Genomic DNA, 144,179 nt, shown 5'->3' on the forward strand with positions numbered 1-144,179 from the left:
CCCTGAACTGGCAGGGAAAGCCTGTATTTATCAGGCAGCCAGCCAAGCAGAACAGCTAAATTGTGAGCTTGCACCACAGTCCCTCAGACTAAATTTGGCTGAAATACACTGCGAAATTTAAGAATGCCAAGTGGGAAAAGGGGAGAAATGACAGAAAACATGACCATACAAACCTCACCTCAACAAGCAACAAGGTGAAGATAAGCACCACCAGATCATCTGACTAGTGGAAATACTCCTGGGCGACAGGAGGACTCTGTAAGGAGCTCTTGCATTAATCATCTTAGTCACCATCACAGGTTGCGTTTCTTTTCCCTTCATTCTCCCAGTAAGTTTCAGTTCCAGCTTTGCCACTCAGTCACTGCATTACTGTGCTATTTGCTTCACAGCCTGGATTTTCCCTTTTAAAATACACAGGCCACTACACTCCCAAAAAGTAATGACATTTCAGAGGACGCATTTATGAAAGGTTTAGCAGCTGAATTACGTCAAAACCTAAACCCTTGTGACTTAACGTTTTAATGCTCTGTAAGTACCACAAAGGGAGCCCTAGAGTCCGTGCTTGGATGGTTAAAAGAAAAGCTCAGGAAGAATACGTTGTTTCAGGGAAGATACAGTCAGCAAGCTTTCTTTAAACTGGTAAGGTTTTAAGCAGATCAGGCACAAACAAATATTTTCTCCTGTGTCTACGTTTGCTTCACAGTGGCTAATCAACATCAGTCCCAAAGAGTAGGTTTACCCAACACCCCCGCCTGGTACTGTAGTGATAAACTCCTTGTGAGATTACTCCGAAAAGCCAGACTGGGTAGTGCTCCTGTCAGAGCTGCGGACTCTGCTAAAAACAACTGCCTTTGATTTTCACTAGTAGCTGCTTTAATGATAAAGCTGAACTGTAATAAGGGCCTGACCTCCTGACTTAGCTATAACAGTTGAAAATATTTACCTTACATGGGCAAAAAGCCTACAGGGCAGAAGAAAAAAAAAAAAAAGAAAAGAAAAAAAAAAAAGAGGAAGACATATACATAATATAGCTGTGACATAACCACAAGAGTGACAGCAGAAGTGAGCATTTAAACCCCACTGTTTTCATGTCAGATTCTTTAGCAATATCCCAGATTCTATCTTAGGAAAACTCTGAAGAAACAAACTGGGACACAAGATCAGACTGATTGTTTTAATTTTTGTTATAGGCTAGTAGCCAAAAACATGTCAGGAGAGGGAAAATAATTTTAACTGTTAGTAACTTTTAACTCAGCAGAAATAAAAGTCTCAGCTTCTCTTAAAAATTAAAGTGAACACACGTCTCAAATCACATAATTAGACATGGTTTCATACTGTGGGATTCAGCAGTCTGCTGCATATCTTTTTAAGAAAAAAGGCTTCTAAGAGTGAGCAGATGCAGCAGTCTGAAAGTGTCTTGGAATATTCAAGACATACAAATTGTCTCTTTTTGTCTCAGAAAGGATTTGGATTTGCTTTTCCCATTGAAAGTCATCTCCATTAAAAAAAAAGCAGAATCATGAGAAAGGTAGCATGAAATACATCAACTCCACTAGAGGAATAATGTGCATGACTGCACGTGTTTTATTCTGTAAAACAAAACCAAAATTCTACAGAAAATTATATTGCTAGAAATTCCTTGCACTTGAACTACTTAAGTTTTGCATCCAAAGCACGAGGGCTGTGTTTGACATTGTAAAGGTACTGCTTATGCTGGCTGACTGTGGCATCTCTAAGCAAGTCTACCTCAAGTAGAGTTATTTAGTTGCTATTTATTGTATTTCACTGTTTTATTACAGTCCACAATGCTTCACCCTACAGACAGGAAGCCACAATATTTCAGCTAAACTTACATAGCTGGTCATCTTCATTTCCTTCTTGAATTTGGAAAGTGGGCAAAGCAGTAGAAACCGGTAAGAAACCCTCATGCCCACAGGTACCAGAGGAAGTTGTGGTGCACTAACTGCTCCAGGCCATAAATTACCCAAGACTCCTTGACAAGTAGAAGTTCAGCCACGTCAAAGTGATTCTAAGAGGTAAGAACCATCATTAAGTTCACATGCTCAATGTTCCTTCATATGAACAAGCCTTTTGAGTCATCATCATCTCTTGTGTGTGGCAGATATGTGCTCTCAAATGAAGATGTGCCAAGGAGCTTCTGACACCTGTCAGGTAGTACAGAATAGATTAATTAAAAAAAAAAATTATCAAGAAAAAAAAACACTTAAGAGAGATATTCCACAAACAACAGAAAAAGTTCTTTCTGTAGTGTTTCACAGCACAAAATCCAAGAGTAAGAATAACCACCCAAGCTGCACGTGCATCAGTTCTTTGGTTTGGCACCACCACTTGGGGCACAGCACTCCATTCGCGGGGCAAAAGCCAGGCCTGATAAGACATGCTGCATTCAGCTCAGTGCTGCCAGCTTCATTAAGGTGGTACCAGTTAGCCACTGGTAAGCTGTTACTCAGTTATGTAACACGTTACATGTTAAAGATTTAGGAGTAAAATCTTTGCAAACACATAAAAGGAAATGTCTCCATTGCAATTGTAAGCACAGTGACATTTTACTATGTGCCAGGCATCACATACGTTTGCTTCGGTAGCTTGTTACGCTACCTCTGTGAGAGGAAAATCTTCCACTTAGTATCTTCTCAATAACTTTGCTGTCTTCGTAGACATGGGATGACAGTAGCCAGAGGCACATCTGAAATACTTGGATTTTAACACACACTGAACTGCTAGGAAACTTTTAATTGGAAGGATCACAGGAGACAGGCTTCTGAGCGTATCTGCAGCTAAATGTCGCCTTTTCAGCAATGCTGCTTTCCAGCGATACATGCATCTACCTTGCAGCAGGCCCACCTGCCTCCTAAAGGTAAAGCTTATATCCTCCAGAGCTGTACAGCAGAAATGCTGTCCTGCAATCCATAGCTGTGAGGAGGTACAAGACCAGTCTGTACTCTCCACTTCTGTAGCCACGCACTGATCAGAGGTAGAAACCAGAAGCTGATACAAAGTGAGGCGCTTGTGAAATTTCACCAAACAAAAATGAGACATTCTGAAATTTGGTTGGCTGCTTTTTTTTAGTCTGAAATTGAAAAATGTATATAAACCCAAAGATGCTCAGCATCTTCAAATCAATTTGAATAGCAAATTGAATTTAGTCTCTCGCATCGCAGATTAGCATCCCAAATTGTGGTGCGAATGGATGGATGGGTGCTCCTTGCTCCCTCCTATATAGTAACAATATTGACCAGGGAAGCTTTCTCAGTGTCAAATCCAGTACATTCACTGGAACACATTTAGCTCTGATAAACTAATATTTTCCAACAACAAACAAAATTTTGTTACTAAACTTACAGGCATATCTAGCAATGCAATAAAAACAACTTGAAATCAGACCTTCTACTCACATCCTTACTGTCTCACTGTTTTCCATTAATTATGCCTCTTTTCTATTTCATTAGCGAGACGAGGGAAATCCATATTGTACCGTTATTTCTACTCTGAAGTCTTCAACGTGTTTAAACATAAATCACTGGAGCTTCTAGCTCTTGCTACTACTCCCAGTTAAGCAAAAGAAGAGTAAAAACCAGTCTCAGGACTTTGTGATAATTATTCCCTATAAACCCTGTTAATTCTTAGTCTGTCTCACAAAAGTCATCAAGCAATTTACTGTCCCTATGAAAGTACCAGGGGAAAAAAAAAAGAAAAAAAAAAAAAAAGATGAAGCAAATATTTTTAGAATTTTATTAGTGTTACCAAAACCTGCAAATTAAAGGGTGGTCAGTTGTTTGGAGAGGATTCAGACACCCATTTACATGCCAGCTGAGAATATTTAACAAACTGTGTACAAGTGTATCAGCCCTCAGCTGCTGAACACTAATCAATATAATCCAAATCTTCTGGGATTCCAAAACTCTTGTCAATTCTGCTCTCTTCAAATCCAAATTTACGTTTGGCCCAGGACTTTATTGAAAAGATGTTATCTGTAAACAGAATGAAAAACATTCAGTTTTTAATGTTTAGGAAAGCATTAATTATAGTCTTGGCTACCACAAAATCCTTCAGTTTGTGTTCTCTGTGTATATGAAAAAGTGAGGAACATCATTACTAAGTAGATTTAGAACAGAAAACAGGAGGCTTTTGCTAGTGACATGCTTTTACTTGGTACTAAGTAAAATGTGTCTTACTTTTTAGAGGTTACCTTTATCTTTTCTTGCTCCTCTTCTATAAGAAGACTGAAAGCTACAATTACAGCGTAAGCCTGCTATAGAGTGATGAGGTAAGTGTGAATATGCATAACAAGTATTTTACAGGTCCTTTTTCAACTAGACCTCTACTGCATGACTGTCTACAACTGCAAAAATCAGATTTAAATGAACTATAAGGTCCTTTCTAGTCCTGCATGCATTTGTTCCAATAACATACATTTTGTTTGAACGTTAAAAATATGCTACAGCACATAACCTAATTGTCTAATTAAACAGGAAAGTACTTTCTACAGGCTGCAGCATAGTTCCTTTACCTCTCTCAAGACCTTGACAATGACAGCCTGTCATCAACAGTAGAAAGCCCTGACAACAGCACTCCCAGTTTTCAAATACATAACTTTTTTCCCCATATGCCATGAATCCAGTGCAAATGAAGATATAAAATAACAATAGTCAAAAGACTACGACATAACCCATGATAGTGAGCAGTCTATCAGTAGTAGATGAATTCTAAACAAAAAAGTTACAAACAATATTCTAAATAATTTTTAAAAAGTAAGGACATACATATTGCTTGCTCTGCAAAATGGAAATATATAGCAATATAGCAAAGCTAAGCAACAACAGAAAATTAAATTAAACTTCCACACACGTGTTATCACAATAACCTTCCTCAAAACTGTGCACCATTCTTCCTGCATGTCAAAGCTGATGAATTAGTTTTAGAATTACCTACTTTATATTAGCATCCATCATATAGTAGCAGCAATAAGGCTCCACAAAGCATTCTACTCTTTAGAAACAGATGAAAATTCAGAAAAGAAGAATTAAACTTTCTGAATACCTGGATGCCACCATTTCTGGTCTCTTTCTACTAATGTTTTCCTCATCTTAAGGAATTTTAACTCAACCAAGAAAATGAGCTGCAGGTTTTAACATAGTATGTAAGATAGCACCAGAAGAACAAATACGTTATGTGAGGTGAAGTACGTTCAGTAACTAAACTGAGAAAAGGTCTTCCTTTTTTTGAATCATCATAATTTATAAGCAAAATATATTTCTGCATGTTTTTACATTAAATCTTAATAAAATTTAAAATTCTTAACAACGCGTAGGTCTTTTACTGAAATTGCTCTAGTGTGAAGCTGTATTAAGCAACAGAAATGCATACACACCAGTCCACCTATTGGCTGCCTCCTTGGCTATTTTGTTTGTTTGGCCTGAAATAGAGAAGAAAAACAAACAAACATCAGAGTAGAATCATAAAACAGTTTCAAGGCACAGAGATTAAATTTTTATTGATGTCATTTTTAGAGATTAAATTTTTATTGATGTCATTTTTAGAGAGCCATATAATATAAGGAAGGTATTCTACTGCTTCCAAACTCTTCTTCTATTTCACACTTTTAAGGTTCCATCAAGCACAAAGCTAAGTTAAAGAAAAACAGGAACAAAGGAATATAAAAGATACCATATGAACAACCATGAGTTTTGGAGTGTATTTTAAAATAAAATAATCCTAGTTGGGTTTGCCTGGGGGCTTAATTATCTGTACTGAGACTGGAACTAGATACATAGCCTGAAGATACTAGAGGCAACCGAGATGGAAAATGTTTTATAATCCTGTCTATACATAAGTAATCCATCACAGAGGTATGCATAACTCTATATAGATAAGGAAAATGACAAGGGTAGCAGTTTATCCCATTAATCCAAAAGTTTATCATATAGCTCTGGAAGGTCTCCCAAGTTTTAAGAACCCCCTCAATGAAATGAAGACAAAATAATGCTCCTGGTTATTAAACTTGATTTCCCTCCCTTACCACCACTCCAGATCTAAATACATAATAGTAAATTACCATTACTACAAATAGCTCTTACATAGTTTCCATGAGGCAAAACAGTATCAAGAAAAATTCCTCTTAGATCACCATGCTCCCATTAAATAAGTACTGAATCAAATCAAGTGGGTTGGGTTGTAACGTGGGAATTTATCAGAATCATTATGGTTCTCACGCCTACACACAACTTAGTTATTCCCAGTCAGTCTTGTTAGTACTTGCATGATAATACTCATTTGAATGGTCAGCATGAAATTTGTCTCCAGGGGTACCGAGAAGTGAATATATGATCAGGTATCCATTGTTATAAAGATTGTACTTCAGGCAAAATTAAATTATGTTGAGAAATCATCTGCTGGTACACAGGAAGCTAAGCACTCATTATTCTACCATTAATACTTCAGTAAGTGATCTGAAAAATGTTTTAACCAGAGTAAAACACTGCTTCAAAACCAGTGCAGTTTCTAGAAGTGGCCTACAATTAGAAAGCTTGGGCATAGCATGAAGAAAAGTAAAAAAGAAAGATGGGGGGAAAAAAGGGGAGTGGGTGAGAAAATGGCATTTTTGCTTGTTTGCATGCACCAGAAATTCAAGTTATTCCTAGCTAGAGAGAGATACTCGTTTCCTTTGCTGACTGCTTGTTGCCACCCCTACTTGTTCAGTTCCATGACTGGCAGCACTGACAACATACATGGCAGCCAACGGCACTGTGAACAGTGCTTTATCCAACACTACATAAAGCAAGCCTGCAGAGTACAGGCTTTCACTGGTCAAGATTTTAAATGTGTGAGCTATGATACTTCCCTCAGCATTCTTCTGAAACTCTAGAGTAAAACTGGAAAGCTGTACTTGGTCCAAGTAATGAAGTTTAAAATGAAGCGGGGGGAAGTAGGATGATATTAAACTGCACGGATCCAGAGGTGCAGGGTGACAGCATCCTGATAGCAGATGAGCCAACCTGGTCCGCAGCACCTGCTAGGTCTCAGCGGAAAGCTCTGCTGCTGAGCCCTGCACTTCTGCATCACATAGCAGCTCTAAGTTCCTGCAGCTTTCAGCACACAGCCCTGTGATTAAAGCCCTGCGACCACACGCTACAGTGCATTAAAAAACCTCAATAGTGGCAGCATGGTGTGCTGTCACCCTTCAGACATTGCTTATATGTGTGGAAGTATACATATGTGATCATGTGTTTTTAAAACATGGCTTCTTACCTCTGTCAAAGAAAAGGCTGAGGTGACCAATAGAAACAGGTTGGGCAACAAGGGTGGTTAGAATGGTGGTGGCTGCCTATAACCGAGTTGTGGCTAGAAATGAAATCATGGTAGCAAGAGCAGGAGGCTATAATGGGGAAATGCCACAGTGGGCAGCACCTTCAATGACTTAAATAACAGAGAAATAACAAAAATAAACACGCAAACAAAGGAAACTCCTGAGAGTAAAAGTTTGAAATATTTTAACCATTTCATTCTTTCCATGAACCACCCGGGACTGATCACAGACTGGCAGTAAAGTGTCATGGTAGAAGTGTGGAATGATCACATGCGGAGGCAGAACTTCAGGATGGGGAAGGTGACATTCGAAAAGTCAGGCTGAATAGCAAAGAGGAGGCTGCCTCGGTCCTTCAGAGACTGGGAACACACACCACCCACATTACTGTGCTGCCAGGGGGCTCAGAGTCAGGGAAACAAGAGCCACTTGTAAAGCCTCAGGCACATGACACCTCCAGGAAACACATTCACGAGAGGCGGGGGCAAGTGTTTGCCGCTTGCCATTTCCCACTTACACCCATGTGTACAACAGCACCACAGGGATGCAGGTGCGGATCTATTCTGCCATGTTGAAAGCTGCTTAGACAACCAGGCATGCTGTATCAACAACAATGCCAGCTAGCTTGGCGAGTTGCAAGACACCCGCATGTTCCTCACGCCCAGCCTAAGCTAGGTCATGCACACAAGGCAGTTTGCACTGTCTCTTGTCATCAAGTGAGACTGTCACTGCCACTGCTGCAGGATGGCACTGCAGTCTGCTTAACCACTGACGCGATTGTCCTTATCACAGGAACAATCCCTTGTATCCCCTTAGAGGAAAGCAAAGGCAGGGAAAGGAAGGTCCAGCAGCAATGAATGTCTAAAAAGAAAGGGAGGGAGGGTTGGAAACATACTTTTTAGTGCAGGCAAGGGACATCTACCAGCAACCCACAGGGATTCAGGAGCAGACCAGGAAACAGAGCTGACAAAAGGGCATGTGGACAGCTGTAAGAGGTGCAGTAAGAAGCCTTCTAAAGCAAATGGACAGCACCTGGTTAGGAGTGAAAGCCAGCAGTACAAAAGATCAACACAGCAATGTTTCTTGCCTCAAATCTTAGCACAGTAAGGCCACATTGCTTCAGATCTGACTCAGGAGGCCCTACAGTCATTCTCAGCATACTAAAGAACCTCACCCTCTTCTTTCCTCCTCCACCCAGATTCATTCACTTTTTTTCCTGGAAGGCAGGTGGTGGGAATTAAAAGTCCTATCTGCATTCCAAAACGGAATGGCCAAAAACTGTTGAAGCCTCAAATATTTCCACAGGATGGGAAGATCACTACATACCTCATCAAAACAAGATACACTCCAGGAGACTAAGTTAGTCCTTTCTATCAGACTTCGGACGCACTTCCATGGGTGAAAAACAACTGCAACAGCAACAACCACCAACACCTCCTCACAAACGTTTTCCAAACCTACTTTCAGGTTCTTTCTGAAAGCTTTTTTAAGTCCTGCACATATCATTAAGGGAATACTAAGGAAGCAGTCACTGAACAGTATTCCGAATTGGACTATAAAGGTAACATATTCCAGTTCCAATAGCTATACTAAAAAAATCTGAACAGCAAGAACCAGTTCACAACCACCTATAGACTTGGAAATGAAGAAAGAGCTGTAGCTTTCTTTCCTCTCCCAACTTTTACTCTGGCATCTTCAGGATAACTCTAAGGATTACTGTAAGTAACATTTTTATGTGTAAATAAAATTTTCAGGTCCAAGAACCTCTAGTCTACAGAGTAACAAAAGCTCATTATATTTATAAAACTAGCATAGTTTGGTGCCAGTTTTGACCTACAACAACTAAAGCGACAAGAATATTGTATGGATTTCCTCGCTTAAAAAGCACATGACTGCACAGGGAACTAGCACCTTTTCAAGGAGACAGTCACCAATCAGCCTGTGGGATTGTCAGCAGATACATGTGAAATACAACTGCAGTCTCTGGCATGTTGGCAAGGGAGTAATTTTACAGCGTCAATCACAATTCTTCTGCACAAAATGCAGAGAACAGCTGCAACTGTTCTCAGGGGTCAGTAAGGATTATTAGCCCAAAGATCCCAAATCTCTCTCGTGAAACGGGTCAGGATAAATTAATTGCATTAGGTAGATTTGAATTCCAGTAATAACTCTGCATCCATTTAGATTGAATTTAATTATGAAAAATGACAGCTACCATAAGAACAGTATGTGAACTTGACTCTCCAATGACTCTGATTATCCATTACCTTCTGCAGAGTTATCCATTCTCCTGCTCACAGGCTGCCCTCACTTTCCACAAACACTTTACCTTGCCTTCATCACACCGTGGCAGATTTGTGTTTCCCTACCTCTCTTGGAGAATCATCATAACATGCCATGATGCACAGTTTCCAAAAATCTTTCCCAATAATGAAAACATCACCTGCAAATAAAGAGCCTGCCTCTAAAGGCCAGGGTAGAAGGTGAACATATAAATTATACACCCCTCACCCACAGAGAGTACAAAAGGTAATTGTCTAGTAATTCCTACTGACATGTCCATCCATAAACTGACACCAGAGACTCTGATCAAGAGACCATAGCCTGCCATTGGAGACTATTCATGGCAATGATGTCATTGTGTGGCTCCTTTCAAGTCTGTATTTGAGTACCTTGAGACTGTCCACAACCCTGTCAACAGAGTAACTCAAAAAACATAGCAAGAACAGCTTTAGAACAATGTTTTGTAACCAAATGTTAGGCACAGATACCTCCACACTATATGCAATCTTTACCTTCCCCTGTGCTTCCCAAAGAGGTGTTTCCTCTTAGAAGCAGAATAAAGAGTTCTTTTGTAGAAGAGTGATAGCACATCAGAATCCTGTCAACTCCTTTAAATCCAAAATAACACATCATTCTTCCCCCATACTCCAGTATCCCACATAACACTTATCGCCATGATATTAATCAACAGGTCACAATGCTTCAGAATTCATGACTAAATTCAAGTCAATGCATAAATATGATTTGTTATTTAAATGACATCACAAATTCAGCAGAACTATTTATACTGACATACTACTGAATAATCAAAAGAAGTATCTCATTTTACACTTAGATTCTGAATAAAGTTTCAGAACTACAAGAAAAAGTGTTGAAGATTATGAATCCTACCTACTGATATACAACTGTTTTGAAAAGCATAAAACGAGCCATTTGCGATAGAAAAAAACTCAAGAAATTTTGATATATGAAATTAGCATTTCTGCTGCAACAGCTCTGTGTGTATCTGTATACACTCTTGAAAAGAAACCTTAGCAAATACATATATAGCGCCAGTCTTGCCTATATGGTGAGACACAGCAGTGCACAGTAAAGCTACTAATAAGTTGATCCACATCTCTGGGAACACACTTTTAAAGGGTCTGCGATCTTTGTTAGTGTGTTTGAAAAAAGTGTCAAGTCTCATCAGTAAAAGCTCCCTCTGTCCCATACGAAAAGGTCACACTGTCAAATTTCATCAGGATGTATACAGTGTCTCTTTGAAAGACGTCCAACAGAATTTGTCAGAATTGCTACCAAAAGATTCCTCTATGCAAAATACACGCTCTTGCACTTAAGTTTACTATATTTATGTACCCACAGAAAAAGATTATTTACCTTTCAAGAACTCTACCTGAAAGCCATGCTGAAATCTTAGTTGCATAACTAAACCACATCTATTCTTATCCAACACACAGAGGGAAGCAATGTGCTTACAAAAGGGAAACAAGCACACCAACCTTCTGATTCAGGGCTCTAACAACACTTCGTTCTTCTTTCAATGGACAACTCCCCCCTCCCCGCTTCATTTACTAATAAACTCCATATCCACAGCACAGCTAAAGGAACTTGCAAGCTTCTGTGCTGCTGAACTGCATTTTGCAAGGAGGTTCATTCCAGAGCGCTATGGTTTTTGTCTAGTTCAGAATGTTACTCTGCTGCACGCCTCACATGTCACAGAAGCTGCAGAGAAGAGTCTGGAAGGCGTGGCAGGTGGTCCTCTGGTCTCTGTATCCATGACTCAATGCATGTCCAACCTTACCAACTTTACCTATGCCATTTGAGGTATTTGTAGACTGTTTTCAAGGTTTGCAGTTTTAGAGCTTTTACAATCTTCCCAGGCAATTTAGTTCTCTGATTATTGCTACCATTAGAATAGTTTTTCATCTAACTTTTTTTTCCTTTCTGCAATTTAAGGCTATTACTTATTGCCAAGTTCTCCATGAACCTCAGCAACAGGCTATTTCTTTCCTTTTCTGAAGAAGATACAGATATGTGAAACCCACCAGAGGTAATCTTCTTTTGAGCCCTATTTTTGTAATTTTTTTTCCTCCTAGAATGCAGTTGCTCAATGTCTGGTCTTTTTGCTCTACTCTGAGTTTTCCCTAGTTCATTACATACCTCTCAAGTAGGATAACCAACCTGACACAGCGTTACAGCTGAAGCCTCACTAATGCTAACTTGAGTAGAAAGATTATTTCATACACCGCATTGGTGGTTTCTGTATCTTAGTATGGCAATTTTGCTTTTCACAACAAGAATGTCTTATATTCAAAAACTACTATAACCCTGACATCTTTTTCAAACCCTCTCCCCTTAAGCAACTGCTCCAGATTATTTGCGTAACATAATATCCTTGAACGCATATACATCCTTGCACTTGCCACTGCTGAGTTTTATTTGGTGTTTTTCAGACTATCTTTGCAATTTGTCATACTCATTTTGAAATTTCACCTTGTCCTCTGTCCATGCAATGTCTCTTAGTTTCGTTGTCTGCAAATGCATCTTTTTCAAACTGGCAACCTGTCACAAGTGAGATCTTCCAGGGATCGATATTGGGCCCAACTGTTTAATATCTTCATAAGTGATTGTGAGGATTTGATCAAGTGTGCCCTGATGAAGTTTGCTAATGATACCAAACTGAGTGAGGAAGTGGACACTTCAGAAGGGAGAGCCACCCTGCAGGAAGGCCTGTATAGCCTGGAAGAGCGGGCTAACAAGAACCTTACAAAGTTCAATAAGGACAAGTGTAAGGTCTCGCACCTAGGAAAACATAATCCTGGTGAGACCGCATCTGGAATAGCGTGTCCAGTTCTGGGCCCCTCAGTTCAAGGACAGGGAACTGCTTGAAAGAGTCCAGCGCAGAGCCACAGAGATGATGAAGGGGGTGGAACATCTCCCTCATGATGAAAGGCTGAGGGAGCTGGGTCTCTTTAGCTTGGAGAAGAGGAGACTGAGGGGTGACTTCATTCATGTTTATCAATACGTAAAGGGCGAGTGTCAGGAGGGTGGAGCTGGGCTCTTCTCAGTGGTGGCCAATGACAGGACAAGGGGCAACGGGTGCAAGCTGGAGCACAGGAGGTTCCACATTAACATAAGGAAAAACTTTTTCACTGTGAGGGTGACAGCGCACTGGAACAGGCTGCCCAGAAAGATTGTGGAGTCTCCTTCTCTGGAGACATTCAAAATCCACCTGGACACGTTCCTGTATGAGCTACTCTAGGTGGTCCTGCTCTGGCAGGGGGGTCGGACTAGACGATCTTTTGAGGTCCCTTCCAACCCCTAACATTCTGTGATTCTGTGAGTGCAGCACAGGCTGGGATCTACCTGGCTGGAGAGCAGCACTGTGGAAAGGCACCTAGGAGCCCTCATGGATAACAAGCTCTATATGAGGAACAGTGTGCTGCATTGGCAAAGACAGCCAACAGGATGCTGGGTTGCATCAACCAGAGCACCACGAGCAGAGACAAAGTCATTATCCCACTCTACTCAACGCTCGTCAGGCCACACCTGGAATACTGTGTTCAGTTTTGGTCCCCACTGTACAGAAAGATGTGGACAGGTTGGAGAGGGTCCAGAGAAGGGCCACAAAGATGATCAAAGGACTGGGAAGCCTGCCATATGAGGAGAGGCTGAGAGAATTTGGCTTGTTCAGTCTTGAGAAAATAAGGCTTAGGGGAGACCTTATCACCACGTTCCAGTACTTAAAGGGTGGCTACAAAGATTATGGAGACTCCCTTTTCACAAGGATTCACATGGAAAAGATGAGGGGTAATAGGTACAAGTTACTCCTGGGGAGATTCCAATTGGACACAAAAGGAGTATTTTTCACAATGAGAACAATAAGCCATTGGAATAATCTCCCCAGGGAAGTGGTGGATTCCCCAATATTGGATACTTTTAAGATCCCGCTGGACAGGGTGCTGAGCCATCTTGCCTAGACCATGCTTTTGACAAGAAAGGTTGGACTTGGACCAGATAATCCTTGAGGTCCCTTCCAACCTGGTATTCTATGATTCCATGACATGTAACCAAAGTGTAACTTCTATTCTATTATCCAGCTCATTAATATAAATACTGAGCAGATGCAGACACAACAGATCCTATTATAGAACATCATTGATTCTACCTCCCTTTCTGATACTGAATTACTAACAAATACACTTTGAGTACAATTATAAAGTAGTTTGAGATTCACATTACTGTAGTCTCATCAGGATTGTATTTCCCTACTCTCCCTCCTACGGCATCACACAAAACTGAGTCAAAACACCAAAGACAAACTTCTCCCAATCTACAAAGGTCTCTTACAGTGGCAAAGACAAAACCTCTGTGTTCTTCTAGGTGTTTCCAAACTGGTTCTCTGTTCCAGATTTTTTTCTGATATCCTGCTCTTTTCAGTGAAAATAACTCATAAGATGTTAAAGTGAGGAGGGGAGAAAAAAACATTGGAAATACTCTCAAATACACCACCAATGCCGAGATTAGTCTTGCACTCATACAACTTGCCCTGCAAAATGTTAAATAGTACAGAACAACGTATCTGTATTAGGAATATACACTGATAATACATGACCCTAATCTAGATAAACCCATAATGAAAACCATAACTTACCATCCCATAACATAGGGGAGATTTCCTGACCTATGAGATTGGCAACACATTTGTTTTTTTTAAAAAAAACAAGGCCAGGGAAGACTACACTTGACAGTCTTGCAACTTAGCACTGAAGACAACAAATCAAACATCCACAATACCTTTCCTGACCTCATTTTGCATACGGAAGTCATGAAAAGATATAAACCAGTATTTTTTTTTAAATTCCTTTGAGTATCACCGTAACTTTATCAAAACAGTCTGAATGAATGGTATCATACACAACTAACCTAGCAGGTCTAACACTGGGAGAGAGAAGCAAAATAATCACTCCACAAAAGCCTTTTTGTTTCGTATATAAATGATCTCTAGATTACTTCCATTTGATGCTCTCTTCAGGGCTTTAAAACATGGCCAAATGGATTGCTACCGATTCATTTCTGAATCAGGGAGTATCGTAAATGTAGTCACAAGTAGCCATTTTCCACATCACAAATTTTATCAAGTGTCTACCATTCCTAAGCAGCTCAACAGCTTTTACCATAAAGATTTACTGGCTTGGACAATAAAATTATTCCCACATATTTCACCCGTCTGCCTCTCACCCCACATATTTTTTCTGCCATTCCAATATACACAAGTAAGAAACAAAATAAACAGAAAGAACAAAAATAAGCCTTGTGAGCACTCATTTGATTTCAAGAAAAGGTAACCTGCCAGAGTAGCCAGTTTATTTAAGCAGGGTGTTACATGGTAGCTAAAAATATTCGATCTTCTAACTGTGCCTTTTCTGAGTGTCTAAGTTAAACCCCACTGTCAAAACACAAGCTATTTCAATTTTTTTTTTTCTTAACCAGCTAAAATGCAGCTTCATTTTAAAGCAAGCTGGCCTAAGTTGATGCTCTCCAAGAAGAATAGTCTGGCTAGAATGTTTTGAGGTATAAAAACATATGTATGCATGTGTCTAAACATTTAGGACAGTTTTTCATTACAGAGTAACCTCTTAGCAGGAGTCCAAACACAGAGATAGAGAAATTCTCTGAAACACAGAGAATTAGGGCCTTTTGCTGAAAGCCAAATGACCCTTCTGAACGTCAGCTTCCCAGCTTCAGTCAAAACTCTGTATTTCACTTTAAGCTTTGCGCCTTAGGAATATATGTGCAGATGCATTTTAAGCTGCCCTAGTCTTTCCTGGTGGTCTTGCGCTCATTATTCTTCATGGCTGTTACATTCTCCTTTCTTTCCAATTACCACAGCTGCTCATCCATTTACCTACCCCTGTTCCTTTCTCATTCAGTTATTTCCAAATCAATTTTCTACACAGTTAGACTCATTGCAGAGTTCGGGAACATGACTTTGAGAATTTGTCACCTGATATGCTCCTGGTTGGTCAGAGAATCCCTGGTTGCTCTTCAGGGCAACTACTGCAAGACATACAATTCTGGGAGATGCATGACAAATCACCACACGTATGAAAGCCTTCTGAAGAAGGCAGCGAAAGACTTCATCAGAGAGACTGTTTAGTGGAAAGAGAAATTTCAAAGACCTCAGGAGAGTCCATCACAATACAAAGATATATACCCCATCAGTTCCTAACTCAAGCTGACAACCTGCTGTTACCACTGGTGAACCACAGCATAGGAATGAAGCGACAAGGTGTGAACTCTTTAACCTACTTTTGTATTATGGCCTCTGGTAATCACAGCCAGATTCTGCTCTACAAGTGTTTGCTCTGTTAAAGGACCAGCATTTTCAGTAACTGAACTGCAAACAAGCCTCCCTTGATTTTCAAGAGAAAAGGAAAATTGGAATGGATGAAGATAAAGGAGCAGAAACTTTGCAATAAACTAGCAAAGTTAAAACTTCACTTGCCTAAACTTGCAAATCCTTCTCGTTTGCTACGATTACTGGAGGAACTTGGAGTGTTAGTGATCAAGTGTATGTTTGTAATTCCACTCATTAGTACCTTGTTCCTTTTTCAACTTTAACAGTTAGAATTTGTTTACTGTTACTATGTGTAACTATGATTACATACATTCATAATTTTTAGAAAGAATTAGGATAAAGTTATGTTTCGTTCTGGTTAAAGCATTTTGCATTGTATTTTAATGTAGCTTTTGAACAGGTAATCTAATTTGCCAACCTTCCAGCTGAATGACAAGCCATTCAAAAAACAGTACAGGGAGGGGGGGAAGCATAAAAAAAAATCTTAGCTTGATGCAATTAATCAAATAAATGTGTTCTTTCCTTACTGGTGCACATTTACATACATTACGGTATTCCATGATGAAGGAAAAAAGGAAAAAAAGGAGGAGGAAGGGGGGCTTTGTATTTTTATTTTTATTGGTAGCAGAGAGCTCACAAGTTATGTACATGAACATACATTGTCCATTTCCTGTCATATCCTCATCCAGATCTTGAGGAGATGAACACATTAAACACACAATTCTCTGAAAGATAAGACTTAAAAAAAAGAAAGAAAGAAAGAGTGCTTTCTTTTAAATCCATTATTTTTCTATGCAAGTGTCTGGTTCACTCTAATGAAAGCTTAGTTTAACCCTCTAGGGCTAACATAAGTGTGGGTGGAGACACTAGTCTAACTTCAACAGAATGACTAATTTGCTAATGGTATTGATGCATAAACCATAAAAAGCACAGCTTGTCTTTCAGATGTTGGGTGCATATTTCATGGTCCGTAGTTTGAAAATGTCCTCTTAATTGCATACTGAACATATTGGATCTAGAGGTGATTAAAAAAACCCACTCTCTCTATAGGCTTGATCTGTACCCTATTGATTTTGGTGGCACGTAGAGCAGGCTTAGAATTATTTGTAGACATTCACTTTTCCAAGTGAATCACTACGTTTATAAAAATAGCTACTTAATAGTTCATTAACTGAAAGCACTGACAAGGCTCTTTAGTTTAAATAACCTTTCTGATAAGTTTTCTGAACAGTAGTCTTTGCCACAAAAAAGAAAACCCATTAAACCATTCTGTAAATTATTGTTTTTACGAATTTTGAGTCAAACTGATGCAACTTACTTTAAAGCCTCTCCATTAGCCAGGATAGTCTAATCTTCATTTCATTTCTTCACTACTGTTTACCCTTTGGGAACAGGGATTATTCCCAGTATTAGTAAGAAAACTCCAAGAAAATCTAGCACAGATACTAAGTTTTTGTAAAATTAATTACATGTGTATGCATAATACATTTCTAAATTGTTTTGAACCTAACAGAGCATAATAGTTGGATGTATCAAAAAAAAAATTTGCCACCCACCCCCAAACCCACAAAACTCAAACTATGCACTCCACAAAATCCAGCAGCTAAATCAACATTACCTTTTCAGCATTCTGCCTCAAGATACTAAGATGAATGAAGAAACAGGTAAACCCAGAACTATACTGTCTGTATACCCCAATACAGTTCTTCACAACAGTTTGTCAAGCTAAAATTTTCAGTGTTTAGACACATCAGAATTAGAAATTTTTGAAGCCTTGACAATGAGAAAAGACCCTTTCAAATACATACTACAACATATAGCATGACATTTCCATGGTATTCAGTAAAGACTGGATGTTTTCCCAAAATTTATTTTCACACAGCCATGTTAAGTATTAGTTCTAGAAAATAATCTAACCCTGAACTGGACTGGTAATGATGCCTCTGAGATCACACTTTCAGAGATTCGAAACGATAACTGTCTGGATATTTGTGGTTTGAAATCCTGTCCATTTGAACCACTTACACCTCTTGCTACAGGATAAAAACAAAGAGAGCTGAAAAAAAGGTTGACACCAAAATTGCTACATTACATGTGTTGTATCTGGCAGTTTGCTAATTTTTGAGAATACAGTTTGTCTAGACATCTTCAGATCACAGAAGTGCTGACAGGCAACATCTAAGACCAACCCCAGAAATATTAGCAATCATACCACATGGAAGTCACTCACTTCAGTCAGTATGTAACTATTTCTGCGGTTGCTGTCCTACACAAAGGCACAAAGTAAACAAAACATGGCTACTGTGAAAAAAAAAAAAAAAGCTAAGACCCAGCAATGTTTTAATATAGTATAAATCAACATTCCTCTAATTACGGTGGAAGAACATGAAGTCTGTGAGCCTAGAAACGTTTATTTTACAGTGAACACTGAAAATGTGTAGCTATTACCAGTTACAAGCTGGCCAACAACTCAAGAGCAAAACCCATAGCATTTATACACTTAGGCTGCCAGACAAACCTTCCTATAAAATTGTCAGAAAAATGTTATTAGCTCCCTAACATCTCTCTCTAGCAGGCAGAAAGAATTAATCTTATGCAGCAGTTAATCTTGATGTTATCTGGAGGGTTTTTTGTTGGTCTTACGAAAATCTGGATAAACTGTGAACTATTGAAAGCTTGCATTCTCCATGCCTTTGTCCTCTACCATAATCTTCAAAGAATCTAGCAGTATCCAACTTTGCATACATACATGTTACATCATATAAGCCTTTCTTCTGGAGGAACAGTGAATTTCTTCTCTACAATGGCTGCTTTCCCATGAGAATATCCTCCAGCCTACAAAAGTCTGCCTCAAAGCTGAAAAACCATGTCTCTGTCCTGCACCAGCTGAAGCAGGATTATAAGTTTAACAGAGAAGTAGAAAATCCCAGGTTTTGGGTGGGGTTTTTTGGTTGTTGCTTTTTGGGTTTTTTTGGGTTGTTGGGTTTTTTTTTTTTTTTTTTTTGACTTCCGATGACTGCTGTCAGTTAGACTACCTTTAATGTTAAGGAAGAATTTACTACTCAATCCTAACCCACACAAGACAGCTTAAAAAACATTTCCAAGTGGCAGAGACAAGCTTCAACCACTCAACTGAAGCAGTCATTATGAGAAATCCACATATTTTGCAATTCTAGATATATTTTTACAATATCCTACCTGTAAAATGCAATTAACCAAATATATCCACACAAGACCAGATAATATTTAGCTTCCTCTAGTGGTCAGTCCGTAAATCTTGTTTCTTTTGCTTTTCCTGTAGTTAATTGTTACATACAAATACCAAAATTCTGTGTTCAAATGCTGTAAACTTAGGAAGGCATTAGAGATTATATTTCAGCTCTCTAATTCAAAAGCCAAGGAAATTAAGCCAAAACATTCAGCAAAACATTTGTTACTGATATTAAAAGGACAAGCAGCAAAGTCAGCAAAAACCAGAGTTAGTATTTAAGTATTTTAACTTGCCCCCTTGTGAATATGCTTTATGATATATTTAGTTACATGGTCAAACATGACTTTCCCACCACAAGACTCAGGAAGGAAGACAGATGTTCAGCTTTTAGTTGAGTCTTCAGATATTTGCTATGAATCATCCAAACTTCGTTTTGACCCTGGAATTGGGTATGTGTGTTTTAATGAAGCTCACTGCTGTACAACAGGTTTGTTTCTGCAATACTGCTTTGAGGGAAAGAGCAATTAGAAAGCCATAGCAAAGCAGTCACCAAATTTGAAGGCCACTGAAATCAGATGACAATTTGCTAAACCCCAAAAATACCACAACAAAAAATCAAGGCAGCTCTATGATATGGGATGGGAAACTAATAGAGTGAAATTTTATACTGAGAATTGGAAAGATTTTCTTACAGATTGAAGTCATTAAGGAAGAAGAGGGAAAACCCAACTGTTGAAAGTGACAAATGCCCATTACAAAACCTATTATATTGAACAATCCAACTCTTAAAAATAGTGCAACTATATGACATAAGTCATCTCTGTTTCTGACTCAAAATCAAAATAAGGTAATTTAGAGTTAGCAACCTACTCATGTGATATAACTGAAAATAATCACAAGGATTATGTTATCTAAATTGTACAGCTGGTAGAAAATCATATCACTCATGCAGTTTGAAAAAGCTTTAAAACCTGTGAACTTTGTAACTTGTATTATAAGGTTTGATTATAAGGTTATTCTTATATATATGTAACAGTGGCAGTAACTTCCATGTCTAGCTGAACATTTTCCATTGCCCGAGATTCTTTATTGCCTTCTGACACTAAAACCCATACCTTCCTGCATCTTGTTTTGCCTTTGCACCTTCCCGCACTCTGGAATGAGAGAAATGCCCCCAACATTTTTTTCTTTTTTTTTTTTTTTCCTCCTCATTTTCCCTTAATGCCTGTAAAATTCCATTCAGCTTTTGCAAAGACATCAAGTCCCCAAAATTGACATCGCCATTTATTCATTTATACGTTGCCAGCAGCAATGTGCACTGCCCACGCAACAATGACTAATGAAACATATAATGAAGCACAAACTTTTTAATCGAAGGTCAGGGTCAAATTATTTTTGAAATACTACCACATATTCCCCTGGGAATCCTCCAGGTAGCCCAACAAGGTTAACCTCACCAACTCCCTTAAATGCTCATCACTCCATTGCAGAAGCTCATGTGGAACTTCCACACACTTTAAAAACCAAACAAATAAACAAACAAAAACCAAAAACCCAACCAAACAGCATATAACTCCGAAAAGAGAGAAACACATGACTGAAGTAACTAATGATTACATTTCTTTCCCTTTCCCTCTTTTCAGGATATTAGTCTCTGTGTTGCCAGCTAATGTAGCTTGCCCTAGCATTCAAGCTGTGATTTGCCCCCTTGTGCCTAGTATTTAGGCACGTGCTCACTGCGGCTGCTTCAAAAGAGGCTCCTCAAATCATTCAATGCAACACTTACCATAAGGGTATCTCAGCAGTTAAAATACCTGGCACTACAGATCTCTCTGCTGTCTGTATCTGCCTAACCTCATTCATTTTCACAGCTGGAATGTGTCTGTTACTTGTCCTCAAGGGAGCACGCAGTGAGGGATTTACAGCACAGTAACTAACCTCAGGTCTTGAGTTTGCTTATTCCCTGGCATACCATTACATCCTTGGGGAAAGATAACGCAGCTGACAAAAAAGTGACACAGCCGCTCAAAATAAATAGTATCTGTCCAATTTTGGGGCGAGCTGCCAACTCTGTTTATGTTCCTGGCCTTCTCTCAGCACATTTCTAAACCTTTGGACTTCGTTAGAAGAAGAAGGAAAGAGAAAGATTCAGTCAGGTATCTTCTCAGAAAAAGGTCTGTGCCTGTTCCTCATCACTATGTAACTGCATTTTGACATTACAGTAACTGAATATGCAGCGGTGTTTGGGTAGCAACATAGCAGCTTAATAAATAAAACATGAGAGTTGAAGTAGAGAAAATTCAATAAAATTTCACGCATGCTTTTCATTTTTCATGCTAAGGATCAGAATATTAAGTACATTTTAGTGCCCAATTCTGTATTAAGTATTAAAGTCACTCATCATTCCTCATATTCCATTAGAATTAGAAACTCCAACCAAAACCCAGCATGTCAGGGACAGTACAACCAGTAAGCCAACAGAGTAATACCATAGTTACATATAAGTGACAATAAAGTGACTCTAATGAAATTCCTATATTCTAAACAGACAAGACAAAGCAAGTCGAAAGATACCTGTTCTGCCAGCATGGAATTGAAGGTAAATGGGAGCCCTTCCTACACACATTCTAGGGTTCAGCACACTTAGAAGTTATAGAATTAATATGGTTCTAGAAAGAACGGTCCTACTATTAATTCTAAAGCATCAGAATATTTCAATTTTAGGATTGTTTGTTAATTGCTCTGTTCCTGGCAAAGTAAATGTCAATAAAAACCCTTTATATAGCACAACAGAACATGAAAAGAAACAGTCAGTGTACTTGTATTGTATTGCTCACAGCTTTAAAAAGAAAAGCAGCTATTCTTTGGTGTATCTCTGCATACCAGATTTTAAGCTAAAGACGTGCAGACCTTTTCATACAAAAGTTCACTTTAAACAATATACAACTTACGCATTTCTTCAACGACGTCTGGATCACATTCTCTGTATTTGTCTATTTCTGCCTTTAGCTGTTCTTTTTTCTGTCGAAGGGCAGCAAGTTCCTCTATTAGAGCTGCACGTTCTGCCTGAGGATTTGAAGTATGTTGGAAGATATTAAAAATGCAAAAATAAAAATCAGTAATTATTGCACAGACTGTTTTTCAAAAAATTAAAAGATGTAAATTTAAAGGCTGTTTTCACTATTGCTTTCTGTCAATGAACCAGCGGAGCATTTTATGCAGACACAAAATTCTCAGTGACACTAAATGACATCGAGTACAAACTGGAAGGAAAAAAAATTAAGGCCACAGTAGATAAACAAAAGAACAATTTTCTACAACCTTTGAACTCGATACAGTTTGACAAACTCCAAACAGATCTCTTCTCGGGCTTAAAGCTTAGATGATATTTAGGAGTGCCAGTCTTGTAATCAAAGACAGTATTACAGAAAAACCTACCATTCACACTTCCACAAATCAGGGCGCTATGTATGAACACCCTCTGAATTTAGTTTTCCCTTTCTTTTTTCCTCACCATTTAACAGCAGTGGTCTTAAAAATAAATTCAGGTATTTATGACATGGCAGTCTTTGCTGGGAGAGTATACAATATCAACCTCAAATACTCTATTGATCAATAAGGATCTGCAGACACTGACTCAACATGAGCTCTCCCACAGCCAACTCAGCACATACTTTTAATTCAGCCTATAATTACTGCCAAACACTGTAACTGGCTGATAGTCAGAGAACTTGTGCTAGGGCACTGGGTAGAGCAAAAAAGCCAGATTGCGTAAGTTTGTAAACCATCAGGTTTTCAGCCAACGGAAATGTCCACAGCAGCCCAGCAGTCTGAGGTGGTTGGGGGGGGGGGGGGGGGGGGGGGGGAGGTGTTTGTTTTGTTTGGTTTGTTTGTTTGTTCTTTTCTTTCCAAACTTCCATATTCCCAGTGCTTTTGCCAGCAGTCTGGATTCAGCACATTCTGAAAATGCAGACTGGAAATCAAAAGCTTCCAGATGCTGGGGTGTGGAGGCCAGCTGCTTAGAGACCTACATCATGATCTAGATTTCTCGGTACTTCTTCCTGATGTACAATCCAAAGCCAAAATGCTGGAAGCATCAGCCAGAACAGAATTTCCAGGACCAATAGCTTCTTGTGACTAAGGCAGGCCACATGGTGGAGAAGCCCAAGTTTTGAACAGTCCATTTGGAAACCTGACAAGCACAACTCTGTGAGAAACCTGCCTGTGACTCCCTGATTATAGTCAAAACACCAGAGTGTTCCTACAAAACACTTCAGATTCTAAGATTTGGCACTTTCCTACAAAATTCAATTCCACCTGAAAGCTTCTGGCTGTCCCTGCTGTCCTGGTTTGGGCTAAATCAGAACTAATTCTGGTTTAGTGCTTTAACTTTTCAGTTAAGTCTCCTCTAACTAACGGCATTTTCTGAAACAGCAGCATGTTTTTCCAGACAGTGACTGCTCCTAGCAGTGATAAGGCCTGATGTTTATAGTTCGTACCAAGGAAAGGTGTGCAGAGGCGCACTTGCTCATACTTGTTCTTGTAGCAACCAAGGTCACTGCTAAATCTTGTACTCCATGTTGCGGTGCCGGGAGTGAAAAGGGTCACAAGCATGAAAAAGGGTCGCACCTGCAGGGAGGAGCAAACCCGACAGGTGACCCAAACCTGACCAACAGAGTATTCCATCCCATAGATGTCATATTCAGTATAAAGCTGAGAGAGCACCAGGATCTCTCTCTCTCTTCTTCAATAGCCAACATCTGAGGAGGACTCTGTCTGTTCTTGTGTTGTCCATCCCGATCCGTGCATCCCTGAATCCAGTGCCTGAGTCCAGCTTCTGCATGCCGTCCCTGCCTGCTGCCGAGTCCAGCCTGGGACTGCCCCAGTGCCAGCTCTGCAGTGCAGTGGTGACATATTGTCATCAGGGTGGGGGGGAGTTGGGTTTGGTATTGGTTTTGTATATATCTGTACATATTGTATATATTTCATTATTTCCTTATTCTTATTATTATCTTTTCTTTTATTGTTATTGTTTCATTAAAGCTGTTTTAGTTTTCTTTTCCAAACCGTAAAGTCTCTCTCCCTTGTTCTCTTTCCTTTTCCCTTTTGGGAGGGGAGAGGGGTTAGTAGAGAGCGTCTGTCATTTGTTAGTGGCCGGCTCAGGCTCAAACTGTGACACCTGCTTATGCACTTATTTTTTTGGAGGTTTAAACCACTTTAGACTGAGCATCTCAAAACAAATCAGCAACTTGAATACTATATGAAGTATTTCTAACTAATATGCTACTTCATATATATGTTAAATATGAAGCCTAAATATTATTTTGCAGCCTTAACAGCTTCAGCATGCAAAGAGCACCAGCTTACACGGCTGCTCAGAACAGTAATTTAGAAATCTAGATTACAAATAAGATTTAAAAAAAAAAAAAAAAAAAAAAGACTCCCAACACCTAACATTGCAGTTACTAGATTTGGCAGTTCAGCAACCATTGGCAACTTTGGTACACACCTCTGAGTACTTCAAGTTTTAAGATATCTTTAAATCTGAAAAAGCCTAAGAAGATTACCAGACTTCAGGAAGTGACATTTTCTCAGCCTTGGAGCAGGCAGTTGTCAATATTTTAGTCATTAGTGCATGACCAACTAAGAATAATCTAATATCTGGGGGTTTTCTGTCCCTTTCTCATCTCCAGTATTTAGAATACTAAACAACTACATTAGTATTTACAAACCATGCATACTTGTAGCCCTACTTCCTGGTAGGAATGCCTCCCCCCAAATCAACTTACACTATCTTCACGTCCAATTTTTGATTTCTCGATGCTTTTTTGTAAAGCCTCTTTTTTCTGACTGCTTTCAGCAAACTGATAAAGGAAACAAAGAACAAAATCAACCTATTTCAGGAACATATATTAAACTTACCTATAAAATGTGTATACATAGAAATATATTTAAACAGGTGGACATACACTTTTAAGTATATAAATTTATATGTATTTATAACTTATGTAATAAAAATAAACACAAAATAAATACAAAAGCACCCAAATATAAGTCTGAGGCTCTGAATCACACCAAAGAATTGCAGGAAACAACTTAAAATCTAAGAAATTTTCACTCCCGTGGAACATAATCTTGTTACGTACTGCATGGGACCAAAATCCTATTTCATACCATAATCTGGCATCTCTGTGCAAAGGACTCCATGACACGGAGGCTTTGGATTAGATTATTTCCTTTGGTCCTTTTCCAGCTCTCCTTCTTCAATGGAAGCAGTGACAAAAGCTGTAGCAGATCCACCTGCTCAGCTGCTGATACCAGTCTTCCCAAAGGCTGGTATGCCATTGGCGTGGCCCCAATCCCTTTTGCATACTGGTGACTAGAAGCCTCTATAGCTCAAGGGCATGTAAAGCCATGGCCCTTTTTCTGTGCTGCACTCACACTGCTAGACTTCAGTTACCTTCCTTCAGGCCCAGGGCAAAGGAATCTCATAGAAGTCCCATCTCACAGGGCTGGTGTGAATATTCCCTTCATTTTCCTGTTACTTCATTAACCTGCCACCCATCTTGAATCAGGCCCTTCCAGTTTAGTTGGAAGTTTTCTAGAGACGCTTTGGAAACTCAAGCTTAGCAGGATGTTTGACTCACCCCTCAGGGACACAATATTCATCATTAGCCAAAGCACCTTGAAATATTGAATGAGATGAATGAGAATGCAAAAAAAATTCTAATAAAATAAAGTTTAGAAACTAATTACTGCATTTGAGACCACCACAAAAGAGACGACAGTATGCTTTGTAAGTACTCACTCTTTGGTTTAGCTTTAAGATGTTCTGAGCAACAGTCAGGTAGAAAACTAGTATATCAGACTAATCGTGTCAGAGCCCAGGTTTCATTTTTGCCTTCCCCCAAAAACCCTCACATAAGCCTCCACTTCTACATTCTCTTTCTCACTGAGGATCCCACTGAGTGGAAAAGCATTCCTAGACATTTCTTGCAATCTCTAGCCTTGATAATTTAACTGTATCATTTATATTCTTGTGCAGCTGAAATACCAAGACCACATTCATACAACACAAACAGAACTGTTTTGGAGCCATAATCACTTCTCAATTTCTATTTAAACTCATGTTCAATCCATATTTTCAGAAATAAATACACATTAAATGTAAATGCATGATAAATGTCAGGCAGAGATTACTGCCAACTCTTAAGAGATCAGCCATAACGGTAAAAAGCAACTCCGTACTGGTGGTCCGTATAGATTGGGACCCAGCCCAACTGCAGCTCACCAGGCTCAGGCATGCCTTTTATAACTCAATTTTTAAAAATTAAGTACTCTTTCTGGATAAGTATGCGTTCATGTATGTGCACATACATACAGACAAGAAGGCCTCCTTTCAAAAAGACTGGTTTAGTTTTTCTTCAATTTATGTAGAAATTACACTACTGGTAAGGCATATATAATTTGAGGAAAAGTATGTCCAGCTTTTTACTCGTTGCTCTCAGTGCAAGTAACCACAAAAGCCGTGTGGGTTTCAGTACGTGGCTTGAAGTACACCAACATCTTAGTTTTGGTAGATAGTTAAACAGTACTCTTACTGGGCTTTCCACAAAATTCTTAAAACATTAAGCGTGTTAGCCCCCACATTATGCCATACTAAACAGAATTACACAGTTCAGAAGAGGAGAAGTACTTAGGTGCGGTTTACAGTTTATGGAGCCCAGCGATGAGAAACACCAGAGCACACATTGTTCAGTATCACTGAACAAATAATTTTTCTGGAACAAAAACTCACAGAGGAAGCAGCAAAGCCAAGAAGCTTATCTAGGCCCATATACCACAAGTGCAAAGACCAAGCCAACGCCTTCTGCAAGAGAGGCCATAAAGATGTCACTTTCTCTGTTTTTTCATATTCATTTTTTTTTCAGAATGCATTCTCTAAAATGGAAGTACAGGAGGAGCTCAGTGAATTGCAATAAAATCATAAAAAGCTGTTTTCCAACTTGGAAGCATGTTTCCCAGTATGGCATCTTATTATTTTCTTGGTCCTCTATATTTCACAGCATTTAGTCATGAAAATGATAGTAATGACAAACACTGAGAACTACAGAAATTTCTGAGATTCTGACCTACATAACATACAAGGTTGCCATGCCACAAGGTTGGAAGATTAGATCTTCTGTCTCAAAGCAATGATGATTTTTATACAATTTTATTCAAGATTTTGCTTTCTTCTCTCACATTTTTTAAATTGTCTTCACAACCAAGAATTTACAAAATAACATTAAACCACAGATCTTTATTTTTTTTATCTAGAAGTCACAATGGGTATTCCCAAGACAACAAATAAAAGATGAGAATAAGGAAAGGAATAGCAGAAGGAGGTGAGATATTGAAAAAAAAACCCCAAACATAGGACAAGGATGCAAAGGGCAAAGAAGAGATGGCCAGTGTCTGTGTGAGGAATCTATGACAATGGGAGAAGCAAGAAGGCTTGGATATAGAGGCAGGAACACAGCTGAAAATAACTGTAAATGAAAGAAGGAAAGACAGTGAGCAAGGATAAAGGAGTCAGAAGGATAAATACAGATGACACAATACTTACTTGAGAAGTAAGAGCAAATGGCAGATGACAGGTTACAGGGCATTAAAAGAGAAAAAAAAAAAGCAAAATTTGCAAGTGTTGCGTATGTATGACAGCAGATGATCACATCTGGCCAAACACAGTGACTTACTTTCCCACTCACCAGCTGTAGAAAACCTTGATTGCAAAGAAGCACAACAGCAGATGGAAGATTTCAATCCTTGGAGCAATCTTGGGACATTTTTAAAGGGAATTGGCAAATATTTCTCAAGAAACATTAACCACCCTGAGAGACCACTCCTGCCAATAGCAGTGAGATTGATCTAGAGAAAAAGCTACTTATTGTCTCACTTCTATGTTTAAGAGAGATGTCTGGTCTGACACATGAACAACCTTCTGCCACAAGTGTAACTGACCACGTTTGGAAAACAAGCACAAAAAGAGATATTCTGCTGTACTAGAAAGTTGCATGTCTCCAGTCTGTCTGCTCCGAATCAGCACATGACTATGCAAGATGCAAGAAACCTGGGAAAATGTCATCTAGGGGAAAGCTGTTTGAAGAAGGGAGATTTAATTAAAAGCTAAAAATAAAAAAAAAATTCTCCATGAGAGCATTTTCAGTGTTTGCAAAACACGGTGGGAGCCTGCAAGAAGACAGACTACCAAAGTAAGTAACTAGCGTCTATAAAACAGGAGAGTTGGGAAGCAGTTCTTTGAATTTCACACACCACTGTGGTCAGTTAACTGACCACTGGCCTAGCTTTGACACTAATTCAATCCAAAGTCCCCCAAAGGGATGTTCTTTCTGACTTTGCAAAGGTCTCATGATGTTTAGCTATGCATTTGTGAAACAGTTTGCATGTGCTAAGTGCTATATGCTGATGATAACCATCAGTTCCATCACAGGCTGTGGGGTCTGGTTTGCATCAAAGGATACAGATTAGATGAACACATGTAATTCATAATACACTATGCAGACATTATTTCTGGGGTTCCACTTTGGCAAGCCAATGATGTACATTTTGAAGAAGAATGTTTAACCCTGACACACAACAGCAGCAGGTTTCAGTTCTCTTCCTTCTCAAAACCTGCCTAATACTGTCCTAGCTCTACACAACTGGATTTTTATTCTCCAGCAAAAGTTTTTGTCGGTTGCATTCCTTCTGGTTCCTCGTTCTTAACCGCTCTAACCACCAATAACCCACCAAACACGTAGGTTGTCTCCCTAGTGTATTAAAACATCTACAAACCTGGTGTAAGCCATCCAAACACAAAGCCTAGAGTATGTTCATGGGACATGAATCAAACCAAGGTCTCACATGCTAACCACCAAAAGCACTTGCAGCTCTTAGCCCGCTGTCATTATGGTCTTAAAGAGAAGTATCATACGCTCAGTTTTCTTTCAGCCAAAACACTCAACCAAAAATGGTATTAAAAACTACCGCTATTGTGAGCACCACTCACTGTGGCACTACAGAAGAATTCAAGACAACCATTTTTTAATTGTTTATAACTTTGCAAAGTAGTTTACTTTGGCTTTGAATTTCACCATGCTTTGTTTCAGGCCAGAGGTAAGGGCTTGTTTGCTCTTAGCTTAAACAAAAGCAGTTCAAGAGTTTTAGGGTGACATTTGCAGTAGATGGGTGTATTTCTGTCCTACGTTAAACCTAACCCACCACTGAAAAACTTAAATGGAATTGACAGAAGGCTTGGAGAGAAAGTACTTCAAAGCATTCCTCTAGATTTTAAAGAAAGATCAAAAAAACTTGAAGCCAGAAAGCAGACTAATATAGAGAGAGTAAAAATGCAAAGATTAACAGCCAAAGAACAATCTGAAAATATTGAAAACAGACCTGTTGTCTTAAAAGAAAGGCATAGAACTTTACTAAAAGAAACCGCTTGGCAATCATTGTTGACTAAAGCAATAAAACTTGAGGGGAAAAAAAAAGCAGCACACCAATGCGCAGAATTGCTTTCTGAAGTGCTATAGCGAGCATACAACTACTTCTTTGACATACACAGTCACGAATACAGACTTGCCAGGGCCTCCAAATACACAGAAGGGCACTTTTAAGCCAGCTAATTATGCCTGCAGTGGAGTAGAGAGTATTGCTGTGAACTGCAGTACTGCCACTTCTCCGCTTTCAGGATGCCTGCATACCGCTTGTAAATGCTATTATTGGATATACCCCATCCAACGAACTGAACTGCAGCAGGAGCAGGTCCCAGGTTCTCCGGGACGTTAGTCAGGGATGCGACGTACACTTAGTGAAACACAGAGAGCAAGCATATACTTGTTCTAGAAATACAGTTAAAAGATTTTTTTTTTCTTTTAAGGTTTGTGAAAGGAAGAGAGAGGCAGCGCTCAATGTCTTGTCCCAAGTTACTGTAAGTCACTTCAGCAATATGAAGTAGGGAATTGTGTTTGCTGAGGCTTAGAAGGAGCACAAGAGAAGCAACTGGGAGACTGCAATGGTTCAAGAAGCACAGGTAAGAACAGGAGTAGAGATTAAAGCAATATAGGAAACAGAATTTTTAACTTAGAAATTGAAGAGACAGCAAGATTTTTTCAGCAAGAAAACATCATAAAACAGATGGGAAATAGACTGTAGAAAAAGTGTAGAGACAGAGTTAGGGCCTCCCATATTTCTGTACTCACAAGAATTTTTTTTCTTAAACACTGCATTATACGTATACTGGGAAAATGTTCAATACAAGAATTCTGTTCTCTTTATGCATGCTACACATTTTGCCATAAAAAGATTACCTCATATTTAATGCGATCTTTGAAAGAGTCAGTTCAAAACTTGGGAGAAGAATAATTTTCTGGAGAAAAAGGAGTTATATTTGCTGCTCAAAATGAAGGGCTGGTGCACTGATTCTTTTAAGTGAATAATACTTGTTCCAAAATATCATGCTAGTAATCCTGCCAGTGTGCAAATTCTGTCTTTTTAAAGGAGTACTGAAGAGCTAATGAGTGGATATTTTTTAGTTTTGGATTGTAACTTATGTCAGTCATTAAAAAACAAGTAGGAGACATTCAAGCTAAGGAAGTGAAGGTTTTTTCAGGGAACTAACTGAACAAGTATTTGACATTCCACACAACTGTCCAACAAAGCACTATGAAGATTCTCAAAACAGAAGAATTCTGAAGTTAGATCTGTGCACTTACAAGCAGTATTTATATGTTTTGCCAGAGCATTCATGTGGGCAATACTGATTTACTTGCCCCTCCCACAAACACAATCCATTTTGTGTTTCAAGATTAAATTTAGGCTTATAACCCTGATTTATTTAGCATGCTAATACATAAGAGTGAGATTGAAATACCACCTGGTAAATTAGGCACGGCTGTTCTCAGGTCATGCTGAGTATGAGATGAGACCTTCTTCCTGCAATTGCTTTTGGATAAAGAAAACAGAACGTGCGGGGTATCCAGAAGAAACCAATAAGAAATGCCCCTGCCATCAGAACCTTCACCCAACCACGTACAAACCTTACATTGCTAGCCACAATTATTTTACAGATTATTACTACATAGTAAACCCATCTACATTAAAAGTAGCTTTTAATTCATTTATTTTCCATCTTTTTAGATTTGCCGTAACAGTTAAAGTTTACTTAGAGAAGGTGTCTTGCTGTGAGCTTTTGGGTTTGCTTCATTCATTTGCAACACCATTTGGCAAGTACTAGTTATGCAACAGAAAATAACCACTCCAGGCCAATCTCCTCAATAAACAAAAGGTGAAAGAAACAGTTGTGCAGGCTGAATGAAAGAACTGAATTTCTCTGGCTGCTTTCAGAGTTGGCATAATTGGCATGACTTGAGGGACAGATGGCTGTCTACTCGGATACAAATACCAAGTATGCCCAATCAAGCCAAAAAAAAAAAAAAAAAAGCTGAAACACCTCATTCTTCAACCCTGTTTCACAAATGCAAGGAGTCTAATAGGGAAAGCTGAAAGAGCCAAAAGGCATTCGCATGACTGACAGAACTACAAAAAAATTTTAATACCTGGATATGAAGGGTACTTGTTACTGCACATTAGTGTATTTACTAAACCTACAAAGTCCAACGTGATAGTTAACAGGTCTGTTCAAGGCAGAAAGAACACTGAAAAATATTTTCCCTTGGAAAGAAAGGGAGAAAAAGAAGAATAGGTCTAATTTTTCCCTAAAGGGCTTTTAAAGATTACTATCCTAACCATCTGGGCTGTACACCGACAATGCCTTTGGGACTAAGCACAGACAGTTAAAACACAATGTTCATCTGATATTCCCTGAGCTCAAGCATTGCCTAAAGAATACAAAAAACAAATTAAAACTTTATTCCCCAGACTTTAAAAAGCCCAAATTCTACACTGAGATATTATCAGTAAAATAAAAAGCCTCAGTAAAATACATCTATCAAATTTCAGAGTTTTGACAGCACTCTTACATGTTCACTCCTTACGCCAATTTCATTGTTTTTAAGTAATGCTCAGACGCATAACCAAGTCATCTCAAACTCCTGATACAAAGAATAGTCTTTGATGGAACTACCATGTGTTCAACAAGATGAGCTGTTTGACTGTGACAAGAAAGACCCTTCCTCTACAGTCTCCCTGCTTCAAACTAACTTCACACATTTTGGTTTTATATTCTGGGGTTTTTATTGCATTCCTTTCAGAAGAAGAAAAGGTTATGAAATGAGATTTACAAAATTGCACGCTAGTATTTTATTTCTGCATGCAGGCTAATTTTCTAAAATAAAACATGCTACATTAATTGAATTACAAGACTTTAAGGTGAAAGTCAAAGTTCAAATTATGTAAGATTACAACTCACTGTCTCCATCAAATCCAGCTTTCAAAGTAGTATTGCCTCAGCCCCACCCCCAGGCTGGAAGCTCCTGGCCTTACAGCAGAGGCAAACTTACAGGTTTGCCAGACAGAGCAGAACATCTGACCCATTAAACTTTCTCAGGATGCTGGGTTTCTGCTGATGTGCTGAACCGTCCCTCACACCTGCCACGCCTGCTGCGGGGCATGGGGAGTTGTGCAGGGCATAGGGCTGCACCTGGGCCAGATTCAACTTCTGGAGCAAGAGGCCCATGTTTGTTCCCAATTTCTTTGCATTTCAGATTAACAATTTCATTGCAACGTCAGGTAAGGAGCCAGCAGACAGTATGCAAGCCTCTTCAAAAAGGAAAGGTAAATAGTGTGATGATATTACCTAAAAAATTCAGTTTCACAGAAAACACTGTTAGAAAAAGCAAGTATTTTTTCCTGCATTATATAAGAATGAATATATAATAGACACTGCTGGGGCACAGTAACAATATATCCTTTTTAATATAGAAGGATTCTTCCTTCAAACCTACTTCATAATCTTTACAGTTACTACAGAGCCAGCTTTAAAAAAAAAAATTGCTCTTAAATCATGCCAACTTTAGCTTATGCTCAACAAGAAGGCAGGAAAGGAAAACCTACACTTCACAGTTGCCATCAATCTAGTTACATATTAGCAGCTAGTAAAAGGAAAAGCATGAAATTCAACTAATGAACACATAATTATGAGTTTGCTTAATTCTAACAGAAGCCTCCAGAGCACCGTATTTTTAGAAGCCTGCCATGACAGCAGTAACTAAGCACACCCTCCAGGGCTTTGTAGCATGCCATTAAACATAATTCCAGAAGGCTCTAATTAGTTACAGCATTAGAAGAGTATTCTCTGCTGGACATTTTAGGACTTTCTAAATTCAGAATAATTTCAAGACATCAACATTTTTCAAGTGCAAGATGCAAAGAGGTAACAAAAACCCTGGACCGCTTCAAATAAAGCTTTATTAGCATCTTCCAGGAGACTGATCCAGAGAATAAGCTTTACAGGACCAACAGACAAACAAGCATAGATATAATCAACATATTCTCAATGTTTAAATGATGAAAATTCTCAGCATCTTACTTTTAGGATACTTCTTACTGCTACAGCTCCCACTGAATGGTATGAAGTTAGCTAGCCATACCATACCAGCTTCACAGTTGGCCATTTCTTTATGTGTCTAGTCCTTTATTTCAAAAGAAATGCACAGGTCAGTGAAAGCCTGCAGACTGAAAACAGGGAGGGGTCACTAATTCCCTCGGTTGGGACAGTCATTACTGCATGAGGAAAAAGAAAAAAAAAGTGAGCCAGAAGGGAACGGAACCACACAGCAGACTGGGGCTGCAGATTATCAAAATGGCCAGGACAATGCAAGGAAGAATAAATAATTCAATAAAGTAGAAAGCTAAATGAGATGCCCTCAAATATGAGGGAAATAGCGAGGCCCAGCATGGATATGGGAAGACTGCCATAACTGCTTAGTCAACACACTGGGATCCTGCCTATGTATTGTAATGGGCATTAAAAGAGAGAACTCTTCAGCCATTAGACTTTTATTTTTCCTGGAAAAGGACAATTTGTTACGTTTTCTGTAACTTAATAAAATTAAATTGTAAGCATACATATTAGAGAAAAATGTCTAAACAACTAATTCCTAACACAAGTCCCATGCATAAGTTGTAAAAGTACTGATGTACTTCTCTGGTTTTAGAGGACAGTTCTTTAACTATTCTATTTATTTGCTAACATTCACAAAATTCATGCTAAAAAGACAGCTCTAAGCTTTTCTAAAAGGTATTTCAGCAAAGCCCAACATCACGAGAAACCTTAAGACACTTTATGCATGCAAGTCCTTTATGTTCAATTAAAAAAAAAAGTAATTTTAAAAATATACAGAATACTGAATTACTACAGCTATTCAATTGACCACAATGTGAAAATCTTGCACCCAAAAAATAAACTGTTCTATCAAAAGCATCAGGCCATGGATTCCAAAGGTGTTGCACATGTTGCACCTCTAGGAATAGCCCATCCCTGCCACAAGGAGAAAAACCAGTGACAGCCTGCATTCAAAACCATCGACAGAGGCTGAAAATTGAAACAGAGGTGTGAGGTGTGCAAGGAGCTCTGTTAAAGGCTGATACACCATCTATCGAGGATGCTTCTAGAAAGCAATGCAAAAAGTTTGCCTCACAGCACTAGGTCCCATAGGCACTCCCTGGCTGATTCAAAGTGCCAGCCAGGGTCACATCTTGTCCGGCATCTTCAGCAACGTCACCCAACTCCAAGCACCATCAGGCCTGTCACCCCTCACTGAACATTTGTCATCTCCACAGATCTGTATCTCAGTTCAGCATTGACTACTCTAAGCCAGCCACCTCTGAATACTTGTACCTACTTGGAAGTCCAGAATCAATCTCCAAACTGTGTGGAAATACACTGACAACTGAGTGAGTCAATTGGATCAAGGCAGAGGCTGCTCCAGTAGAAACAATGTGGACAGCAGAAGTTTCTGGTGCTTCAGTCAGTGGTCTCTAGCAGTGCCTATTCAGCAACTTTCCATTCAGTAATCCAGTCACAGTATTTGAGGAGGAAAAATATATCTGTCTAAAAGGATAAAATAAGCTGCATATTGAAAGAACTTTCTGATGATTAAAATCCAAAATTTTCTGTGTGCGTTCTGAACAAATAAGGTTCTCTCCTTTTAGTTATGTTGTCAAACATCTTTAGGAGGCTTCAAGGCAGATTACTCACCAATATGATTATTTTTTTCCATTAACTGTTTTCAAACAATATGCATTCCCAACAAAAGCATTTCCTAATACAGCATTCCCTGAGTCTTTTAAAAATTATTTTAATAAAACAAATCCTTTCTTTTTTTATATTTCAATGCTCGTAAGTACAAACAATTTGGCTCATGTGAAGTCACTCTATTTTGACAACTTCATTCCGGGGTTTTGGATTTTGTTTTTTTAAAACTAGCTGCCAAAGGAGAGTTAGGATGTACTGACTTCTAAATTCTTCCCCTGGCTCAATCCATGAGTCATGGGAAGTGAAAATCCCTCCTCTTACCAACCCTAGGGCAGGGATTTAAGGAATGAAACATCAACTAATCCTTTCCATCTTAACTAATGCTGTCCCAATGCAATACTTAGTGGGAGAAAAAAAAACATTGCCAGAAACTCTCCCCAAGTCTCTGTTGCTCATGCGTATCTTGAAGCAAGCACAGAGAACAGCATAAAAAATGCATCCTATATCCTGCTCTAAAAAGATTCTGTTTAATCTTCATGGCAGGACAAGGTGACACCATCCTGCTCTCAGTCTCAGAAGGAACAGCAGCCATAATACTGTTCGCTGTTAAACCTTCCCTTGCAAAGCCTAAGAATACAAAAGAATAACCCACAAGAAAGCAACCTCACAAGAAATAAGGTAGGGACAGCAATTAACAATAAAATGGCGAAATGAATGGTTTTGAACTGAACAGTCAAAAAAACAGACTGAGGAAAGGAAGTAAATTGGTTGTTTCCTCAGGCTACTGAATTACATTGCTCACAGTACTGTCAATAATTACACCAACAACTGCAAGAACTTGAAGAACTTGGTATTTCAGGTCCCTATCTGTCAAAAATGTTATATTATGCTCTGGCAATTCTCCATGACCTTATGGTTCGAGCATATATCTCTGTCACACTCAATGCCAGACACTCTTCAATGTCACCCAGGATCACTGAAATTGCTTCTGCCTCCCTTAAGCCCTGTAGTGTCAGTACAAAACCTACCCCGTGCCAACTCCAGTCGAGATCCCCCCAGTCACCCTGGCTGTGGCAGAGGATGTGCTGGAAAGACGGGGGCTTCTGAGGGTTGTGGTTTGCAGACTCTCCAGCCCTTTGGGGAAAAAGGCCTCACTGTCACTAGTTACTTTAATTAATACTTAATTTAAGCCACTATAAAGCAAAATGCAAACAGGCATTAATTCACCTTATCTAAAACAGACAGCACAGTTGCAAGTGTTTTACTAAAGATGTAGATGAAAAAATGAAAGAAAAATCTAAGCTCAATCTGTTTATACTAAGGTTACATCAGAAAGGTCTCTTCTTTTCCTTGCTCACCAATAGGCCATTTCCTACCAGATAAAACTGTTGTCAAGGTTTTGGTTGCATATGTGCCTTCTCTTCCTCAGCAGGTCACATATCCTTCACATTCATATCCCTTCTCTAGCAACATGCACATCAGAACAGCAGAGAACCCAAACATGCAAGGGGGCTAACTGTATGAAACACATTAGCAGCTCTTGCCTGCGATTGAACATGACTGTGATTAACATGCTGGGGTTGCTCTTTTCCAGTCTCCTCATTTTATGCATGCTATGAAATCCACAAAAGGCAACAGAATCATCAATAAATGATGATCTTTCTGCTTACACTACATAGGCTGAATTCTTTGTGAGTTTAATAAAACCCCGAAGCTTCCACTATTGTTATGCCAAGAATAAACATCTAATTTTGTCAAAATATAATTGATCATAGGTAATTCAAAACTTCAGAACCCAACTACCAGGAAAATATTGATCAAGAATAAACCCACATCCTTTCACCTTTTCTTATGGAAGGAAAAAAACAAAGCAAAACAAAACAAAAAACCACCCTCTCGGTAAAGCTTCACAGTTCTCTTGACAAAGGTGAAGTTCCATTAAAAATTTCTCCAGTTATAAACCATGTCAAAACAATACTTCTCAATCCACTCCCTTGCTCTAGTTTCACATCTCTTAGCTGTACTGATGCAACTATAAACTTGTCTAACCAAAATGTAACTTCCAACATCTTTTATTTTTTTCAGTGGTCCAATTCACAGGTGCATTAAGCATAACCAAGGGCTGAAGAATAAGCACCTGGCAGAAGGCATAAACCTTTAAGAGCTGCCATGCCACTGCAAAACAAATCAATATAAAATCCATACGGACCTACTTTGCAATTCTTACTCTGTGAGCTATCGGAGAAAAAAATTGCAGCAGATGCTACACAAACTGAAGAGATTTGCTGTCCTTGCTTTCCAGAAAAACACAAAGTCATCCAAAAAGTAACCCTGGGTTAGAGAGCAGCCCCGAGATCCTAATCCGATCAGCACAAGACTTGCCATATATGTCAGTTCAGAGGGTAGCACCCCTCTCTAAGCACCCACTCCCACAAAAGCAACTTGAAAGATGGGAGTAGGGAGGGAAGTTATGTCAAAAGAATCTTTATTTCAAGCATTAGTTTTAATTGCCGTCTCTCTGCACAAGGGGATCACACTGACGATGTAATAAATCCCTCCTGAAAAAAAATCTAGGGTATACACAACCACTGTGAGGTGTAACTTTAAACCTCCAGACAAAACTGGCTTGCTCTTCAATATGAATACTCAGATTTCTTTGCTACTGAGTGTCTAAGTTGGGTTGTTGCTCAATAATCACTAAAGTCTGAAAAAAAAAACCAAACCACACGTTTCAAGAATGGTTCCTTAAACCAGCCTCCCCATGATCACAAGCTCTGTAAGATGCAGAGATCTACAAGCAACTTGGCTTTACGAGCATAATGAACATTATGAAGTACCAACATATGCAGTCAAAAGGTCCTGTAGCAGGCCCAACAGTCAAATGTAAGCCTCAGGGCTATGAATTAATAGAAGAATTTGCACCGTGGAAAAGTACATTCTGTTCATCCACATTATTTTCAAACGTCTCAGTTCAGGACTTGGGATCATCCCTTTCCCTTTACTACTTATCCGTGCCCTCAGCAAACAAAAATATTGCCTCCTGGTAAAAAGCCTTAATTGCAGCATGAATTGAACTGCTAGATTTTTAAAGTTGTGTTTAAGCAAGGCGGCTTGATTCTGGCTTGTAGATGCTGAAGAAAGAGACCAACTCACATAGTTAACAAGTGATCTGGACAAGACGCAGAAAGAAAACGTGTCTCTCAGCATGCCACAAGCTGTATATAGGAATGATCAAAGACAGCCAACATGCAACAGAAATGGTACAATAGCATACTTTTTTCCTCTGCTTTACATGTTCTGACAAGAAGTTTTCTGACATTCGGTGACTGGATTTAGAAAACCTTAAGAAAATCTGTATGTGTTCACATCAAGAAGAATACAAACACTAAACCAGCTAATTTGAACTCACAGACAGAATCTGTTATCATCTTGTAAAAACATTCAGAGCGCTATTCATTGAAAATGCCACCTTTCCACTGTGTCAACAGAGAAAGAGAAGTTATTTTCAGCTAGTGAAAACGTTTTTCCCTGAAATACTTCCATTCTCATCAGGTAAGCAAGGTAATGAATATAACTATCTTTAAGGACTCATAACATGGTCTAAAGAGAGCTCTTCTATCAGTAAGGCCATATGTTAGGAGCAGGACTTGGGTTGCAAATAAGGGTCTGGTAACAAAACTATTTGTTTCAATTGGAGCAGTTTTATATCGCAAAACCGTTTGTATCAGCACAGTTTATTTCCTACAGAGAAATATCCATAAAATAACACCACAATACAATAACTACGTGCCTATTATAATGCCATAATAACAGATGGTTTTATGTTTAATAATGTAACAGTACATTTAAAGCAGTACAGCATATGTTTGTAGATAACCCCTGGATACTTATGGTGGAGCACATTTGGCAGATTCTGCAAGACATTCCAAAGATGATACTCATCAGGGTATGTCAGAGACCTGCTTGATCAATTATCTTTAAAATTCATGATGGGACTGGGCCCAAGGGCAAAGACAACAAATATCAACTCCTTCATTCAACTACTTGGCTATAATATGGGGTGTGAGCAAAACCAGAAAGTATCCAAGAGCAAATCATTTGCATTCAAGACAGTGGCACCAGGGTGTTCAGTGAACAAAGCAGGAGTTTTGGCATGTATTTGTTCAATTGCTCAGTTGGCATTTAATTTCTGGCAAAGTAGCCTGGTCTAAAACTTGTGCGAATATGCTAAGTTGAGTAACTTTACTAGGAAACTCAGTTCCAAATCAGTGCGGAGTTAAACTGATCTGTTTCAGACAAATGCAACTTCACTGGAGTAGGAATCAGCGCATTGTTACTAACAGTACATAAAAATTACTTTAAGCCCAGTTGTTCCAGACTAAGTTCATGCCTGAACATAGGATAAACGTATCCAGCTAAATCAAGAAGGTTTTTAATATCTGGACTCATCTGAGTTCTGAAAACAAAGGCAGTAAAGGAGCATCCAAAATTGTCAGTGGGATAACAATGTTAGCCAGGTCTCAATACACACAAGCTGAAGTTGAGAACACTGTACATGAGATGGTAATGATGACACCAGAGCTATGCCTGAAGAAAATAATGTCTGTAAAAATGTATGGATGCTACCAACAATTTTGCATTAATTCAAATGATTCTTTTATAAATGGACATAATGCTAAATAAGCATGAGAAAAGTTGGCAGTGTTGTGCTGCAATCAGACCATAAATCTAGTTTATTGATCTTGTTATCACACACTCCAGTTGCATGATATGATGCATAGCTGCTGATGAATAGATGCTTTCCCACTCGAACTAAAAGAAGTAAGAAAGACAGTTCCTAAAAAGTAGGAAAGAACCAGATCAATAGAACAGCAATGTTGCAACAAAAGATGCCTTGCTCTTCTGCAGAAGTTCATGAGCAATTTGCTCTTCTCTCCTAATAAAAGTGCAATATGGGATTACACAAGCACTCACAAATTAAGCCACCAATAAAACCAGACAGGAAAGCAAAACGGCCATAAGTAGAAACCGTTGCCACATTTACTTGGGTTATGCATTTCAGTCCTCTCATGGCTTTTAAATCATTACCACATGATGGCCTACATAGCATAAAAGACACATAAAAGCATATGCTGCCTATGCTGCCTAAATATTTAGAAGTCCTTAAATGATGTGCTGCATCATGAATAACATGCTTTCAGCAGCAAGTAGACAAAGTCTTCTCAAGCTCCAACAAGAACAACCTCCAAAACTTTTCTGACATGACAGCAAGACAACGAGAAAGTCATACTATGTGTGCCAGATGATTCCTACAGTAAAATCTGTGTGCGCACACGTACGTACATAGATGTGAGAGAGTGTGATATGAACAAGAATGACAAAAGAATACAAGAAAAAACCAAACCCATTAAGGTAAACAAGTACCTTCCTTCAAATAGATTTACCTGAGACTCCAATTCTTCCAATTTACGCTTCCTGGCATGAAGAGCTTTACTTGGAAAAGCCCAGAAATAATTGGAAGTTCCAATTCTATCAGTGTCCACCATGCCATCGTCAACTAAGCTCTGCAGAATCTCTTTCACTGACATCGAGGCTAATAAAAGCAAAAACATCAAATTAGAACTGCCTACCATCTAAACTATGGAGACTGTGAATATCACAAGCCACCATCTACAACCATCTCTATGAATATTTTACTATAACGTCAGCTAGCTGGAAGATTTCAAGAGGATCCCATGCCTGATGCTCCACTTGAAGGGAAATCAACAGTTTGTACATAAAGGCTACTATTCTGTACAGTCTGCTGTCAGATGTTTGTAAAACACCGCTCATGAGTGTCATAAAACATACACGTATATTACAGTACAATGCCATAACAAACTTATGAGAGGGTACATGAGAAGTTGTATTGCAACCTTAATTCTAACATGGTTTAATTTATATTTTTTTGATGAGGAGTGTAATTACATTTCATTTTGGAATGCTTATCAAAGCATTTAACAATAGCAGAGGCACTAAAGCCATCTGTCTACAGACTCAGGAGGGGCAGATTATACTCAGTTCCAATACAGAAAGTCATCTGCAGTCAGAAGGATCCAAAACACTTCTGAATGCAATTGTTCATTTTCTAGCAAATCTGTGGTATAATTCACCATTATAAAAGTGACACCTGTTTAACAAAACAAAGTAGTTACTCTCCTCAAGTGTTGCAGATATAAAGGCTTTCAAGCTAATTTATGGTTTTCAGTGTCTGACTTTGAATTTCAAGTCTAAAGGGGATCCCAGATCAGTCTTTTGGAAGTTACAGGCTGATGCCAGTATGGGGACGTTTCCAAGGGCTAGATGTTTTTCTTTTCAGAGTAACTGAGGCTTGGGTTGTGTGGCTAAATGCCTTCATATGCAGAGGCAGGATGAATTGGACTATTCAAAGGTATTAATAGTTTTAGAAACTCTGCACTCTACAGTTTTAAATATGAAATTCCATTGCTTGTATTTACTATTTTGCACCTTCTTCCTGCAAATCACAATTAAACATATGCATTGACAAACCAATCAACACAGCACCACACCTCTTCAGAAGCCTAGGAGTACCTCTTAGCTGCTGACATCACTGAAAAACACTGCTTTGTGATATTCACCTATGACTGCAGTTCTTTCAACATGTCCATTTACTCTTGTGGTGCCACAAAGTGCTAGTCAAGGACAGTGGCAACTACACAAACATTATGCCCTCCTTTTGCCAATGAACATAGAAGGAAGCAGAACGAGGAACATATAAAACAACTCAACAGCGTAAGATAAATCATCTTGGACCTAACCCTAAACCAATGTATCTCATTAAGAAGGCTTTCATTGAAAAGACAAACCCCTTCTATTTACAGCTGTCCTGCCATTTTTGGGAGGGAAAACCTCAACAGAACATTGGCTGGGACATCTGGACTAGCATTTTAAGATATTTGTGATGTTATAGACAGACATTTAAATCCTCTGTTCACCTGAGCACACGTAGCAATTTCATAGACTTTCGTAGACTTTTGAAAGTCACTGCAAGTCAGGCATCTCAGAGCCTAGGAAAAACTCTGTCCCATGTTTTAACTGTTAACTTTGAGTTAGCTGTAATGTTCTAATTATACCCCATTTTGGCACATCTAATGTCAGTGACAATCATTAGCAAACCGAGGCAGGAGTATGCTGTTGATGTCCCTTTTAACGCTACAGCCCTGCCATTGATCAGTCTCCCTTTCTAGCTATTTTTTCCATTATTACAATCACAAACCTAAAATTGTAGCCAGGAAAATTTACACTGTATGACCTGTCCCAAAAATTAATAATGGTTCAAGAAAAATAACTTTTGTAAACACTTACTAATCCCTTTTTCTTTTGGAGCAATCTTCTCTATATCCTTCAACTGGAACACGTCTTTCTGTGAAAAACATAAAAGAAAATTTAGCTCCAAATGACAGCATCATCTACGCCTGAGTGGTTTTTACGCTAAATCAATGCCAACAAAAGAAAGTAGGAAATACAGTCCATGTTTATGTTTTGCTAGGGAAACAGGCTGCATATCCCTCAATAGAATTAGAACATTCTGAGAATTAAATAGCAAAAAAAAAAATTCTATTATTGTAACAAGCACTGTTCTTTTCTTTGGTGGTCTAAAGTCACCATATTTTGTCTCAAGTTAGACTGTAAACCCCTCAGGGCAGCCAGAGCCCAGCTTAGACTGTCAGTACCAGATGCACCACATTGCTGAAGTACTCAAATGTCACAACAATTTTTTTTAATAGGTGAAACAGTGTGAATTACCTATGTCACCAATAGAATTGTAGCTCTGCTTTTGGATCTCCAGGTTTCCTCTCCTCAGTGACCTGTTCCAGGTCTGCTCTCATCTTGTCAAACAGATTTCTTCCTCCTCCCATAAACTGCAGTGAGATACCTCCTAACCTCTCGCTCCCCCTCTTACGGTAACAGACTCAAAATGAGATTTGAGTAGGGAGCACACGAAGCATTTACCACCATATGTGCATCTTTGTGCCTTTGCTCCACCTGGGGACAAGCCACCTGATCAGAAGACACATGAATCAAGTTCTGTCCCTGTAATTTATACACTGACAGCACAGGGCGTCAGTGACTTGCACAGCAGGATATACAGAGTTCACCTACCTCTACAGCTAAGCTCCTTTTAGGGACCTGTTTTCCTGCCGATGTAAATGCAGGGCAATCACAAGTTACTTACTGTTTCAAAAAAGATCTCCATCATGCGAGCTCTTTTCTCCTCAAAGCTCAGACCTTTTTTCTTGGACTAGAACAAGGAAGAAAAAAAAAAACCCACCACAGCCATTTGAATAATTAACATCTGCTCAGAATTCAGTTCTATTTACCTCTAAGTCACATTTGCCATCCTTTTGAAATACCTTACCACTAACCCCAGACTTTGAGATAAACTACTTCCCAAAGAGCCATTACACCAAGCTAATCCATCTGCAATCTATTAAACCAAGGGACCTATATTCCAAGTTTGGAGCCTATCTTTCTTGCAGACCAATGAAGCTCAAGCCTCAATGTTTCTTAGCATACCCAAACAGTTCCTTGTTTTACCGTACTAGATTAAAAACGTGTCTTTATACCAATTCTCAGCAAGTCACCCAAATGTCTAATAGTCCTTAAAAAGATAAGAAGGTATACCTTTTGGTTGTTTTCTATTTAGAATTCTTTTCTATCGTGTGATACAGAGACACTAGTATGAGATGTAGGCCATTTCAGGTTTTTTAATGAGACAAAGGACATTTTGAGGCACTATGTCTTCCTTCAAATTTCCTACCCAGCTTTATAATTTCAAGCTCCCATTTTTCAAACTGTTTCTTTTATTTCTTTTCTCTGCAGTTGTGTGACCAAGCAGTAAATAACATGGATCAAAATAAAAGCAAAAGGCAGAAATGACTACTTAGAAACTGCTACCAGTAATAAAAAACTGAGAAATAGCTCCTCTGATCACTTTCAGAGGCACTATTTTGACATGCCCCTTGTAAAATTACGATATAAAATATTCCACAGAGAATTGGAGTTTTATTAACAGTGTTTAGCATAGTCTTCAATCCAAAAACAGCGGCCATAACATAAATCAGGAATATTTCCCCTTGCCCCACTCCCTGTTTCAGGGCTGCGAGACCCTGCGCTGCTGCATGTGGCTACAGGGAACGGAAAGGGGGATAGAAAGAGAAAAATAGGATGTTGGCAGAAAAGGGTCTCCCTTTAACAAAAACAAACAAACAAACAAAAGACATAAATAAAGCATTGCCCTTGAGTCAATGGACATAGGGAATCTAATAACACAGTGCTTTGAGAAAGACGACATGGGTTTGTTTCCAAGCCCTGACAGAAGGGAGTCGATACAGTTTTTTACTTCCTAACCGCCGCATGCTTCTTAGACAAATCACATGGTGGGGCAGCGTAACATTCAAAATGTGCATCAAGCAAAACTGCCAGACTGATCCAATTTTAAAAAAGAAATTGAAATACTAGCTTATGCAGCTACAGTAACACACAGACATGAACAGAACAACTTCAGTATTATATTTAACAAAAGCACTAATAGTATTTTTTAAAGGCTCCTCCCTTCTGCTTTAGACAGTGATGCCCTATGTCAGCACTGATGTCACAGCTGTCTTCTATGATGTCAGCGTGTCACAGGATGAGAACCTGGAGTGGCCATATATATGTAAGTAGGAGCATGAACAGAAAACGGACTCGACTTCTTTCTCCCTGCCTTCCCAAACAGCCCTAACACCAGCAGCAGCAACAGGAACAAATTCCATATGCGCATGACACGAAATTTAAGCGGTGTTTCTGAAAGCACATGCTTGTTAGCTACGTCCCTCAGGCGCCAAGCTTCACACCAGCACTCCAACAAACAGGGAAAAGTAACAAATCAATGCGTTTTCTAGATAAATTTTATTCGTTTTCACGTTGATGTCTCTCTCCTACCTCTTTGCCAGGCGTTCCACACCACAGACATAAAACACACCAGGCACACCGATTTTGCAGGCGCTCGCTACCCAAGGCAGCCCAGGTTCGCAGTGCCCCTGAGCGCACTCGGGCACACCAGCCCTCTCCCCTGCTCGCCCTCGCCTCCGCTCCACACCGCCGCCAGAGCGCGGTCCCACCTGTTCACACGCGGCTGTCCGGACGGCCGTGCCCCTTCACACCCTCCCCGTTCCCCCGGCCCGCCTGGGGGCCTCAGCGGGACGAGCGGGTGCCGTGCCCACCTCAAGCAATAGTTACAGGGCCCGCTCTTCCAGGGGTCACTTCGATTTACACTGCTCTTCGAGAAACCAGGCAAAGAAACGGCCCGCGCCACGGTAACGCCACATCCCCGGCGTGGCGGGTGTTTATCGGGAGCCGCGGTGCCTCCCCAGAGCGGGAGGAGCGGGGCAGGGGGACCGGGAGTCCTGCCGCTGCCTTGCGGCTGCGGCCCGGCGGCAGGCGGGTAGCCCCCGCCGTTCTCTCTCAGCGGGGGCGGAGGGAAGGCGAGGCGCGGGCGAGCGTTACCCGCAGCAGCGGCCGGCTCGCTGCGCCCTCTCCTCGCAGCCCTGACGGGCGCCGACGCCCGCCATGCCCGCCCCGCGGCTCCCTCAGCAGCCCCGCAGCCTCATTTACAGCCCGGCCCGGCTCACGCCGCCAACGAGCGCGAGAGGAAGGAGGGAGGGAAAGAGGGCGGGCGGCCCCGCCGCGGCCACCACTTACCATGTCGCCTCCAGGGCGGGCGAGCGGCGGGGTTTGATTTCGGCGCCAACGGGCGGGAAAAGGCCGCCGGGAAAAGGCCGCCTGCGCAGCTCGCAGCGCCGCCTGCCGCCGGCCCCGCCCGCCCTCCCGCAGCGTCGGGCATCTCCCGGGCCGGGGCGGCGAGCGGGGCCGGGTGATAGGCCGGGCCGGGACCGCTGGGCGCCCGGTGTCGAGGGGCGTGGCAGGAGGGCCGGCCGCGCTGCACCAGGGAATAAAACTGAGGAGAAAAAAAAGCTGCATAAAGTTATATTCTGTTTTTTATACCTTGTGCGATCGACCCAGGAATAGAGCTTTGCATTTTTATAAAGCAGGCTTGCCATATCAGAAGGCAGGTTATCGCTTCTATCTCTTGTTTTATGTATTGTAATACCGTCGGGTTTTGTTTGGGTTTTTTAGACCTATATCACAGGCACTCGCAGACCAGTGAAGCTAGGAAGCAAAACTCGGCTTCTGTCACCCCTAACTACTAGTTAGTTACCCGTGGTGCAGGTTCTGGAGAATGTGTTAAGATGTAGGGGCTGTTGTACAAACTGCATTTGGCGTTGTACAGGCTTTAAATTGTCTCAAGTTCTCATTTTGTCTTTATGTGTTTCTCAATACCCACCCATTTTATATTTTATATGAAAAGTGCAATTTCCTTACAGATGGCATTGCTGTATCGTCAATATATATTTGCTGTATTATTGAAATTAATAAAAACTAACAATACAAAAAGTTAAAAAAAAATATTTAAATCCCACCTCCATTGGCTCTAATCACCAGGGGGAAAATAACTTGTTTCTGAATCTCTTTCTCCAGCTGTGGGTTTGGCAATCTGGGGGATACGTGCTTTATGCCTCCAGGTAGCAACACCTCCAAGATGAGGCACTGGGCCTCTGTGCCAGTGCTTACCACAGTGCGCAGTGCGTATTCTTTTTTTCCAAGGCCCAGCAGCAAAGGTAAAATATGAGCACGTTAACAGTGATCTAAAACAACATGTATTGTACGACTGGGCTGCTATAGGAACAACAGGACAGGGAGAAAAATCAAACCCTCTCTGCCCATGGAAGCAAAGGACCTGGGCATATCTGGTATTGCTGAAAACAGTTATTAGTTGAGATGACTGTTCTAGTGACAATTACTTACAGTTCATTTTAATTATTATTTGTGCTGTAAATTACCTTTCTTCAGCTACAGCACTTGGGAAATCGGTTTGCGGTTTAACAGCAGTGGGTTCGTACCTGCCATACTAATTCTAGAGTTTAAATTCAAGCAAACGAAAACGCGCAAGCTGAAATGTTCAGGCAGTCCCCATGAACATTTTCCATAGTCTACGAGGTGCCCCTTTTCCCAAACCTGAGGTTCTCTTCTATGGCAGACCTGGCCGTGATCCTGTTCCTCTTTGTGCACACCAGTGTATTACTAAAAATGAAATGCAAGTTAGAAAGGACACTGTTAATACAAAGCTTTAACATTCATACAAAACACAAAGTTGCTTTTTTCTTATGTACTTCCTCATGCATCACATTTTCAACTCGCTAACCTGCAATGAAGTCTGTGGGCACACCTCCTCCTCTGTTGTGAGGGCTCATATTCTGTCGCCTCGCTTTTCCCTTCCTTTGGCCAGCCCCCAAAGCAAGTATGTCCCCATGCTCCCTGTGACAGTTGTTTCCCTCCCATCTACTGTGACCTCCTCTCCCCGAGGACGTGGGCCTCTTCCTGCTCATTCACAGCCTGAAATAAAACCGAGCTCCGTTCCTTTTTTTACCACTGCCAAGCAAATGGTTGCTACAACATTTGCAAAGCACCTGTTGTGGCATGGGTTTTCTCCAAGCGACACGTGTGAGCGGTAGATTAAGTGTCAGAGCAGAACATGCTGCTGGGAGAAGAGGAAGAGGAGAGGGAGGAAGGTGTTTCAGAGGGATGCTCACTCTGAAGCAGGCTTGGGGCACGTACCTGGGGGCTTCTGTTCAGCATGCTGGTGAGGCAGCAATGCTTCTGTCTTCCCATTACACCTGAAAGTAGTCTGGCAGCAAACTCTCAGGTCTCACTCCCCGATGGAGCCCACGTGGCCAGAGCACACACCTGGAGCCACAGTTGAAAGGCATTCCTGCTTTCAGCAGCTGAATGTGATCACAGCAACCGAGCCAGCCTGGCACATCCACCTCCCAAACGTTAGGTCACACTCTGGGGCGATGGTGGGACAGGAAGCTCAGCAGGTTTTCTCCACCTGTGCCCGCTGGAGATAGGCAGGCTCAGCTGCCACAAGTGCACTGGCAGCCCTGAAGCACTTTCATAGCCAAATCACTAGGCCCGATTGACTCGGTAGTAAGGTGCTCCTTAACACCTCCCAAATTTTGCAAAGCCAGATCAAAACCAACTAGTCTGAAAGACCATTGGGCGGAAGGGGTCCCAAACAGGGGGACGATACACGCTTTGTCATGTCAGGGTAGTTTTCCATTACTGGATAAAGTGGAATGAACACCTCCTAAAGTAGAGGTCTGACATTTTTACTGGGCTTCTGAATGTCTTAAATGTGGTATTTCACAAAACTGCTATTCATATATTATTAATATAAAACCAAGACAATGGATGGGAATACTAGCAGTTTGGGCTGAAATTTTCTGTGCTAGGTGTCTGAGTGAGATTTTTAAGTACCAGCCAAAACAGTTTACCGCTGCTCCTGAGGTAGAGAAAATACATTACTTTGTCAGTATTAAAATACGCTTAGGTGAGATTAAATTTTTACCCTCCTTCATTTTGTTCTTAGGGATCTGTAATTGAATTACATTCATAAACTCTATTTTGAAAGGACATTAATGTGGCAATGGCAGGCAGGAAGGTTAGGAAGTGGGAGAATGAAAATTTTCCATCCTACTTTAATTTTGTTCCTTTCATATATACATACCATGGTGCAGTCTTTAATTACATGAGCTAGTTTTTCACCAGAAGGGAAAAATTCAAGTTGAATAGCAGATCAATTTATTTCCAGAAAAGTAATAGCAAACCTTCTGAGTCCTGCAGCTACCTCCCACATCTGTATGACTGACAACAAAAAGATGCTTCACTAGAGCCTGGGGATGGATGACAAGGAGAGCTCTAGGAAATGCTCACCCATGGAAGGTGACACCAACTCCTCTGAGATCCAAGCAGCCTGCGGTGGGATGTGTCTGGGTATCAGGAAGCAATGTGATCGATGAGTAACCTGCACAGGCCAGTCTCTGCAGCATTTGCTGCCTCATTTCATCCTCAGATGAGTATTTGGACCGTAAGAAGACATTCTCCCTAGAAACATTTAACCCGGTGAGAAATGCTGGCTGGTCCTCCTCCAAAACTTAGTGCTTCTACAGCTTTGCTAACAGAGCTTGCCAACTCTTTGAGGTGAGCAACTTAAATACTAGTTTTTTGGTAACTAGGCATTTCACTGAAAAGAACAAGCTCAGCCAACAGGTCTGAGGGTCAGCAGCCTTCAACTGTAGGTAGCAATGAGGAGCGATTGGCAGGTATCTCTTCCACCAGAACAGCTGGGGCCTGGGGAGAACATCTGTCCACAGAAATTACATTGACTGTTCCAGTTCACCGAGATAGTTTTGTCCGCTGTAAAGCAGCATTCACATGAACTGTCAGCAAAACAATGAGGATGGTTAACTGCAGAGCAGCAGAGCTGGTTGGGAGAGAGAACTTCAGCCTAAGGAAAAATGAAATGCTTTTGAACATTGAGTGATATGTGAGTGGTTAGCACGCTAAAGAGAGAGGTCCTGGTTATCGCAAGATGGGCGCCCAAAATACATGCACCCTTCACTAGTTTGGCCTTACTCTCCCTGACATTGTTTCTCATTGGTGAGACTGGGCTCCGTATTCTGGTTTACAGAACTTCTAAAAGATCCTGCTGCAGCATTTGAGTCCGTATTCAAGTAAGTACCACAGGAAGGCCAAAGAAGAAGTTGGCCACTTACTGCAGAATTTTCCTGGTAAAGGGCAGTGTTCCCCAGTCCTAATGTGTTGCCTGCCTGCCTGATTTTGCTCAGTGGTAGGGAGCCTCTGCTGTAATAATCCAGGGGACAGAAAAAAATTCTAGCCCATCAGTGAGAAAAGATTGGGAATGCAACACGAGTCTTTCCTACTCAGCCCATTTTTTTGTGGCTTTCACAGTAGGCTGTGCCATTTCCTCTGTTCTCCATGGTCTTTTTTACATGGAAAGGAATGGGAGCTCCACAGCTCTGAATGTCAAAGCAACACGGCTCTGCTTCAAGCTGTGGGGTTTTTTTAGCTGGCAGACAAATAAAGCCTTCTGATTCCTTTAGAGGGTCTAGGGGAAAGATCCATGAAAAAGCGTGGCTGCTCTGTATTTCAGCTGTCTCATTTCTGAGTGTCCTGCCACCAAGCAAACACACATCACTAGTCTGACCTCTCTAGTCAGATTGTTTCCAAGCCAATTGTTGCGTCTGAAGCTTCAGATTTGGAGAGTTCACCAGTGACCAAGAAGACACATTTACTATCTAAAAAAAAGCTAACATGAGCTGAAAAATTATTTGTACAGGAAAGGAGTCAGATTGAACTCCTAAGGCAATTTTTCTGTTCTTCTACAAGAATTTGGTTTTCTAGAGCAGACCCTTGAGAGGTTGTAGCACAGCATAGCTGAAACATAAAATTGAAGAGTTTACTACTGATAATCTTACAGTCACCAATGAGAATGTTAATTCTTATGACTGAACTGACGAAGGAAGGGAGAAGACAAGGAAGCACAAGGAAAGACCCAAGTCCCTCTTTCCTCTGTGTCTACATAGAAGCTGAACACGCTTGAAACAACCACAGTGTTCTTGGCTTGTGACCTGTGCTGTCAGGGTTTTCTTTTGGAAAAAATCAGCCACCTTCCTGCATTATGGGGCTGTTTTTAGGGACAGTGAGTATGAGACATGAAAATAAATCCTCAACTATGAAAATAACAGGGGAAACAAGCTTTATTTTTATTATTTGAAATTTTTGTGCGTGGTAAAGATACACATTTGACTCTGGTTTTCCTACATTTCCAAGACAGTAATTTTTTTTTAATCATTGGCTAGAGCATCAAGAATACCGTGCCACACAGGAAGCTAAAACTACACACACACACACACATACACACACACACAAACACTTTGATGCGCATCTTTCATCCTTGACCTTAAGGAGACAAAGTTTGTATTTAGCCTCACAGGGATTTAAAAAAAGCCAACAACAACAACAAATGAAACCCAAGTGAGAAGATATTTTGTTAGGAGTGTCAAGAGAGTGCAAGGCTTACATGTACACAAAACATACCAGATTGACTTACAAAGATGGAATGTACAAAAAGTTTTAAAAAAAATTAAGGGGAAAAAAAAAAAAAAGACAGACTCACTCCTAGAACTGGAAAGCTGCAGCGTATCAACTGGTAGAGATTTCTAACAGGGGCTACTGCCATACACTATGCAGCTTAGGGAACATTCCCATGTCATAAAGCCAAAGCAAAAGTGTCAGGGTTAAGGCCGTGTTGCTCACAAACATCAACCAAAGTGCTGTACATTCATCAGAAATAATGCAACCCTTTAGGAATCTTCCTACTCCGAAGCACAAATAGCTTTTGCGCACTCTCCACAAACAGGCCAAAACAATCACTGCTTACAATTCTTCAAGAAAATTTTCAATGTGCATCACGATTTCATAACTAGCTGTCACCCACAATCGAAAGTAATTTCTTTATAGCAAACACAACATATTGGGCACTTGCAGTTCTCATTATGGCAACACTAGATCCTTAGTTATAAAAAATACTGACATAAAATCGAAAGCCCTCTAGCTTTTACAGAACAAAAGAGCATTTACTAATAAATAACTCTCCATCTACATTAGGCAAATGCTTGCCTAAACCATTTTCCTTTTCGTTTTCAGCTACATTGCTGCTGGTTTAGCCTATGTAAAAATCCCCTACTGTTTATAGTGGATTTATCTGACCAGATCTTTTTATTCTATTCACAAAACAATGAAAATACAGTTGGCTAGTTTGTCCTAAAATGCTCCAAATTACACAAGATCCAATAACCTTTTGAGATTACTTTTGAGTTGAAGATTGGTTAAATGAAGCACATACTTTCACCATTCATGCTGTGCTGCTAGTCAATTAGCATTCCAGGGAAGTCAAGGGAACATTTGGTTATACCTGCAATCTGGCAGCAGAATGCCTATAAAGCCTTTAATAAATGCTTACAACTCAGCAAACCAAGTAGTGCAATTTTGACGTTCACTTAATTGGATGAGAAAAGAATCTGCCAGCTTTTTAGAACAGAACTTCTGCTTTGGTTGCTCTTTGTAAGGTTTGTAAGGCAAGGATTTTAGCTGAATTGGTTTCAGAAGCACACCGTAAAAGCAATGTGTTTCTCAGTTTCCCGGTGCCAGGCAGATAAGGTCAGACCTTGGAAGGGAATGCCCTATGCCACTGAATTTGAAATTGTAGCTGGCAGCATTTGCTATCAGAAGGAACTCCAAATTAGTGACATTTTTCAGTTGCAGTAAGTGCTGCTCTGGTGATAATGTCTGAATCCTCAATAATGTCTGAAAACCCAAAAGACTATTCAATCTTAAGAAAAAATCCTCATCACCCCTGATAGCCGTTAGCTGGGTTTTAAAGGGGTTGTGTGCAGAATTCCGTATTTCATCAGGATGCACTGGGTTGACATAGGTTATATAAAATCCTGGTAAGAGTCAAAGGGATTGAAAATATTTTGAACAAAAGTATATACATGGAATAATAGTACAGTCTTAAGCGTATGTTTCGATACATATGTCAGGGTCTGATTTCTGTGGTTCTCAGAGTTCCTGGCAACAGAGGATTTGGCAATGTTTCCTGAGTGGAAACCATGCAAGTTTAGTAAAATGTTATTATAAAAATCCAAATTTGGAACTGAAGTTGATTAACAGTATCTGTAACTGACAGCAACAGCAACTCCTACCATTCTGTGATTCTGTGTGATTTCTCATTTTCTTTTTAAGTTTTTATCGCAAAGAACCCATGCAACCTCTTTTCTTTGTTAATAAATATGGCTAAAATGCTACGTACCTTTTCTTCACTGATAAATTAGCCATTTGAGGGCATTCCAATGTCAGAAATTGTTTGTTTGCCAGAAGGTTGCTTATAAGGACACTTAGAAGGAAATTACTTGATCATCAGAAAATTTGGTCTACAACTTTGTTAAATTTTGATAGGATCATTTATTGTGTAATGACTGAGATATCTTCAGAATTTCAGGACAAACTCAGTTCAAGCAGAGGATATTTTGTTCTCTTGGTAATAACAGACTTGATTTTTACCGTCTCAAAAACATTACCATCAGTTTCTTAGCTGCATTATACAGTCCATACCTTAAACCTTATACACAAAATATTTATTCCAATGAAATATGGAAACTTTTCTTTGCACAAGAATTTGTAAATTGGCTCTATGTGCAAAAAAATAAACAGTGGAAAGAAGAGGAAGTATCTTTAAGAAACAGTAATTAAAAGGTAGACAAACTCCACATTTAAGAATTTGGGGTCTGCATTTTACAAGTCAAATGCATCTTTACAAAAAAAATTAGTTTTTCTCAAATTCATTGAAACAACAACCTTAACCTTTTAGAAATAAGACAAATACTTATAACAAGTAATTTAACAAAGATTTCTTTCAATTTTGCAAACATGCTTAAAATACTCCCCTGTTCCTGACCCAATGCCCTTTTGTTTCAAGGCCCTAAAAATGAGAAAAGACAGACAGTGCTTCCCAGGCTATTGTAGGCATTGGCAGCAAGGTCACCAGCTCCTCAAACGAGGTTTAAGAGTGAGCACCACTCTGTCTATATTAGGCTACAGTAGCAATTCATCCTTTGATCACTGGATTTAGAAATAAGATTAAAGCCAATGCTACTTTAGAAAGGACAAGTTCACCCTTAAAAAAACTTTAAAAACAGAACCAAGTCATATGATTGTAAGGATTTCCAATTAAATTAATACTTCAACAAAGAACACAGTAGAGATCCGTCAGGAAGAAGGAGGGACATTTTTCAGAGTACAGCCACTGTCAAATGGCATACATACGTTCCAGTTTGCTGAAATAACCTACATTTAATTTTTTTTTAAATGTCAATCAGTCATACATACATACATACAAACAAATCAGAACAAATCTCACAGTCCTTATTTTGTCCTCTAACAAAATTCCCTTTGATGAAAGACTTCAGGAATTGGTTCAAATTCATTCTTACTCATAATTTTTTTTTTCTCTTGTAAAAACAAATAGCTTTGGTAACCCTTGGCTTTCCTATACAACCTCTGTTTACCACAGTCCCTTTGGTTGTATAATGTAGGTCCTCCATAGGGGTACCTCTCTGGCTTTCTGTCCTGCGTGGTGCTGCATTTTATTTTATTGGTTAATACAATGAGTTGCCTTAAGGAAACATGGCAATGAACACATACAGAAGAGTGGCACACATGAGGTTAATCGAGTTGACATTGTAATAACCCTGATCCTAATGAACTAGTTTGGTGTCAAAAGGTCTGTTGTTACATAGAAATTCAGCTCTCACTAATGTATCACTACAATTAAGCTTTTCCAGAGCTTTAGAAATGTCAGGTCTCTGCAAAGCCTTTCCAGCACACTGAGCAAGAGGAAGAGTGAAAAACAAGCACATGAAACAGTCCTTCATTAATCTCACATGAGCAGGGAATTTGCATTGATTCTCAAAGTGCTGAATGTTGAGCTGTGTTAGGTCTGACGGTTAGAGCTAGACGGATTTTGTGAGACTTAACCTTATACTAAAAGGACCTACTTGTTATAGATAGTAAGACTGAAGAATGTTAGAAGTGTAATACCTACCATGATAATGAGATCTAGAAGATTCCCAGGATCACCTCTGGGTTAAATAATGCATAACAATGATACTTTAAATGTGGAAGCTCTGAGCAGGAGCTACCCTTCGCAGTCTTCAAAAAGCTTTGGGGACTTCTCCCAGATTTTTATCATTTTTGCCTAATTAGTTAATTCCAGTTCTGTAAGTTGCAGTTTGTGTTTAATATCACATTGTCTTTAGGAATTCAGTTAAAGAGGATTTTGTATATTAACCCTTACAACAAAAAGTTCAGTGAGAAACATAAGAGGTGCAAGTCCTATGTAAACAAGGTAAGTTTGGAAATTAACACGAGAAGTCCATAAGAGACTCCTTCATTATTAAAAATTAATTCAAAGTAGGAGATATCCTGCATTGGATCTCTAGGACCAGTCTTTTCTTAAGGGTGGACGATTATCCAGCTCCCGAGCTCATTGCTACTGTAAGTATCGATAGACCTTGAAGCAGTGATTTCCGGAGTCTGCAACTACAACATGGCCATCTGAAGTAAGAGCCAGACCTTGAGGACCATAAAGTGGGTCAGCAGAGGTGTTAATGTAGGATAAAAATGATCCACTTCCATCAAAAACCTTTGAGGGTGAGAAAGCACAGAATAAATGTTATGAATAAAACCCAAAAATAGCGGACACAAGTCTGTTCTCAATTATACCATTATCATACTTCTAATTTCTGCAACTGTTGACATACACTAAACAAGGGCAGAATCTGATCTGTTATTCTCATAATATACAAGTTTATGTATTTTCTTATTAAAAAGAACTAATTAAAGTTGCCAGGATCTTTGGCAAGAATTAAACATGCAATGAAATAATAAGAGCACCTTTGCTGTTCCTTGTTCTAAAAATAGTCAACTACAATAAATAAAACTCAATCAGGATCTCAACCAACACCTTGTTTTCCTAACAAATATTACTGTTTTGACTAGCATGACTCTTAGGTTCCCACAGAAAGAAAACCAAGAATCTTTATACACTGTTCACAGTGCTTCCTGAGAACAACTCATAAGCATCTCCCTCATTTTTATATTAAGTGAAAATAATACATACACTTATTTATTAGGTAGTCTTTGGCAAATAAGACTTTGTGATTAGCACTTGAAAGATAAAAAGAGTGCAACTCTCATAACATAAAAGCAGAGTATTTTCTCAACATTTTAAAAAGATGATAAAAATCTGCTCCATTTGCCTCAGGGTCTATACAGTTCATTTGCTTTTCATATTTTCCACCAAGTCTCCAATCTTCTGTTACGTTGATTATAAATTACTGTAATCTAGCCATGCTTGTAAGTCTCCTAAATCATCAAACAGCTTTTGGGGAACTACTTGGAGACAAGAGCCTTGGTCACAGTAACCATCAGAGTTGCTGGCAGTCACACCGGAAAGTCCACAGTCTGACACCACCACTTCTAAAAGTGGACAGACCAGCAATGAGGCATATAAAAGCCTGTGTTAGAAACCACATCACTTCTAATGCTGCTATCCTGTTTCTTGGGAAGTCTGAAGGCTTCAGTGACCAGAGTTATCAATCCATTCATTTTCCTAATCAAACACATTTGAAATACACAAATCTCTACCTGTATTCGGCTGTTTCCCCAATCTGCTACGATAATATTTCCATTAGAATCTACAGCTACTCCAGTTGGTGCATTAAATTGTCCATTTCCTTCTCCATTTGATCCAAACTTCAGGATGAATTCTCCCTCCTGGTTAAATACCTGCATGGGTTAAAACAAAAACCTGAATATGGCACTGTATCAAATATTAGTCATCTACTACTACTATTTCACCTGTTAACAAAACTGGGAATTGAAGAGTTCCCAGGAACACATACGCCCCTACACACACACACACACATTGAAGATGGGAGAAAAGGTGTCTATCTTTCCCTCCAGCTCCACTACACCATACAGTATTTCCCTTCTCACTTAAGATCAGATTAATCTCGGACACAGAGGTGGAGGACCCCAGGAACCCCTCTGCAGCTTGTGCATCTTCAATTAAGAAGAGCTGAGTGCAGATACGGCACTGGGAGTCAGTCAGTCCTGCCAAAACTGAGCAGATGCGCTCTTCTCTGACTTTCATAATCTAACACATACTGAGAATCATGGCATGCTGCTCTCCATATAGACAGTTCAGCAACTGAATTCTCTGTGATGGTAACAGGTTTAGACAGCAGAAAGATGGAACCAATCAATGACTATTCTGTCAGTGACCTGGATACACCAATGGGACCAAGTGAGATACAGTATGTGTCATTTACATAGTACCATAGCCATCCCTATTTATTTTGTTCCATCTTGGACCCATGCCCAGTTGTGCCAAAAGGTCCAACAGCATTCTTAGAGACCAGCTGTGGCTTGCACAAGAAAATGCAAAGACTGACAAGTTCCAAGTGCACAGTGAAGTGCTATGAAGGTGGAAGATGTGAGGAAATCATCCTATTCTTGAACACCCACAGTGAACAGAGAAAAAGCATTTGGGGGAGGAAATTAATGAAGTAACAGGTTGGTGCCTCAGATGATGAAAGCAAGGCAACTAATTAAAAAAAAAAAAACAAAAACAAAACAGGCAAAGATGTATCGCTCTCTCCCTGGGTTAAAATGGGGATGATGGGTGACCAAATGAGAGAGAAGCCTACATTGAGCAGGATTTTCCATAGAAGATGCCTGAAGGAAGGAACGTGCTTGAAGGTTAATGGGGGAGGGAGGATAATGTTGCTGAGTGAGGATCGTTAACTCAAGACATTCCTGGTGGCAGGAAGAGGCTTTGGGACCCATAAGAGTGAAATTTATTTATTTATTTATTATATAAACCAAAAATTTACTCTCTGCATTTTCCCCACCATCTAACAAAAGATAACAGCATCACCCAGATTATAAATTACTCTCCAAAGTGTCAACAATTACCTGTATTGATTTAGAGAACACTACAAAAATAAGAATCTTTTCCAGTTAGTACAGAATTGTAACAAGTAACATTTTCATCCCATTGAGTCACACCAGAGACAGACCAGAATGCTCTGTTCTCATTAAGAATGCAATAATTACAAATTGGCTAAGATGCCACACCTTCTGGCATCTCTTCACTTGCTTTTTTTCATTTTAGTTTGCCCTTGTTAACTCTCTCCAGGCATTCTTGTTACCATGGTAAGCCCTGCTGGTGAAGGGGTAATTTATGGAGTCATAGGCCTCCTGCTGCTAAACCAGGTAAACAATCTGCTTTAGGGCTCCTGCAGCAGTCCTGGTTTCTTTGTTGTAATCCAAACCACATGAGTTGCTACTTCCTCTCTAATTCCAAAAGGATACAAGAGCGAGGTTGCTATGCAAAAGCTAGATAGCTCAGCACCGCTCAGGACATGAGGGTGGCTATGCTCAGACAGTGATTTCCTATTTCAGGGGAATATATAAGATTCATCATTTCAGTTATGAACACTGAAGAACTGGACTCAGGGTTCATCTTGGAGTTCAATCAGAACAGGCAGCCATTAGGTGAGATCCCAGGGATTTCACCGGTGTGCAAGACCTGCACATGTGGCCTGAGAACCCGGGTAGGACAGCGTTCTGCTGCTCCTGTGCTCCTCCTGCTGCTGCTGCATGTTGAGGGAGGGAAAAAGAGCATGGAAAGTGACTGAAAGGAAGTGTCACGGCCTGAAAACAAACACACACAGGTGAATAATTTCTCAAATGGCCTGTAGGTCCTTCAGATACATTTTCCACCACATGACATCTCAACATGTATCCTTGTTTTGGTTTATTATTGAGACAAACAAGTATACCACCCTATCTTACCATGACTGTTTAATAGGCCATGAGTCAGGACTTCCCATGGGTGTAAGGACTAGTGGCCAGTTCTGCCCAGTACAGGAGGTACTGTATGAAAACCAATGGTCTGTGTTACACGGTTAAGAGTATCGAGTTGTAAATGGATCCAGTAATCTTAAAACTTATAGGTATGGAATCAAAGATTGTCCGGTATCTTTACTTTGTGGCATTTTTATTCAACTAAAAATGTGGGAAGCTTTTACTGGGAAATTCAGAAGCAGTTACCAGACTTACTTAAAATAGAAAAGAACATAGAGTAAATAACAGATTTGGCAGCGAGCTAATAAAAATAACTAAGTTGATATTATTTATCTCAGGTACAACTTATGTTTAAGCAATTTGTATTAGAGAACATTATAGTGGCATCAAAGGCAACAGATTTTATCTCCATTAAGCAATGCACTGCATGCAAAGGTCTCTGAATGTGCAGTCCGTATATCGGATCTCATACATACAGGATGGGATCTCTTTGTTTCTAACAAAACTTTATTTTCACCAGGAAAGTACCATGATAAAATAAAAAGCTTTCCAAGTTGCCATTAATTGACAGTACCTTGACAGAATGGTTATGAAAATCTGTAATGATAATTTCATTGTTGCTGTTTACAGCTGCAAAATGAGGACCTGCAATGCAGAGGAAGAAAAAAACCCAAACAATTAAACATAATAATACCACTAAATCAAAAAGTTTGCTTAAATCAAAAAAATTATTCAGCCTGACAGAATATTATATTTGGCTTATGAGCAATAATAGTCAAACTGGGAACATCAATTTCAAATTAAGAGTAGTTTCATTTCATGTTTTAAAAAGCTTAGCATGCCTTTTTGTAAACACTAATTTCTTTTTCAACCAGTTGTCAGCTAGTGTTATCAATAAGCATTGTTTCCTTCCTCTCTCACATACAGATGTATGTGTATGTAGATATTTACGTGCTTATTAACAAGACAAAACATGTACTGCTTAGGCATAAAGTTGTGTATACACTGAAAATAGTTCTCAAAAATGTTCATGTAAAGTTGTAATTGAAATCTTCTATGCTTTGTGCGCTCACTTCTTACAAGCATTTGAGCAAAGAAGTTTTAGGATAAATACAAAAGTTACTCAGAACAGTATCAGAGAAAAAAATTGCTTTTTTTTTGCTTTACTTTGTGTATTGAATTATGTGTGCAAACTTGAATAAAAAACAAATAGTAGCCTGAAAACAGATAAGTACCTGAATCAAAATACTTGGTATTTTGAGTTATTAAACAGATCAGAAGTCAATTTCAACTTTCACAGTACATCAGTGTAAACTATAAAAAGGGCAAAAACCTTTACACTGAAAACATTCAAGTAACATTCAATCCACCTGTTTTATGTAGCCTACCATCAAGAAGAGGTGATAATTTCTCCAGTGCACTGTTACAGAGTGTTTACATGTTTATTTTCAGGAGGTATTCTTACCAATTTTAAAACGAAAGAAATTGGACATACCCCGAAAACTTTGGTGACACTTAGCTGTGTTAGCGGCAAAACTCTCATAAACTATATCTATATGGCATTTGTGCCATAAGACATTGCAAGAGATCTCAAGTAAGATTAAAGCAGTTATACCATTGACGCTGTTTCTCTCTTACGCTGTGAACCAGTCAGAACATCAGACCAATCTATAACTACTTATTCAAAGTAGCCCAACACCTGCAAAATGACCTGCATATGTAATTTGGCATCTTCATTTCAAACTTTGAAGGAACAGCTATTAATTCAAAATATCAGTTGCTTTTTTTTAAACTTAATTGCATGTTCTAATTGAAGGACACCATGTGCAAGCAGTCAGTTAAATGTAAGTGGCAAGTTCCCCACACTGGCATTTTCCGTTTGTATAACTGACTTCCTGATCTCAATCTCAACACCATCCCATTACTCTCATCTTCTAATGGGAAGATACTGCTTAGGGCATTGGTTAATGTGTATCTGAACATTGGAAACACAAAACACAGTGTTTGAGTTGATTATCATGAACAGCTGAGTGTGGGCATTACAAAGCATTTATAAAATGCTAGTTAAGATCAGTCTTTCTTGGGTCACTGATCTGAAATGCTTCCAGGCAGAGAGAGGCAGATTCAACAATCTGGTTACAGCTACATTTGCAGAACAGATGTTGCAGTCTTCCTGACCAATTAAACAAATGGTGAAGTGAATAGGAGCTGTATGTTTAGTAGAACCTTTCCCCCACAGGAAAAGCGAGTAGGATATAGCGTCTTCAACATGCTCAAACATCATGCAAATGTGAGCAGAAGAGGCAAGAAAAGGGGATTTACATATTACCATCAAGTGTACCTGCAAACTGCTTGTCACCGTTTCCTCGACTACCAAACCTGGTGACTATTTTCCCGTTTGGCTGGAAGATGAAGACACAGCATGCTTTATTGTCCACTACAATGATGTGTCCGTTACGATCCACAGAAACACCTTTAGGGCCCATGAGCTTTCCAGACCCAATTTTGGCCTAAAAGGGAAAGCACAAAACAGGAAAATATGTTGGCACGACAGAAATAAGTTAGTACAGTTCAAAGATGTATTACAGGCACACAGTGAGACAGAGACATTTTTGTCATCAAAAGTTTCTCAGAAGGAAGTGATTGTTTTTATCTGCTTTTATTATGTACTTCATAACTTTTTCTTTGGCTGAAAATAAAGACTGTTTTCTGTATGTCCTTTCTAGAGTGGAAAATCTGCCATCTCAGCAACTGAGATCAAATATACAACTCATAAGAAACACAATCATTGCATTTGTTGTGTCTTGATAAACTACAGCATCTGTCAGAAACCATCACAAACGGCTGTATAGCCAGCATGAGTGTACCAGTAGGACAGGCAGACAGACACAAAGGACTTCTACCTCCTATTGCGTACTATTCCAGAGTCCAACGACCACCTGGTTATGGACAGGGAACCATGCCTTTACCATTGCCTGCTACATCAAAGCAGTCAGAGCTCACTCTTGGAGCATCAGAGCTGGGTGGGACGTAGGCTATGATGCCCTCTGTTGCCTTTCTTGAGTGAATGAGACACCATGCACCTGAACGTTAAAGCTCAGGCTAACCTCTGTATCTGCCACTAGATCCATGTGAGATTGCTTCACTTGCTGCTTAGACACATTAAGTGCCAGCTTAAACCTGCAAAGGAGATACTTGCCAAACAGCAAATAAAGTAATCTTTGAAACACTAAACAAATCAAAGCTTGCTCCTGTCTTAGGTAAAGAAAATTATTTCCATCATTTTAACTACCAAACCCATCTGCCAGCATAATTAGCAACAGGAGGGGAATTATATACAATATTCCATATCATATCAATGGAAAAACCTTCAGTGGAGATGAGGTGGATCTCACACACAGTGAATTATTTGGAAAGGCTAGAGAGCTGTCAAAATAAATAAGAAAATGTTAGAAGCATTCTTTGGTAGGATCAGAAAGAAGGGGATCTAAGCAACAGCATCCCATCCAGCCCAGAGCAATCAGAAACTGAGGCAAAGCCTTCAAAGAACCCATGAGCTACCTGGGCATATACCCAAGAAGATTCTAGGATCACCTTGCAACCCATTTCACATTTTTCACCATTCTGCTCTTTTTTTCAGGCAGATATTCTAGAAACTGGTTTAATCTACATAGTTTTGACCTTTCAGTAAAAAAAAAGGTTTTAAAAATACCACCTAATTGTTTGGGGGCTTTGTTGTTGGAATGCAGCAACTTGCTTTCTGGTTTTGGTTGGTTTTGGTTTTTTTTGAATGATGGACAGATTTGGAAGCAGTTACCCAGGCTGATTCCAAAACTCTGGTCTCCTGCCAGCCTCTTTGCTGTGCTGGACTGGAAATCCACGGAACAGGCTGTGTTGAAATTATGGATCCCAGAACTTCCAGATCCTGCAGTAATTTGTGAGATACAACATCCTGAAAACTAAGGTCCATCTTTTTGGTGGCGGACATAATTTCCTGTTTCCATTGGAATTTAAATGAAATAGATAACTAAGATATTTGTCTTCTTTACAAAACAAGACTGTTCTTCACCTCACTGCCTTTGCTATGTGGGACAGATCACCACCTAGAACAAGCAATGCTTCTGACTTCTCTGCCTCTCTCCCCTCCCTCCTGCAAGTGGTGAGGAGTGGCTGAAGCTCTGTTAGAGTGTGACTATCAAAGTGGGACAGATTACAGGGCATGGAGAAGATCCATTACCTAACTCATTTTTCTCAATTCCCTAATGCTTTCAAAGCAAGCAACCATGTTAGTATCTGAAGGAGCTCAATGCTCACAGGTGGGGTTGCAGGTAAAAATATGAGCCATCCCAAAATAAAGCCATCTAGGTTCCCTGAGGCTGTCTGGTACAAAGTCACCAGCACTACTACACAACTTCTTTCAGTCTCAAATAAAGAAAACTCTAGGGAGTAAGTCTTGCAGCTTCAAGACTATGCTTAGCCAACATGCAATGATCATGTGTCTGGTTTATGTTCAGGTACATATGCTGTTATAAATTGCTAAGTATTTAGGCAAAACCCACCTAATTAACTTAAGTTAAAATATCCCCAGGGAAAACTATTAAAAATGACTTTGTGTTTACCAGGGGAAAAGATACAAGCAGACCTACAAAATGTATTCAGGTTTACATAACAACAAAGCAGCAAAAACACAAACTAAATGCAAATTAGTAGATTTATTTCCCTTGGGGTGATTAAATCATATTCCCTTCTTTCCTCTGGGATGCCCATGTGTTTGTCTGCTGGTGCATTGCACCACTTCCTCACCATCTTTCCAGGATTCCTATGGAAAAATGACTCAGACTCAAGAGTACAGTGTCTTCCTGCCCATATAAATACGTATGGAAAAAAATAATGAATAAATCACATACTACATTAATGGGCACTCAGTGCTGAGAAGAGTAACAAAAATCACTATTCTTGGGCCAGGATTTAAAATATAACTTGCAGGCAGAAGTAAATTATATCCTTTGGTAGGATCAGAAAGAAGGGGGATCTAAGCAACTAAGTCACTCCTGTTAAGTGTATGAATGGAAGTATTTTCAGACTTTTCTGCCATTAGAAATGAATAAAGTATAATGAATCATCTACCCTTAATATAAATAACGTGTTTAATTGAATTCAGTCAAGGACATTATGTCCCGTATTTTATAGGCTTTTACGAATTTAGAGTGGTTTTTGAAGTTTATAAAGTCAGCCTACCCACATGGAAAATATTCTACTGTGGGATATTCCTAGAGGTAAAAAAATCAGCTAGCCTATAGAAAAATTTATAAGGACTTTTCCACTGTAGAAGTAGGTGTGTTAGGGCTTTAATTTTAACTCCTTAACAAGCTTAGATGCAACCCTTCAAAACTAGAAAGAAAGTAATTCTCTCCTCAGAGGACCAAGAGTCATTCTCTTGTCTCTGTTCTTCAGTTCCTTCACTAGGTTTGAACATCACCACTGGCACAGAAGCTGATACTGCTCCTTCACCATGTGTTCTCTTCTTAGCCTAGCAATATGTCTTCTATAACAGTTTTCTTAAGCAATTTCAGAGTCATTACAGAGGAAGCCAGCACTGTTATCTGTTTTTTATAGATAAGGAAAATAAAGCACTGGAAGTGAAATGGAAGGTTACTACTCACCTGTGAGACCCATGGCATAGCCAGAAACAGAAGCCCCAATTCCTAAGACTGTCTGAGGCTTTATTGTTCACAGGATAATACAGCCTTTTATTTTAAGAGACTCATGTTTTGTTGTAACCTTAGATTAGGGTTTGTCCACCTCTGCATTATGCAAGTTTTACAGCCTTGAGGAAACAGAGCCTTGTCTCTGTTGCTACCAGCGACGGAGGAAGGTGACACTTTTCTGCGTGGCAGCGGAGGTTGCTGGGGTGAGTCAGCCCAGTGCTGTAATCAGGGGGATGCCTGGGCCTGGCTCCAGGGAAATTTGCCTTCTGGTTCACATGACTATTAAAATGCCACTAATGGAGAGTAAGTGTAAGTAAATACAGAAATAAGGGGAAAACAACAAAAATAGTTAGATTATGTTCAAAACAGCCCCCTGATAATGCTGAGTTAACAACTAGCAGACCACCTGCATCAGAGCTCATATATAATGACTTGCAGGCACAGCCCTTTGAAGGGAAACACCATTACCCCTTTATCTATCTCTCTGTATATCTTAGCAAGCGTTGCCCAATTTAATCTGACAAAGCCCCTGTAAGAATTACCATTGCCCACACATAAGCAATTACAAGGCTTTGTCCAGATTCCAACAGGCTAGATTCTGTTATATCCATGTCCTGTGCTTCAACTATATGATTATGCCTGTCCCCCATATAGAAAATGCTTTTACAAACATTTTCTCTCATAAATATAGCCTGTTGCATTCAATCTAAAAATAGTATTTTCTGTCATTGATGTTTCATCTCTTATTTAATCAGCCTAGTCCCAAGAACTATAAAGTTCAATGCATTAACTTGTATTAACCACACATTGCCAAGTTTACATAGCTCTTGCAATCCAACAAAAACATTGACTAAAAACAAAGCTAGGCTCCCCATCAGGGGAACTACCTTAATAATTCTTTTTTTTTTTTTCAAAACCTGTCTCCCTGCTGGTAGTATATAGCACATAGGGTCCTGGCTTCTCCAGAGCCACGGCTTTTTCCTCCAGAGCTGGCACCATCCAAAATGCTGGATTTACAACATGTCTTGAGAAAGAAGGAAAACAAGCCCTCCATGCTCTGTGTCCAGAACAAGCCAGTTCACATTAAAGATGTTAATAAGTATTTAAAACACACTTAGGTTACTCAGAGCACTTGGATTCTTAACTAAATTACATCTTTCTTTGGTTTGTTTTGGTGTCTTCATTTCATTCAAGGACTTCAGCCAAAACCAAGGTTTTCCTGTGTAGCTGTACCTTTTCAAAACTACTTGACAGGGAAAATCACATACTCCCTGCAAATGCAAGTAATTTATATTTTCATAAGACTTGCATTGCATATTAGTATTGTTTTATTTTAGCTCGAAGTCTACACAGGATCTGGATACTTTTAAAAGCATACACACGTCTGTTTCCCAGATGGAGGAGACTGAGGCCTATGCAAGCACAATGGCCTATTTGCTATAGCATTCATCACTTTGCAAAGACTACTCAAAGGAAGGCCATTTCTTGGTACACATGTAAACAGCTCAGGACCTGAGCTTTTTGGTCATTAGACTGCCAGAAAATTAGCCAAGCAGGCAATTTCTCTCCAATGCAGGACTCTAGAACTAAGTAATTATGGTAGAAATTTCCCTGCAGGTCCTTTATCTTGCTGAACAGCATGTACTGCTAACCTCTGCTATAGGTGGCTGTTCCTAAAATGCATCACCAGACTCAATAACATGCATTCAGAGAACAGCACCAAATGGAGGCAACCTTTAACTCTTTCTGGAATTGCACCTCAACCCAAGCAAAATAAATACTGCAGGCTGGCAAGTATCAGTGTAGTGTAGTAGCTGCCTCTTTGTTTTACTCCTATTAAATGGAGCAGAGTTGCTATGAAAATAAGAGGTGCGCTTTTCTCAGAACTTCTGATTTCTGAAACCTAAGACATTATTACTGCTTTTCAGTTTTTGCAGTTATTACCAACAGGATCATATGTCAATTACACACTTGATTTGCTGATACGTGGTCTAATAGAGGAAGTCATTATCAGTCTGCTACCTTATTTTTCTCCTCCATATGTCACTGAAGAGCCTCATGTCCTCCTCCTAAGTTTTTATGTCTGTCTGTCTGTACATACGTGTATGCACACACCTTTCTGTATAATCAGAATACTAATGATATGAAGGTTGTTGAGCTAGTCCAACTAGACTTGATTATATTAGCTGTCCTCGACTATAAATTACAGAAAGGTGTAACATACAGTGTGTAGAACTGTAAAATGGAACGCATCATCTCTATTCGGTATAACATTAGCAACACAGCTGTGACCTCTTCCTATTAATTATACAACATGGCTGTGGCATGGGTTTCCACATCACAACAATGGAATCTCAACTAAGTTACAGCCAAACTATGTAGTTTCTTGACAAAAAAAACCCCCACGTTTCTTTGCATTCCTTTGTGAGATGGAGAAAGCTCAGGAGAGTTCACATGGTAACTCATACCTTAAATTTTCCATCTGATGAGAATATGCTAACCCATTTGTTATCATAATCTGCAATAATGATGTCACCACTGGGATGCACAGCCACTCCTGTTGGCCGCTGCAACTGGCCAGGAGACCTTCCTCGTATGCCAAAACGACTTTTGAACTGACCATCATTGGAAAATATCTGTAACAGAAAACATTAATTTTAAAATTAAATCTGCAAAACAACATCATCTGTTTCTTGAAGCTCAGTTTTTAGCAAGTTACTAATGAACACTACAGTCAGGAAGAGAGTTAAAAGCATGAAGCACTTTTTACATGGTCTGTATTTGAAAGTGATATGCCTAATTTAAGAAGGGGCTTCCACCTTGACCCTAATTTCAAAATAAAGTTCTCTGCACTTACATTGCACTGTTTCTTCAGTGATCTTAAAGTACTTTACAAACATTAGTGAATTAAGCTTCACAATGTCCTTCACAGCTGGAAGGAAGTGGTATTATTCCCATACTAGAAATGAGGAAACTGAGGCACAGAGTGACTCAGCCACAATCAAACACTAAGTCTGCAGAAAAGATAGGAATAGAAGCTAAAAGAGAATTTCAAAATTTAATTATTTGACTTAGGGATAAGTCCTAGGCCATTTCCTGAGAGATGCTTTAACCACACAAAATTCAGTCCACTGGTTGTGTCCTCAAGCCAGGTAATTAGACACTGAAGTTCCTCTGAAGTGGCTGCAAATTACAAAGCGTAAGGGTGCTGATGAATATTTGACTCTGTCTTTTTGAAATGAGTTCTTACTGCATGTGGCTTGCTGGTTCTCACATACTTAAGAGCAAGCCACACACTGCTGCCTTGTTCATTGCTACCACATGGGCAGCCTGAAGAGTGATGACAAATTGTTAATGGCAAAAGAGACACATGGCAAGCAAAATAAAAAAACACAGCTTGATTTTCACAAAGGTTACAGAAGCCAAGAAATCATGGATGTCAGGGGTGCTACCACAGAAAAGATTTGATCATGATATCAGACAGAAAAGTTAATTAAGTAGACTAAAAGCCATTTGAAAATGACATCTACATGCTTATTTTTGTATTTGCTTAAGGAATGATATTCATGGCACCTTGCCCTAGATTTATATTTGGAAGCACGGACTGATACATTTACAATGTAAAATGATATTAACAAAAAGGCATTTTTCCAGATTATTCCACTGCTTGTTTTCTTCATTCATTGCCAAACATCATAAAGAAGAGAAATAAACTCTGATATACATATTACAGTGTAGATCTGACAAATATAGCTGCAGATCAAGAAGATGGAATGATAATGGATGATAAACAAATTGAGCCTCCTCTGTATTTTCTATATCTGCTTGAATTGTACAAAATGTGTCTTTCCTGGAGCACAAAGGCGGTAGAGGTGTGGGGGCAGAGTGAAAAATAAAAATACTGGAAGTGGCATATCCTTATACCTGCACACACTGGTTGTTACTGTCTGCTATTAATATTTTTCCATTTGTAGATGCAGCTACACCTTGAAGATTTGTAAATTCCCCTTTGTTTCTTCCTTTGGTGCCTAAAATTGAAAACAAAGCACATAAGAAATCAGGTTAGACAGGACTAATCAGTTAGGATCTAAATGGCAACACATGGATTTATTACATTCTTGATCTATAGATTTTTATTTTGAAGAGTTCTTATCACTGCTACAACTTCAAAGAACCATATCAGTAACAGATCCACAATTCTAAGTACAAGAAGGGATTGTTCCTACTCTTTGGCATATATGCTATCTAAGCCCCCATCACCCTTATTACCTTTTTGGCCTTCACAAATCAAAGTGTTCACAATTTGCTTCTTGCATGAGGGAACTAGTAAAATGTTTTCTCATAAGTGATAGACTTTTTTTAAATTGCAGATTTTTATTCAACTGTGAAGGCAATGAAAGGGGCGGTACTATGGGAACATGCAGACAGAGGCTAAGATAAGAACCTGGACAGATGACAAGGTTTTAGTACAATTAGCTAAATCTCCTCAGTCACAAAGTTGAGATAAAACGTATCGGTGATCACTTTGGATGGGGCCATTTCAAGATAGGGACATTTCCTATTCACTCATACACAGTTTTCAGTCATAGGCTTTAAAAATTCCCTTAGAAGGGAAAATTAAGATGAAGAACTGGTTTTGAATGATGGGGACATGCGGGCCAATGAAGACCAACACCTGGAGACTGACTGCTTCTGCAAAGACCTTAGCTTGTTCTGATGAAGAAGTGTACACACACAGAGGTCCCATTTTTACCCAGAACAAATGCAATAGTGATTTACATAGTACTGTAAATCTTTTCCCTACTGGCTTAAGGGGATAAGGAACTGTAAAATGTCAAATTTTCACAAAAGTTCATTAACTTTAGATGCCTCATTACTCAGATGTTTGTTCTGAGATGTTCCAAGGAGAGTCACACAGCAAACTGATGTCTTTAAAAGGTCAGCCCTAAAGTGTCTGGTTCAAATTACACCTGGAGCACAGGAACATTATCCAAATTCCTGCTTTGTTTGTAAAGGAGGCTCAGGGGTCTTTAAACAAGAGCGCATTTATGGTCTTGGACCCCAAGGTTATTCATAATGAATGAATGAATTTTGAAACAAAAAGACTCTATAAGCTGTTCTTTTCAAGACTCGGATGCAGTGCTATTTTTCCTGGTGAAGTATTTTTACAAGCATTCACTGGCTGCATATAAGACATTAATTGGTTTCAATATATGGCTTTAACTGAAAACCTCATATTTTATTTTAGTCAGTCCAAAATATCCCGGAGCTCAGTTATTAAAACTGTTCTGACTGTGATGCCCAATATAAAACATACACATTGGCTCTAATTTGTATTTAGTTTTCATTAGAGACATATATTGCTCTTAACAACCCTTCTTTTTGCAGTGGTGATGACTGTGGGATGCATATTTCCTGTCACTGGTGTAACATTTAATTCCTCTGCACTTGGTGCTATGAGCATATCCCTTTGTTTCAAGGCTTGTTTTCTTGAACTCCATATGCTCCATCCTCTTTTAAAAAAGGCAAACACTTCTCAATTTTTGTACTGCAAGTGGAAAGTACATATTCAGGGAATAGTGAGTTACACAGCAATTACATTACCCACACTTGAGCCATTTCTGTGTATTCTTTTAATGAGCAGTGCCTGAGAGATGCATGCAGTAATATTTTTCCACCATATGTTAATGATAAGTTTCCTTTTTGCGTTTTAGTCAAAGAGAATGGATGAAAAGGGAGAAACATTCCTTTTACTACTGCGAGTAAAGGGGAAACATTTGTTAGAAAACAGGAGGCATAAGCTAGAGCATCTGGAACCAACTAGCACAAACTTTATGGAATGTATGCTTTTCCCACTTAGAAAAATGTTCTTGAAAGTCAAGGAATTTAATTTTTAAAGATAAGAGAGACCTATACAAAGAGTTACTCAGAGAGTTCTTCAGTGGGACCTTGTAAACATATATCAAAGGAAAAATAGAAGAAATTACCCAGGAATGCCAAAGTCACATTTCACAGTAAGTTTAAGAAATAGTAATTTATTAGCACAGCGTGCAGATGAAATTCCACTCCATGCAACGTCCTTGTACATAGTGCTTTGCAGCTATTAAATTCACCACATAAGTCCTAATTTGCACACAGGCCTTTATACAGTCCCCCCTGCAGTGGCACAAATTTCTCTGAAGAAGAAAGCTGAAGTTAGTCCAATACAGCTCATTTCCTAACTTATGTTCAAGAGGAAAACAGATAACTTTGAACTTTCTGAAGAATTCACTATGCCAGCAAAGATCTGAATCCAAGCCCAGGCAGCGGCAGCATTTCAGATGATGAGAGGAAAGCTTGTGTCAGCCTCTGGAAAAGAAGGCTTGTGCAACTGACTCTGTAATACCAAAGGATGATAGCTCCTTCCTGTAAGTAGAGATTCCTGCCTTATAAACATACCTGCCTGGGAGAGAGCCATCAGCAAATCTTTCACTGCAAGATACCACCCCTCTGCATCAAAGCACCCCATGCTTTGTCTTTTCTCTCAGTCATGGACAGTCACCCATCACTCAGCCTAGGGAGGCACCAACATTTCAAATGCACAGGGCTGCAACCAGAGGACTGATCGTGGGATCCTCATTCCAGTGTTTCCCAAGCAGCCTGGTTAGAGATGAAAGCCTGCATCTTTCATGCCTGTCTTTGCCCAGCCTTATCCCCCTCCTGTTCTGAGCTACTGCAGGGCACAAAGGAAGAAAAGACAGACATTTTACTGCAACTTCTGTGGCAAGCTGCTGGGGACTGGGAGAAGACAGCAGAGTTTTCAAAAGGGGAAGGCTGAACAGAGTTACTGGGAAGCAGACCTGTGCCCTGTGGAATAGCTGCTTTTATTCCATATTTGTACACGGATAATAAACAACCAGATTTGCCTTAGCCCTATCTAATTCCTTCTGGTATTACTGAGCGTAGCCTGCACAGACCAATTAATTTAGCTTTGAAGATATGCTTTCAACAAAAGAGTATACATTTTCAAGTCAAGACAATCTAGTACACATAAAATCCTTCATAATTTCAATTTTTTATTCTTGCAGAATAGAGCCCTGATGGAATTTCACCAAAAAGATGGAAAAAACCCCACCTAAAAGCCCATTAACATCACAGATGTTAAAAATTACATCATGTAACTGCAATAAAAATCTGCTCTGTAAGTGCTGGGCATCTGGACAAACCTGTTGTACAATGTACATTTTTGATGCTCATAGTAATAGGAGTGGGTTTTGCTAAGTTTTACTAACATGAATATTAACCTCCCTGCTTGCTAACCTAGATTTACCAGCTTCCTAAAACACAAAGAAAAACCATGTCACTGCTCCTAGCAGGAAGGGAATAGATTCAGAGAGGCAAAAATCCTGCAGAAAGATTATAGATTAATCGGAAGACTTTAGAGGTTGCAAGTAGCCATAACCTGTTGTGTAAGTACCATTTCTTTCCTGCCTACAAAACTTCAAATACTACTCCTTGGTCTGTTCTCTATGTGGTGCTGAAAAAAAGGATAAAACTAAACAGCATGGAAAGGTCTACGTACGTACTGCATAGACAAGTATCAAGGAGTTGTTTTCTTGTTTCCTATCTTAGTTTCTTTTTTCCTCAGAGCATCAAAAGATATTTAGTCAAATCTTACACATTATTAGGATGTGATGCCCTCTGTCATAGATACAGATGAAATCTAAAAGGCTCTGTAGTAAAACTGCACCGAATCAGACTGTTAACAAGCTATGTGCTTATTGTAAAATAAAAGTCAGTGTTTCTAATCCAAGTTCCCATGCAAATCTAAGTTTTAAAATCAGTCTGTTGGATGAGGGCACACAATGTTTGTAACCTATAAAGAGGAATGAATAATTCAGTAGGAACTCTGGCAGATAGTTGGTAGTGAAATTTGGGCTGATTTGTATTAATTTGCTTTACATAGCATCTGTCCCTAAAAGCTTGGCCAAGACCACCTCCAAGCCTTGCTTGTGCAGTAGAGCCCCTGCCGCCACAGCTATGTATGCACAAATCCTATGGGCAGGTGCACCTCAGAAGCAGTTCTTTTGTTGCACGGCAGCAAACCCCCAAATAACATGAGTCAATGACAAGTCTCAGAGGGATCTGAGCTAATAAACTGGAAAATGAAATTCTATTTCCCCATTACTAGTTGTGCTTATTTCTACAGAAATATAAATTCTGTATAGAAAACACCTTGCTATTTCATACTACTTATTAATGGATTTGTTCCAGAGTTCTGAAATAATGAGGAACAACTGATTAAAGTGTGCCCAAGGGGCCTCTGCAATCCACTATCATACTTCTGTGTAGTAGGGAACAACTACACATGCACATCCCTTCCATCTACAATGCCCTCAGCCAGGCTATAATTTGGCCAGGAAAGGACGATGCTGGAAAGGTAGAGAAGGGACAGGGGAATGGGAAGAAGCAGATGCTGCTTGCTACAGGGAAAAGGTTCCTCTGGAGCATCTACACAAGGGGGCTAACTGCAGTTGCAAAACACATGTTTTTTCAAGGAGATGTGTACCCATATAATCCGCTGGTATTTTTGTAAAAGCTCAGGAAGTATATATCTATAGGCAATCCTATTTCTTTAAAACAAGACAATCTCATATAGAGTTTCAGGTAGAGGCCTTCAGAGAAAATGAAAGAAGAAACACCTGATCAAGAATCCCTTTGCTCCCCCTAAGCCTGCTTTTAAACTGCACTAAAGCTATTCTTACACAGGCTTTGTTCATGAGTTTTTATGTGTAGTAAATTCACAGTAAGGCTCCTGTTTGCTTTCAGCATTGATAACAGACCAGAAGATGACACCCACACCTAGCAAGGAGGCTGGCAGAAGGTACTGTTAAAGACATTTTTTTCTTTTTTTAAATCAGAGTGAATTACACACATTACATGCACCAGCTAAACTTAGATGCCTAGCTACATGACTGAACAGCAACCAAACACAGTCTGAGGAAAAGGAAAATTGAACTTTCTAGCAGAGAGCCAGCTCTCCATCTGGCTGTATCTCATGCCAATCCCAAGCATAAATAAATGAAGAGGAAAAGCAGTTGAAGTGGGAAATAGCACCGCTACTGCTAAACGGTGTCAAAGAACCCAGTCATGAAAAGTGCCAGAACAGAAAAAATACCAAGGCATATGGCACAGCATGGCAGAGCTAGAGCACAAGATGGGGTCTTGCAAGGGACAGAGTAGGTAACACCACCAATGGCTCTTAACCCTCCTTTGGAGGACATGGGAGAGATTTACCAGGGAAGGTGGAAGTGGCTGACACTGTGAACATCCCTCACCTCAATTTACCTCTGCTCAGCATGGATCTAAGACACAAAAGAAGGGTAATGGAAAAGAGCCTTCCCTCTCTCTTTAGTGCTTCCCACCACTTGCAGAGGTAGCAAAAACATTGCACAACAATTATTTTCTGGGTATTGTAAGCACATTATTATTTTCATTTGTATAAAGTACATGCTACACAGATATAGCATGGACACACTCTGAGAGATCACACCTGTTTAAAAAAATTTTTAAAAAGGCTGAGGATATAAATTATTGAGAGAGGAGGAAGCAAGAAATACTAAATAATGAATTACATGAATATATGAATGTGCAGTCAATAGCTTGACTTTAAAATGTCTGAATAGAACCACATGCCATTTTAAAAGCCATGAATAACACAGAATTGGCAAAAGATACAATGCACAATTCCCCATCAACAAAAGCACTTAACTGTACTAATGTTGTATTAATGCTGTTAATACTAGCACAAGAACAATCTCCTGCTAGGAGCAGATCAATTTACTTCTGCATAAAAGCCCATATATCAGCATATATACAATAGCATACTCTGTATACTTGGATGCCCATAGGAATATTACAGTATGGTTCTCCAACATAGCTTTATGAGCTTCTGGCAGCCCAAATATAAGATTTATCTTGCCCAGTTTAAAATACAAATCCAGATTTGGCCAGGGCTATCAGAATTCAACAATGGATTCAAAATAGAGATACGTAGTTGTGTTGGAAATCAGTGATAAAATTTATTTTATGTTACCACATCAACAAATGAACCAAACCTTAACTTTTCAAAGTCAGCTGAAACTGGAACTAAATGCACTCTTAAATCCATGAAGGCAATCCTTGTGAAAATGTCCTAAGTTTTGCCTGTCTTCATTAATTTTGCATATTTGGAAAAGTGTAAAAAGCTAGAGCATTACAGCTGCAATGGCTCGAGAGACCTTTCAGACAATGCATGCGTAAGCCCACAGAAGCCCAGAGGCACATCTCTGTGTAGGGTCATTCTGTGAATGGAGTGGCTGAGAACTGAATGCCTAATTGGATGAAGTATTACTCTCAGCTCAGTTTTTCAATAAAATAGCAATCCGTATATCCCAAATGTGGACACTCCTGAGAGGTTTCATCAAGCAAAAGCTCTGAGACATGCATAGCTCTTGTTCTAATTATTTTATCTTCTTTTTGAGGGGAGTAGACTGGTGAAGAAGGGGAGGAGGCAGAACACCAAAATAAATCACATGGTCATGATTGCATCACAACAGAAAGAAAGGGCACTGCACTTTCTGGAAAACATTTAAGACTTCTAGAGTTTATGGTGTGTTGGAGAGAATAGCTAGAAAAAAAATAAAATCCAACAAACACCACCACCACCACCAAAACCCAAACCAGAGACATACCACTATTCGGTAGTCAGGCTAGAAACTGCTCAATAGAAGCAAGGGATACAGAAGCAGAAGTTATAAGCTGAAATCACTTTAATCCATACCAAAAGCTTTGGAATAACATTAAAAGGTTTTAAGTAATTTTAGGACATCTCTTTTTTTTTTTTTTTTTTTTTTTAACAAAAAAAGTCTTTAGCTCTACGATTTCCACACTGCGACAAACTAATGCTTGATATATGTCAACAAGAGGGCTCAGCATTCAGTGAAGGTGTCTGCCGCAATGGGTGACAGAGTTCCCCTGTTACTCATACACAGAGTGTACCTGTGCAGGCTTTCCTATCCTGCTCCTACTTGCTACAGACATACAGATTCTTTCTGCCTGAATCTGTCCATCCAGCCCCTTCTCTGTAGCATACAACATGGCACAACTGTTCCAGAAGGGATTAGAGAGATGTCTTCTTTCTAGACAGGGTTCAGACATTATTCATAACTGTTTTGTTTAAGCCTGTCTCAAGACAGGGCCCGCAAAAGAGCTAGGCTACATTTATACATACCCTGAAAATGGATTTGGGAAGAGCCACGGGTACCTTTTCATTCCAGCAGGAGCCTGAAGCTGATCACTCTACCCTGTGCAAGCGCTCCTCTCCCCATGGGATTGCTAACAGGGACTCTGCCAGTGGTGACTACTGCAATAGCTTTTGCAAGAAGAACACCCTCCTGCTAGAGGAAGGGCTACTAATTTAACAAAGGTCACCTACCAGCTTTGGATGATAAAGCATGGTTACTGCTGAGCAAGGCTGGCTCGACTTCAGTATAAATTGTTCTACCTCATAAAATTTAGCTTTAGCAACAGTAAAGCTATGTATCATTGCCCCTGTAAAAAAATGCTTTGAGTTTTGTTATATTTATGGGGTCATTTATCTTACTAGGTAATGCACTGGACATCTGGGAAAGGCCAGTCATTTTATGAGTGGCTTCATCAAAGCTTACATTGTACATTCAGCAAAGCATGCTTGCTGAATACATTTTCTGATATAAAACAATTATGTTATTGCATATACTCTTTATTAAAGCAAGGAATCTGTTAGAAATACTGACAGATGAGAAATCAGACAGACAGGGTTAACCAGCTGACAAATGGTGCCCAGATGAATTTTCAATAAAGTTACTAAAAAACCCTCCAGGATTAACCACCATCCATTCTCTGCTACAAAAGCAAAAGCCACCCTGCTGACTGGTTGTCAAACTTGGTAACACCTACTGCTGAATTCCTGACTTGTACATATTAAGAATTAACTTGTACATGTTAAGAATTAACTTGCTTTTTTCTTTAGTTGTGCAAAGTGAAAAGTATTTTCTAGCTATATAAGCAGGCATTGTATAAATACAATATCCCATGGTACAGACTTTAAAAATGATTAATTATTATTATATAGCTTAAAACCAGAGTACATCAAAAGACCTGAAAGAAAATCACAGTAAGTGACACCAAAATGTTACATTTTTACCAAGCATTAGAAATCCACAGATTTAGAAGTAACATTACACTATATAAAGAACAAAACATATTTAGATATTGGGGGAAAAAGCAAATAAAGGAAATAGTAATTTTGTCCAATGCTGACGTAATGAAATAAATATGACCACAGGATTTAGCATATATAGCTCCAGATTAATTAGATTAATCTTCAAGGCAATAGCTTTAGAGCAGTCCTCCTACTTCCTTTCTTGCCCTGCAACTTTCTAAAGAAGTAATTTAATCTAACCTGAAGCATCGATCTTACTATATTTGCATTTTATGATGCCCAATAGAGTAACAGAAGAGGTGGTAAAATATTTCATCCCAAATCAGATGTATGCATTTCTCAACCCAAATTCCAATTACATATTTGCTGCAAACAGAATTTCTGAAGTATGTGCTTTTAAAATTTACATATGAACAGAAGTCAAGAGGTCTAAAGGTATTATCAGGTTGCTTTACTTACAGCTTTAACCTTAAAATAATTTAACTTCTAGATTTTTTCATCCAGTTTCCCTGAACTATTTTAAAGTATGTCAATAGGTAGCAGACAAGTCACTCACCTACTCTGAAGATCAAATCATCTTCAATGGGATTCTCTTTTCTTTTGCCGGTGCTATACATGCTTGCAGGTCTTTTCACAGCTTTCTGCTTCACATGACCACTGCCAGGAGATTTAACACGCCTCTTAACCCCTTCAGTAGTAGGGGACACATCTGCTGATCTGACCACTTTAAGTTTGAATGGGCTGCCCTTGATATGTTGATCATAAAGTCTCAGTGACAAAGTGAAGTCCCCTTCTTTCTGAACAGTATACAAAAATTCATAAGTGCCATTTTTATTGTCAAGTATTTCTCCATCTGCTACACTCCCATCAGGCGTGCTCAGTTCAGCAGTGAGGTAAGCATTCCCAGATTTACAGAGCTCCCCATCTTTGTCCTTAGTTGTGATGGTAACGGACATGGGCTGTCCAATCACTGTCTGCCTCAATCCCTCACCTGTGGCAACTGTTTCAGAGGCAACAGCATTGGTGGTTAAAATAGTTCCCAGATTGTGAATGGACTTCTTCAGGCCTTCTGTCTCCACTATGAAGTCTAACTGATCGTTTTCACGGGGCTGCAACGGGAAGTCCCGCTCTGCCAGTTCATTCAGCTTGTCGCCCATTTGCTTCTTCACCAGCAGAACTTCAGTTTCAGTGCCATGGTTGAGGGCTTGGGCCGTGAAGTTGCTGCAACTTTTAATGCTTTCTTGTCCTTCAAGTAAGGTATCCAGCTGTGTCTGGAGGACCTGTGTGCATTACGCAACACCAGAGTAGCAGCATGTTACAGGAACCATCCTAGCAAGATGTAGCATGCTTTATATCTAAAGGCCTTTGTAGAAACCCAATTTATAGTGCTTTATTTTAAAGTTTATTTTTAAAGTGTCATAGAAAAAGTATCACACTGATCCCCTACATGTTCTTGGAATGTCACGCTGCAACACAAAAAATGTACCCTGTTTTGGAGTACAGATCCACTGTCACACTACATTGAATTATTGCCCCATCTGTCTCTCTTGTCTTTTTTTAAAAAAAACCCCACAAAAACTCAAAAAAAAACCCCAAACCCCAAAAAACCTCCAAATGTAGATGGTTGAAACTTGCTCTATCTAACTCTCAGTCAATTAAATAGTTACTGGGATTAAGCTGTGTGCACAGAGATATTTGGGAATCATCATGCCCATTAATAAGGGAGGCTGCAAGAAACTTGTTGAAACTATTTCTTCAGGCCAAGTAGGGAAAACCTTGGGTTACTCCTCTATGGAGACGGACAAGGAGGCACTCTCAAGAACTGTACATCCATGCTAAGGAAAAGTGTGATTCCCGATCTAACAAGTGAAGAAGGCAAAGTCTCCCCAGCAGCAGGTAAATTGATTCCCCAGTTTCAGCAGGTAGGAAAGCAAAACGTAAAGGATGGGTTGTGGCTATTGGGAAGAGTTGGGTTGAGTAGCCTGAAATTTTGGTGGGCAGTAGCAGTAGCTACTCTGTATTTAAGACTGAGAAAGAAGTTTTATAATAGCCTCAGTTCTGGCCCTCAGTCTAAAATCCTTAAAACAGTATTGACCTCAAAATTGTTAGGTGTGAGCTAGGGACAAAGCTAACTTTTTTTTTTTTAAAAAAAAAAAACAGTTTTGCAATTAATTAGAAAAAGGATCCCTGAATTTTAACAACCTAGCAGAGAAATTTATGACAGTCAGGAAAGCCCAAACATTCCAGCTACCCCCCACACTCTCCACTGACAAAATCTCCAAACCAAAGTATCCAGTCACACATGTGGTATGTTTTTCCTACAGAGAACTAGGGCACAGACATTACTGTGGATCAGAGAAATTATTTGGTTTACCATCACTGTAAAGTAAATATTTTTGAAACATTTCAATAGATTTTAAAGTAAGCTTACAGACTGGGTGTATTTATTGCTATGAGATACTCTTCCCTTGCTGAGACACACCACATAATGCCACTGCATTCTAAGGGCATTTTTCTTCTGAATTTTACAAAGCTATCTGCTTTTCACCCACTGGAGAAAATCCAGGCTGATGAGTTACTGACACAGGAAAGTGATAACACCACAAAAACTTTTGCAAGCAGAACAGGAAAAACAAATTTCAAGACTACACTGAAATTTCAAGTTAGCTGTTTTTCTAGGCATCTATAAACCTCTCAGGATTCAATTCAAGGCATTTCTAATCCACCTTGTCTTTATTCAAGGACATAAGTAGTTAAACAGATAGTATAGCTAACAAAGTCCCAGGATGACAAAAACTCATGTTTGGGATAACAAACCACAAACTGAGGAGGAAGACAATTTGCAGCTACATTTTAAAACCCTTATTTTCTCAATATAGATTTCTTTCATTACAAAGATGGAAAAAATTAAATCCTACCATAACTAATACGTAAAATGTGTTTAAAGTATTTTACATGAGAAACCTTTCAGTCCATTGGACAACTGAAACTGAATCGCCAACGTTCTTTTACTAAAGTGTAGCACTTTCATTTTTTTCATTTTTGCAAGTACATGATCGGAATGATGGAATATCTGGGTTTGCATTATTTTGCAGAACTGCTATTCACTGAAAAGTAAAATCCAACTCAAACCACTCTTTTTTTATACAAACAGGGGAGATGCCTCTTTTACTGCTTATGTGCAGCTTTGTAAAACTTTGGTTCTCTAATGCCCAAAATATTTTTTAAACTACTTTACATCCCTTTAAACAACAATAAGATAATTTAACATCATATTCCATCTTGTGTGAACTTTGTACACACCCTGAGTACATTTGCTTGCTTAGAACATAAGTTTTTGTGGCATCTTGGATATGTTTAGGTTAACTTGGGACCTAAGTCAAATTTTTTTTATGCCAAAAGCTCCTTAGCCCCTGCTTAGCTCTGGAGGTTACTAAATTCTGTGCCCCAAAGGTTTTGGGTTTCCTGTGTTCCTGAAAGTACACACCTTGTGCACATCTTAGAAATCCTCCATTTTCACAGGCCCAGTAGTTCAATACTTTCCTAATGGTCAAGCCTGTTCCAGATCCAGGAATGCAGCATTCCTCTGCTTCAGATACATGGAGATGCTCAAGCTGCTCAGTAATCACAGAGAATGCCCAAAGATGCCACTATTATCAGGCACTCTTGAACCTCCAGTTGTTGATGCTACTTTCTTTTAACGGCTACTTTGAGGGAAGAGATCTTTCTTTTATATAAAACAGAGAACCGATGCCCAGGAAGACAAGGACTATATTCTTTCACTTCAGCTCTGGAATCTATTGCTCTCTACATTTCTCTGAGAAAGTAAGATGTCTCTCCAATCTTTTCCAACCAGTGTCATGTATGTTACCAGGCATTTGAAAGGAAAACAGTGCTTTAAAGCAAAACAGTAAACCTTGTTCAGTTCTTCAGAAGAAATTGTTTGGCCTGTATCTTCATGGTGGGATTCATAGGCTTGAAGCCCAAGGATTTCAGACTTTCCTTATTGTCATCTGCATATCAGCATGTTGGCTTTAAGCAGATGCCTGCTTAGTGTGTTAGCCATTTTAGATCCTCACACACCATGCACAAAGGACTACCTGCCCATACAAGGTCTGTATTCCATTTATAAGGCTGGGCACTCACAAGCAAAGCTCTGCGGCACTTGATTTCAGGAAAATAAAGTTCTCCTCTGGATCTCAGGCACAAGTTGTCAAACTGGCATCCTTCAGCATTTGTAAAAACTGTCTGATTAAATTAATAGCTTTTCATTGAAACAAAACATGCATCTTACTTTGTGTTTAAGGCCATAATTCACTTCCAGTTCCATAAGCAGCACGCTCTTTCTCACATTTAAAGTCTTCTGGAGTTCATCAAAAGTGGAATGAATGTCATCTACAATGCTAGCCTTTTGGTTGGTTAACTGGTGTATGATTTCAGATATAAAATGAAGGGCTGAGTCGATCTCTGGAAGCCTGAGGGAAGGATTAAATTACAAAGACTGCTGTTTCAAAAGTCGTTATACATTGGCCCTTGCTCTGATATCTTTTGATTAAACAATGTCATCAGCAGGCTGTCTTTAAACTTGGTCATTTCCCAGAAGTAAGTTCATTTCTTTTATAACCACATAGTGGTTTTGGTCAGATAAAATAAGCTAAGCCAGGGCCCTCCCTCGTGAAAATCCATTAGACTTTAAGCATTTCCAACAACAAGGCCTTGGATCCTCTGTCCTTTATGCAAATGTGTCTACTTGTGAAGATATAACTAGATCTACCCCTCTTTTCCTTTTTTACTTTTAGCTTTTCTGCCACCATAGTGTTTGTACTAGTCTTTTAAGCATCCAGTACTATTTATTTATCATGAAATTCACGACTGGCTAGTACTTTTCTCCTTAACATTTTATGCCCTTTCTTTGGAGGACACTTGCACTTCTAATGGCCTCTGTTTTGTGAAAGCCAGATGGGAACCTTTTGCTCTTTTCTCTAAGCCCTCAGTTCAATGCACTTAATGTTTTTTTTCCATTATGCTAGCCTCACTATCCCTGTTTTCTAGGTAAAGGTCCATGGTACCAGCACAGTAAAACACCTACCCCAGGTAACACAGAAAGCCAGTGGTAGAACTGAAAATGGAAAATAATCACTGGAGTCTCCATACCTTTTGTTGACAGCATCCAGCTGGACTTGGAGGGAAGCCTTGTGTTGCTCCACCACATCCTTGAGCGGTACCGTGGGATGTTCTGCGTGTTCTCCCTCTGTACACTCCCGGCACATGGCTGTCTCACAGGACTGGCAGTAAAACTCCATCACCTGGAAAAAGTGCATAGCTCTAAATTCAAACATGGCAGCAGTTACATCACTCAAAGCACATCTTACTGGGTCTTGAACTCATGTTATTATCCAGGCTCTGAGATGAAGTTTCTCCTGTCTTAGACATCAATAATTTACTGCCTAAAAGATGGCTGTTATTCTTAAATATTTCATATAAAAATTTTATTCTATCAGAAAGTGTCAGAACAGCCTGGGAAAAAGAATGCTGGACTTCAAAGCTGACCCTAACATCATCTTTATACTGCACTATGATAAGTTTTGGTGTCTCTCTCAACTACTCTGTGAAACAACTCAAAAAACCAGGGCATTCAAGTCCCCTCACTAACTTGATCCTTAGTCTCCAAAAGGGTCTGCCAAAGAAGTGTAAACTTAGGCTGGTTTTCATAACAGGGCCACCCATGGAATATGAACTCAACAGAGCTCACCAAACAGCATGTTTATTTGCTAGAGAAAAGCACCCTAAATGAACCTACGTGGTGTAGGGAAAAATCTCCATATCCCATTACTAATCCCTTAAAACCATCAAAACCTCATATCTGAGATTATAATAAGAGTGCTGATCTACACTTGAAAGAGGAGGAGATTGTTTCAACCTGTTATGTACCCAGTAATATGCTGTCTGAAGATACAAAAAGATCTTTACAGGTAATAAATACCCCAAATTCTGAATATATTCATGATAGTAAAGAAACAGAAAAGCGCTGTACCTAAAATCACATGTTAATCAAAATAAAGCATACGTATGAAAATTTGGCATGAGACATTTTTTACGGCTAGGAAGTCCTTGAGTACAAAGCATTTTAGGCTTATTAAAAGTATATAAGGAAGCTTGTAGTATATGCTTCAAAGCAAGACATTGGCAGCTCTCTTGCATCCAGAACACAGCATCAGAATCTTGAATAACTTGGCTGATGCTTCTGGCACTCAGACCTCTCTCACAAAGATGGTTGTGCTGGAGATGTTGGTTGACAACAAGATAGTTGTGTAGCACCGGCTGTTTTCAGGTGAGCGGAGGGACCTGTAACAGCACCATGCAAAGTAGATGGCTGCTCCAAGAAGTCTCAAAAATTAGGAGGGGGCGGTAAGAACCGTGATTTGCATGTGGCTATTAGCATTAATAGGGATTTTCCTCTGATAAGCTCCTTTCCGTCTTATTCCCATTCTTCCCTCTTATCTCAATTCACAAGATGTGGGATTCACACGCAACGAGGGTTCAGTCATTTGTTGGCCACTTGCGTAAGCCACTTTAGATAAAATTTAAAAGCTGCTTCAAATAAACTGTGTAAGATCAAATATATCAGCAAGGAAAAAAATAAAGTACACCTTCTCCACAATGACAATCCCCATCGACCTACTCCAGTCACAGTGAATTTAGCAGTTTCACACTAGTAGATCCTCTAAGGCCTGACAGTTACTTTGGTAGGCACTAAATGTGATGCAGTCTTACAGTATGTAGAAAAAATTAGTTAAACAGAGTCTAGGATTTAAATTCTTTTCAAAGGCTTCAAAAATTTTCAACCAGAAGCAGCCAAAAGGAACAATATTTTATTAGGAAACTTGTAAGTCTCTTATATGGTCAAAAAAATTTTATTTCTTTTGAACGAGTGTCAAAAGTTCACCTTTCTGCCTCTTCATAATTTAAAGCTTAGGTTCCAGATCTTTTAACAAGCCCTTTACTTATTCATTATTTTTATCTTTGGACATAGTTATTAGAATAATTTAGTATTTCTGTTTCCTATTGAACACCTCGTAATAAACATCACTATATTTGCAGCAACATATATAAGAAAGAAAGCATCTCACTGGCATATTAAAGTTTAGCCTAATCAACCGTATTCCTCTTTATTCACGCATCAGAGAATCACATAAGCTAGAATGGTAATAGCAAGCAGACCACAAAGACTTAATGTGTATGCCTGCATAGAAACAGTCTTCTTTGCCTCAGTCAAATTAAAAATATCTTGAGGGAAGCAGCTTGCATTTCCCATTAAAATCTTTGGATTGTGCCATAGCTGAAGGAGAAAGAAAACCTAATACTAATACAATTTAGGCTTCAAGTGCCTAGATAAGCTGATTTCCTAAGATTTTGTCTAGCATTTCTTAATCAGGTAAGATTAATTTCTAAATACAGGCAGACATGTATTACTGGCTTTTCTTCTCTCCACTCCATGCCCAACACGGGCACTACATTCTGTGGCATTCCCAGGAAGCTCTTCACGATAACAGGTTTGCTTTACAAATCGTCTCAGAAAAAAACGTTTTCCTGAACCCCTCCTTTCCAAATTGAAGAGAGCTCTTAGGCAGGATATACTATGGCATCCAACACTGGCTCCACTTATATTTCCACTGAAGTCAATGAGAACATTCCCATCAGCTGTAATGAAATGTGAATTCATACCTACTGGTTCTGAAATCCCATCCACTGACTCCCATCTTAAACCAGGCCAGCGTATTTCAGCACAGTGATCTAATTAGAGACACATGCATACCTTCACTACTGTAATTTAATGGAAATTACAGAAACTTTTTAATTTGCATCATCAAGGATGCAGGTACTTCTGAATTAGATTTCACAAAGCCAAAACACACTAATTCCAGCCCTTCAGTGTTCAGGTCTCAAGAAAAAGACTCTCACCAATCACAAGCCCCCCTTCTCTAAAATCATATTTGAATAATGACATTATTCATCCTCTGCTTTCTATTTGCCTGAATTAAAACAGAAGTCCAGAGAAAAAGGATGAGTCTGCTCTTTGCCAGCCCTCTTCCTCATCTCACACACATGCCTAATTCCTCTGTCCCAGGGCTAGTGTGTTCCTGAGCTTTGTATGTTTTGGCTTTTAGAAGAATCATAGAACGATTTGGGTTGAGGGCACTTCCCAGTTATCTGGTAAAATTCAGAAAGTGGGGTTTTGTTCTCCTTAGTCAATAGTTTTTGCCTTATCAATGCAGCAAACTTGAAAGCTTTCAAGAATTTTTTAAAAAGTTTTGTAAGACTGTCATGACTTAAACATCATGCTTACAGACAAGTGAACTACCCAAATCCCTTGTATTACTTTCCAGCCCAGTCAGATACGATTGTAACAATCATACTATTGCTTCCTAACTGTATTAAATGTTCCTCGGGAGGCAGAACAAAATTTCACCAGCAGTGAGCTCAGTTTATTACTTCTAATGTTCATTAAGAGTCTAACTTTGACATTCTGAATTTTTATTTAGCGTCAATGACAGACTGAATATTGCAGAGTACAGAAAAAAATAGGTTACATTCGATGGGATACATGAGTGAATGACATGGTGGGAAGTCAGAGGTGAGAAGAAAAAAAAAGGTTTAAAAGGTATGTTTTGAAGTCACTTCATCAGAATGTCATGGATAGGTGCTTTTTTATTTTTCTAAGAAGCATACAGGCAGTAAGCAACACCTGCACAAGTTCAGGAAATGTTTTTCTAGACAAGATCTTACACCTGTCAAGTTGCCAAACTATTCTGTGATCTTTTAAGAAAAAGCTAGGCAGAGATAAGGCATGCTCTATTGTTACAAGCATTTAATTTAATATTGGGTATGCTCTCTTGTTACACTCTATAGGCAGAAAATACACTGCACCTGTAAAAGCACAGATCCTAGACTCTGGGCTGGCTTTCACTTCAAATTCAAATAAAATCCAAGCATGGACTTTTCAGGATGGGTGACTGCAAAGAGGCTACTCCACTCATTATATATTATGAAGTAACAGACCTAGAATCTCACAGCCTTCCCTGTCCTGGCTGTTGTACCTGCCCCTAAATGATCGTAGATCAATGTTTCCAAGCCAGGATGCTTATATCCAACAAGAGCTGCAGGTGTTTAGCAGCTGAGAATAAAGATAATCTTATCTTAATGTGTACGTAGAAGATAAGAATCTTCTGTTCAGTTCAGAAGTTCCATAACACATGTGCCCTATTAACCCAATTTAACAGGAACATATATTTGTGCTCTGTATTGGGTGAATATGAGGAAGCATTTGTTTGTAGTTCAAGCACAGGAAACCACCTCTCGTGGTACTACAAGCTAAGTTTCATTTTTCATAAGAACACACACAACAAAGATGCCACAACAAAGGATGAGAAGATGTGCATAGAAGGAATAGGATACACACGCACGTATGGAAAATATGAGTGGTGGGAATAAGAGACCAACTGGAAGGGAAAGTATGGCCTGAGGAAGCCTAAGTTACAAGCAGATAGGCAAGCCAATGAGAAAGTATCTGCACATCAGTTTCTATCTGATTTTAATGAGAGAGGTTTAAATCCAGCATGGCTGAAAAGACTGAAAAACCTTGTTTAAACAGAAACTTAATTCCAAGCTAATACACAGAAAATCTGGTAATATTTAAATGAAATATACTTGATGCAAATTTTTCCCTTGATAGTAAAAATACAATGGGTCTGACCCTACCCCAAACAATATATACAAATTAATGGAGAGCGGATTCAATGCAGAATGACTGCTGGTTCTGCTCCAGCTACTCCCTCAATCCTGTCTTACTCCCTCAAGCCCCCAGCAAAGCTGCTAGCAGCCAGGCACTTGCCACACAGTGCCCTCATGCTGTGTACCCAGGAAGCCAGCAAAAGCCCATTTCCTCAGTCAGGCCTAAGGTGTCCAGCTCCTTGCCCTGTGCGCCCTGCCCTTCAGCCAGACCCACCTGGCCAGCCTCAAGCAGCTCTCCTCAAAGCTCAGCTCAGCTCCTCCCATCACAAGGATTAATGTGTGCACTTTAGCTTTTAATTTCCTAGCTCCACAAAGCTTCAAATTGGAGTCATCCTCAGCCTGTCCCCAACCCTTCCAGATACTTACTGAAGCAAGAAGATATTCCCACCACGCACTACTCAGCATCCTAAAAGGCATGCTTTGTTTCAAGGCAAGCCAAGTAAGTTTGGTTTAGAGGACTTACAAATTTCCTACTCCTTTCCCTAGAAAGGAGTTCTCAGAGAGGTATAAGGTGACATATTTTTAATTAGTTTTCTAAGCACACCCAAAGAATCATCAGCTGATAATGTAAAATGCAAAATAAGTATCATCTTAATTTTGACTTTTTTTCTGCATTTCGCAACCAAATGGCTCCTATCACAACTGCTATGTCAGAAAAGAACTATGATTCATTTTAAGGAGAGCCAATAAAATGCAAATAAAACCTAGGAATGTATTAATCAGTAACCACTACACACACATAGGTATAGTACACATCAAAAAAGCTACACCAGTTATTCATTAATCAGAGTGTACAGCAAATCAGTTCTACAAGTCCACCTAATTCCAGCCATCACTAAAGAAGAGGGAACTGTTCCTTTCTAAAAGTAATCACTACCTATCAGCTGAATTATTCTTATACAACTGATATACCTAAACTGAGCATCAAATAAACCAGTCCCCTGAAAGTTGTCTTAAAATAGTGGCACATATTTCTTGGCTTGCATAGAAGCGCAGCATTCAGTTTACAACACAGCATTGCTCAGCTTTGCAACGTGGTCTACTTACATGTTTGCATAAATCTGGCTATGAAACAGCAGCTCGTATGCCTACCATGAAGCCACACAGGTTAACACTGAAAATTGTGAAGCAAGCAGAGTTAGAGCTGTTCTTATAATAATCTGGGAATACTTACTCAGTTGGGGGTTCTTGCCAGTGAATACACTGATACGATCTGAGGGTATATGTGGGGGGATGCTGGGAAAAAAAAAGTAGGTGGAGGAAAAAAACAAAAGCAGCCTCCAAGGACTGATACGTGAGATGCACAAACCACTGCAGATAAACAGAAGCTCTCTGTTTCTAGCCTGTGCTGACCCAAAGCATCCTGAGCTAGGACACCCTTTTATTTGGCTTGATGTTAAGATGCTCACATGGCTTTTGGTACTGCCTCAGTGTGCAGGTTGGTTAAGCTTATAAGGTCCCTGCCACATACTGCATAAACAAGCACAGGGCTTCCCATGGCAATAGTTGATTCTACAAGCAAGAGAGCTACAGAAACCCATGCCAAAGAGGCAAAGTCACAAGGTTTAGCACTTGCAGGACAACAATTTTGACCAAATGTGCTAAAAGACAGTGTCATCCAAGATGATTGGTAAGATGAAATAATATCTTGACTACTTTAAGATGCTCCACTAAGAGCATTTGAGTTTATTTTAAGAATCACTTGTCTTTTCTTAACATATTATAAAATCAAAGAACTAGTGTGATTCCAATTCCCTCACTATCTTTTTAGAGCAAAATATCCATGACAAACCAGACCAGTCAGTACATATCAGTACCTGCACACATCACAGGAGTTCACCTCACTTACATTTCCATCATGATTGGGGCAGGAAAGCGGTTTGCCCGCAGCAACAGCGGTGACAGTCTCCAAGATGGAGGACTCTTCAATGCTGTTGTCTGGTGTTCGCTGCAGGACATCCATCAGGTTGGTGATAAAGAAGTTGTTCTGGAGTGCAGAAACCCCTTTCTCTGGCAGAATGGAGGTCTGGCGGCACACGGGGCAAGAAAGGGTTAAGCTATGGGCTGGAATGTAATTCTGTAAGCACCTATGGGGAAGGGAGGTGGAAGGGGAGAAAGAGAGAGGCAAAATATCACCAAAGAGGAAAAAAACTCTCTTCAGTTTAAGAACTGGTTTGAAATAGTGCTACCCCTACTTATAAAAGGAAAGGTACATCACCAGACTTCAGAAATGGTTATGGGGATTTTTTTTCCCTTTAAATCTTTTTTCCTCTGCCATATGAAAAAAAGGTTCAATAAGCTGACATCATTGTAAGAGTTACGTGCCTGCCTTTGAGATATTTGTGCAGAGTGGATCCATGCTTCCCGACATCTACTGCATCCTGCTCATAGGATAGTAAAAGTAATAAACTATCAGATGAAGTTTGACAGACACAAAGTTATTGCATCAAGTATTTGAGCCTGTGCCTTTAACTGACTAACCGGTAGTTGACCCTTGTCTTTTCAATAGAACCTCCTTTATTAACTTATATTTGTGGGGTTAGTGTTTCAGAGCTAAAACCTGGTCCCAATGAAACCAATGGAAATTTTTCCATTTATTTCAATTAGGAAAGTTATTTGTCAGTTAGCCAGAATCAACAGAGCTCTCTTTACTACATAGAGAAGCATGTCCTAGGTTATCATAGTTTATGTTAAGGGAAGCTTTGGAGGAGATTGTTTTCACTTTGTGTGTGTGTGTGGGGGGTGGTGTTGGGGTTTTTTTAGAAAAACTAAATTTCACAGAATATAAAGCTGACAAAAGTTCTGTGATCAACAATATGCAGCTGACTGGTATAGGTGACAGTGTCCAACTTTTGGCCTCGAAAACCAATTTAACAGCTGCTGGGCATGCAACATCGAACTGCAATTGACAATTCAGCATAGTCCCGTAAGCACAGGAAGCTTTGCAGAATGCAATTCTTAAGGAGTCTAAAATAGGAGTGGTGCTACACCATATTCTTCATGAGATGCCAACCAAGAAAGTGTGACCTCGCACAGCTACACAGCTCTTATCTGCTTCCGAGGGCTTTGCTTGCACCACTGTTCATCCTACCTCGGCAGCTCTCCTCCTGACCCCCCAATAAGGGCTCTGTGAAAGGAGAGCTTAGGCTTTGTACATCAGCAGTACACTGGAAGAGTTCTTCCAGCCTCTCTCCATAACCAGATCAGCATAAGAGGCTTACAGTGAAAACCAGAAGCTGACCTTAGGATTTACACATGAACTGAAGTCAAGAAACTTAAGACACGGTGGTGAAAATCTTGACTTCACTGACTTCAGTGACAGCTTCACTGCTGAATTCAGCAAAGTTGGGGTTTCCTATTCTTCCACAAAAGACAATTTAATCTGATACACTCAGAGATCCACAATTTTTCTTGTACGCTGTGCAAAATTAAATATACACACTGCAATTCTAAGAGGTGGAAATCTTCTGAACTATATGTTCACACAAAATACCGTTTATTGTAATTCTCATGCTATTCAATATATAACTCACAGAGTTCCATCCCATCATCAGATAAACAACCCTAACCAACAATTCTTCAGATAACTTTTCTGCAGATGCTGTATTCCCTCCACCATTTGATAGATAATACAACATTAAAATATCACTAAGTATATTTAATTCATTCAGCTGAATACAGTAGAAGGCAGGTTGCTGTTTTATCACATCTCCTTTCAGAGTTTTTCCATTTCAGTCAACCAAGCTGCAGAATAATGAAGACACTTAATCACTGATTATCAATAATGTACATATCATGTCTCACCCTTAGACATTACAGTATGGGATAATTATTTATCTGCTTAGTAAATCAACAAAGAAAGGTTTTTATTATTTCTAATTATAGAATAATCAGTATAAATTTGAGACCATTAATTTGAGGTCCAAATTCTGACTGCCATCACCTTTCACACTGTTGTTACTGTATTCATTAGTTTAATTTGACATACTTCTTATTTATTCTTGCATCAAGGGAATGTATTCCAAATATTCACTGCTGTCTCTTCTTTCTGCCTCCACAAATAACTGTTTTTCTACATCCCTGCCTCTCCAGCCTTCCCAGACTTTACTGTACCTTAACAGGACCTTTACAAGTAAAGAGAAAAGTCTCTCTCCACTAAAGGTTGCGGAGTTCTGTGCTTGTTTGAAGACCTAGTTACAAGCATGAGGAAAGGTCTTACCTCTCACAGAAAGTGTGCAGGCAGGGAAGTACTTTGGGGTTCTTGTAACGATCCAGGCATATGCTGCAAATCAGAAACTGCTTGTCAATCTGACGGACCACAGGACTTGGGATGTTGGAGCCTTCACTGGCCATCCTAGACCACTGACATATGGGTCCTGTTCCCTTCTACCCTGCACACTGCTAGAGTGGGGAGGAGAAAAATTAAAAAAAAAAAAAAAAAAGAAGGAAAAATGGCTTATAAACTCCATGAAATAACAAATCAGCAACTAATTCGCTCATGTTTCACCCTTATGAGGAATTAAAATTTCCATATAAAACCAAAACAGTCAAGAATTAAATTTCTAAAATGGTTCATTAGTGATGAGAGCCGGGGAAACAGTCAGCCAAGTCTACAACACCACACATAACACCTCTGTCTGAGCAGACATCCTGGAAAGGCATGTTGCTTCTGGACTGAAAGAGTTACAGGGCTGTCTGGTTTTAAAGAAATCACATGATAAAAATGTTCTTGCGCCAGTAGGTTCAGCCAGTGCTAACAAACATAGGATTTCTCACATATAGAGTACCGCTGTCAAAATGCTTAACTGGAACTGCATCAGCCAGTCAAATGGCTGTGTCACAAAATTTGAAAATTGTTCACCTAACATTATTTTTCCTGTCTCAGTGCTGGTATTGCCAAAGATATGGTAGGTTTGGACTCCAGGAAGACCCCAAGAAGGAATCTCCAGAACCACCCAGCCCCTGAGAAGGGAGTGCTCCAATTCTGCATCAGCAACAGCTGGGGAGGGTAGGTGGAATGAAAAGCCTCACGATACACTGAGCAAAGAAGAGGCAACTGATAGCTGCTGAGAATCAGCAAAGGCAGGGTGAAGGATACATGAAGCATATCCAAATAATAAATGCAAGAAAAACGGCACTCTAGGCAGAAAGAGTAGTAAGAAATACGTTTCTAGGACTGAAGACTCTTCGTAACCCTAGCATAAAACCCATGAATTAAAAGGGTAAGAAAAAAAAATCTACCGACTGACAGAATTAAAATTGCAAGTTAAAGGAACTTCAGCAGGCTTGGAACTCTTCCTGTCCTAGAACCAGGCACAGGGAGAGAAAAACTTAAGTTTCTTTTCAGCTAGAGGTACAGATTATAGCCAACAGAATTCAGATATGCAAAGACAAGACAGAGGAGGAAAATGAAGGAAGCACCTCAGAGAAAAGTAAACTAGTTCAGGAAAACCTGACAAGCAGAGGCCCTGGCAGAGTGGCCCAGCAAGAACTCCTCTCCATCAGCATTTTTAGCAGGCTGGAGCACTGGGAGGCACAGGCTCACTCCCCAGGGAGCCAACCACAGCATCTCTGTTGCAGCACTTTCTCCCAGTCCTCCCATACCCACAGCAAAACAGGGGTTCCTCTTCTGTCTTAGCAGCGAGCCCAGCTGGGCTCCTTTATTGCAGGGATACTTCTGAGGCAGTAACTTATTCCCTAAACATTTTCTACCCCAGCTTTTAGTCATCCACTTCAGACAATTTGATATGTGGTTGAGGGCAGTTCAAGTTTTCCAAGACAGAAGTAACAAGCCCTCTGCCTCAGTGCTGATCACGCTCATTCAAAGGTCACTCAATTCCACAATGATTTGCATGACCTGTAGCATTTTATCAGCAGCGTTACATCAGATCTTCTTCCTGTGCTGAATGCATGGCACACTAATCTGTCGGAGTTGAACTCATGCTGTTCTTCCTGAGCTGTGTATTTAGTGTACAGCTATGGTTTACTTAATACATTGAGCAAGTGGCTATTTCTAGGATAATGACAGTGATTATGGATCATGCTGTACTGATTTCCCTGACAACAGGTTCCTGGGGAATCACCTCTGTGCTAGGAAATACAGCAGCATAAAGTTATTCACAATTGAAATACCCAACAGCAGTAACAGACATTTAATTTGATGGAAAACACTTATGGCAGGCCCTTTTGTTTCCTTTTTTTTTCTTCCTCCAAGAAAGGGGAGTCTGCAAGGTTAAAAAATGCTGCAATACTCATAGAATATCATGTTTGTTCATGACCCAAAAATTTACTATTTCAGGATTGATCATTTGTTTCACTTTTTTCATTTCTTTCCCCATAGTAAGATAAAATGTCAATATTACATAAACACAAATTAATTTAACCTATATAACCCAATAAACCTTAGGAGATCAATTAGGAACCCATGTCACTTTTTAAAAACTTGAGTTAAAAATGGCTTTACAAGAAGTGGAACCAAAATATCTAGCTTTCACAAAACAGAGTAGAGAGAGCAGACTATCAAATATGCATTAATGTATTCATGCATTTGGCAGCATAACATGTGGAACTCCGGTGATGTGTCTCAAAAGAAAATTCATTTCACCACTGATGCAGCTGTGTTTCTCTCCCACTCACCTTCTCCAAAAGTTAGGGGCGGGGACCCAAACAAAACGAGGAAGATAACCAAAAGCAGGAACACTTCTTGTCACAAGCACAGTTTCCAAACTGGACACCAATACATTATGAACAGTGTAATTTTTTTTTGTAATAGACTAACCACAGACTGTTGAAAAAACCCTGTACTTAAAATATGAAAGAGTACCCGTTGAATTCTGCCTGTCATTTAACAGAAGGAAGTTCTCTAACAACCAGATATTTTCTGTAATTTCATCCTTCCACCATCAAGTACAGCTACACCAGCAAATAGTGTTTACACAAGGAAAACTGCTGCCTGAAAAAAATTCATACTGGTTTCATCTGATCTTCATCTTAGTCTTTTACTTTCCCCTAATCTCACTGGAAAATCAGGTGATTCTTAGCATTTCACACACAAAGCTTATGCCAGCCACTTTAATTTTCAGATGTTCACACTTTAGGCTTTGCCAGTGAAAGAAAGCATTAACAATTCAGAAATAAGCGTTTTTAATATTTGATGTTTTGTCTGGAATGCAGTGGGCCATGACTGTCATTTATCCCCTGTACTCACATAAATCAGGTTTAAAACATGCACCTGAAAATAGAATTTCATCAGTACATTTCAAGCGCTGGCCACAACCTCGTACAACATCTTCTTACACAAGTGGTTAATTTTAAAAAGTTTTTGAGTATGGAATTTCAGGATTCCGCAGCCTCCCTGAGCCAACTTCACCTTTGATGCAATTTTGATGAATGTGATGTAGCTGTGAGAAGGATGATTTTGCCCATTGACTCAATGGGCAATTTAAGCCTATTTGAGGAAAAGCTGTAGATTTTAGACGATGCTTTTGAATTTCACCAAAGAGAGTATTTATGCTGATTTACTGCCAGTGCTCACAGCAGCTCCTCAAAACAGCAACATAAGGTTCAGATGCATTTGCAGCAGGAGATTTTGCAAAGTAGCACTATTTTTACAAGAAAAACATTCTTTTTTTGTAGCAGCATCTTCTGAGCTCGCAAACTGTCAGAACTCTTTTCAGAGGTTCATTCTGTCTCACAGTCTAATAAAGAGCAGCTGAAGCACGAGTTTTGAAAACAAGTCTGAGAATCACTTCTCCCTATAGTTACATTTCATAATTTAAACATGCAAAGCCAAAGGTTTATGAAACATTGCAGCAAACAAGATATAAAACCCCACCCATTTATCTATAAGAAGCACACACTGGAAACCCAGTACAGGTTTCCAAAATCAAGTGCAAAAAAGGGTTCTGAAACGTCTTTGTCACCCCTTTGTGGCTTAATGATTGTTATCTTTCCAGCCACCCCAAAAATAACATTGTTCTTTTTCCTTCTGCTTGGCAATACAACTATCAATTTTCGTTCAAAATATACTACACAACAAAGAAAGGAGAAAACAATGGCTGTCTAAGCTAGTGGAAAGCCTTGCCCTGCTACGCATGCATGCTTTCAGGAACTAAAGTCAGGGTGCAGCCCCACCCAGATGAAAAAAACTTCCTACAGCATTAGCAACAGGGAAAAAAAAAAAAAAAAAAAAAGGAAAAGGTACAAAAAGGTACAGCAAATAATAGTTCCAGAAGAGTTGTTTCAGATAAATATAGCCATAGGAAAGTGCACCCTTTCTACAGGTATCTTCAAATGAGCTCTGGAATTCCTCAACAGTTACTGAATTCTCTATTAGTGTCTGTGGCCTGGCCGATAAAAAGACATCGGTAAAACTTCTAACTGTCTGTTCAGTTCCCAGGATTTATTCCTAAAAGAGCATTATTCTTTGTGGCTGATACACTGCTACCACTGAACTCCGCCCAGCCAAAGCTGCAAGTAGCCTGAAAGTACAGCCTGAGGAGAACAAATTGCTTGCAGCTTGTTCATCCTCTTCTTATCAATGGTATTCACAACGCAGAGGGTCTATTCATGTATTATGAATGAATAGGTTTCCAATGGCAACGTTTCCAAAGGAACAGTTAGGCCTTGAGAGCTGTAAGAAAGGGTGGGGAACCTCTATAATGTTGCTTCAAGGATTGGGGGAGCTGGGGTTTAAAAGTCTTTAAAACAGATATATTGCCTGTCCACGGTCTTTAGAAATAAAGAACAGATTCAAGTCATTTCTAGTAGCAGCCCCAAAATTAGCCAATACAGAAGACACCAAGCAAATTAATAATGATAATCGCCACACAGTCCATTTGTGTAAAAGGCTTGATAAGCTAAATTTGCATTCCTTTCTCTCCCACTATTGCAATCAGCTTGGTGGCTTGTTTAAAACACAGCAACCCTCTTCATTCTTACAGCATGCAGAAGCATAATGAACGATCGAGGGCCAAAACAGAAGGAGTAACCCAGCAGCAATCACCAGGAATAACACTGAGTAAACTTGAGCATTTTAGACCTACCCATCTTTGTAGAAAAATAGCTTAATCAGTGCAGTGCTGAGGATAAAATCCTTGCAGGGACGGAGCTGCAGTTCCCGTAGTAATCCAAACGAACAGACTGTTTAAGAATCCCTATCACAGCATAGTCACTATTAGATGCAGAACAGATTTTGTGCTCTAAGGAATGACGCTCCATTCCACGAAGAGGACAGGTAGAAAGAAAAATGGAAGAATAAGAGGAGGCCCAGTGAAGTCGTCATTAATTTTTTTTTCCCCTAGGTCATTTACAAGTGGGAGACCCCTTCAGGATTCAAACCAATCAATCTTTATTTAGCACATCTTTTTCTCACTCAGCCTGTGTAGAAAGACTGCAGCAAATGGTGCAAGGGATTGTGGGATAGGGATGCAGCAGAGAGCTGCAATGAGATTCGCTGGGTTATTTTTTTTCCTCCCTGCTCAGCAATCAGCTGTTTCGAGGCTCCGCGCAGGGCCATTGAATTTGGTCACCAGAATGTTATTACAGGATTAGCAGGCGGAGACAGCTACCACTGTGCATCTGGCATGTCAACGCAGCTAAGAAATACATATGCAAATATTACTCACAAATTGGAAAGAGGATTTAACTCCGAAGGTGAGAGTAAATATTATGTAACATCCATTCCCAGGGCAGTTGCCACAGATGAAATGAAAGCACTTTCGTTTATAAACAAGATAAAGCTTAACACTTAATGATTCCACCCTAATTCTTCCAGGATTCAGAGTATTTCTTCGAAGGTAATTCTTCCCTGCTCCAACTTTCAGCAACAAAAGACCCCACAGACGCTCTTTGTGTCTCCAGATGTTTAAAGCGGAAGCAAAGAATCTCTTCAGAAAGCTGCACACTACTGACACAGAAACCAGCAGCAGTTTCTTCTACTACAGAGCTGCTATTTGACCTGACTCAGACTCAAGTCAAATATTTAAGGCAGCAATATTCAAGGAATGTAAGAATCAAAGCTAACAGTCTGTTCAACTTTTGTACAAGCATTAATGCAAAGGTGTATTCTCTTAGTTAATTTATTTGCTTGTTTAAAAGAATCTTAAAATCACAGCTCAATTCAGATTTTACTAGGCTATTACCAAAGGAGATAAAAAGAAATTTGGTGTCTGGTATTTTTCAGCTATGCAGAGAAGGTTGTTAAAAAGATGCTTGTGAATACACAGACACTACTGAAGTAAAGCCACATAGAATTAGCTTTGTCTTCCAGTATAACAGCTGGTGGGTTTTGCAGACCAGTATTTGCATCTCTAAATACAGTGTATCTTTTCTTTTGAAAAAACAAATCATATGCAAGTATTTCAGCTAACTGAGGCTAACAAAGCTTCCCACAAATAAAAGGACACAAAGGTCCATTTGCATCAAGAAGAAAAAATGTGGGGTTTAAATACTGTCTGTGCCACTCTGACTTAATTAGGACAGATATAGTTATTTTAGAAGTTTAAAATGTTGTCCTAAGATCTTTAAGCACAGTTTCCAGAATATAGTATTTATGCAATTCTTGGACTGATGAGGTAAATAGTATAGCCATTTAGCATAACTGAGATATAATTTAAATTCCTGTTAAAAATATAGATTCTACGTACATCATCTACTTTCCACTTGGCAATCATTTAGCCAGATTGGTTTTATACATCAGGCAGATCCAGCCTGGTTTCCCTGGGTAATGCCCACAGGGTGAAAGCATGTTGTAATCCAGTTTATAACCTGAAATGAAATATCAGGCAGCGTGTGTGCATGTGTTAGGTTTTTGGGTGCTTGTGCCAAAATACTGCTCCTCTGATTCCCTCAATGTGCTGAACTCTGTCAAAGAAAGAGAACAAGGTATGTTGTCTTAGCTCCAACATTCAGCAGGTCAGAAGAAGCAGGCATTTGCACAGCAGGATTCACAGTTTAAAAAAAGGCCAGAGATTTCAGGCACATTTTTGGAGGGGTGGTTTTTTATGTTTGGTTGAGGGTTTTTTTGTTTTCTTTTTAAACTTTCTAGAGAACCCCCACTGCAAAGAGCAAGCAACACATTTCCTCCCACAACAAGGAGATCCAAGGCCTTTTGTTTCTGCCACTGGAACAAAGACACACTTAAAACAAAAATCAAGAAAGAGAATTCAGGAGTGGCACCCCAGAGCCGAGGTGGAAGACACTCGGACAGAAGCATACAGACATCACCTAGCTGCTTATTTTTCCTTGCTCATTTCAAGCATCAAATTTATGTACACTAAAACAGAATGACAAGTATTGCTCAAATTACTATTTCCATTCATGGTCAGTAGTAAGGACTAAATACCCCTCAAACCAGAACAAATCCCGTAACATACCTCATGGCCAAAGGAGACTGCAGGAGTCACAGCTGCAGCCACTCTCACAGGGTTCTACACCTCCAAATGAGAGATTGCTTCAATGTGCAGTTCTCCAACTCTGAGAAGCTGCCTGCTGGCAATGGGCTGAAATGCTGCAAACAATCCTGCTTCTTCAACAAAACAAAACTGTGGTAGTGTGGCAAGGAAAACGAGACAAAAGTCATAGGATTTCCCTTGAGATTTTTGTTCTCACATGTTGAATGTTGATACGTGGGTTCCTTCGCCCTAGTGAAGAGGAAATGGATTGTAGCTCAATGAATAGTCTTGTACTTTACCCCCATAGCCGTTACTACCTGTTTCAAATAGGTTTATTGTATATGGATGTCTTTTGAGTTGGGAGATGGGAGTGCGGGTTGTTGTTATATGTTTCATTTGGTTTTTGGTAGGTTTTAAGAAAAAAAACAGGCTACTTGCCCTCAGAAATGTGCTGTGCTCATTGTTGCTGGTGATTTATCTGCATCACTACTCACCAGTGAAGTATGTTCTGGAAAAGAAAATACATAGCGCATGCCATCTTCACAGTGCCATGGAAAAGGGATCTAGTCCCTGTTATCATCCCCTGTAAATGTCATGCTTTTTGAATAATTTATTTTTTTCCCTGTTCCAAATACAACCGGAATTCATATTCTTAGGGAGCCCCTAAACAGTAAGTTACAGAAAACCCCCACAGCTAATTTACCGACCATAGGTAGACATTGGTATACCCTTCCCTAATATTAAATAAGTCATCCAAACAGTCCAGGTTAAGACTAATGGTCTGCACTGAAGCCTGTGCTATAAATTGACTGAAGGGAGAGTAGTCTAACTCAGCCTGCTGTACAAAAGAGATTTTAAGGTCAACAGAAAAAAATAATTATTAGGTTAGCCCAAACTAAATGGCCAGCTAATACAGCCCTAGCAATTAAAACTGACTGGAAAATAAGAGGTGGGAGAGACCAGAAATCAATTACCCAAAGCTGACGTGCTGGGAACAAGGGCTAGTTTGGGAACACAAATATAGGATAGGATGGACTGTTATAGCCTTCACACAGCTCCATGTCCTTAATTTGACCCTGGCGCCAGGAAAGCAAGTGGGGTGAAACAAGCAAGCTCTGTCATTGTGGGACTGTGCCCACACCAGGAATCAAGGGGCCTTAGTCATCCTCACAAGCCAGCAGCGGTGGAGGCACCTTTACCTTTCCTGACTGTGGCTGTGCACCCATGCAAACCCAGCAGCTCCCACAGAGCAAGTGCAACTTCTAGCCCCAACTCCACATTCTCCTGTAGCCCAGGCTGTGGCTCACATAGGCCAGGAAAAGCCACAGCTTCCTCCCACTGTGGGCTTGTAGCTAGAGGGCATGTCTGCCCTGAAAGGAGCTCTGCTAGGTCCTGGTTCCTCCTCACCAGCCACAGCCTAGAGCCATGATCACTCCCCCATCTTGTGATCCAGTGGAGCATATGCTTTGCCCCAAAGCTTGTGACCCAATACCTGGCTTGTCATAGCCTGGGAGGCAAAGAACTTGAAAGGTTTGCCTGGGATGTAATGCTGGGCTGCTGGAGACCTTCCCGACCTCCCCAGAACCTGTCCTCCTACACCTCTACCACCTTATTCTATTTCCTTCTACCTTCTGCTTATGCTTAGTTTAGCTTGCCAAGGTTGTGACTTTTGTAGCACAACTGCAGGTAGGCTGTGATAGCCTGGCCTCCCTGCTCAGCCAGCCCAAGCTTGGCTGATGTGACTGCACATGTGACAGCAGTGATGTTGCAAGTCAGACAGCACCAAACACAAACTGCTTTTCTCCCCTCTGTGTTCCTCCTTCTCCTTCCCCTTTTGCGTATTTGCCATTGAGGTGGCAGGACACCAGAAACAAGCTCTGTATTCTGGCATTTCTTCTCCATGGCAATGAGCTCACCTTCAGTACCACTGCCAGATATTGATGTCATGAATGAGGTTTCTTTTAAAAGCTTTCCACTGCTAAAGGCATGGGAATAACAGGAATAGAAGACGCTGCTATAAATGAAAAGCCTTGTTTTATAGTTTTACATGTTCAATGCTTTGCTACTTTTTCCTCCTTCCTTTCCTCAGTCTGTAATCAAAGCTTATAACAGGGCGAACATGGGTGGGCCTCTTAAGACATCAACATACTAATGCTTTATACTCCAATTTGTAGAGGAGGGAAGGGTTATGGCTTGAACCTAATAACCCCTTTTCTTCTCTCTTCCCGTCCCCACAACTTCTGCCTGCCTTTACAGCATCCCTTTGGTGGTGCAATAGTCCTGCTTCCATCCCCACAGACCCCATCTCCCAGCTATCCTGTCCTTGGACGGAGAGGGGACCTGCTGGTGGCTCCCCTGCACACAGCAAGGGACAAGACCAGGAGGTTAGAGCTTGTGTGATCACACAACCATCACTCAACTAAGATACAATACCTACTTTAAGGCTGTTTGTCTGTCTGAGGTTTTCAGGACCTCATTTTGGGTCAAGGCCTTGCACGATAAATTCCAAGACACTTGGAGCACACTGGATTTACTGCACATGCAAAGACAATTTGAGAGTTTGCAGTGGAAGTCCATGAATCCCCAACCAAATGGGAAACATTGTCACAAATGAGATTTCAGAGAGAAGGGGTAGGAAAAGAGGAGAAAAGGGCATGCCGAGGAAAATCATAGTATTAAACTGTCACATATCAGGTTAAATGACAGCCTCAAAGCTGTCATTTAGGGCCCTTTCCATGTTTAATAAAATGTCATGTTCTCAGGTGAGCTATTAAAAAAAAAAGAATATCCGCAGCGAGGTAGGTCCAAGTAATTATTTCAGGGGCAGGCCTAAGAAAAAGGATTTTAAATTGTACATTTTTTGCCATCCAAAGCAGCGAGTCAGAGCTTCTATACCGAAAACCCCCCTACCCTGATTAACTACTTAGTGCTGTTAACATCACCCTTACAATTGTACATTTTTTACTCTCTAGACCTACCTATTTTGTTAATGCTGACAGATGTCTGTTCAGCCTTTATAGGTACACAGGCTCAAATAAAACCAAGCTGAACTGACAAATAATTAAAACTGCACATCAAATCACAGCTGCTTGCATAAAAATCTGCTCTGAAATGCTACTTGAAATAAAAGTGCTCCATGGAGACTCCATATTAATCACTGTTAACTCCTCCGGGCACAGGAAAACAGGCAGTACAGACAAAAAGCAGGAGGTTGAGGAGGAATCTATTTGGAAAGTGGTCCCTGGCCTTTTCTACATACTGTTAGATATAAGATACATTGATAAATGCCCTAGGCCTTTGCTGAGCCATGGCAAGAAAAGTAAAAGCAAGTAGCAAATGCTCAGTGCTTTTGATACTGAGCTGTGTGGTGAAGGTTGAACTGCTCAGAGACCATCCCCTGCGCTCCCTCCAGAGACACTCCTCTGCATCTGCCCCACGCTGCATATCCACTTGATGTTACAGTTCTGCAACTCTCCCTTTAGAAGAGGTGATAACACATCATATACTGGAGCTTAGTCATATATTCTTTGTTGACCACTGCAAAGTAAAGTTCCTCTGCTTCTCTTTCAATTTACTTCAGTAGGATTTTGTTGAACTAGCACAAAGTTCAAATCAGCAAGGGAGAAGGCAGCACCCAGCAATCACCACATGCCATGTAACTTCTTCATAAAATTAACTTTGAGGCTGTCAGCCCTTTAGAATTTTTTTCTTGCAACCTTCAAAATCCCACTTCCCAGCAGCTACAGCGTATAGAAAATAAATCTGGAGAAAAAAAGTAGGTGTTTCACAGCAGGAATCCAAGCATTAAAAAACCAAACAACAGAGGCAGAAAGTGAAGGAATTCACATCTTCTTAGCACACAGCACATAGGGTGCCCGAGCAGGCAATGTTATTGCCAATAACACATCCTGGGGAAGAGACTAAGAAGGAGGGAGAAGATTCCCCCTCCAGCCTGTCAGCAGGCTTACATTGTTTAAAAGACAAAATAGTGGTTGCTGCACCTCCATATTTACCTTAGCTTTTATACTGTACCCACCCCATTTTTTTGCCCAGAGTCCAGCAGCGATGTTACCTTCTATGTCTGCTAAGTCTTCTTCTGAACCGAAATGTCTTTCAAAAACACAGCGATATGTCTAAACATTAGTATTGCCCTTGGGTTCAGAGAAAACCTTGCTCAAGCGGTAAGTGGCAGGCAGAGGTTTACCCAGGCAGGCTCTTTATGTTGGCAAAAACACCACACCGAACTTTCACAGCAAGTAGGTAAACACAAAGCTGCATACAGCAGGTAGTCTGGCAGCACCAGCAATAGTGAGAAACAATGTCAGAACAACCTTGGCAAAAGGAGCTCTGTAGGTTTTAACAATGGTTGTAGGCACAGGAGCTGTATTGACCAAACAACGATAACAAAAAGCCATCTACAGCTCCTGTGGGAAGTTCCAAGCACACAGACCCTGAACGTACCAGCTGTGACGTTGTGTCCTCCTCCTCCACACTCACAGGGTCACTCCATTTGATTTAGCAGTAGTCAGCTCCAGCAGTTCAAAACTTGGAAACACCCAACGGCTGAACTTTACCCAGTAAACACGTCTTTCCAGTCCTCAGCAAGGACACTCATTTGTTGACTGTGTGCCAGTGCTCCTATTTAAAGAACTGTTGTTATGGGAAGAAACTGAAACCTTTCTACAGCAGAGCTGAAGTGCTGCCCATACCTTACATCAATTCCCAGTATGTGTTTCCACAGCAGAGTTTCACTACAGCCACAGTAAGATGCAGTTGTCTGGCTGCAGAGCCCACATACTCCTGAGTAGGCTGGATCTCTAGAGAGTCCTAGTGGCCCTTTCTGAGGGCCTACCAAGCAGCTATTCTGGCTCGGCCCAGGTTTTCCTCAAGCCTTTTCCTGGAGGTGCAAGGTTTTATACCTAACACAAACTGCAAAGAGCAGCAGTAGTAAAACATGCCCACCTTTAACCTTCATCTCCAAAAATAACTCTCCTAAGCTTTCTCTTAGACATCTCTTCCAGATTCTCATCACGCAGGGCAGGTTCAGGCTAGATGCCCAAGACTCCTACAGGGTTATTGCCAGGCTGCTCATAAGCAAATGACCAGCACTGACATAGGTCAGACTTCTGCAAAAATTATATTCTCAGAAGACTCTCCTACATATCTTCCTGCGTTAATATCAGTGTTTTTAACTGACATCACAACTTACAAAGCAACAGCTAATGAAAGAGGAGGAAAACAGAACCACTCATATGACACAATTTTAAGACCCTTCCAAGCTGAACTGTTTTGTTTCTCTGTGAAAATACATCCATTTTATTTCACAAGAAACCCAGTACATTCAAGTACATGAAAAGCAAATTAGGAGACAGTCTAGAAAACAATAACCATGGAAATGCAGCTGTATTTTTCAATTAAAAAAGCACTTGGAAAAAACACTGGCATCAAGACAGCGAAGAACAATATTGTCTTAAATCAGCCACATCATCATTTGGATTGTGATAGCACCTCAAAACCTCTTCCAAGTACTAGGATCCCACTGTGATAGGCTACACAGAACATAGCTCTTGTGCAAGCATAGGTAGCCCATGTCTTAACACCTCGCACAATTCTACTATTGATATTTAACTGTATCTGTGACACTTGGTACATTTTACACTATGAAGTAAGTTTTCATAGCCAGACATTAATTTGGATAAGGGATATTTATGCAATGAAAGAGGTGCAAAAGAACAACTTATAGAGCCTGAATCTTTTGCAGTCAGAGAACAGGAGCAGATCTTAGCATCCTCTTCCCTTCACAAACTCTATGAGCAGATATAAGAACTGCCTGACACTTTAGTAGTCCTTGTGATGACTGTGACAAGATGTACCATGCTCTTATTGATCCAGGTTATACATAATAAATGGCAAAACCCGTTAGAGGTTTCGGCACTGCTCTTAAAAGTAATTGAGAAATCCTAGTGGAAAACCAGTTACAAACAGGCCATACAGACTCTGCACTATCTCAGGTACTGAACTTCTGTCACTGATACCACAGTGAAGGGCTGTTAGGATGTATTTCAAATAACTTAAATGCTTTTGGAAACCTGATGAAACAGCAATCACTAGGGTTTTGGTAGGTGAAGCATGCTGTACTCTGAGTTAAATTTTATTCACAATTTATTATTGCTTTTTACTCTTCCTTTTTATTGGCCACAGATAAGAAACCTCTTTTAAGGCTACCAGTAATATGCTGGATACTCCTTCATCCTGTGAGCTGTAAAACCTATTGCCCCAGGATACCACAGCTGTTAATATTATACAGGCTCTCCAGGAGAGGCCAACAAATTCACAGTGGATAAAGAGGAAAGATTTTAAAATACAAAGACACCACCCCTACCAGAAGCAGAACTGGAAGTACAAATAATTGAAGATGCAAGAGCATTCTGGAGAACACCATGATATGTCTGATCTATTCTTATACCCTTCTGTAGGCATCCACTCTCAACCACCATTCAAATTATAAGGCTAGGCTAGATTTACTTTTGATTTGACCCAGACAAACCTTCAAAATACTGTGTAGACATCACAGGAGCTGTCTGAGCAGCCACTCCCTTTTGGCATAGTTAATGGACAATAATGGCTCCACAGGGCTGTTTTTATCACTTTGCAGAGCCCTACCATTTAGGGATGTCAGGTGAAAAGAATCCATCCGACAGCTGCCTTAATACACTACTGGTGCATGAAGAATGCCACTCAGGGCCACAGAGTACCTTTAGCACGTACACCCATTTCTAAGCCATACAAACAAGACACACAATGATGGAGACTGACTAGTCTAGAGAGAACTAGCAGAGAACTCTCTGATAGTGAATACAATACTAACCTGGCATTTCTCCCTACTTCCTCCTACCTTTTCAAATTTACTTCATCCTTAAGGAAAAGAAAAAAAAGAGACTTCTAGTGACATTTCCTTAAGGGTGACGTTTATCTTGTTTCTCAACAGATGCACTCTGTTTTATGCTAAATGCAATGCCATAGATCTTGGGGAAATCATGCCTTGATTGCTAGCCTGTTTCTCCTCATTTAAAAGTTGTCCACCTTGCTCAACAGAGGTCCCTGCAGAGGGTGCACACCTTCAGAGCATGCCTTCTGCAAGAGCACGTCCCAGAGGTGAAACAATGATGGTTGTTCAGAGGGTAAAGGCCACCATTCAGGAGCGCAGATAAAAATCTGTCCCAAAAGTTAAATATGGGAAGAAGCCTTCCTGCTCTTCTACTTACTTATATTCAAGACTGTGCAGCGTGTCAGCTTCTCATAAGACAAAGAAAAATTTTGGACTTTGCAAGCACAGGAAATTATTCATGGAACTGCTCACTTATTTTTTGCTAATTCACCTTACTATATACAAACATTTTTGCACGCACTTTTGCACGCACCAATCTAGTCTGTTTTCAGGGTTTGTTTTTTGGTTTGGAAGGAATAGTGAAAAAACCCAACCTAATTAGAATGAGGAAGCTAAGGGATGAGAGAGTTCTCTGCCTACACAGAACATGTAGCGCAGTTCTTACAAAATAGTACTCTGTTATATACTGTCTTCTGTTTCCTGTGTAATAAAGGATTGCACTTTTCTCCACTGGGAGATTTTAAATAAAGGATTACATTTGTGAATGAATGGAAAATTATTCATCTTTAATCAGTAATTAAGTATCTCAGAACATATTTGTATTTCACAGTCAAAATTTATATCCAGCTATTTTAGATGCCTAACTGCAAGGCAGAAATATTACCACTTCATATTTGACAAATAGGATGAAATCTTCATGGTACAACAGTTAATTTTATCTCTTTATTATAAAAAGTTTTCTGAACTGAGATGCAGAAAGATCAGTTGTTCCCAAGACTATGCAGAGCAGACTAACAATTAGGTAATAAGTAAAGAGAAGAGCCTGTTCTTTGCAGAGGGTCCAGCAAGCCTTTCAAGTACATTGGGAAGACCACATACTAGCCTGTATCATAGTACTGTCTCAGAGTAACACTCAGGACAAAAAAAAAATCAGATAGTATGAAACTAGGCTGTGGCTCTATCTGATTTTGGGGGCTTAGGTGTCCCAACCCCAGTACAGTGCAATTACTTGAGCACTGTATATATCAAATTAAATCTGCTTTAAAAACAACAAAAACCCAATCTGTAGAAGCTTATCTTGTGGGAGTTAATCCCTGTGGGTTTACATTAACACTTCCACCAATATAGGGATTACAGGAGAGAAAGTTGCAGAGGGATATTTCATGGATAGTGCTTCCTCACTGGAAAAGGAAAAAAACCCAAACTGTGCAAATGCAGCCAAACCATGGCAATTTTTCCTCTTGAACAATTTATATATGCTGTAAAAGGCTTGCTCCTCAGTTGTGAGTTTTCATGCCTGGAGGTCATTTTAGTTCCCCTAGGAACTTGTAAGCAGCCTAATTTACAGTATTTACAACAAATAGATATTCTCAGAAGAACCAGGGTGGCCCTGAGGATACCTGATGTCACTGAACCTGGTGGCACCTGCTTTTTTGGAAGTCGTGTTTCTCACAAAGCATGCAAGTCCTCTAATAATACAGATCATGGGCCAAATATGGCTGGGGCTAAATATGGCACACATACTAAGTCTCTCCAAGGACTATTACACAGATTAATGCATTCAGAGGCACACAAAAACCTGTGTGTTGTTCTTGTTGTTCAAGAGCATTTCCAAGTTCAGCAAAATCTTTTAAGCACAATCTTTTTTTGTTGTTGTTCCGTAAGTAATTCTGTGAAACACATTTGATCAAGATTCCTTTGCTGCTTTGGAGGGTTTTTTGTTCCACACAAGGTGCAGAAACATCTTCGCACATTTGTATTTTTATACTAGTCAGAATTAAGTAGCTCAGAATAATCCATCCACTGCTTTTTACTTGCTACATCAACTCCTGTGCACTTCACAAAATACACTGGTAGATCCCACATACCTTCAAGCTTGCAAACAACAAAGTTCTACTAAACTTTGACATAGAAAGAAGCAGGCACAGTATAAATCTTGCACTTTTCCTTTAAGCCATCTCTCCGCACATGACAATTTTTCAAATGACAAGTTCAATTAAGGGAGGTCCTCAAACAGCATTCAATACCCGTAAAAAAAAAAAAAACCAATAGAAAAAGAGAGGATTGTTACCACATTTCCAGAATTGGCAGAAAAAAAAATCATCAAGACAGAAGCTCATGGCAGCACAGAACAAATAGCTTTACATGACAAAAGAATAGAAAGTCACCCAGAAATAAACTGATCATACACATGTTTAGGCAGACTAATAACACTAAAACAAATAAATCCATACGGGATTAGGAGCAGAGAGATTGCTGAACATTCATCTCATGCATTTAAAACCTGATCAAAAGTAATTGCATCTACTCCAATCTTTCACAGAGGGCATCCACCCTGGCATAAGGGCTGAAGATCACTATCCACCTAATTAATTGCTCCTAAAATGTATCCAAGACTGAAAATACTCAGAAGGTCTTAAAGTGAGAGAGAATGAATAATACTTTTACACATGAGCAAAATGCTGACCACAAAAAGCAGAGTTGTCCAGAGTTCTTCCAAGGGAACATTCAGTATGCATGAAGTCATTTTGTCTTCTCCTAGTGGCAGGGCATATTCTTCAAGTTATTACAGCCTGGACTTAGTATGCAACAGTAAAGTATCATAACCATTCCAGCAGCAGTTTGTTTGTAAACTATTGTAGCAGTCCAGCTATACAGGACATATTTTGATGCTTGTGTTAATGGGATCACCATGTAATATAAGAAGTGCCAGAATACATGCTGCTAACATTTTTCACATGTCTATCATTAGTATCCTTAATTTAGCTGTGCTTCTTTTAACCCTACTGCAACTAACTAGTAGCAAGATGGATGCAGCCAGCGAACACCTACCTGCCACGCTATCTGTTCAGCACTCAAGAACTATATTCCAATTGCTATTTCAATTCTTCCTTTTGAATGGGATTTGCTTTTGAGTTATTGCCCTAAAGTCCAGCTGGCAAGTGGGAAGGCTGACTGGTTGCCAGCAGATTTCTCAGCTGACTAGATCCTTGGCTGTCCCCACACAGTACATTAGTGACATGTTACATCATTTATTTCACTTCATGCTATTCCAGTTACAAATGGCTATTCCTCTGATCAAACTAAATTACTGACTTCTAGCTCAATTCATCTTTTAAAATAAGCAATGCCCAATGCAAATATAGCCAACCACCCCAATTATTAGAAGGAATGACATGCAATGCCAAGATACGTCTACAGATTTTGTAACAAAACATGTCTAAAGAGTCTGTGGTAGAAAACAAAGACAAATGTCTTTAATGCTACAATTTATACAATAAATATTTAGTTATTTAAACCACAGAAATAAAACCTGGTCTTTATAGAACCAAAACAATTCAGAAAGTTTGACATGAAATGCCATTTTCACGTCTCCAAAGGTCAACCTTTTTTTCAGTGGGAGGTGGACTTCATTCCAGTTGATCAAAAATAAAGAGAAAGAGAAGGAAATTTTGCATGATTTCTAACAAAACAGGAATTCTTCCAAATTGCAGTTGATAAGTGTTTGCAACCAAGTAGCTCTTTCCATTACAGGCACATGTCAATATAAACCTTAGAGCACACCAAGGGACTACCTCCAATCCATTCATGTCACATAACAAACACAAGAGCAGGCCCAACTCTAACAGAAGCAGCGTGTCTTAAAAAGCAACCTGTCAAAAAGGGAGGTACAGAGAGGTGAAGTCTATTTCTTTGAATGCTAAGCTCTGTTCTTTTCCCTTCAGTATTTTAGAAACCTCCAAACAATGATTATTTCCTTTCCAACATTTATTCCTCTCGATAAATATTGATTTTGTTTCAGAGTCTTGTTTTTTTAAAAGCTCATGTAATGCATTTCACATGGTTAGCTTCCCTCCACCCAGCTCCTTTTTTTTAACCCGCAAACATCAGCAATAACATAACCACAACCTGCAATCTCTGGAAATAGCATATCTAATTTTAGTTGAAGTTGTCAGCCAAGTGTAGGATCTGCAATAGTGGATTTCTATCAGATAGTCACTGGACTTCCTCACCGTGGTCCCTGCAAGTTGACTAAAAAACACAAGTTCAATATATGTTGCCCTGCAAAATATGGATGGGCAAAATTCCAGGAGAAAATTTTTAGAGCTCAAAAGGCAAAAAAAAAGGTGGAAAAACACTATGTTGGAGTTTTCATCACATTTGTAGATTTCTTGGAATTAATGGCTCTTTATAATACAGAATATTGCGTTGTCCTTAAAACAACTATTTAAATCTGAAGAGCTATTCCCTTCTATAATGCCATTGTATTAAGGATCATCCTTTATAAACTGAACTTATTATTAGGAGTAATATACATGTTTGCTGTTGTGTATAAACAAATATTTCAAAGTAGCTACACTTGAATCCTCAGGCACATTTAATTTTGATGAAACAATGTGCTTGCCAACTGATCAAATCCAATTCTTTTACATTTGGCTCAAGGATTTATCCAAACCTACTGTACACTGTGCCTTTGATTTTGTTAAAATAGCCCAGGATTAAATTTCAGCTTCACTATAATAACGCACAACACTTTATTCTCTGCATTAGGACATCCAAAATCTTTTCAATTAATTTAATTCCTCAGATTTCCTCAAAGGAATCAGGAGCATCACTGTGTTTATATAAGCTGTCCAAATCCTAGTTTTGTTATGAATTAATGACATTCCATTATCAGGCAAAGACAGGCCCAGCATATTTTCATGATGGCTTCAAGCATCGGTTATCTGGGATTTTCCAGTAGACTACCTGACCTTCAAGCTGAAATTGGTATTGCCAGAGAAATAATACTTTCATGGGCTGGGGAAATCCCCCAGCAGTATTGTCATCTTTGTCCAGGTGTCCATCTTCCAAGTACTGTGCAGGCTGCTGGACAGAGTAGAATTCCGGCAGCACTTGTGTACTGTCACGCAATGGACACTGCTTGTCTCAAACCTAGCCTCAAAACCAAGATTTCACTGAACTCATATATTCTAGTTAGTACACAGAAAAAAACTTCTATGAAAAAGACAAACATTTAAGACCCCCAAAAAGGTCATTAAACATATATATACTTATAATTTTTATTCCGTATCTGGCATGATACATTTGCTGTCTCCCTTTATGAATTATATCAAGAAACCAAAAGATTTTTCCCAGCTGGCTGAAATGTATGTTTCCATGATTTTAATTTTTCCCTCTTCCCAGAAACCCTATAATCAAATCTAGAATTAGTTCTGTCATAAAACTCACTTCATGTTTCCTTCTGACCCTCAAGCAGCATGTGTTAGTGGTGCTCCTTGAAGCAACAAAGAAGTTCTGTTTAGCCTTCTGCCTGAGGAAATCCATGGTGTATTAAAGGTGTATCAAAGGCATTTCTCATGAAAAAGGATGAATCTCAAGGACTGAAACAACCCTCAGTGAAGAAAACCCCAAGCTGTTCTTTATAGCCAAACTGTAGGCACTGCAGGTCCAGATCAGACAAGGGAGTTTCTTCACAACACAGGTTTGTCAAATGTTTTGCTGAGAAGTTTGAGAAAACCTTTGGTTTATGTTAAGCAGTCTTGGACACGGGCCAAAGCACAGCACCCTTATTTCATTTTGTCAGCAGTCAACGGAATGATTCCCCCACAAAAAAAATCTTTCCGGAAACAGGGACTAACCTCCTCTTTCTGCTAACTTTGTTTTCTAGCAGGATGATGCAGTCCCAAGACCAGGTAGCTTCCTGGTACCTTTCCTCTATAACCACTCTAGGCTTTAGATATCCTAAGTCCATCTTCAGAAATTATGGGACTAGCTTTAAAATAGACAAGTTTGTATAGATTTTAATAAACCAAACCTTTTAAGTATGCTTTTCAAGCTCTACAGTTTATATTCCCAAATTTATTCCAAATATTCACATTGCCTAGCAGCTCTCTTTACTATCACTAGTCAGTTTCATTTAAGTTCTCACACAAGCAGTATTACAGAATTTTAAGAAAAAAATTTCTGATTAAATCACAATAATTGTCCACAGAACTGTTATCCAAGTAACAAATCCACTGTCCTCAAAGACAAAAAATCCAAGGCTGGAACAGAAAGCAGCTTTTCTTATGCCACATCCTTATCTAAGAAATATTTAGTTATTCATTGTACTTTCGCCACAATTTTCTTGTTTGTCCCCATATAAATGAACATTTATGTAATTGTTTTGGCCAGATGAATCCTTGACTTCAGGCAAAATTTTATCTTATTTTGTATATTATGTATATTACCTGGTACATTATCATTATAATCCCTTGGTTTTACCTGATGGTTTGCCTAGGCTGCATTTTGAAAATAGTAAAATAAACTAAAAGCGGGGAAATCAACCAATGTAAGTAACCTATGGAGAGCTACGCATCAGGTAACGGCTCAAGTTACTCTTCACAAAAGCACAACAACAGAATATGGCAACATCAATGCCAACTGCCAACTTCAAAAAACTGAACACCTGTGAAAAGTAAAACTCTCCTAATTAGACCTTGGCACTATCCTCTCAGATTTACAGAGCTGTTCTTTTGCTTTGAATAAACATCACTATTTCTTTCCTAGACAAACTCTGTTTCGATTATTTCTTTTAAATATTAAAGAGCAGGAAACATTTGTTTTCCCTTGTCACATCCTGTCCTGTTTACACAGCATCACACAATCCCCTTTGAAATGCCTGCTTTTACAGCAAGTCTGACACACACAGTTCAATCAAAACATTCGCTATTGTCTATTGCCAGCTACAAACGAATTTCTGCACTAACACCGAAAAGGTTTAAAGGTTTCAACAGCTATCTAAAGCCAAGCTAGCATGACTGTCAAAGAAAGGTGGTGTCAAACTGCTCGGCTCCCCCGCTACCACCCCGACTTAAAGAAGAGAAAGAAAGACAAAGCAATTCACTCATTCACACAGCAGAGCTCCTGGCAAGAGCTCACTTACTGTAAAACCTCTGCTCCCACAAATTCTCAAAAGCAGAAAAAGCACACGGACAGTTAGAGACGAGTGTGAAAGGGTAACTTACATTATTTAGAAAGACAGTGGGAAAGAACTGCTGCAGTTTCTTCGTTATTTTACACTGCTGTTGGCAGACAAGACAACCAAAAAGTTCACCTAAAGAAATCTCTCCTTTTAATTCTCACTTTCCCAGTTCATTTACTCTGGAGTCTCTCCGCCTGAAAAGATCCAACAGTCAAAAGTTTATCCCCTTGTATTTCCGAATGATATGGCCGACTTTCCTTGGACACATACCAATGATGCAGTAAAAATAGACAAAGGGGGGGGGGAGGGACGAAGCAATCTCGCTTGAGCCTGAATCTTCTTAACTCAGTGTTTTCTGTAAAAGCTGTTCTTATGTCAGAAGCTCCCATCCCCATACTAACTTGCAGAGCATGGAGTCATCCATCTGGTTTTCATAAACTGCAAATTACAGGCAAAACAGGGAATATATACAGTCCAGTTTTAGCAGAACTCCCCAAGCATCAGCCTCACAAGTAACCTGAGGTACAACGGCTTTGAAAATAAACAGCCAGCCCCATGCTGGGATGGTCTCCTGCCTGCAGATGACTGAATGCTCCCCCAGGCAGCCCCCAGCAGCCGAGAGCACCACACACCACTCAGGAAGGTGGCATCTGGATTCCCCCACCCCAGGGAAACAAATCAACCTTGCAGCCTTCCCTCCCAGCACAAATAGCCTCTCTGGAAGTGGGGGAAAAATCCAGTGCATTTCTTGAAATAGTTCAACACTTTAGCAAGTCATTTTGAACAACCTGTTTTTTATGAATAGGGAAGTGAATGCTGATCCACTTACATCCTTTAAATGCTTCCAGGTGGGAAGCAAACCTATTGTGTTAAGAGGTTTTGTTTCAGTTTGGTGGGTTTTTTTCTCTAATAAGGCAACTCTCAGAGTCAGCAGACAGTTGCTTGACAGAGAATGTCTGGCGTGACCTGATCTGTTCATTACATGAACGAACATTTTACCAAAAGTATCACAAGCAAAATTTTGAAAAGCAGCCCATGAAAGTCCATGACTTGAAGCTCCTAAGTTGCTTTCAGTCCCTATTTTCAGCTATTTAAAGGTCTACTGCCCTGATTAAATTCAGGTACCAGAAGCTTGAGGGGTGACCTATATTTTTGAATACCTCAAGGCTTTTGAGTCAGTACTGAAGAACATTGTTTTCCCAATAAAAAATTGGGAAAACAATTTTATGGTGGATAGGGAAAAAAAAAAAAGTTTTGTCATTGCTTAAAACTGAAGTTGTTATCTGCATATTCTTTTACTTTAAAATACCAAGTTTTATTTAGTCTTTAGTTTTGCCAGGGGACTTTTGCAAGCTTTTCTACTGGGAATAATCTTACTCTTATTTGAACAGTGAGAACCTCTAACAAGGCAGCTTTCACTAAAGCATGGGTGAATCAGTACAGTGAGTCATTAACAAAATAAAAACACCATTGTAAACACTGCCTAAAAGTCCTGAGCCTTGTCGCTTGCTCAGTTTTTCATCTTTGCACGATTAAGGTTGTGCTGATTGTCTACTCATCTTGTACCTGTATCCCTGGATGGGGGATGTTGGAACATGACAGAACTGTTAACATCAAAAGCAGATAAATTCTTTTTTAAAAAATTAATTAAAAAATCAAGACTCTCTGATCACTAGAAGCAAACAAGAAAATTATGAACAAATTTTCTTTGCATGTATTTTCGCCTGTGCTGTCACAATTCATTCCAATATTTGTATAACCCATTGAATAATTTCAGCCACATCGGGTAGAAAGCTAGTGATCTCAAAGGTATTATATTCCTACAACTTTTGTGAAAACAGGCAGCCCTCCAGATGAGTGAAATACAATACAGTGATCCAATGTAAAAGGCTACACAGGAGCTCAGTTTTATTATTAGACACCAGAGCACCCCACAGAAACAAGACGTACTTAAGAACAGATTTCATGTGCCCTACTGCTCAGCTGCTACCATAGTTGTGCATCTTTGGCCTGCATTCCAGCATTTTTCCCCTCTTCCTTTCTGTTCTCCCATCAAGGTAGTAAACAGTGAAACACTTGAAATGCACAGACGTCAGCTGCAGCAAATAATATTATTTTTTGAAACAGCAGTAAACAAGGTTTGTTAATTAACAGTTGAGTTATCATTCCCCCCCTCCCTTTAGTAAAAAAGTGGGGTGAACCCACTGCATCTTGTTTTTATCAGGACTGATATTTTCCATAAAATCAAAGGACTTGATCCTGGTAGAGCAGACTTCCAGGTTTGGGGCCAGAAATTATTTCATGGGGTACAGCAGAGCAGCCCTTGTGTGGTTTTCTGGACATATAGGCTGTCCTCCACTGCACTGTCACAGCACAGGACAAGTTGTATGACTGTTATCTTTAGAACAAGAATTCTTTTTTTGGTGAGACATAGTGTTGATGAAAATAACCGCTTTCAGTTTGTGATGCTCCAGGGATCATTCTTATTCACCATCTTTTCCTCCCTTCCTTTCTGGTCTTCATTTCCTCTTTTGTATCATCCATGTGGGGTACCAGCATCCTACTGTCCGTAGACAGCTTCTGCCTCCAGGCAGGCTAGATGTGTGTCCCTTCACTGTTGCCTGGATATTACTAACACATCATTTAATGCCCACTTTCTCACACTCAGTGTCGCCATGAACTTTGAGGCAGTCAAGCACCATGTTCCTATCTAGCACAGGGACGGAAGACAGTAATCAGTCTGGTGGCAAAAGAAAATTTACTGTAGAAATGTTCATATATCAAGACTGCAACAAAGAACAGATCAGACAGGGAACCTGCTACGAGTAATCTGCCTTCTCAGAAAAATGGCAGCTTTCATTTAGGAGGTTTTCAAATGCCAGATACAAACCAACCCTGTTATTTTCCATGTAAGTAGAAAACAACCCTGATTTTTCACCAAGATCAACTACATTAGCAAAGTTAGTAGGACATCAGGGGAGTGGGATGCAGCTTAGATATTGATTATACTGATTATATGCAGCTTTGTACATAGATTCTTGAAAGGTTTTTTTTAAACCTCATTGCATGTTCATTAAAGCAAGGATAAAGTGCCCCTCCTCAGTCAGTGATGGGCAGGTTGTGATGCACAGTAGGTGGCAGAATATGTATCTCTCTTGGCCTGGATTCTGCTCCCATCTAGTCTAGTGTGGTTGCACGGGGACTGCTGAATTAAAAGGTATAGATGAAAGCGACCTGATTTCCATCCTGTTCTTTTCAGTTTAAATGCTAAGAAAGTGACAGGTGAAAGGTCTGTGTTCTGTGGAGGATGCACCTTGCCATTTAATTTGAATCTGTGGAATCACTTGAATGATAGAATCACAGGATAGGAGATTAACAAGCCAGGGATGCAGTACAGCTATGTGTTCACCTTTTATTTTAGCAGTAGACCACTTGGTGTAGGATTTTAAATGCTTATGCAGTTTTCTAGTCAGTGATAGTTTAAGTCCTAGGTGAATCTTCTAATGCAAACAAGCTGGCAGGCTTTGTACAGACTGAAAAACCACACGTATGAGAAACTGAGACAAATCTACCCTCAGAGGAGTTCAAGGAAAAGCTTCAGTTCACTTACTGTTGATGAAATAAAATAATGTAGATTTTGGCACTGACAATAACCCATTTTTAAAAGATGAATTAGCTGTGATATTATAAATCATTTTACCACTAGCATTTTAAAGCCAGTACATGGAAGATCTTGGGTCTGGGTTCAGATGCTAAGCTTGTATTCAGTTGGTCTGGCCTCACTATGCATTTTATTTTAGTACTTCAGCTTGATGCCCAGTGACTTGAGTTTGGCTAAACCCTGTCCCTCTCCAGAAAGGCCCATAATTGTCAGCTATTCTTCTGAAGAGGTAATATAGTGTGATAATCCTTTGCAGCTTGCTCCTACTGTTAGATGAGGAATGGGCTGTTTCAGTGCTTTTGGTATTTTGCTTTATAATGTATCACTTCTTTTCCACAGAAAGAAAATACACAGCTTAGACAAAACCATAAATGCATTATAACTTTGATGTCATCATTGGAGAAACCCTATGGCTGCTGCTGTTTTCACTACAGCCTGCAGTAGCCCCTGGCTGTCCCCAGAAAAAAGGGAGAATAAGCATAGCACTAAGCCACTTTTTCCCATCAACTCTCACGAACATCTGTGACTATGGGATCTGGGCTTGCCTGGGGCACATGATCTCATTCTGAGCGCTTTGGTGACAGAGACCTGCAGCCTTTTCCCTTCAGAGTGAGCTGGAATGATGGTCCCTTTTTCCCCACCCTGAAGCCCACAGTGCAGGAGTTAATGGCTGGTTGCTCTGTATTCTTTATGTAACAAGCCAGCAAACAGCATACCATGCATATGTCCCAGTGATTTTCATCAGGGAAGGTCAAATATTGGAAGGATGTAATTTCAAAAGACAAACATTAGACTATTTCCAAAGCTTCCCTTTCCCTCTCTGGCTGTACACTCCCACTTCTTACCTTGCACTGAGGCACTTGTGGGACTCGCAGTGAACAGACACAGTTCATCGCCTGTCAGAAAACTGACCCATGACAAAATGCATCTATCTTCTGCATGGTGAGTGAGATGAATTAGCTCACAGGGCTCCACTGAGTGGTGCAGCTGACAGACATGGGGCATTATGGACCGGAGCAGGGGAAGCAAGAAGACTGTGAGCCAAATGCTCAAGCTGCTTATGAAAAATATACTGTGAAACAGCAGGCAAGACCCACACTCCTCCTCGCTGTAATCTTACTTCAAACTCTTAAGTCGCACTTTGGTGGCAAGCATGACCCTTAAACACTGGCATACTCTCAGTTTGTGCCAGGCTTATGCTTCTGCTCCGTACTGCCCTGAATCATAGTTTGCTACTCTCAGAAATTAACCACCAGCCCTGGCTCCTATAAAATTCTAATGTCTCAGTATTACTGTTTTTCACAAACTTTCATTCACATAAGTAAGCTTTCTTTCAAAAGCAAGTATCCAGGAAACACTGAAGTAATACATTTTCATATGGCTGCATTCACAAAAAGTTCTGAACCAAAAGTAATGTGTCCAAATCCCTCTTTTTGTTTGAAAACATCATTCATCCAAGAAGCAGAAATGTTACCATGTGACCAGTAACACAAAGAAATAAGCACATGAAGAATCACAGCAAACAGTTCAAAAGCAGCTCTGGGCCTGAAGTTGGTTCACAAGATATATGTTGAATACTGGATGCTTTGTTTGCGAAGAGAGACAGAAAGGGCTACATTTTCTAAAAAAGTATACCATGCTTATACATTTCTTGGCTTAGCCATCTCTGACCCTGCCTGGAGCTATCCATTCGTATAACATACAAAGGGCTAGTATGTGCCTGGTTTACCCTGGACCTGTCCTACTTTCCTGCCTTCAAGAACAAGGAGGAAGGGGAAAGAGAAGGTATGTTGAGACTTTTGCACTGAAGAACCTGACACTCTAGGGAAGAAGAAACAGCCCCCTGTTTCTTGGCCTGCAAACACTAGGAAGACTGAGAGTAGGAGGAGTATATGGCAAAGAGTGAAGGGCTCTGGGGAAGCTTTTACAGACTGCGAGGCAGGGAGAACAAGCATCTTAAGTGGTATGGAGCACGGAGGTTCAGGAGGATGGGACCTGGGAAGCCTGGGAAAAAAGGTAGCTCTAGGATGGGAGGAGAAGGATTGTGGCAGAAAGATGAAGAAGCTGTGAACTATGTGGTTGAGGCATTGGGGCATGGACTACGGGGAGGAGGTAGATGCTCTACACTGACATGATCTGGAGCCTGGGTCTAAGGATAAGGGGCTTCAGGCTAGGATACACTAAAAGCCAGAGTGAAAGGCTGAGAGGCTTGAGGCCATGTAGGGCTTTGGGGCAGGTGACAATACAAGACATCCATACTGAGAATACCCTAATTTACGTACCCACACACATATACAAGAATGCTCTTTCTACCGACAGGATCATCTCTTCCCACTCCTGTATCCTCTGTTTTGCAGTCAGAGCCACAGTAGCCCTAGCTCACATTTTCCCATCTGTGTATTGGAGTGTGACAGCATAACATTTTCCACAGCCACTGTGAACCAAGGAAATGTTCTGATGTAGCTCTGTGTCCCAAAGTGTATATGAGTGTCAAGCACAGATCTCAAAGTGATAGAGGAGAGTGGATATTGGGAGAAAATAACAGGGAAAATGGAGAGAAGGTGGCAGATTTCTTTAGACAGATGGTCTCATGAAGGCAATGCCTGAAAACTGTAATACACTGAAAGTTCATCCACTGCAGTGCCAGAGTTAATATTAACCTCATCGAATCCTTGAATCTTAACAGGTACTACACTTCTCAGTTTCACATGCTGTGAACCAGCAGTGATGAGAGGGAAACGCCAACAACAGCCGTGATGATTTTTTTAGACAGCAGGAACCAGGACAGAACACAGCAAGCTACCCACTCAATTAGGGGCATCTTATGCTACGAGCTTAAGCTGCTGCTTTCTTAGACCTTTGGCCCAGCTACACAGGCAAAAAGGAAGGAAAATGAAATACTTAAAAGCGCCTTCATGGATGAAGGAGCAGTGGCATCTAGACTATTTCCTGCATACTTGAACACATACTGGGATACAATTTGCTTTCTGGGCTTGAGAGAGGTGAGCTGGAGAGAGGAATCTGGGTGGGCAATCTGGAGGCTACAGTTAATTTTATACCTGTCCTGTATGTACACTAAAAGAAGATAGTTTGCAAGACTATGCCTTTTACACACTAAAAAGCAAAGTAGCAATGCAGAGAGCCTGTTCTGTAAGCCAGTGATTTCAGTAAGAAGAAAGCTTAGGGCTTGTCTATGGAGTCCAAGGGAACATCTTCCCAGCACAGGAACAAAGCACAGCCAGTACAAGTATCTGTATGCCACTGGTGCTTGTTTCCTTCAGCATTGCTGGCCAGCTGGAAGGCTCGGCATATTGGACAGAAGGGAGAGAAGTCAAAGAACCAGTAGACTTTGGTAGATACAGAGTTAAGACAGCACAGATCTGAAGACCACTTAGCCACTGCAATTCACTCTCTGCCACAGGCAAGGAAGGTAGGAAGTGATGCCTCTTTCTGTCTAGATCTGTGTTTTCTATAGTATTTCAGGCAGGCCACCCTACAAAACTGGCCCTGTGGAAAATTCCTGGTTGAGAAACTTCCTCTATTCTCCTGGTTTCGCACATGTAACCTGCCTTGCAATCCTTTTCTTTCTTAAGTGCAGTGCTTTCTCTGAGTAACATCACCAAAATAAAATGCACACATTAGAAGGAGACCCTCTGCTCTTGATGTATGAGTGAGATCTGAGTACTACAACCCTGCTGCTTTTTCTTTTTCAATAGAGAACGCTGCATGCTTAGAATTTTTCATTTTTTAGAACAAACCACTTTAGTGGCAACAACATCCCTTACCTAGAAAATAATCTAAGGAAACAATACCTAGGAAAATGGACCTGAAAAAAACCCCACAATGAAAGACTTTAAAAGGTATGGGTGAAAGTTGAGGATATTAGCATGGAGCATATTGGTCAGAGGGTTCAGATTTAAGACAGAGGACAACTTATCCAAGGAGGCTGAGGAAGGGTTGTTCACAAATCTCAGCCTCTATCCCTATGGAATCCTGAGTACTGATGGTGAGTGATTTTACAAGGAAGTCTATGCAAACCTGACAGAAGGCTGTCACTGCTTCTTTCAGGCTCTCAGAATTTTTCCTGTTACCTGGCAGTTCAGTTTTCTCATCAGACTCAAACAGCTGACCTGAGGGGGGCACGTGCTATTTCACTTACAGGCTCTCTCTTATCATAACCTTAATTAATGTGTGTCAAGCATATATGACACATCAGCGGAGCACCTGCTAATAAGCTGAAATCCTGAGATGAGAAGCACCCTTAAAGCCTCCTGCTTTCACTAAGAATTCAAATGCTCCAACTGTCACGAATTACAGCTCCAGTAACTCAAAACTCTTATTAATCCAGAGAGCTGTTCTCCCTCAAGAGATCAATCAGTTCTGGGAGCTAGTCTGCCATTCTCAAGGGCAAAGAAGGGGAAATCTAGTAGATCAGATTTAACGTTAAAGGCTTTATAATCTAGTAACCATAAGTATATTTGGAAAGTACTGGTAAGAGGTCACGGTAAGAGGTCAGGGTTTCAGTCAACCCCAAATTAATTCCTTCCATTAACTGCTGAATAACTGAACAATAGCTATATAGCAAATGTGCCTGCAGACTAAAGACTCAGCCACAGGAAAATGTTGGCAAGGGATCCCTCAGTCAACATACAGTGCATACACAAACCAGGGGAAGAAAATGAATTGCAGTAAAAACACAGTCCTGGGGAGCAGATCTTAGTTCTACTTCCATCTTTCTTGAAGATTTAATTTCCCTCTTTTATAGACTGAAGTTGATATCCTTATTGGCTTACCAGACCATCTGAAAGCTCAGTTAATGAGTATTGGTAAATTGTTTTGTTTTCACAAACTGCCTACCATCTCAGAATCAGAAAGTACAACTGTAGCATTTGCAGTTCAGAGTAGTCAGGGTTTTTTTCTGAAGAATGTTGATTCAGCACCCTGTTTTAGCAAGCCCTATGAATACATCTTGAAAATTATCTCTCTGGAAGGAAGACAAATCAATTTTAATCTTCTGCCTGTTTACCCTGATGTAAATCAAACAGGGACAGTCTGCCCCTACAGAGCAAGCCATGTTGTACTGAACTCATCGTGCATGAGCTTGTGATGCACAAGAGAGTTCTTTCTTTAGTCAAGAGAGAGACAATGTGGTAAGCATATTGATTATTCCTAACTATGTACTGAGAGAGCACAGCAAAAACTCCTAGGTGTGTATTTATGCCGGATGTGTATCTCATGGCTTTCATTGTTACTGAAGTACTGAGATCCTGCTCTCTTAATCTATAGACAAAAAACAATTTCATTTTCATCTTTACTAATCAAGGCTTAGTATCTATCTGCTACTTAGACAGTGACTGAAAACCTCTGGCTTGTGTTCACAGCTTGGCACAGAAGCAGCTTATTGCTGTAATTAGCTTTAGTTCATACACTACCACACATGCACTGTATTGCTGTAGAAGAGGCTCAGTCTCAAAGCTGAACAACTGTAATCATCAAGATCCATCTAGTTAAAATATACTAAGTGCAATAGCTGTCCATAATTTGCCCAGTTTTATTTGAAAGTTTCTGTCTAACTGTTTCCCACAGATAATATTGCTTGACTGGCCCTCTTCAAGACTCATTGAATGGTGCAGTCTTTAAAAGCATTATAGATGAGTCGGTGAGTTGAGCCAAAGGTCTTCAGATTGAATCAGGGATGTCTCCAGAAGCTGTGCACAGCCCCAAAACACAAGCAGCATAGCAGAGACAAGGGGACAACCCCCAGGGCATCCCCCTATTTGGTACATCCATAGGGGGTAAGTTAGACAAGCTGAAAAGAACATGGCATAAGGCCTCACTTTGGATTTGCTTTTATTTTTTTTGTTAACTCAAGGCTAACAAAGACCTACTGGAAACTTAGAAGTAAGGTTATTCCTGTGATGTTAAAAAGTGGCATAATGAGCACACTTGTTTACAGTGACAGCTTCTTTTTTTTTTTTTTTTACCCCAGGTACCTTGAACTCAAAGCCTGAGCTGCATTTTCTTGAGATCCTGGCTCTTCTGGTTCAGGAGAGAGCTGAAGAAAAAGTACCATCAAGAAAGGACCAGCCTGGCAATATCGAAGTGCTGTCATAGTGCCATATGGGACGTTTCCAGCCATGCCAAAAGAAGGAAGAACAAAAATATTGCTACAGTCTACTCTGCTTGAGGCTTCCTACTCAGTTTTGAGCTTAGAGCAGTTTGGATAAGCAGCCAAATCATTAAGTGTTTCTGTGAGGTGTACACAGGCATAAATAGAAATTAGTATTTACATTGTCCAACAGGATTTTGCAAAATAAATGAAAGGAAGAAAAAGAAGTAATATAGTACAGTGACCTCAGTAATAAACTCAGTGAGTGCTGACACTTACCTTGCTATATGGTCACGGCAGAGTCACTTAACCTGTCATATCTTTATTTTCTTCATTTATAAAATGAGATCTATAGCTGAGCTCCTCAGCTACCACGTGAAATCTAGACACAGACTTGCCAAAACTTCAGGGGCAGACTACTTCTGAGATTCTGCATGATGTCTAGCTCTGACAAGATTTTCTTTGCTGGTGTAAAGGATAAAAAAGAAAGTCTGAAAAGTCCATCAGTATTTCCAATGCAGGATTAAGTTAAATACTGCCCAAATATGCAATATTTTATTTAAAATTCTGAACATTAGAAAGGACTTATTACAGACACAAAAAGTCAAGCTCATTCCATCTCTGCAGTCTGGCTCTGTGGAGCTGTGAACATTTCCTAATAGCAGCCAGCAGAGAGGACTGAAATCTCTGAACATGACTTTGCTTTTTCTACTGCTAGGCATGTATCTTACAATATGACAGCACCTATCAGCATTTTTGGGAGCATCCATTTTACACTATCCCATTTCTAGCCCTTTCACACTTTTCCGAACAATGCTAGTTAGGACCTTGCAAAACCTGCTTCTGTTTGAAACACAACTGGATGATCAAATACTGGAAATGCAGCTAAAAATGAGAACTAGATGCAGATTAATTAAAGTAACATAAAAAAAGTAACCTGGCAAGTTTAAATGGGTTGTGTCCCTATTAATTTCTTCCCTTTTCCCTCCCAGTAAGGTCCCATGTGAGACTGAAATAGTGTAGTCCTTGTAGTCATGGCACTGCATACAAAGTAGCTGCTCTTTTACTTCAGCCAGAGGAAAATACTTTAATAGCTGCCTCTCTGAATGACAGCGCTTACCTGCCTTGCTAAAACATGCCCTTAGTCTTACAAGAAAAGCCACAACGAGACAGAAGGCTACTTACTAGTGTTCCATAGAGTCCTCATAGGAGTATCAGAGACTGAATTGACTGTGCCTCTGATCAGAAGATTTAGCTCCCTGCAGCTTTCAGACAGTTGGTCCCATTATGGCCATCAGGCGGCTCAGTTAAAGGGTGGCCTTGCACAAACATAAACAGCTTGTCAGCACAAGCCAAAGAGGCGGGCCTGCCCTGCCAGCCACAATGCGAGCCAATGATTAGCTTCTTCGCATTCTGGGTGTTCAAGATATTGTGTTTCATTCTTAAGCAGGGGAACAAGAGGGACTGAAGAGGAAGGGCTAGTGCTTGACGGTTTACTGCTAGGCAGTAAAATGCTTAAGGCAGAAGGAAAAAAAACCAGTAAGTCACTTCAGGAAAAGCACATATTTGCTGCATATTCATACAAACACTTTTAGCCACAGGCATCCCCAATGCGTTGTTCTTTTTAGATCAAACAAAATAACAAAACCCCTGTGAATTAAGTTTAGTCCATATTCACTGTTAAGTTTCACTTGCAAAGTCTCTGATTTTTCTTCTCTCCACCCTTTTTCTTATCCTTCCTAACACCCTTTGTTTGCTGACACTGGGATTTCTCACTTCTGTCACAAATGTCTTATGCTGACCTTCTTGACCTGACCCCCAACCTTCATTGATCCTTGTATGATTGCTTCTCTTCACCTCCATCTTAACTGCTTGTTCTTTTGCTCCTGATCTCCCCAGAAGAGCACGGTCACAACATAGACACCTTAGGGTAAGGTTCTGCAAGACAACCAAGCTCATCTAGCGCCTTACTACTGTCAAAAGTGGAGGTCTTGTCTCCTCTCTCTTCTGCACCACATCACGCCCCTGGTCTGTTGTCCCGGCCTGCCACCCCCATCATTTCAAGGAAAGGTAATGTAGCACAGAAGCAGGTACTTCTCTGTCAGCTTAGTCATCTTAACAAAGAGACAGAAGAAGTATTGCATGGAGTGAATACTCCCTGAAATTTAAGCTCCTTCTGATCTCACCTCAGCCATCTATGATCCCACCTGTCTCCCCAAGTTCCTCTCGCCTTTGTTGTTTAAATTGAATTGTTCCTAGTTAATTGAATACCCTGCTTACAGCTGCTGATCCCATTTCATCCCAGCTCTGTCCTACTTTCCTATGCCTCTAGTTTGGCCGTGAGGCCTGTCTGCCACCAAAATCAGTCTAATCAAGTCTCTTATAACTCCCTACACAAATATCACACTTTGTACTTCAGCCTCAGCCTCTTTGAGCTCTTTTCTGCTTTGGAAATAATTAAAATCCTGCTTAAAAACCATGCCATGTTCTTGGCTTTCACCTTTCTGATTAATCCTTCTCTCAGCATCTACCTCTTTCTCTCACACTCCCAAGGCACCCTACCTCTTGTTATATTCTATCCAGCTTTTACTATTTGCTTGTGCAGGTTCTGTACCACTTCTATGGCAATGACTTACAAGCATGCATTTCTATTTTTCAGCTTTCTGCTTTTCTCTGGTCCCATATTTACCCTGTATTTTAGGCATACTGTATGTATTAAATGCCTTGACAGCTCCTAATTTTAAGATCCTTTTCTGGGGGCAAATTAAAGCAGTCCAATCACACTACATTCATTATTGTATAGTCTTGCCACAAGTCATTTCCCTCCCTCTCTACTTTGGTAAGGAGCTGAGCCCCCTGCAGAAGCAGATGCTGAAGTTAGCACCTCGTTCAGATGGGCAGGCATATCGCAGCTCTCAGGCTTCTGCTGACAGGCTGCGTGCAAGTTCTGGCACATATCGCTGCATCACAATGTGCGGGGGTCACGTTTGCAAGTTTTTCTTCACAGTGAGACATACTAGGCACGTTCTTCAATGATATCTGAGATTCTGGTGCAATTGCATGGCTCCATCAGCTGCCACCCAAGTACATAATCCACACTGCCTATACTTTTATACAGATTTCCTGCTTAGTTAACCCTGTGCTATCCACATTAACAACATTGTTTTACCAGAGCTCTCTTCTTCTAGTATTTTTAACATGTAAATCTCTGCCCAGATCCACCATGTCATCACAGTATTTGATTACTTTAATTATTTTGATTACTGAGCCCTGATCTTATTCTCAATGCACCTACGTTGTTCTCCACAGAAAATTCAGCAACTGAGATCGTCCTTTGTTCCACATCCCAGCCACATTGCCTATGTCCCCATGAAAGCCATGCTTTTTAGTCATGAGCTTCAAGGCCTTTTCAGAGTTTCTTCTTTCTTATTGATCCACTCCCACAGCTCTCTTCATCACAAGGCCTGTCTTTTCAGCATTCTCTCTTCTTACAAAGCTCTCTTTTTTTACCTTGTCCTCTATGCAAAGAATGCCCTGCTTCATCAAATCAAGTTACCTATTCTTCTTTCTTTCCTACAATCCATGTGTCAAAAAGATACAGAAATAATGTATCAGAATGAGAGTGAGGACACAGGTGACAAGTCACTCGAGGAAGAGAGGTTTCATCTGCATATACAAATGATATGTGCTAGAAATTTTCTATCAATCAACGATATACCATATGTTATGCACCTTACACTGTTAGATTTTTTTACAGAACAGGATAGGCATCAAAAGCCCTTGACCGATATGGATCAAGTGTGCAAACACTGTACATGAGATTGTGAAAAGACTGCTATGAAAAGACTGTAGATGCACAAGAGAAAGCAAGCTAGAATTGCATCTCTGATTCCCATGGCAATTTATTTACAACGCTAATTCAGTGTAGCCACAAATAAAGAAACAAAAGAGAGAGCAAGAATGAGTTGATTTAGTGGACTATGTTGAAAAGCCACACTTTAGACAAAGTCACCCTGAGTATAACTGATGTGACTCCACTCACAGAATTATGCCAAGCATGAAGCTGTCTATTTGTCCTTAAGCCTTCTACGATGCAGGAAAATTGTTACCAGCACTGCCAACGGTACCAAATCAGGCACCAGCTAAGTGAGATGGCCAAGCTGATTTAACAGCTTACTTTCACCAAAACGGTCATCCTGCCCCTCTCTGCATTGCCATTCCCAGCTGTACAGGCCTGCCCCCTCCTTTACACATGGTACAGGAACGGTGTGAAAGCTCACAGACCGTGAGCATATCTTGCTGGATATGTTTTTCAGACAGGTCTGACTCATCTCCCTGCCATGTTAAACAGTGCAAGAGCCAGCAGAGGGAAGCAGTAAACGCATGTGGCTGGAAGCAGGAGAGGGAAAGAGGTGGAGACCAGAATCACCACCTTCTTTTTCATAAGCAGAAAGCTGGCTGTCATCCCCAGAAGCTACCATCCATTCTGGGGTAAGACCTAAAGCTATGAGCCCCAAAGCCATTCCACTCTTAAACATAAGGTCCTGAAAGCTTCTGTAACCCCTTGTTTGATTTCCAGCAAGCACTAAAATGTTTTATTGAAATGTATTTTCCAAAGAAGGGTGAGGCTTTATATTAATTAAATGCAATTTTCTGAAAACATAGTAATAATTTGATTTCCTACGGAAAAAAAATGGATAGGAGAAAGATTCTGATGGGCAAAAAAAGGAAACATTTAAGTTTTCTGCATCTGAAAGCAAAGTATTTGGGTTACAAATCACCAGAACTTAACTTTGCCCGCTCCCTAGGTTGCAGGCTTCATGGGGTAACATTTTTACTCTGTCCCCTTCCATATTATCACCCCTGCATCTGGCTTCTAGCATTTATTGTTTGCTTGGTAAAACTGTTTTTTTCCTTTCCCTTTTTGTGGCCTTAGCCTAGCCTCACTCTGCCCTTTCTTCTCAAAACACAATCCCAGCTGGATGCCATTTTGCTTGTCCTCTACTTTGCCTTTGGGGACCAACAAGGAATTTCAGGGCTCCTGAGGCTCAGCCTAACCAGTTCACATCTATGCCTCTACTAGGAGGAGACCTCTCCTGCTTCTCCAGCAGTAGCCGCAGATGCTGAAGAATGGAGTGGAGTGAGAAGATTTTTGTCATGTTTTACTGTCCTGGTTTCAATTATAAAGTGGCTCACAAGTTATTCTCAGAAAGTACACAAGCTCAAGCAATGAAAGACTTTGGATAGTGACAAAAGATGTGAAACTCTGTAGATGAATTGTTTCACTTTTCTTTAAAAAAGGAAAACAAATGGCAGAAATGGCAAGGGGAAGAGATCATGTGCAGATGCAGCACACTAACATATGAGGCTGCAATAAACGGGAACTTGGGCTTAGTCCCAGCTCAGGCCATGTGCATTTTGATCTTTGAGCTCTTGGACCATTTCCTAATTAGAGAGCAAATGACACACTGTAGAACTATTTAACCCTTTGGTGGTGCCTCATGAGGTCTAGCAAATGCCAGGAAAGACTCTGGGGATGTGTCTAACCCCTGGAGGCCACATCTGACTACAGGAAATATCCCTGTGCTCCAAATGGCTTAGTGAAACAACTGCTGTCAGCACCTCACTCTTCACAGCTCTCTACACAGAAAGGTCAGGCTTACAACTACTCCTTCCTGCACTGCTGAACAATTGCTGGGATCTCCCCTTAATCGGCCAGCTCCCCATCCAAGATCTGTCTCTCTTCAAGGCTTGCAATGTCTCCTCTGAGCTCATCAGTAATGCCACACCAAGGATCAGATCAAACAGATACACCTGCCTGGAACTTAATAGTGTAAATAATGCCACATTGCACAGAGACTTGCTTCTGTACTTCACAGGAGTGGAAAAGCAGCAGATTATTATAAAATTGTAACTATAACCAAAGATACAAACATTATAGCATTAGAAGCTGTGTGGAAAGAAACAAGGGTTATATAGCTGATGTACATCAACAGCTGTCATATTATTTCTATCCGATCTGACTATCACTGGTGTTCTAGTTAGATATGGACTAGTGATTTCATCTTTTACACACCTCTGTAAAGTGGTAATATTATGTCTTACCTATTTCACAGAAGTACTGTGTGGAGACATTTACAGTGCTTTGAAGCTCTCACTGAAGACATTTGGGACATACAAACTGTTACTACTTTCATTACTGATTTGAAAAATACAACCTTGAAAGCCAGTAAACAGGTTAACTACTTTAGTAGGACAAGTTTCGTTTAAAATTTCCTGCCGCCTCTAAGGTCACTCATTCCAAACGTAACACAAATACACTAATAAAAGGAGAGGTGCCTCCAAAAATACATGCACTGTGGGTAAATATTAACGTTGGGGTCATAGAGCACAGTAAGCCTACAAGCTCAAATTCCATCTCTGCAAGATTTTTCCCTATTTTCCTTCAGCCCCGTGCCCTGGTAAGAGTTGGTTCACAGACCCCAGTGGCTACTGAGCTCAGAGGAGGCCTTTCAAGTACAAACTGCTCTTTTCACATTCATAAGGAGGCCTTTCATTTGCCATTCAGGTGTGCTCTACCTTACTTGCAGATTAAGGGCCTCAATTTCCCATCTCACTTGGCAGATTAGTAGTCAGAGTTTTTGAGCCTCAACGTTTGTCTAGACTGCACTGTGACAGCAAGGTAGCAAGAAATATCAAAGCTAGCTCTAAAATTGCTGTCTGGTACATGTGCTGCTAAAGTATGAGAGAACTCACTCAAGAAACAAAGCAAATTAGCCTGTCTTGGACACCATACTGCCATAACCGGGCTTCTATACCCAAGCTGGCTACAAGCTGCTTTGAGCCATGCTATACTACACTACAGGCACTTCTCTATTAAATTCTGTGAATGAATCTAGACACGACATTTACATTCCATTGTTGTTCAGAGGTGATTCATGTACTTCTAGTGGGATTTTTCAAACAGTACTGAAACACCCCCTTAGCTATGATTAGCTTTAGAGTTCACAAAAACATTTCAGAAGGACAAATGTTTTGGCTTTGGAGCAGATCAACATTCAGAGTGTCAGGTACTTCCAAGAAGAGCCACTGACACCAGCAGCACACACATCCACCCTAATTTAAAATTACAAGATGACTCATCTCCAAAGAATGCTTTTCTAGATAACAGTATAAACATTTCCAGCAGTATCTCTGGAACAAATGTGCAATCTCCCTTATTAGGTATAGCCTTTGCAATACAGAAAAAGAAATAGCTTCCCCAGTTCCTCACACTTCTCCGTGGGCTGAGATGCCCCAGCTCACACAGAAGAGCTCAAGGGAGATATACAAAAGAACTCTTTTGTGAAGACCCTGCTGTCATACAACAAATAGATATGATTAATTAGAAGACTGCCTTCACGACAGCAGTGACTCCTGCTCCCATTATAAACCCTATTCATCTTGAATTCAGCCATAAATACCCTACTTGCTGCTTTGGCACAGAGCCAAACCTCTGCATCAACAAGAGAAAAAGATGCTCAGAGACCAGGAGGTATTAGCCCATCACAGAAAAAATGCTCAGATTAGCAATGCACTGACCTTGTTTCAAAGAAACCACTTTAATACATGCCTTCCTTTTAAGCATATGAGAACTCCCACTGATTTCACTGTCACATCAATGAGGTCAAGCATGGATTTATCCAGGAACTAAAAGGAATTAACTCCCTTCACACACACACTTACCCTGAATAATGGCCAGAGTGGTCTGCACCTCATGGCGCAGATGTGACTTGGCCCTCCCCACTCCCAATGTAGATCAGCAGTTTACCTCTCCTTGAATGAGACTACCCATGCGTTTTATGTTGTCTGCCTACTTGCTGAATCAGAGTGAGGGGGATATGAAGAAAAATGCTATACCCAGCTTACTTCTACACCCCCTTTCTACCCAGAAAGCGTAGCGAAAGTGTGCTACTTACCTAGCATGCAGAAACACTTAAATAATTTAAACACTTGAAACGGAACTACAGAGGCACAACAAAGGTCAGAATCACTCACTTGAATGAACAAATGCTTTTAAAAGATGGTGATGTGTCCTTATAGAAGCCCACAAGCAAATGCAACAGTCCAAGTTTTCAGTATCCTCATGTATCAGGCTCATAAGAGGATTGTGATGAATTCCAGGTGTTCTCTAGTCAGGTCCCTGGTGATTACTCATTCCCATATAAAAATAGGGCCATGCTAGTTATCAAGCAAAGCTCTGTTATAGAGGTATTCTGAACAGCAGGAGAGAGAAAGAAGACCTTAATATCAAAAGACACGACAAAACTTTATCCACGCAGGAGAACCTAATTAAAATATTAAAATTCCGTGATCCAAGGAGCATATGGCTAAAGCTGTCACATAATCAGAACCAAAGCACCCCTGTGTCTGGATTTAATTAAGTCATGCCATTTTATAGCAGCCCAAGAAAACTGAACAAAAAAACTGAACTGGGGGTCAAAATAATCCCAGAGTAATTCTTCAGTCAATCACACAATAAGAACCTGGATAAAAATGGATAACAGACAATATCAGCAGATCGTGCATACAAAGGTTCTTATTAAAGGCAAGAACAACAAACAAGTCTATAGACAAGTGGCTCACTGCAGATTGAAAGCACTAATGCTATGACAAATTTCTGTACGGTCTACAAAATTCAAGCAAACCTACTGAAGTAATGCATACTGAAAGAAGGGAGTTCTGTTCAGTATGCTCTCACTGATTTGAAATTAAATGGAATTCATGGAGTGCTAAAGTGCTTCAGAAATATATATTTTGTTAGGAGTTCTGCATATATTTAAAACAAATTCTCCATAAGAAAACATTTGTATGAGATTGTATGTTTATATAGCAACTGTAAGTTATGGAGAAAAATCTACAAAAGAACATACTTGTAATTAATATGGAAGTATAAAGAACACAACTGATAATTTAACATGGCATTTAATTTTTTACTCAATGTGAGTCTTAAAATCAACTAAATTATGTCATTTTATTTGCAAACAAAAATGTCTACACAGTTTTCTTGCAAATGTTAACTGGAGGGAAGGAACTTAAAGTCTTTTGAAAAATTACCTAGCCAGCAAAATTTGGGGATATTGTTTATTCTATCTCAAGCAAATAAATACAGAAAAATGTATATGCAGAAGCAATACCAATGCTGAACTAGTAAATGTTTTCTGAAGATATGCAGAACGAAACAAAACTAAAACCTCTATAACCTGGATCCAGCATCACTATGGTATTTTTATAGCAATATTAAATCAATTCCATCTCACTCTGCTTTTTGTTCTATTTTTTTAACTGCCATTAAAAAAAAAACCCAAAAGCACTTCTTTCAGCATTTAGTCTTATTGCTCTGAAAGTAATGAATATGCTGCCTTATTCATTCCTCGAGCAAGGACTCCCTGATTTCTGTTAAAAGTCACAGCTGCCTGACTGCAGCCCAGTGCTCTACCAGGGCCTTTGTGTTGACCCTGTCTACAACATGGATTAAATTATATGCACACTGCTATTCTGTTTGCGTGCAAGGAAAAAAACCTGTGGCGAGGCAATATTGCATAGTACCCAGTGTCTGGATGAACAGCAGGCCTTGAAAATTTCCATGCATTCGCTTGTGCTTTTCTGCGTGCTTGTCAAGATCAGCAATGTGGCACATTTAAAGGAGGCTTCTTGCTTTGAAAGGACTGTTGTTTGCTCTTGGTTGCTTTTTGACTCAAGCTGAAAGAGACCTCACAGAAGGAGGCAATGATAATTGCAGTATAATTGCCAAAATTAAGCAATTGCTTGGATTGATGCAGTTATTTTAAAGCTATATTTCTTGGTCATTTTAAGGACAGGTTAAAGACAGCAAGAAGCACACGTCAGCCAGAAAGGAAGCTTACCTTGCAGTCAGTCCCACTGGCATCTCTAGATGTAATGATGCCTAAACCAAAACATAAGCGAACCCCTTGATATTCCTGAGGATTCAAGAGCAGTAATGTGCACAATTCAGATTAACAGGAACAGACACTCTGTAAAGGAAATGTTCTGCAGACACAAAAATCTGTTTAACTTTTGAATGAGGGAAAAAGTTAAATTTTTCCAGTAGCGTTTCAAAAAAATTAAACTGAAGATGTATGGACCAATCTTTTTGCCTTTCACTTCCTTGCTCATCCACCGTAATCTCAGCCTCTACAGCAAGCTCCAATACCACTTTTTAGAAGAGGAAGAACCCACAGAGATATTTAATACCATCCTCAACAGAATGAATTACCATTCAGGTTTTTTCTAAGATATCTTGCTAGAGTCATACTGAAGAAACTCCTTGCTACATGGAGTACTGAATGCCATGATGTCTGCCCAAAGCAGCATTTTGTTGTTAGTTGTGCATTTTTAGTACATTTTGATAGTATCATCTGTAAGCATGGTAATTTAGTATTTCTCCATTAAGTGACTCTTTTTTCAGCAGTTACTAGATTGACAGTTTTCAGTGGCTGGAGTGAAATTTTTCATGCTAGATGTTTGCCTCATTTAAAAAAAAAAAAAAAAAGACTAAGAAAAATCAGATTGCTTTGCATGATAAAAATTCTGGTGCCTTTATTTGAGAAACATTAAAATCCTCTGCTTTGCAGTAGGAGCCCAAACATTAAACAATAGGGAGAGGTAATATCTTTTTTTTAAATCACATGTATATGTACACTAACTTCACCATGTACTGATGCATGCTCATTTGGGAGACATATTTTTGATGTGATATAAGCAACTTTTTCCTTTCTTAGTGTTTGTGTAGCACACCACTGATACTCGATTTATTTTTTTTTCATGCTGAGGATGTATTGATATGAGTAAGCTTGTAGCTATTTATGTTTAGTCTTATTATTTGACACTTATGAACAGAATTACAGAATCACAGAACAGCTCAGGAGGTCATCTGGTCCACTCCCCTGTTCAAGCAAGGCCACCTACAGTCAGGTTTTGAGTATCTCCAAGGATGGAGACTTTACAACCTCTCTGGGCAAACTCTGACAATGCTCAGTCACTCTCACAGTGAAAAACCGTTTCCTGATGTTCAGGCAGCATGTTCGTTATGCCCATTGTCTCTTGCCCTGTCACTGGGCACCACTGGAAAGAGCCTGGCTCTGTTCTTTTTACACCCTCCCTTCAGGTATTTGTACACATTGATGAGATCCTCCCCAAGACTTCTCTTCTCCAAGCTGAACAGTGCCAGCTCTCTCAGCCCTTCCTTGTAGAAGAGAAGGAGCCATCCCTCCATCTCCTTCACAGACCTTTCCTGGACTCTCCAGTATATCCACCTCTCTTATACTGCGGAGCCCAGAACTAGACATAGCACTCCAGGTGTGGCCTCACCATGCTGAGTAGAAAGGAAGGACCACCTCCCTCAACCTGCTGGCAAATACCTCTCCCAGTGCAGCCCAGGGTACAATTTGCCACCTTTGGTGCAAGGCTACTATATTTGAAGAAAGCCTGCTTTGGGATGCTAGCTTTTGATGCCAATTAAAGATTTGTATCCTCATTGTAAAAACAGGTAATGGGTCAAATTCCAACTGTTTCTCTTCTCCATCTACAAAACACTATAACATGTACAATTTATAAGAATAACACACATCTGGATTTGGCCACAAAATTTTTTGGTCATAGAGAACGGAACAAACCTCTAGAAGAGATTAGGTGAGACCAAACATTGCACACATTTCTTTTGTTTCTCCATTCATAAGACTGATTTCTCTCCTCCCATGTAACAAGCCTCAATCACCGATTACAAAGAGAAGACTGGTAATATGTAAAGAGATAAAAATAGAAACCCCATCCAGGTAGATATTTTTCTCTAAGAAATAAAATATATCAAATACTCTGTGAAGTATTGATATAGACATAACACTACTGTGGTCAAATTTACATAAAGGGTTCCACCAGAGATGGCCTTAAGTAGAAAGCTTGCAGCAGAAGAAGATATTAAACAAGACACATCAAACGCAGTTCAACAAAAGAGGACAGATCAAAATCACAAGGCAGTGAAGGAAAATCTCTGGTATGAGGATAACTATTCCCATGAGCAGCTCTCTCAGAAGACAGTACCTTTATGTATTGCCCTACAAAAATTCTCAAACATGAAATACTGCTCTTTTTATTGCATATTGTACTAACACTATTTCCTCACTGACAGGGCTGTTTCTTCCTTATTTACAGCTATGTTAGCCAGCTCAAAACCTCAGGATGGTCAAGGAGTGGGCTTTGCAGGTGAGCAATAGTGGAAGGTCTTGGTTCAGACATAGCCAGTGGAATCTTCACTGAAACCAAGTGAATGGAAAAAAGAGACTCCCCTGTCACTGTATTTCTCCGAGTTGGCTCTTAGTGGGATCATGCTTTGTCTATAGCAAATGAAACGGCCAACAATTGTTAGTAGCAACAATTAAGCCATTCATTGTGCCATTTGGAAAACGATGGATGGAGTTTCTTGTACTATCCACACCCCAGCTGCACTCTTTTATCAATTCCTCCTTCATGAAAATTGTGGTATTTGAGCATCTGCTCTGAATCAGTAGATAAACAAACAAGTGTGGACTTCTTTGTACACATACCCATTGACAGACAGTCTTGTAAATAGACAGCAATCCATTGACCTAGAGAATCGTGCTGTCAGTGTGACAGACAGCCCTACACCTACTTTTAATCTCCACACCTGATTAAACCAATCCGTTGAAGGGCTCTCTTGAGCTCTCTTTATAAACACCTTTATTTAGATAGTTTACCAGAAGCAAAGATGACATAGTGATGTGGTACCACTTATTGCTCCAGCAACACTCAACTTTCCTCAGTGAGAAACGGAGGGGAAGTATATTTGCAGGAAAAGGCTTTCCAGATGATAGGGTCAGAGTAGTGTGGGGTCTCTGCTGCTGAAAGATCTAGGCAATCTTTTCCCAGCTCCATAAATCAGGGCTGCATAACATCAGCTCTGATTTCTCCTAGGGCTAGCTGGCTGAGGATAAAGGACCATCAAAGAGCTTTCTTTCCGCTCTCCACAGCACTTGCAACCAGGTGAAGTGCTCTCTGTGTCTAACTGCCCTCACATCTTCAAGAATAAAGGAAAGCAAAGCCTTTCAGAAGATATTTTAAGGACTGAATGATTTTTTAAAAGCATTACCCTAAGGCCTTTTGTTGCCCGAAGTGGATAAACTCATACTCCCTGAGAAATAATGTTTTCCATGGTGGTCCTCCCTTACCTACACTCTCTGATGCTGACCAAGAGATTAACATTTCTGGAAAAAGCAATTAGCTGCAATTATTATTTCAGTGCATGAACAACCAAGGTCAGAACTAAAGCAAAACATCATGAGTCTCCTAATAATTACAATGAAAATAATGACTTCTTTTCTCATCGATAATTATTGATTTCTAAAAGACTTCCAATGTCCATAGCATGGTGTTCATTATAAGCACTATACAAAGTTATCTGTGTAACAAGCTTCAGCCTGTTAACTCCCAACATGCTTGAAAAAATTAGCTGAACAAATTATCTGTTTCTCATTTTAAATTGCACAGCCTTAATTTTATACAGAAAAAGAGTACTTTGGATATTCCACCTGGTAGGAACACTAATGGTCGGAAGGCCCTTTGGTGTAAAATTTTGCCATGAGAATATGCAGTATTGCACTTGTAGGATGGCTATGTTTTGGCCCAAGGATGTATATTGCCCTGGGAACTCCAAATATGCTAAAATAATCTGAGTGTTGATCTAATTCTTTAATCAATTTTCAGCCTCACTGCTTCACTTTTACATAGCAATTACCTAATGCCTCAGCATTAACTAATGACTAATTTAAAAACTGTCTGAGGGCTACACATACTGTAACAAAGCTATAACAACCTATGGATCCACATGTTAGTAGGGCAACACTCAGAATGTCAAGGGAATTGATGTCAACCTCCTCTCTCAAAAAACTAGCCCTGCCACCTAGGAGAAACTCCTTCTCTGCATTCTGCCAAGACAGAGACAAAGACACGTATTTCAGTGAATCTATTTCCATCCAAAGGAGAATGGAAGCTGGTTCATACAACGCATTCAACAGAGGTATCTCACTTTCAGCCTGTGGACTCTTTCAGTTCTTAAAAAGGCCTCTTGCGTGAGTGAATTCCCACTGAATTGAAGGAGATGGGGGAAATAGAACAGAAAATGTAACTTTTTTTAATTGCTCCCCTGGATATGTAAACGAGACTCAGAAGTACCAAAGCCTTTATATTAAGACTACCTAACTTTCTAAAAGACAAACAAGCTGAAGTGATTCGGTCATTTCTGATTTACTGTCTTTAAAATTAGGTCATTACTTTTAGGAAAGCTTTGAAATACATGAATGATAGGACAGGATTTCAGAATGTTCTTAACAGTAATCCATACCACTCCTGGGGATAAATTATTTTGCCTTTGACCTTCTAGTTTATCCATTTGGGAACCGTATTATTGTCTTATAAAAAAGAGACACCTGTCTTAATATTCCTGAAGTAACAAGTCCTGCAAAATCCTTTCAACGTACTAGCTAACCAGATTGATAACCTACTGCTTTATCCATCCAGATTAAGCTGTATTTATGACTAATTGCATGCTTGCAAATAATCTTTCAAATTTTTTTATTCATTGTTCCCTGTATGCTTTAAAAAAAAAAAAAAAAAAAAAAAAAGAAGACATTTGATGAGTACAATAGCCCTTCATGTTTGGCAGCTTGCATTCATTTAGATTCTTTTAACTGCTTTATGGAAGGGACAACAGTGCCACTGTCAGAATACACTTCAATTTTGGCTAACGCAAATGCCCACTGTTTTAATATTTCACCATGGTTATACAAGTTGCAGTGTCAATGCCAAACCAGATACTATTGCAAAGTATAGTTTCAAACTGAAATTTAAAAATCCTGGGAAATTCAAGGTATTGTATTTTTCCAACTGCAACTTGGCCCTCTGGGATCCTTCACATTTTTTATTCCTGCAAATACAACTAGGTTTATGACCTCATAATATAAACGGCACTTAGAACTCACAGTGGTTTGCACACTATAAATTTTCAGAAAGAACAATTATGCAGTTTTGCTCAGTTGTCAGTTACATTGCTCAGTTAAGTTACAGCTTGTATTGACATGCTACAGCCTTGCCTCACAAAGGATGATCTGAACAGTGTAAAAATTGAATAAATTAAATACCTTTAAAATGGAATAGTGTATTATAGTATGGCTTTGTAAACTAAAGAGTTGTTCTGACTGACTTCAGATGGCAGATTCAGTCCCAGTTTATGGGTATAAAAACTACTGTGTACCTTACACCACACCGTTCAAACAAAAGGTAGCAGAAAAGGTGGTTAACAGATGTGTGACTTCTGAAATCTACTTGTAAGATGGGTACAAAGCAAAGAGATGGGGAAAACTGGTCTTACAGAAAATACAGATGAAGACTCTCATTCCATATGGTGATCCCCACTGTTCACCTGCCTGAATCACAGTACATGGTCCATAATGAGTTCAGTTACCATCTGATGGTCATGTATCATGTTGCTGCTATTTCATGTCAATAATTAACATTGAAATTTAGATCCTATAAATTACCACAGGTAAACATGCTTCGTTAACCTTAATAATGAGTATTATTACCTTAGTAATCAAGTTTATCATGAGCCTTATTCACTTAGTAATTGACAATAGTGTCTTCATAATTTTAAGAAGAATCTTCATTGGTGGCCCACAACTATTTTGTAACTATAGCCATGCTTTGGTCAGTTGAGTTAATTTCAATTAATATACTTCAATTATTTAATAGCTAAACATTAACAGCCTAAGGGAGGTAGTCTAAGTGAATCAGTAAGACAGCTTTGAAATAGGGTCACAGTAAGTGTATGTCGTTTTCTTATTTTAATTACATGCAATTTCAAGCCTATGTCTAGTCAAACCCTGATATCCTGATGACAAATCAGTTATACTACCAACAACTGCATTCTGAATTCAGATAAAAAGCCAAACAAGAAATGTGTTAACTGTATGATACGGGGTTTTTGCTTTATTTTTAAAATCCGGGGACAAGGATTACTTTCTATTTCTGTATAGTACCTATCTCAGTGACCTTCCAATAAAAGTGTTCCTAGATGCTACAGAAATAGTAAAGAGTAACAATAATATAAATGCAGGATAAAACGATAATGCCATTGCTACAAGTCAAAACTTCCTATCAAGTTTAATGACTGATGTTTAATGAACTAATCAGACACTGCGTGGGTTCTTAGGAAACAACCAAGCCCTGTATAATTGGATTTAAAAGAAATTACAGCTGCTGATGAACACATTCAGTTATTTTCCTTAGATTTTTTTCTTCAGGCAAAGCCAACAGAAAACAGCAGCATCCCCATTTTATTTTTTCTTTAACATTATCAGGGACATTTAAATAGATTGTGCCTACATGTGGTTTGCCGATTGAAAATCAAAATCCAAAACTCAGCCTAGGTATCTGTGTTGTGATAAGTTACATTAATTGGTACCTCAGTTACCTTTTTATTCCCCAACTAGATGAGCATAATGTTTTTCCTCCAAACAGATTTTTAAGTCTTAGTAAGTCTCAAATCACAGAAATGTTTGTGGCAAAGAAGATAGATATTTGAAGAAAGAAGGGAGAAAGGATAGGAAGAAGGAAGGATTAATTTCTGTAAGAAGTTTACAGGAATCTGTCCTTACCTACCTCATTTGCTTCATAATTCTTCCTGCAGGAAATTAAGAGAAAGGAGGAGTGATCACGGAATACTGACTAGAAAGAAGAGACCAACATGGAGACTTAGTCTTTTCTATGACTACAGAAGAGAGAGAAAAGATGGTCATGGAATGCAATGTTCCCAGATTTAAAGGGTAGGCAGGGTGGGATGCACTTCCTCTAGGAGTAGAAGAACACTAAAACACAGTTATAAAGTTATATGCTTCCTTATAGTAAGAGAAAGAACTTGGAGTGACATAGAATTCCTGTCTTGAAATGAAAGGAAAGAAATACTGAAAAGGACTATATTCCTTTTCAGCATCTTGGTAAGTAACAATGGATTTGGCACCATTAAATCTGGCGATTGACTGATTTGCAGACGTTACCTGTGTTGGCAGCTCACCCTGTGCTTTGCATGGAGAATACTGAGAATTCTCTTAAACTGTGGCCAGTTGCACACTGGCCAGACACAGCTGATCTGGTGTACCCTTTCTTATTCTCCAAGTAAGGTCAACCACACGACGAACAGGTTAGTCCCCCGATCAACCATGCACACTACCTGGCTTTCCTACGGGCCATGGTAAACGATCAGGCAGTTTCACACCTCCCAGAAATACTTATGCAGCACGGGGAAACCAGCAAGGCAGACAGTCACAGTGTCACTGATTTGTTTACCGGGGGGGTAAAGGTATCTGAGAAGCTGACGCACCAGCAAGCATGGGAATGCTTACACCTTAGTGCCTTCAAAGAAAGTTACAAAGCATTGATGCATGTAAGAGCAAATGAGGTTTCAGCTCAGGGCTGCAGCACTAAGAACTGCAGGGGATAGTTTAATATTCAGTGAGCATATGCCTAAAAGTCAGTGCACATGCTATCTGAATTTCAGCATCCTTCTGCGCACCAATGAATTCTGCTTAGGCTTCATCAGGATCCATTTACATTGTGGATAAGAGATTTGGGAAGAAGACTGGTGTATGATGCAAAGTACAAAAGAAAAGGCAAAAGGCTGCTTTTCTGGACATCTGTCAGGGAGATGCCTGAGCAGGTTTTAAATAAAACATTTCTTATATTTTTCATCTATGTCCCAAATCTTCCCAGAAGAACCTCTGAAATTATTCAGGACACATATGAATAATTTCACTACATTTTAGGGACTTAGGCAGGGGCTTTCAACATTTAATCCAGGCAAGCAGTGGATTAACTGCCTTCAGCTGAAAGCCTGCCAGCTGACAACCCTTCCCCACGCACATGGCATTTGATGTCTGCCATTTTAATATTTTGACATTTTTGTGAGACGCATTGTCCTGAAAGGTCACCACTTGTCTCAGCAGTTGGCTGGCTGCCACTCAGGCTTGGGAAACTTAGCCCCACAGCTGTCATCAAAAATGACCATTTTCACAGCTACGTTTCAGGGAAGCTATGAATTTCTAACCGTATATGAGGGGAAAAGGAGACAAGAGGAAGGAAAGAGAAGCTTCAAAATCACCTTTCATGTGCTACAATGAAGATGGTCATTTCTACATATATGTTTGTAACAGGAGGCTGAAACATTACAAAAGCAGCTTATAAAGAACAGATTGACAAAGCATACCTGTGTTACAGCAGCATTATCAAGGGGTTTATACCATGAATATGTTTAGAGCTCTATGTGCAGCAAACACCACAACATATATACTATCTTCTTAGTCACTTAATAGCAGTCACCTGTTAAGTGTGATAATGATATTTTCGCGTGGCTCAAAAAGCTTACAGCACCACTATGGTGCCTAAGAAATAACAAAACCTGTAAATAAAGCAAGAAATGTGACATGGCAACACAAACAAACCAGCTACAGCCAGCATTTCTTGTGCAATTATCTGACGTTTATACTTGGTACTGATCACAGGCAGTTTTCAATAAGTAGATTTCATTCACAGCACAATAAGAATGCACTAGCCATAAACTCAATAGGACAATGGCACTACAGAAGCTTTGAATTAGAAAGGAGAATAAAAACCAAGACACTGTTTCTTCAGTGCTATGAGACCACAAAACACTAACAAATACCAATTCTCTTCCTTACAACATCACTGCAACACTAAGAAACCTTCAAAGCTGCTCCTTCCCAACCATCTTACTATCCTGCCTTCATGCCACATAGCAGATAAAGATCGTCTTCACGTACAGATTGAGACGGGTCAAAAACATGCATTGCTCACCGTGCTATGTTCATTGTTCTTATCAGGTCAGATGCAGACTTACTGGTGCCCTTTATGATGACTATTTGTTTGTGCTTCTGATAATAAGGTACTGTTGAGTTTCTTAATGAGAAGTCCAGGACTGCATTTATGGATTTTTAAAGAAAATATTCCAGGTGAAAAATACCATGGCAGATTTCTCTCCTATGCATTCACAAGCCATCTGTTACAGCTGAAGTATCTTTCTTGCTGTATATCTAATATTATCTAATCTAAGCAGAAAACTATCTCTCTAGAAGTACCTCCTGCATTTGCTTGGCTTCTCCCCTCACAGACAAAATGGCAAGCAGATGTCCCAAAATCAACAAACAACTGCAAACTATTTGTTCCGCATCCCCTTCCCTCAGTAGCTCTTCCACTGAAAGCCAGAACAATACTGCAGAGAAGCTTTCTCTGTCAGGATGTTTTCAGCTTTCATCTCTCTGCTTTTTCAAGCAGAACACTGAGGTAGAAACCCTAATTAGCAATCTGAAAGCACCACACAGGCAAGGAATACTTACATTTGCAACTGTATTTGTGATATTTGCGCACTGATCCAGCAACTGGTGATTATAAAGAAGAGAAAGAGCTTTTTAGGCTGCCTTTCAAGTCTTGCAGCAGTGAAAAGAAGGCTGTTATCTGAAAGCTACTAATTTTCTATATGCTGTGCTCTACTTGCTTCCCATGTGCATGTAACACAGCTGCCAGATTTAATAACCATGTCAGCCTGCTTTCCCCATAAAGCAGCAGAGGGATGACAGGATGAAGATGAAGTAGCCAGCATGTTAATCTGGAGTTACGGCTGCACTAAGCTTTGAATGAATGTCACAGTTTTATTGCCCTTGAAGAAAAAAATGAAACAAATCAACATTATTTGTGAAAAAAATGTGCAAAAGGATTTCAGAAATGTTAACCCATATTTGCCTTAGTGACACTAAAGTACATTGAAGAAATTTCCCCCCTTTTTTTTTTTTCCTCAGTTAACAAATCCTAGGACTTGAGTTAATTCCTTTTTACTACGTCCTGATCTTTCAGAATACATTTTTCCTAGCACTGCATGATTATACCCCAAAGCAACAAAACCATTAACTGACAAATTAGTTGACCTTCACTCCTCTCCGGTTTCTCACTGGAAGGAAGTATTTCCATACCTGTCTGTCTTTGTTGACTTCTTTCAGGAAAAAAAAGCTAATAAAAAAGGGGGAAGATTCTCATTTACCATTTAAATTCTCCCACGCACAATGATTCCTAGAGCACTGGACTTCAGTATCTGATGTGGTCAGTTCACTGCCAAGGTGGAGCATTGCCGTACCTCCAGTTGCAAAACCAGTTCCATGTAAGGGAAGGGTGGCCACAGTTTACATGACAAGAGAAGGTGCCAGTCATGCAATCAAAAACAACAAACTAAAAAATAAACCCAGAAATGTTCAGTTGAATTTGCAACAGTGTGGGGATGCCGCAGAGATCATATGACATCTGTGTGCGTCTTTTCCTCTCTCTCATTTATATTCCCTTCACTTCCCTTGGAGGCACCTGTCTCAGCGGGGAGTGGTTTCTGTGGAAACTACGACAGTCAGTTTTCCCCTCAGAGAAACTGTCACTATGGCAACCTTACATAATGTATATGGCCTAGATTCTTTTTTAAAATAATCTAACACTGAAATTCTCATTATAAAATTAGAGCTGATCTGTCTAGGGGGCAAGAAACATAGTTATTTAAAAATTGCATTAGAAACGTATTAGAAATAAAAAACCCAAATGGTATTACAAATTAAATGAGATTGTAGGGGGCACTGTCATTGCATCACTCACAAAGACAAAATAATTTGTAATTTCCAGTAAACAAGATCTATTATTCAGCATTTGTAGGAAACAAGGGGGAAGGCAAGCATTTGACATCTTGGCTTCAATCAATACTCTATAGAGCAGTTTTTTATCGTGTGTTTATTCCTCCAGCAACCAGGACCTCGCTTAATGATGTACGCCCAAACACCGCTTACATCTACCCCATTCAAAACTGAAATATCAGCTTCAAAGTCACTTACTCTACATTATGAAATCGTGCCATGTTAAAACTCGAGGAAGTGCCTGAAAGGAGCTGTAAGAGTCAGTGAGGCATAGCGTGCAGTGGAGCAGAAGCAGAACAGGCACCGTGACGTTTCTATGACTTTCCTCTCAGCTCAGAGGAAACAAACCTGCCTGCAGCCATGGTGGGCAGGGCAGATATGTCAGATCATGTCGGGGAAATGGGGAGATTAGGGCCCCGGTAGTGGGGCTGGGCAGGGTGAGGGGGCTTTGCCTTCTAGATCAGCAACTGAAGACCTGCCTGGGCTGGGAACAACATGACGTCGTCACTGATGTTTTGTGACCCCTGTGAAATGGGTAGGTAGATGTCTCCCTTCCCTCTCCTATCTGCAGCCATCCTTGCACATACCCCTTTTATTGGTAATACAAATCAAAAGTCAAATGGTTAAGGTGGCAAAGCTACCTGTTTCACTCTACACAAAACCCGTGATTTCAGTTTGAAAAATACTGTAGGGGAAACTAGTAAAACCCTACCTCTGAGGGATCTGTGTTGTGACTCAGTGGATCGAGATCTCTCCTGACCTGTCAATCTAGCAACTTTTGTTACCATGGAGTGTATTAATATACATGCAACCTGATTTTTCCTCTCTACTACTATTCAGAAGAAGAACAAGAGAGAGCACCTGCCTACAGAACTTTTCCCCAAAACTTATACAGGATCCGCCTACACTCCACTGTGCAAAAGGGCTCTCCAGGTGGCACAAAGCAGGTAACAAGCATTGCTTCAAAACCCACAGAGTTTACATTCCTTTCTTGTGTAGTGGAGACACTTTTACAAAGGAGACTCATGCTGCCTGAAGGTGATGTGTTCTTTGGGATGTTGCTTTAAGAACCACGACCAAGACTTCACGAAAACCTGCTGCTGCCACAAGGGATGGGACATTCTCCAATACAAAAATCCCTCAAAAGGGTTTCCCTGTACTGGGAAAAGTTTGACTTTTAAATTAAAGCAGAAAAATGCTCCATAAATTGCATAGAATACCCAAACTGACCTATACAGAAGATTTACTCTGACAATCACATAGAGCAGTATTTTGTCAGAGGCTGTGCACATACTCTTTTTTGTCTGTGAAACTCAAGTATTATACAAAGATGTGAAAGCATTAAACATTATTTCTGTTTTACACAGAAAAACAAAGGAGATTTGCTGTTAACTTCAAGGCACGGTGTTAACTTCAACTGGATTTGAGAAAGTTCAGCACCAACAGGACACACTCTGCACTTTACATGACAAACTTTTATTATTTATCAAATATCACTTTCCTAGTCAAATATTACATGGGAGTCAGGCCTTCCTGACATTTGACTTTTGAACCCCAGGGCTCTCTTGTTCTATCCA

The 144,179-nt window shown here is 39.8% G+C and overlaps 2 protein-coding genes across 5 annotated transcripts; both read right to left on the reverse strand.

The window, feature by feature from the left end:
* Nucleotides 1–3,885: 3,885 nt before the first annotated feature.
* Nucleotides 3,886–46,482, reverse strand: MND1 (meiotic nuclear divisions 1). Its single transcript, XM_086464810.1, has 9 exons — nt 46,427–46,482; nt 46,124–46,379; nt 43,617–43,682; nt 42,746–42,803; nt 40,825–40,973; nt 24,969–25,043; nt 22,131–22,245; nt 5,393–5,437; nt 3,886–3,992 (listed from the first exon to the last, which is right to left on the reverse strand). The coding sequence occupies exons 1-9, from the start codon at nt 46,480–46,482 to the stop codon at nt 3,886–3,888; spliced, it is 927 nt and encodes a 308-aa protein (XP_086320936.1).
* An 8,972-nt stretch (nt 46,483–55,454) lies between these two features.
* Nucleotides 55,455–90,961, reverse strand: TRIM2 (tripartite motif containing 2). 4 transcript variants are annotated; one of them, XM_086463655.1, is made up of 11 exons: nt 90,780–90,961; nt 88,410–88,647; nt 81,923–82,074; nt 81,120–81,243; nt 77,325–78,048; nt 68,470–68,573; nt 67,014–67,181; nt 61,179–61,347; nt 59,412–59,482; nt 56,612–56,752; nt 55,455–55,607 (listed from the first exon to the last, which is right to left on the reverse strand). In XM_086463655.1, exons 1-11 carry the CDS (start codon nt 90,911–90,913, stop codon nt 55,455–55,457), a joined length of 2,178 nt encoding a protein of 725 aa, XP_086319781.1. In that variant the 5' UTR covers nt 90,914–90,961. The 4 variants fall into 4 exon arrangements, with proteins under 4 accessions (XP_086319781.1, XP_086319780.1, XP_009960370.1 ...); XM_086463654.1 differs by having other exon boundaries at nt 81,063–81,243; XM_009962068.2 differs by having other exon boundaries at nt 61,167–61,347; nt 81,063–81,243.
* Between the last annotated feature and the right edge of the window lie 53,218 nt (nt 90,962–144,179).

The sequence above is a fragment of the Leptosomus discolor genome, chromosome 4 (genome assembly GCF_034619465.1).
Source record: "Leptosomus discolor isolate bLepDis1 chromosome 4, bLepDis1.hap2, whole genome shotgun sequence".
Classification (NCBI taxonomy): domain Eukaryota; kingdom Metazoa; phylum Chordata; class Aves; order Leptosomiformes; family Leptosomidae; genus Leptosomus; species Leptosomus discolor.

What these genes read in the sequence shown, in the direction of transcription:
- MND1 (XM_086464810.1), bottom strand. Translation starts at nt 46,482, where the DNA reads ATGGCAAGCCTGCTTTATAAAAATGCAAAGCTCTATTCCTGGGTCGAT. An exon ending in TGGAGATCTTTTTTGAAACA is followed by an intron (nt 42,804 to 43,616) that starts GTAAGTAACTTG and finishes TGTTTTTCACAG; the next exon opens with AAAGACGTGTTCCAGTTGAA. An exon ending in TGGAAGAATTGGAGTCTCAG is followed by an intron (nt 25,044 to 40,824) that starts GTAAATCTATTT and finishes TTCCTTTATCAG; the next exon opens with TTTGCTGAAAGCAGTCAGAA.
- TRIM2 (XM_009962068.2), bottom strand. Translation starts at nt 90,913, where the DNA reads ATGGCCAGTGAAGGCTCCAACATCCCAAGTCCTGTGGTCCGTCAGATT. An exon ending in GTAACAACCAGTGTGTGCAG is followed by an intron (nt 67,182 to 68,469) that starts GTATAAGGATAT and finishes TTTCTGTTACAG; the next exon opens with ATATTTTCCAATGATGGTCA. An exon ending in GGGGAAACAGCCGAATACAG is followed by an intron (nt 55,608 to 56,611) that starts GTAGAGATTTGT and finishes TCACCCTCAAAG; the next exon opens with GTTTTTGATGGAAGTGGATC.